A 104,246-nucleotide genomic window follows, 5' to 3' on the forward strand; every position below is an offset into this window, starting at 1 on the left:
GTGAGGCTAGAGTAAGTGGAGACTCTTGCTTTCAGCCCCTCCTGTCTCCCCCTCCTCATCTTACACATTAAAATATTTTTCTCTTGTTTAAACACACTCACATTAACGGAAAGACTGTTGTTCTCATCTAAATTATTAAAGCTTCTCCGCCTTTTTTATGTTGCTCGCGACAGCGTAACAGCCCGTTAATCCATGCTCGTGTAATGATGAGATTGACAAACTGCTCGATGCCCGTTCTTTTATTTTCTGCATTGTCAGGTTATATTACAAACTTTCGGGTGGATCCTGCACTTAAATCCAACTAAAAAACTCGGAGCTCGTAAACCACGACAACGCTCGTTTTTTAAGTCAAAATTTATTAAAAATCTTTGCTCGTCTTTCGGAACGCTCGTAAACCGCGTTACTCGTAATCTGAGGTTCCACTGTATTTTAAAGGCAACTTAATCTTTAATACCACTAATTGTGAGCACACGAACATAGCAGTTATATCATATTCACTGGAAGAAGTTATGTTAAGTTACTTATGTACTTATATGTGTCACATATACATATACTGCACAGTAATTCTTTTTTTGCATATCCCATCTGGGGCTTGGGTCAGAGCACAGGGTCAGTCATGGTACAGGGTTAAGGGCCTTCCTTAAGGGCTCACAATGGCAGCTTGTTGAAGCTAGGCTTGAACCATCCTTAACCCAGAGCCTTAACCCACTGAGCTAGCGGTCTGGCGATCATGTCTTTGGGCCAGTTCGAAAATTGAAAGAACTATGACTAAAGACTATAGAACTAAATATTATAACTATGGCTAAGATGCAAATGTCAAGAAGTTTCTGACAAATGTTCATTACTATTGAAAGGCCAATTGTGAGAGGTACAAGGAAAAGCTTTATTATTATAACCCATGTATAAAAAGTTATAATTGGGTTTTTTGTCCCTATTTGGAACCTTTCAGCAGTCTGCTACTGTGACATTGGAGGAACTAAATACAACATCTTTCATCTCTCCATATTGTACTACCACTTGTTGTACAACTGCACTCCTTGTAAAACACACCCTGTCCCTTTGCTAATATAATCGTGTGAGTTAGATGACCGACGTAATTTGTAATGTTTTAAGAGAAAATTATGATGATCATTTCCTCTCCATCACATAGCAATAAGCCCCTAAACATGCTGAGATAATATTTGGATGATATTTTAGTGTTATACGGATTGTCCGCTGTGGCAACCCCTTGCCAGAAGCAGCCGAAAGACAAACAACAACAAATATAAAATGAACCAAGTTGCTATTATTTGTGATAATTTTCACTTGTTTCTCTCCAGAACATTGAAGGGTTTCTTGAGCGAATAGTGATCGTTTCTGATTGGATAAATAACTGTGAAAAATTAATTCAAAACAATGATCAACAAGAAGCTAGCAACTTTTTGAGGACAAAAGCTGAAAATATGTGTGAATCTATGAGGAAATTAAAGATGTACATGAATGACATACAGTAAGTACACAGATAATATATACTACACTATATACTACTATACAATAATGTAAATGGCATGTTAGTTGGCAACATAAGAAGTTCTTGTGTATTGTGTACGATTTCATTCCTACTGAATTTATCTTTCAGAGAAACACTGTATCAAATGGAGTGTCACATCGATTTGCAGGAGAAGATGGTTGGTTCTCAAGTTTACACACAAGGCACCATGTATGTAGAGTACAAGCAGTTCAAAGTGGAGATAGAAAAGTTTATTATAATATGTTCAAACGACTTTAAAGAAAACACATGTAATTTCTCAAACAAACACAAAATGCACAACATTGTAAAGAATACACAAAAGTCCACTATGAACTACAAGGGTGTTTATAATGAACATGGATATAATTCTGATCAAGTGAACCTGTTTGGAGTTATGGAGAATCAACAGATTTATCAGACATTTCCACGAATAACCATGTCCAATGTGCGCTCTCTCCCAAACAAAATGGCAAGGCTCACAAGATTGGTTCTAGAAAATCAATGGTATTACAGAAGTCATTGTATTTTTTTTACAGAGACATGGCTAAATAACAGATCAGGTGACGTCACCTTACATGAAAATTTCTCTTTCAGGGCAGACCGTGATGCAAATCTTACTGGGAAAAAAAGGGGAGGTGGAATGATAGCATACCTTAGAAACGAGTGGGTAGTAGACTTTGAGCTAACCGACTTTGTTAATACGCCACAATATGAGTTAATGTGTTTATCTGTTGTACCAGTTCCCCATTGGAATATTCCACAAATTATATTCATTTAAGTGTATGTCCCAGGACGTAAAGATATCAAGGAAACTGCTACAAAAATCGCCCAGGTTTGCAATAATTTACCCAATGTTCCTTTTTTTTTATTGGGTGATTTCAATACCTGTGATGTCGCTCCGTTACTGCCTTCAATGTACCAATATGTTACATGCCCAACCAGAGGAGTGAATATCCTTGATAAGTGCTATGGGAAAGAACAAGACATTTATACATGTGTCTGCAGCAGGCCCCTTGGCAAGTCAGACCATAATGTCATTCATCTGATTCCCAGAGACAGGTTCGGACACCCTTTATCATGTGACCATGAGGATGTTCGATATGGACAGCAAGAAAGAGAACTTAGAAGGCTACAAACACAACACCGCTAGTAGGTTAATAGGCAAAATTTATTTATACTAAGTTGACTATCGACAAATTACCTTTTTTTAATCTGCTTTCTTAAGCTAAAAAAATGGTGCATCTGGAAAGTATTCACAGCGCATCACTTTTTCCACATTTTGTTATGTCACAGCCTTATTCTAAAATGGATGAAATTAATTTTTTTTTTTCTCAGAATTCTACACACAACACCCCATAATGACAACATGAAAAAGGTTTACTTGAGATTTTTGCAACTTTATTAAAAATAAAAAAAATTGAAAGAAAGAAAGCACATGTACATAAGTATTCACAGCCTTTGCCATGAAGCTCAAAATTGAGCTCAGACGCATCCTGTTTCCCCTGATCATCCTGTTTCCCCTGATCATCCTTGAGATGTTTCTGCAGCTTAATTGGAGTCCACCTGTGGTAATTTCACTTGATTTGACATGGTTTGAAAAGGCACACACCTATCTATATAAGGTCCCACAGTTGACAGTTCATGTCAGAGCACAAACCAAGCATGAAGTCAAAGGAATTGTCTGTAGACCTCCGAGACAGGATTGTCTCGAGGCACAAATCTGGGGAAGGTTACAGAAAAATTTCTGCTGCTTTGAAGGTCCCAATGAGCACAGTGGCCTCCATCATCTGTAAGTGGAAGAAGTTCGAAACCACCAGGACTCTTCCTAGAGCTGGCCGGCCATCTAAACTGAGCGATCGGGGGAGAAGGGCCTTAGTCAGGGGGGTGACCAAGAGGTGGTCCTCTGTGGAGAGAGGAGAAACTTCCAGAAGGACAACCATCTCTGCAGCAATCCACCAATCAGGCCTATATGGTAGAGCGGCCAGATGGAAGCCACTCCTTAGTAAAAGGCACATGGCAGCCTGTCTGAAGTTTTCCAAAAGGCACCTGAATGACTCTCAGACCATGAGAAACAAAATTCTCAGGTCTGATGAGACACTCTGGCCAGTCTACCATATAGGCCTGATTGGTGAATTGCTGCAGAGATGGCTGTCCTTTTGGAAGGTTGGAATTAATTTAATGAATCTAACATAATAAAACATTTATTTCTGTATTTTTTTTATTATAAATATTACTTAAAAACTAACAGTGTGTGTGCAAAGGTGTAAGATATTTAAAATATACACACTACCGTTTAAAAGTTTGAGGTCACTTGCAAATTTCTTTGTTTTGTTTAGTGATTTATTTTCTACATTCTACAACAATACTGGGGATTTCAAAACTATAAAATAACACATATGGGATTAGGTAATTATGTAACAACAAGAAAAACAACAGTTAGTTGTTATTTTAAGACACAGAGGTCAGCCTTTCTGTAATAGTTCTTGCAAGAACAGTATTGTCAAGTGCATTTGCAAAATCCGTCAAGCACCATAATGAAACTGGCTCTCATGAAGGCCATCCCAGGAGGACGAGACCTAAACCTACCTCTGCCGCAGACCAGAAGTTCATTTAGAGTTATCAGCCTGAAAAATGACCAATTAACAGCACCTCAGATTAGAGGCGTTATGAAGTCTTTACAGAGCAGAAGTAGCAGAAACATCTCACCATTAACTGTTCAAAGGAGATTAATGCATTTTTTGGACGCCTTCAGCATTTCTTTACAATGTAGAAAGAAATAAAAATCAGGAATGATCATGTAGTTAGAAAGTGACCCCAAACTTTTGAACGGTAGTGTGTATATATTTTTTCCACAATTTTATTGTCACTTCATTATTTTATAGCGTCTGAGTAACTTGAAAAGGGACATCCTGTTCAGTGTTACATGGGTGGTTTCTAAGTCCTCTCATGTTCTGCGTGAGCTTTAAGGTCTGCAGTAATTGTGGAGTGTTACCACAGAGCTTCCTTAGTTAACTTGGTTTATGCTTTTCTGATAGTTGTTACTTGACAGTGTGTGGCTCATATTGTGATGTGACGGCTTATCAGTCTTTGTGAAGATTGTCACTGTTTCTCTTTAAGCATAATAAAAGGCACAGTATGAGTACCACTGGGTCTGTTTATTACACTGGTGTTAGAAGTGGATGTAGATCTTAATATTGATTACTGCAAAGCAGCTTTGTGACATTATACTAAAATAATAATCACACAGAGTGTAAAGATTTAATTAGCAGAGTAATAGCACAGTTTTGCTTAAAATATTGCAATGCACACAAGTGATATTATGGGTGACATATCAGAGTTTAAAAAAGGACAAAATGTTGGTGCGCATCTCACTGGTGCATCTGTGAGCAAGACAGCAAGTCTTTGTGATGTATTATGAGTCACGATATCCAGGGTAATGTCAGCATACCACCAAGAAGGATAAACCACATCCAACAGGAGTAACTGTGAACGCAAGAGGAAGCTGTCTCGAAGGGATGTCCGGGTGCCAACCCAGATTGTATCCAAAAAATATAAAACCACAGTTTCCTAACTCACTGCAAAATTACATTTGCACCTCAACTCTCCTGTTTCCACCAAAACTGTTTGTCGGGAGCTCCACTGGTTCAATGTACATGGGTGGGCTACTGTAGCCAAACCGTTGGTCACTCATGCCAATGCCAAACGTCGGTTTTAATAGTGCCTGCAGCGAAAATCTTGGGCTGTGGACAATGTGAAACATGTATTGTTCTCTGATGAGTCCACCTTCACTGTCTTTCCCACATCTGGGAGAGTTATGGTGTGGAGCCCTAAAGAAGTGTACCACCCAGACTGTTGTATGAACAGTCAGAGTGAAGCATTAGGGTGGATCAGTGATGGTTTGGGCTGCAATTTAATGGCATTCCCTAAGCCCAATACGTGCCAGATGGACTATCGAATCATTCTGGAGGACCATGTGCACCCAATGGTTCAAACATTGTATTCTGAAGGCGGTGCCGTGTATCAGGATGTTAATGCACCAATACACACAGCAAGACTGGTGACAGAGTGGGGGGATAAACATGAAAGTGAAGTTGAACATCTCCCATGGCCTCACAGTCACCAGATCTAAATGTTATTGGGCAACTTTGCGGTGTTTTGGAAGAGCGAGTCAGGAAACGTTTTCCTCCACCAGCATCACGTAGTGACCTGGACACTATTCTACAAGAAGAATGGTTCAAAATCCCTCTGGCCACTGTGTAGGACTTGTATCAGTCATTCCCAAGAAAGAATTGATGCTGCATTGGCCACAAAAAAGGCCCTACACTATACTAATGAATTATTGTGGTCTAAAACCAGGTGTTTTAGTTTTATTGTTCAACCCCTGTGTATACACAGGCACACACACTAAAGATAAAAAAAATATATTAAAAAAAAGGGAATTTTGCATAATAAGTGACTTTTATGCTTTGAAGATTGACCTCATACAGCTGTGGTCAAAAGTTTTCAGAAAGACACAAAAATTAATTTTCACAAAGTCTGCAGCTTCAATGTTTTTAGATCTTTTTGTAAGATGTTACTATGGTACACCTGGCGAATTATAAGCATTTCATAAGTGTCAAAGGTTTTTACTGAAAATTACATTAAGTCAATGCAAATTGTCAATATATGCAGTGTTGACAATTCTTTTTCAAGTCAACTGCAATTCGTCCGGGCATGCTGTCGATCAACAACTGGGCCACACCCTGAGTGATGGCAGCCCATTCTTGCATAATGAATGCTTGGAGCTTGTCAGAATTTGAGAGTTTTTGTTTGTGCACTAAGCCTGTTGAGGATTGGCCACAAGTTCTCAATGGGATTAAGGTCCCATGGACCCAAAATGTTGAGGTTTTGTTCCCCAAGCCACTTTTTTCGCATTATAAGGCACCAAACTGTTGTTGGATGGTTGGGAGAAGATCCTTTTCTTTATTTATTAAAGTTGTGAGTAAGCCCATTCCCTTGGCCGAAAAGCGACCCCACACATTAATGGTCTCAGGGTGCTTTACTGTTTGGATGACACAGGACTAATGGCAGTGCTGTAGAATATTAAATGAAAATAGTAAATGTATCCTGAGCTTTACAACACCTATATAAAATTAGACTCTGCAACTCATGGGTTGCCAGTTGTGAGCATGTTGTGGAAGTGGACATCAGATCACTATGATTTACCACACATTAGCACTTTTACTAAACTTGGGCATCTGGTTAAACTTTGAGCAAGTGTAGTACTGTGAACGTAAGTGGTAATGCAAACACCTCAGCCCTAAACTCTAAACAAAAATATTGTATAAGGAAAGTCTGGTCGAATTGTTAAAGTACAAAATAGTTTATTATGTTCAGAAAGAAACACTGGGTAGCTGAAGTCAAAAGCTGGTATTACATAAAAGTGTTATAAAGCATGGCTTTAGCAGCACATGTCAGGAACACTAAAATGAAGAATCACCAGATAAAAATCCCCTCAGGCAGTCCAAGCACCCAGAGTCTCGGAAATGGAAGGGGAAGTTTAAAAAAAAAAAAAAAAGGAAAAAAAAAAAGGGCTGGATACCAGTCCATTAAATTTTCACAAAGCCAATAACCTCACAAATCTGGAATTACCAGATACAATGACGATCACATGAGCTGAACAAAAACACTAACAAGATGGTTAAGAAATTTGATTCTTCCATCCTCTCCATCTTAGTCCCAGAGTTTGATCTGTCCGTCCCAGCCGCAGGTGATGACCTTAGAGGTTTCGTGTGGATGCCAGATAGCGCTGATGCAGACTTTGTCATGTGCTTTAATTCGGTGGTACAGCTTGGTGGTTTTCCAGTCCCAGACATTCAGCTTCCCGTCTGCATCTCCAGACACAACGTAACTGCAGAGAGAAAATAAGTAGATTATTACAGAACATCACAAACCATCTGCTATAGACTTTTGAGGAAGAGACGAAAAATCTGTATCAAATAACTGGGACATGAAACTGTGTTACTGGGATTTAAAATAACTCACACAGTTTCTTCTTGCATAATTAAAAAAATAATCTTATGAATATGTACATGCTGTTTCTCCATATATACACCGCCTGGTCAAAATTTTTAGCCTGCATCAAGTAAAAAAATGAAACGTTACTGAAATTGGGTTAAAAACTGTCCAACCCATTATTATAACATGGAAGGACAGGGCTGAACTGTCAACTTAATGGAAGTTGGAAATGTGTTTAAAAAAAAAAAAAAAAAAGGAATGGGGAAAGAAAGAGCATGTGTGTGAGACTAATTAGGGAAAAAACACTTATTTGTTAAGGGACATAAAGACTGGACTTTGGAGAAATGGAGTAAAGTCATGTGGTCTGACGAGTCCAAATTGACCCTTTTTCAGGATTAGAGAACAAAGAAAACCTAGTGAAATACATTCAATGCACTTTGGTTCATGAGGTAAAAAGAAACCTGCATAGACTCAATCTTCCGAAGAGGGGGGGAATGCATCGGTGTATAAATTTTCACCATCACACAGATTTAAGCTACAGTAGTATATCAACATGCCTGCATCCGAAACTTCTGGTCCAATTATTTCTTTACACTTCTGGTGATTAATGCAATCCACACTCATGAGCTCTTTAACAGATGTTCCTTACCTTATACTTTACTTTAAAATCAATGATATTCTGATATTTACCTCATGTCTGGAGAGAAGTCCACCTGACAGGCATATCCAGCCACCATGTGACCCTTAAAGACCTTCTTCTTGTTCAGCCTGAATCGGTTCTGAGCTCCAAAGATCAGGATCTGATTATCCATGGATTGACAAGCCAGCCACTTCCCTGTGAAAATAAAGAGAGTGGGAAAGAGAGCACAACTGAGTATTGCAATAATACGTTTCATGTAACAAAGAATTAATAACTAGATGTTTGATTTATTAGCATCATCTAAAAGTACATGATGTTAAATTATTGGCAAATCTATATGAATGTAAATCTGTAAAATTGTCGTGATCTTTAGCGCCTCACACGAAATTATAATGGTTTTTGTTTGGAAGCATTTGAATTGAACAATACCACTGTTCCGTTCTATATATCTGTACAAATCACACTCATCAGGCAGCTATTTAAAATGAACCCAAGGCCTCTTGTTGGCCCTCTGAAACGCTCAGCATCCAGGCAGAATGCTTTCAACGTGCACTCGAGAAAGAAAGTGGGACGGAGAGAAACTGCAGGTTTTCCCCCCTACTAGCTCCTGTTTTAGCATTCCTGACGTCTGTCGCTGCTACTGTCAAACACCGATCAGGGTGAGAACAGACGCTATTGACACCAACGCATCTGTTTTATAGCTGTGCTATTTAAATAAGACAGAGACACACACCCTAGCAACACTGCTGCACCTGAGACCAGAGTCTGTAACACTGAAGTCATGCATTTCTACTGACTACAGTGACAGATGGATGACTGGTTATGTAGAGGCGCTTAACAAAAAGGTCAAAAAGACTATTTGTTCTGCTTTTCTTTTAATTAGTCATGCATTAAAAGACACTTTGTGCACTTGTGTAGATTGCCCAAACAATGAACATTACACTTGAAATTAATTTACTATTCATACATTCCCAAAACAGACATTAAGCTTTTTTTTGCTCCTCAAAAAAGAGAAAAATGTTATATAATAACTCACTACTAAATTAAGAAACATACATATATACAGTACATACAGTAAAGAGACACTCACCGTTAGGGGACAACGTCACTGCAGGCATCGAATGCATACTGGGCTCTGCAATATATTTAAAATCCACAGGAATATCCCTATGAGGGGGAAAAAAAACAATCTTAATGAAAAAAAAAAAACTGCCTAGCCAAATTTATATATAGGCCTAAATCAAGCACGAACAACAATTAGGGAGATTTGAATGACTTGAATTTGGTTAAGAACCCTTCAACACATTATTAAAACAAGGACAAGGACAGTGCTGGACCGTCAACTCCATGCAAGAAATGCGAACAACCTGAATAGAGATCACTTAAAACGCTGAGTAAAAATACATGGTAAAAAAAAAAAAAAGCCTGTTTTATATTTTCTCATTTCAACATGCACAATGTGCAACATGCACTCAAAGGACTGGGACTAAACAACTGTGTGGCTATAAGACGACCTCCAGTTGCAGTTTGCAAAAAGAAAAAAAAGAAAAGAAAAAAAGTGGTAAAGTGCTCGCCCCATCATTCAGGGATCGCGAGTTCGATCCCCGGATGATGCTGTAACCTCTCGCAGGCGGAGGCCTAGAGAGAGCTGATTGGCCAAGCTCTCTCAGGGGGAGGGCTGAGATGTACTTGGTGCTCCCACATTAATCACGACGCTACAGCTAATCAGGGGCGTCTGTGAGCTCATGCAAGCGGAAGGAGCGGATAGCACTGTCCTCCGAGTGTGTTCAGTCGCCTCCAACGATGCGTGAGCGAGCAGTTCAAAAAAATGGTTCAGAGAAAACATGTGATAGTCTTCGGCCCTCCCGACCGAGTGGTAGTAGTAGCCTTAATGTGGGAGCCCCCTAGTGACAGGGAGGAATTGGACACGACTAAATTAGGGAGAAAAACTGAGAAAAATAATTAAAAAATAAATAAAAATAAATTTGTTGAGGAGCATAAAGATTGGACTTTAGAGCAAGGGAAAAGGTTATGTAGTCTAATTAGTTCAGACTGACCCTTTTCCAGAGTGATGTATGCGTCAGGGAATGAAGCCTCGTCATGTATAGTGACCACTGTACGCCTCTTGAGGCAGTGTTACGATTTGGGGTTGCTTCAGCCGGTCAGATCTAGACTCTGTCTGCTCATTAGCAACATTATGCGGCAACAAAATGACATCAGCTAATGACCTGAATGTACTGAATGACCAGGGTATTTCATCCATGGACTTATTTTTTATGGTAAAGGTATACTGAGGGATTCAGATTGTGAAAGAGTGGTTCTGACACGAACGGGACATCACACTATATCAAAAGCTAAAAGGCGGGCATGGAAATCTTGGCGTGTGCAACCTCCTATTGGCCAGACAGTGTAGATAAATAAATAAATAATCTAATCTAAAGTGAATTGACTGTTTTCCTGCATACCTATTTACATAATAATTAAAATATCTATTGGGATTAGGACATCTTAAAAAAAAAAGCTCAGAAAAAGAAACACACATGGTGTTAAGACTGGCATCATAGAGGGACAATTAAGAAGAACCATAAAGACCTGGTGATTGGGTATGTGTACATTTAGGTTCCTCTGCTTGTTTAGGTATATAGACTTTACATTAGGCTCTGGTTCCCTTGTGTACATTTGTCCAATTCAATTTTATTGGTTATAGCGCTTTTACCAATGGTCATTGACGCAAAGCAGCTTTACACAATCAAAAGAAAATTTTAGAAATTTATATGAAATGTGAGAAAATTTGTACGAATATAAATGATCAGATTGACCATGATAAGCAAGCTGAGGGTGACGCTGGCAAGGAAAAACTACCCTGAAATGCCAACAGGAAGAAACCTTAAGAGGAACCAGACTCAACAAAGAACCCATCCTCATTTGAGTAACAAGCGGATAACAGGAATTGTAGTGCGGTCATACTTGGGAGACTGGAAGTAAATTCCGAATCAGAATTCATTTTAGCTGGCTCAAATGAAAGCCAATAATCGTGGCACTGATGCACCAACAGCTAATAAACTCGAAAGGAGAAGAAGAAGCAGCAGCAGCGATACGCTCACAAAATGCGAGTATTTACAGAAGATGGAATCGTTTTTGTATTTTGTGCAAATGCGGTGATATATTTTGATAATGATAAAAAAGTAAAAAGTCAGAATCAATTCAAAATCGTTTAAGCGCTACTTAAACTTGAGAAAGCGCTTGAAAGCCCCAGGTTCAATATTTCTTACCAAGAATGAAACATTTTGCTCTCTTTCTTCTGGTAGCATTTATAACTGAAATAGAAACCATGTGGAATGGAACACAAAGTCACTAATGCTCTGCTCATGTGGTGTCAACTCACCTATTCAGCTCACTAACGCCTGGTTAATGGTGTTGGTACAGGAATAGCAGGATCAGGTGTCAATACTACATTTTAAAACACGCTAAAATATACATACACAACAGCAAATATCACTCTCTGTCTGTTTGCCGGGTCTTTATAAATAGTCTCAGTTTATGTTCTTACAATAATTGCAGTATGTAATAACAGTTTACTATTACTATTTATACAGGAGGAACGTGAAAAGGTCTGGTGTGTCGTTACAAGTTTAATTAATCTCCACTGGTGGGAAAACACGCATGCACACTCTTTAAGCAATTTCATATCGCCTACTTCATTGCCTCTCTCCCACATCTGGAATGTATAAACAGACGCAGAGCAAGAGGCTTGGAAACTGGGCGGTCGCTAAAACCTGAGCGAGGTTACATCCAAAAAAAAGCTCAAATTAATTCTGTGCTGTAGATAGTGAGCACGGCTTTCTTCAATGCCTCCAAACATGTTCATCCAATTTGCTCGTTTCATTATTTGCTCTTTTCTCTCTTTCTTTCTGCTTCTATATAAATAGATTTGTTTCCTTGGTTAAATATTTTCACAAGCTCCCTGGCTGTTGATCTTTAAAAATCCCTCCATCTGAGTAGGCCTGAGGGTTTTTAAAAATAAATAAATAAATAAATAAATAAATAAAAATCACACACACAGTATCATTGTGCTGGTGCTTGGAGGGCGATTGTACCAGCTCCCAAACGCTCGGATTCTCTTAACGTGCTATACACCAGAGTGCTTTTTAAAATATTTGCCATGCTTGTGTTTTCTTATCAAGTTGGTAAGGAATCTCGGAGTAAACAATGCTGTGAAAAGCCAAAACAGTGTAACTTGAGCCTGAGCTGGAGAGTGGAAGCTCGGCTCGGGTCGATTCTGCGTCTGCGAGTGAAAGCATGAGTAGCTTTTGGCACACGGATAGCCCGAGGTTTTAGACAGGAGCTATTTAAATTAAAAACAGCTACGGAGCGTGGCTAGAGGGTGAAAGCCGAGCGGCTAGGAAATCAGGCGCTGCTGGATGATCTGCGATGTCTGTAGAAGGTCAAACCAGTAGCGGCAACATGATTGAGGGCAATAGGAAGTTTCAGTTCAGTAAGCGTGAAAAGTTCAGGTGCCTGTCCAAGGTGCGCTTAAGAAAACAAGAAACGAACGGCAAACATAAAGCGGCCTTTTTGTTATTAGAGTAATGTGCATATAATTTCTTGAAACTAAAAAGTATTTTTAATCAATGTTTTTAATCTGCTCCACTGACCAACTTTTTTTTTTTTTTTTTCTTCATTCTATGCTTCCTGTAAGAAAGAAATACTCATCATCTACACCTGGAACATCTCAGTTCCAGTAAGTGCTGTTTTGAATTTCCCATCACTTAATTAAAATTCGAGCACTTCCATAATTTTGCTGAGTGTTTTTCAGCATGACGCATTGTGGTCACATCAATCAGCAGAACTCACACAAGGTCAGTAATGGTGCAGGACTGAATCATGCCTTTCTAGACAACTCTTCTTGAGTTTAAACAATTAAATGAGAGGTGTAGCTGAATTCACTCCCATCAGGAAAAAAAAAAAAAAAAAAAAAACTTTATGGCCGTTGCTGTTTTTAACCATTGCTGCAAAGATGCCAACATCGAAGAAAATGTGCACCGTTATGAGACAAAAAATAAATATATCTGTGCAATATACAATATACTACCACTCAAAAGTTTGGACACACCTTCTAATTCCATGGTCTTTAATTCTAATTCTAATCCTGAAGGCGTCACCAATATACGATAATTTCCTTTGAACAGTTGATATTGTGATGTATCTGCTACTTATGATCTGTAAAGCTTCAAAACGGCTCTAATCTAAGGTGCTGTTTGAGGTTAAGTGGTGATTTCTGAGGCTGGTAAATCTAAATGAACTTCTCCTCTGCAGGAGAGGTAAGTACTGGTCTTGCTTTCCTGGGAAGGTCTTCATGAGAGCCAGTTCCATTACGGTGCTTGATGGGTTTTGCAAATGCACTTGACAATACTGTTCTTGCAAGAACTATTCCAGACCAGCTGACCTCTGTGTCATAATGCCATAGGTGTTATTTCATAGTTTTGAAAGAAAATCCAGTATTGTTTTAGGATGTAGAAAATAACAGATCACTGATCACAAAACAGAAGGTGTGTATAAAGTTTTGACTGCTTTCTTTTTTTGATGATGTGGATACAGGTTACTGTCATTAAAAATGTACTGACCTAAAAAAATATTTAATCATCATCCATTTAATCAGTTTTAATTATCTTTATTTAGTGTGTGCATGCACAGTATAACTGAGTTCTAGTACAGCTATCATTCAGCATGGATTTATTTTCCAACTTTTCCAATATTTTCTAATTTAGTCATGTCTAATTCCTCCCCGTCACTAGGGGGCTCCACATTAAGCTACTACAATCAGTCTTCGGCCCACCCGACTGAGTATTCTGTGTTTCCTACGAACCATGTGACGCCAGACGACTGCATCTATTTTTCGAAGTGCTCGCTCACGTATTGTTGGGGCGGAGTAACACAATCGGCGGACAGCGCTCCTTCTGCTTACGTGATGTCACAGACGCTCCTGATTGGCTGTAGAGCCATGATTAATGTGGGTAAGTACCCCTCATCCCGGCCCTGTGAAAGAGCTCGGCCAATCAGCTCTCTTTAGGCTTCCTACTGCGAGAGGTTACAGCAACACCCGGGAATTGAACTCGCGATGGTTTTTATCAGAGTGGGCGGGGTTTAGCACTTACAGGGATGTAGTCAGTACAAAAGAAGTGGCCGGAAGTTTGGACAATTGGTGCTTAATACATAGTTTAAGTAAAAATATCATGCCTTTGTCAAAAATGGGCCCAAACATAACACCACACTTAAAGCAGTACGTTTTCATTAAAAGGGTTAAACTTTGCAATAATCTTAGTTTCGCACCACTACTGTATAAGCTCTAAGAGCATCCCTTCACACAGTGCTGGTCTCGGGCAGACACTTTTTTTTTTGGATTTTCTTGAACTCATCGAGAAAAGAAGACCTCTTTATTTTGTGCTTTATGCTTTATATTAGATATCGCCGCTTTTTGTTACTGCATGTCAATCATTCAATCCACCATCCTGATTGATCCCTTGCTTCCACTTACCATTCCCACACGCGCAGACTCTTATCGTCTGACGTACTGACGAAGCGGCGGTTCTCGTCCACGAACGTGATGGTGTTCACGGCTCCCAGGTGACGGTCGTATTCCTGAACCACTTCCCCGGAGCGAACGTCCCACTTTAAGTGAAAAAGTCGAGACAAACAGAGGTTAGTCTCTTCTACACTCACACACACCAAATAATTTTTTCCTCTCTGTCAGTGAAGGATAGACTGTTGTGTTGGAGGTCTAAGAGAAAGCAAGACTCCCAGAGAAACAAGGTTGGTGATGTCTCAGTTGTGATTATTTGCTCTTGGCACGTTTACGGCTGAAAGGACTACGCTCTTTTTTTTCTTCTTTTTTTTTTTCCATTGCTGCTGTTCTTGTGGTTTATGGATAGCTCTGCAAGCCCCATGTGACTCTATCTACACTTCAATACACTCCGCTCTCTTTATAGAGGGAAGCACAGAGTGTGAAATAAGGTCTTGTCTTCAGATTTACTGCGTGTGTGTGTGTGCGCGCTGGAAGTTAAGAGCTAGGCACTTTTTCCGCCGCTTGCATGGGTGCGCACACTAACCTGCACAATCTTTTTGTCGGACATGCCGGCGACGAACAGGTTTTGCTTGTCTTCATCGGGGTTGAACTTCACGCAGTAGGGCACTTTTCTGTTAGTGAACTTTGAGATGCATTGACCTGAAAAAAAAAAGGAAAGGAGGAAAGAAAGAAAATTTTAATTTAGGCTTGTACAAAGTTTTTTCCCCCACTTTTTTAACTTTGGTCTAGTTCCAGTATGATACTGATTCTGGAACGTCCCCGAGTGGACTTGGCGCCTCCTGCTGGTGGAGCAGAGAGCAAGAGAGAGACTAAAATTCAACGTTTAATACTTTTTATCACAAATTCTTAAGAGTGAGAGTTTGAGCATGTAACGTGTGTGTGTGTGTGTGTGTGTGTGTGTGTGTGTGTGTGTCTTAAACTCACCGGTTTCCGTGTCCCACAGTTTGAGATAGCGGTCGTATGCGGCACTGAGAAACTGAGTACCGGCATTGTTGAAGCAGATATCACGCACTGCTTTACTGTGACCTGCAGAAGACAGGAATGATGGGAATTAATGCCAGCTTCTTAAACGGATATTTAGATGCATCAAAAAAATATGATGAACATGACAATTACATGCAGATTTGCTCATACTGCATAATGCCTATGCTTTTGGAAAGAAAATGCTGATCGCAAAGAACCAAACCAGCATCCGGCACTGTCAGGATTCGAGTTCGCAGTTAACTGATGACATGTTAATTTTCTGTGGCATTATTTTTTGCTGTGCACCAACTGTTCATCTATATTTATTCATCAAACTTCCATCCTAAAACTAAAACATGATTGATCCAACAGTAAAGTTATTACTGTGTTGAACCTGTTTTGTGCATCAGCACCAGAGAGGGAGAGAGAGAGAGAGAGAGAACAATAAGGTACACAATTACAAATGGTGTTCAAGTCAAACTGGGACTTTTGATTGTGCAGAATAACAGAACACAGTTATGAGAGACAAACCTCCCCTCCTACACTAACACACTCATCCCAGTGTTTCACTACCCCTTTGACACCACCAAGTTCTCTTGGAAGTTCTCTCCTTATGCTAGAGCCACGATCATACAGCATGCTTCATGTCTGAAATGCTGGCCTCCTAGGAACTCCATCAAAAGGCCCAAACATTTGAGTTCCTGTAATGTGCAAGTGGTGTTTGTAAATGATAGAGGATCAGGCCTTTCACTTGCTGAATGCTCACGAGAACAACTGCAGTGGTCTCCAAGCCACCTCAGCCATTCACAAACATACGCGCTTCTTTAAAACTTTTATTTAAATTATTTAAATGTTTCACACCGCTTGTATATTGATTGGGAGTTCATTTTTCTCTGGGTAGAAAATACATAGAATAGATGTATCCTAAATAACCTTAGGAATGTATATAAACATATGAAGAATGGACGTGGGTGAAAACTGAGCTTACCAATGAACGTCCGTAAGCACCTCCGGTCGTTGTACACCTCCCATAACTATAAGAGAAGAAAGAAAGAAAGAAAGAAAGAAAGAAAGAAAGAAAGAAAAAAAAAAAAGGGCTTTTAAGACCGGTTGTGACTAAGCGGAATTATTAAACATAACTATGTATATTCCTAAAGACTCTGATTAAGTAACTATAAATCATAATTAATAATGAAGCTGATGCAGTAGACTAGAGAGAACCATTTACAATGTTAAATCGGACCCCTTTCACCTTCAGGATAAGGCATTTTATTATTTAGACTTTAACTGTTTGGAAAAACTCTGTGCATGGTTTATTCTCATGAAGTGAACTCTGTTCTGAAAAAAAGCTCTCATCATAAGCACCATGCTAAAGTTCTACTAAAAGATAAACTACCCGAATGTCCTGAAGTGCCTGAAGTACTCAAAAAGGGACACAGCTTGAACTACCAGAGGCAGAGGTAAGTTTTGGTCTTGGTATTATATGACCTGGGGAGGTCTTATATAATATAATTCGGGTATTTCTCATATTAATACTTGAGCAATGGGAAAGCAGGTTAAGTCACGATTGTCGGTCGTCCAGATGAAGTCTGGATGTTGACTCGTGAAATGATCAGTGACACTGTAGGGGTTGGGAGTTATGTCACCAGTTTGTTACAGAATGATCTGAAAGATAACCCACCTTGATCTTACAGTCCATGGAGCAGGACAGCAGCAGGTGACCAGACACAGGAAACAGCCGGATAGCACTGACGCCCTGCGAACGGGAATGGAGATAAAGCTCAAGCCTCCATAAAATATCAACTACTTTTGCAAACGTCATCATGCGCACCAGCCATCGAGCACAATGGAAGATTGTGAAGTTGCTGATTCACTGTTTTTTTTAAACCAAGCAGCATCTCAGAGTGCACATGTGTTGGCTCGGTGTTCTGCCAGTGTACGAAATTTCATGGAAAGGTCACTCAAAAATATTCTTCCAAGAAAGAACAATAATTCATGCAATTATTCACAAAGCAGATGTCCAATGTGACATGAGTATGAGGTTCAATTAATTAAATTCACATAAAAACCAAGACAAAAAAATTGGGTAAAATGAAAAATGCAGAATGTATGAAACGTCCTGACACACGACCTCCATGTTAATATCAGATTTTTTCTTTAAATCTGCTGAAACTCAGGCAGATATCTAAACATTCTGTTCACATCATCTTCCAGGCATAAAAAAAAAAAATTCAAAACCATGACCAACATTGAGCGCAAAGGCTCCTAGCCGTTTCATACCGAGCTCCAAAGAACGAATGAACCGCCCCCGCCCCCCCTCACAAAAAAATTAAAAGAAAGAAAACCGATATAATGCATGACTGATGAATATTTCTAGGTTGATTTAGATTAGGTTTAAAAAATACATCTCTATCGTATCGTGTCTCGTTAAAATGCAGAGCTGTGAGTTTTAGGGTATGTAAACATATGAGGGAGCAGAAGCGAGAGAGCGAGCAAACGAGTCATCTCCGTCACGCTAGAGCTGAAGCTGTGCGCGCGTGCGTGCAGTGAATACATATTACTAAACTGAACGACACGTATGCTGAGATCATGAGCCTCAATCTTATACATATAGAACACACAAACACACACACACACAACCATAACTTATACGCTCATTAAAACAGATACTGTGGTCACATTTTGTTCCGTGAGGAACCAATTGTCCTGACTAACAGTTATCTTATTTAATTATCAGCTCCGAACAACTCAATATCAAATGATTTTTATGCTCATTATAGTATAAAAGTATATACATTTTCACTACACACTGGAATGTTTACACTTTTCCATCATCGTCCATGCTCTAATCTATCAAAGAATTCTTAATTTATATAACATTAGACCAGTTTCAGTAGCTACTGTAACAAGTTCAGACAAAATTGCATCTGACTACTTTCTATATTAGGTCTGATGTCACACGCGTTAACTTTCTATAGAAACTATTATAATTATGTTAAACATTTCACAAAAGTTCTCATCTATACATTTAAAACCCTGACCAGGTTGATTAACTATCTGAAATATTATAGTTATAAACGGATATCAGAATGAGCCATGATTTTGTGTAAACACTAATGATACAAATGTGTGATTTTAAATATTATGAATAGTTTCAAGAAATCCAGTACACACCTAGATGTTATGCTAGTGTGAATTTGATTAATCTGTTAAGGACAACTTGACCGCAGATCGCCTAGATTCCATGTTGTGTTTTTCCAAACCGACCCCCTTCTTACCTTCGTGTGTCCGGTCCAGACGTGCAGCTGCTTCTTCGGCAGGTAGCATTTCTCAGGAATGTCTGCAGAGCGCAGGTTGATACCCACGTCCTGCGGAATGTGCAGGTAAGAGCGGCCCTGGTAATCGTACGCATCTTTAACTGTAACGACAAAAAAATAAAGACAGAGTGGTAAATGGACATGCTACATTTACATTGAAAGGTTCGTTTACAATGGCTGTGGATTATTTCTAAGCTTTTAGCTTCAAGTTTAAAGCTAAAAGCACAAAGGAACAACAAGAAAAATGGTCGCCCATTCTATTCAGAGACCACAAGGAATTATTTCAGAGTACCAAACCATTGCAGGGCACACACACATACACACACACACACTCACACACCCATTTACACACTACGAAAAGAAAAAGAACTGATAATCTTGTTAAAGCGCCAGATGAGAGAAAGCACAATTTGTACTTTCTAGTCAAATTAATTAGGGATGCACCGAAATTTCGGCCGCCGAAAATTTTCGGCCGAAATAGCATTATCGGTTTCGGCCGAAACGTAAGAAAGCGCCGAAAATAAGCGCCGAAAATAAAAGCCGAAACTGTCGCCACGCTTCTCCCATCCTCCCGTCTCGTTCGCGCTGTCATTACGCATCAAACACGGAGTATGTCGGCGGTTTGGAAGCACTTCAAAGTTTCAGATGAGGACAGCAAAGTTGCAATATGCAACATTTGCTCTGCAAAAGTTTCAAGAGTGGGTCACGTGCTAAAGCACGTGACATAACAGAGAAAGTAATGGAATTCATTGCTTTAGATGACCAGCCGTTTTCAGTCGTGGAGGACATCGGATTTCGTAGGCTAATACACCACATTGAGCCGCGTGATTTTATTCAGTGCAGTATGTTCTTCATGAGAAGAGGAACTGTGTCTTCAGCCAGAAAACTGAAAAACTTTTGTTCATAAAGATAAACCTGCTTCTTTTGCTTAAATTAAAAGCAGACCAATTTAGTGTGTATAGTTATGTTGTTTACAGTAAGAGGTTGGATTTATTTATTTTTCTTCTGTTTGTGCACTGTTGTTTGGTACAGTAATTTAAAATTAAAGTAAAAAAACAGCTAGCATTTTTTTTGCACAATTTTGTTACAGAAAGAAATTTTATTTAGTTTTGTTATTGTTAAACATCCTTATTACTGTTATTTATTATCAATAAAAGTTTGATTGCTTAATTAATTTGTAGTTTTTTTTAATACAAACAAAAAGAAAATATTTTAAACATGTTTTTTAATGAAGCCATTTTCGGTTTCGGTATCGGTTTTCGGCCAAGTGCATCCAAAAATTTCGGTTTCGTTTTCGGCCCAGAATTTTCATTTCGGTGCATCCCTAAAATTAATGTTTGTAACCAAATAATTTAAAAAGTGTAAAAGGACTAACAAAAGACCGACTAGCACACAAAGTTTGATCAGACACTGTTGGGTAACAGGCAAAAATGAAAAATAAGACCTATAACAACTCCACCACAACCTGAGACCTTGAATTACTCCAGCTCTATTAGCCAACAGAATCCATGCTGCTTTCAATATAAATTTAATACGAATTTCATAGAGAATAAAAAAACCGAGCTTCTCACCGTGCAGTATGGTTTTCTCCTCTGCAGGAGCCTCGTCTTCATTTTTGCCTTTCTTCTGCCTCTTCGCCGTGATTTCATCCAACTCCTTCTGCTCCTCCTGTCAGTCCAAACAAATTATAAGCTTAGGGGAAAAAAACTACTACTACTACAAAAAAAAAAACAACACTTTATTCTGTACTATCATGTTACCTCTGAGGGTTTAGCGACATCCTTCTCATCCTGATATTTAGCCCAGGGGCCTAAAAAGCCATCGATCTCCGAAGCGTCTCCTCCTTTCACCTTTTTCCTCTTCTCTGTCTTTCTCGGACCCGTCTCGAAAACCGTTTGTCCTGGGGGGAACGGAAGCGACAATGTTACCTGGCCGTAATAATAACCACAGTGTAATTAGATGACACAAGGTCGCTCACGACCTGTTACCTTTGTGTTTCTCCGCCTCGTCCACTGCGCCTATATAAGCGTTTGAAGAGAGCTGACTGGTGTCCATGGAGGGGTCCAGGGCGTAGCCTGTAAAACAGAGCAGAGATGTTGTACGTGATGAAGGAGAATCACCTTGGAAAACACCAGCTGTCCAAGGAACATTTTCGACACGAAGGGTAACTTTACTCACAGTAAACCGGCTATAATAAAGGATGAGCTGATACTGTATAATAATAATTTTCAATCACGAATTGCGATTGTTTTGAATCTGCGCACACCTGCCCGCATGCTACTAATTTGTTCGCATTTCCGATTGTTCATAGAACCGCGGTCTGTTTGAACTTAAATGTTCATAAGTCGGAGAATACCTGTACACTTCTCATGTTAAATTCAGCTTTGAAGCTGTTGAATAAAGCTAATGTATAAAACTTTCGAGTCATGGCAACTTTTTTTTTTTTTTAAGTTCAAAAACTTTATTGGAATAAAAACTTTTTTTTTTGTATATCAAATCATAATATTTATAAAATCATGATAGAGAACCGCACCTGGGTATTTTAATTACATTATATCAGGTGCTGAACAGTGATTCCCATTCTTAATGTCCTTTGTCTGAGATTTATTTCCATGCCACTCCTGCATAAGTCACATGTGATCCTTACCGAAAGTAGAAAACGTCCTCCGCTGCTGTTCGAACATGAAGTCGTTGACGTGAGCAGGCTCGGCGTATCCTGACAGCATGTTCCTCGGGGCAGCCATTTGTTGAGATCTAAACGGGTTAACAGGTCCAAACTGTAAAAACAACAACAATAAAAAATAAAAAAAAACAGCCTGGTTAGCTCACATTTTTGTTTGTCTTTCCTTTTACCTTTACCACTCTCTCTTTCAACTCATAGACACATGCAATACATGTCATTTCATTGAGACATGCTTCTCTGTAGAATATCTTGAGTATATCTTACTCAAGCTCGCTTTGCACACGTTGGGCTTCAGGTTTATCTGTCGCAGGTGTGGAATGATACAGGAGATCTAACTGCCAACCAAAATTCTACAAGAACAGATCTTACCTCAGGTGCGAACATGGTCTCGTAGGTAGGATTGTAGGTGATCTCCTTGAGAGAGGGATCCAGATGTGTTCCTGTCTCAACATCTTCCTGCAAGACACCACCATCAACACCAACAACATGACTTAGATCATATTGGAATGGAAATCGGATTAAGATGTAAAGCATTGAACAAAATGTTTTTTTTAATTATGTCACGAGGAAATGATAATTATATTCATATATTATTCTTTTGGAGAAACGAAGGAAACTGACATTATAGCTAATAGAGGCGAGGAAAAACTAATTCACTTATTTATCCTAAATCTTTTCTGTGGCGATTCATGCACCGCCACTCAAATAATCTTTTTTATTATTATTATTTATTAAAATGCATATGCAGTACAAATGACCATCACCATTCACTTCCTGATACGATATTAACACGATAAAGTGCAGATTCGATTAAAATTTCTATAATAATATATTTTAAAAATAATTATTATGATTTTAAAAACACTTTTACATTTTTCCCTGATTTTGCTACAATTTCACGCATAAAACCATATGATTAATTAAACATAGCCCATTCCTTATAACATTAGTTTTCTTACTTAAAAATTTTATGTAGCATTTAAACAGTACAAAATAACTTCAAATACAAGAGTTTAACATTTAACCAAGCAACGCATATCTCCGTCATCTGCCATAATTATTATTTTTGATTCGAGAAAAAAAAAAAAAAAAAAAAAAAACTTCATTAATCCCAGAGGGAAATTTCTCAATTTTTAAACGAACTTAGCAAATAATGCACTCCTTCCACATGGGATGAAAATGTGTAAATAGTTTAGAATGCGCCACCTGTAGGATTATAAAAACGTTTTGCCCCCAAAGATCTTGCATGCAGTAAGCATGCAGGCACCCTGGGCTCGAGTAATTTGGGCTCATGGTGATTTGAGACTTGTGTAGGTGTGTTGTAATGAATGGGGTTTAAAGCTGATTTGCTTACAGAGTTTGGAAAAAGGCAGATCGGAGGCTTTTAAAACCGCGCAATTGTTAATAATGTAACACCATAAAACTGTGTTTTTGTTGCGCCGTTCGGAAACTTCTGCGTTCGTTACAGAATCGTTAATATCGGAGGCTGATCGGCTGATCACTGGTTATGGCCCATCAAACTGCAAAACAGACAGTTCTGGTCACTGCCCGATCTGCCGATTCATGTCTATTATAAACATGAAAAATAGTTCTTTAAAGGGTCGAGTTCTTTGGATTTAGTGTGGTGATACGCAACCCACCACACACAAGAATCGTGATTTATGCCTAAATCAAAATTTTCCCTCCATTTTTTAATATACAGTACAGTACAGTGTGCTTGCATTTGAAGTGGTAATGTGCTGCAGTTCCTCTATTGGCCTATAGGTGGTGCGCTATAAACTACCTCCACATTGGTGCTGAATTGTAACAAAATCTACTTTTTTTTGACCATTTGGTATATTTATAAAATCATGATACTTCTAAAATCACATTACAGATCAAATCAGCACCCAGGTATCGTGATGATATCGTATCAGTTGATCCCTAGCTCTCATAGCTAACTATCTTACAACGTACCTGCCTAATGCCTTACTTATACACTGTAGTAATAAGCTGTACTTTCTTGAATTTGATTTCCGAATGTATGTGAAGGTCTTAGAATGTGTCTCAAAGTGTCAGTTAGTGACACACAGCCATTAAATCAGTGCGATAACTTACTAACAGGCATTAGGCGGCATGTAGCTAGTTACTTAGCTAACCACAGCCTGCTAGCTAGCTTACCTTTACAGCGACTTCGGGAGCTGAATTTAGAACCAAACTTGTCGCTTTTCCAGATTGCAAAGGCTGGAGATGTGCGTGTGCATCTGGATCGACTTCTTCTGTATTTGTGTTCGACTCGGGCTCGTTCTCTGAGTCTGAATCGCTGCCGTACGCAACGAGGCAACCGACCTGAGCCGCCATCTTCGATGTTGTTGCTGTACGCGGGTCCTGCATGAACGCTAGATAGCGTTGTAGGCGTTATATTTTTTGAAAGAGTAATTACATGTGCACCTTACGCTGTTAGGTACAAACGTGAATTGAATTATTAAATCATTTGTCATAATGTGTAATTTTCTATTTAAAAATAATAGAATTGTGTAGTAAACGTTTATGCAACTTCTAGGACCTTAAAGGGTTGGATTTCTGCCCACGGGACTATTTTAGAGAATAGAATGTATAATGTATAATGAAAAGAGAGACAGTTATAATAAAACATTTTTACAAAGTGTAAAAGCAAAATGTTTGTATTTTGTGTATTTTATCATAGTGGATAAGTGATATGTTTTATAAATAAAAAAGTATGCGTCTGACAATTCGAATAAAAGCTTAATAGGCGCGTATTTTATATGAAATGTTGCTGTAATTTATTATTTAAAATGCACGTAGGACAGATTTAAATGTTTCGAATTGAGTTTTTTTTTAAAGGTAATAAACCCGTTACTCGTGGAAACACTCCTGACTGAATTAGGTTTATGGAGGAGGCGGGAATTTATCTGCGTATGGACCAATCAGATGAGGTGGTTTCCTTTGGGGTGGGGTTTATTACCTTTAAAAAGGTCTATTCTAACCTTTAAACTTAACCTTCTTGAACTTCAAATTATTTTTTAAATCATAAACACTTCTGGTAACATCGAATATATTGGAAATATGCGCCTAGTGTGCTTTCTTGAAACTGTCAGAACGCATAATTTTTTAATATTTGCTTTTTAAAGGTAACGAACCCCGTTACTCATGAAAACACTCGCGATTGGTTTAGGTTTATGGAGGAGGCGGGACACTTTGGCCTGTGGGCAAATCAGATGATGCGATTTGCTTCGAGGCGGGGTTCGTGTCGTGAAGGAGCTCCAACAATAGAAAGCAGACAGAGGTGGATTCACATGGATTATCAGCGCGAGCGCTGTAACCTCACGCACGCCCGTGAAGCCGCACATCTTTAGGACGTGTGTTGAGATCCGCTTGTTTTTTGTTGAGATTAGGGTGAGAAACCGTCCCGAGGGTTGATTGTGCATCCGGATGCTTTGCGGATGAGTGCCGGGAGAGCATCGGTGCAACCCACAAGCGGCATTTCAGCAATGAGGAGAAGTCCTTAGAGTGGGAATAGGAACTGCAGGAAAAGTGACAGGAATACAGGGATACACACACTCACACACAGCTCAGAGAAGGAGCCATGGGCAAATAAACGCAACATTATACAGGTATGTTTTTTTTTTTATTATTGCAAAAAAAAAAAAAAAAAAGACATATACCTCCATGCATGCATTTTTTTTTCTTAGATGTTCTGTATTCTTTATATGGAAAATGAGCTTATGCATAAAATTATTGCATTGCATTGTGTCTAGAAATTAATGTCGAGCTGCATGTACCGGCTCAGGTAAGGCTACACCGGACTGACCATGAGCGTGTGACAGGTGTGGGGTAAATTATGCATGCATCCTAGACAGAATGGCTTCCTTTCTCTACCTGGTGTGTGTTCGCAAGAGAAAGAGAATGTATATACATATATATTTAGGGATCGTGCACATAAAATCAATCATCCATCTATCCATCCATCTAGGTACCCCTAGTCCAACTAGAGACCTTGGAGGCCAATGGTCACCATTGTATTTATTCCCATTTTTACGCCTGTGGTATGATCAAGATTTCCACACTATGCGCAATTTGGAAACGACACTTAACCTAATCTGTATGGAGGAAACCAGATTACCCAGAGGAAACCCACTAAATACAGGGGAGAGCATGCAAACTCCATGCACACAGATCCTGAGGCGGGAATCGAACCCAGTCCCTGGAGGTGCAAGGCGACAGTGCTAACCATTTAAGCCACCGTACCACCAAACATCTGCTATTATTATTAATATTATCATTATTTAAGCATGTCAGTGCAGTGGGAGGAACAATTCCCCACATCTGGTGCTTCTGTATGTGTGTGTGGTGTGGAATGTCAGGATCTCCTCTTTTTACTCAGTCCATGTTTTTCATCCAAACAATGAGTCAACTCGCACCAGAATGTCAGTTTGACAGATTTAAAAGAAGCGTGTCATTCATGCATGCATCCCAAAAATTTAGTTTTGTAGTTAAGGGGTTGGAACAGGAGCAAAAAATATGATGGATTTATATACATACATACATGCATAAATATTGTACATAAATAATACAACATAAAAAAAAAAAAAAAAAAAAAAAAATATATATATATATATATATATATATATATATATATATATATATATATATATATATATACAAAGACACACACACACCAGATTCTTCATTGGAACTAGAATGATCTCCATGATTTTTTTCCATTGTAAGGGGGAAGGGCAGCAGCACACACATCGTTCTCTCTCGTCCTCTCTGTCTCTGTGTGTGTGTGTGTGTGAAACCCGAGACTGCAAAAAGTATGAAGGAGAATTACTGCAGCTTGGAGTGACTGTTTATGTTTCTGATCTGCATTTGTAGAGAAAATTGTGTGTACTTTTATTCTAGTAATCAAAACAGGCCCAACACACACACACATACAACGCCTTCACACACAGGCTGTACACATTAGAGATCGCATAATAAGGTATCGTATCAAACTATGGGATTATGTACTATAAAAAAAGAATGTATTATAGGAATACAATATACTAAAATAAGACAGTACGGTCTGGTTTTTGTACAAGGATTGAAACTTTCCAGTGTGTCATCTGGACACACACACACACACGCACACATATGCTCATGTGTCACACTGGTCATTCTTTATCATTAAAGAATTAAAGAACGTGATGTTGGAACGCACCCTGGATTCTACATATAGAATCTCATTCGACCTATGATTTGTAGCTCGGTGTTGCTGTCACAGCCACACACACACACACACACACACACATACATACACACACACACACACACACACACACGTCATCAAGGCGGAGATTTGAGATCGGTCGTCTTATTACACCCACAATAAGTGTAATACATTAAACACATTCAACCTTGAACCCATTCGGCTGATTTAGAGCCACTGCGGCTAAAGACAGCCAGAATATTTAGATTAAAATCTCAGACGTATCTAAAATCCGACCAATAATAAGGCTGTGTAGGATTGCACAAAGGTTGCAGGACAGCATGATGGTGATGGCGAAATTTAAATACTTAAATGTGTAAACACGTACATTCTAGGATTTATGTGGTTTGTTGAATTGTACCAGCTTGTATCATTATCATGACAAGATGAAAAAGGACATAAAAATACAATGGGGTCAGATCCATTCTGTGAATCGTTTGTGTGGGGCGCATCGCATATCGCAACAATGACCCAAAAATAGGTTATTTTTAAACAAAAAAATTAGTAAAATGTTGAGTTCTTCTTTGATCCTACAGGTGGCGCACACTAAACTATTTCCACATTAGCAGGCAGTACAGCATCCTGTGTGGAAGGAAGCGAAATATTAGATATGTTTGTTTAGCCTTGTAAGAAAAAATAATAATACAGAGTCAGGATAGTTATAAAATTGTGATGCTTACAAAATCGACAATACAAATCGCATCATCACCTGGGTATCGTGATGACATCGTATCAGGTCGTCCCTGGTGATACTCATCCCTAATACACAGTACGATAGGCGATGTGATCCATGACCTAAAATGGAAAGGTAGGATGGGATGGAAAGAGTTCAGTTCAGAAACGGAGAAGAATACATTTCAAGTAAAGATAAAATTTCCAATTAAAAAATATAAAGAATATACAAGTTTACAAATATACAGATTTACAAAAGTGAAAAATAACATTCGTACGAATACGATATCATCACGATACCCAGGTGCCGATTCCATCTGTATTGCGATTTTGTAAGTATCATGATTAAAAAAAAAAAAAACTCCCAATGTGATACTAATTTAAAAAAAAAAAAAGAGGTTTTGGATGAACAGTGGCACTGTTGACTTACACCTCCAGGTTTCGGGTTCGATTCCCGTCTCGGGTCTGTGCATGGAGTTTGCATGTTCTCCCTGTGCTTAGTGGGGTTTTCCCCAGGTACTTTACAGGATAAAGCGGCATAGACCGTGAAGGAGTGAGTAAGTGACTTTGGATTCATCAATCGCTGCACAAAAGAATAGTAATAAATAACTGATTATTTTTTTCTCCCATCTCTAATATTTAGAGACTTTCTAAATGTTTATGCAATTTTCTATTCAATTCTAATCAGAATTCTGGGAAATCTTCTTCTTATTATTTAGTTGTCTTTATGTATAGGGTATAAATTTGACAGACAGTTTCAGCTCCGATCCCAATATTCGTATCCATCCCTGGACCCCATGAGTGGATTTTATAGCCAGCTGTGGAAGTCGCTTACTAACGATGCCCTCGGCCCCGCTGCAGCTGTTGCCTTTCTCGGTTATTAGAGGTGGCATCCAGAATATCACATGACACCCGAGACAGCTTGCAGTGATGCACGAGAGCACAGAATTATATTCCTATTGGGATTCGTATAATTCAGAATAAATAAGGTTTTGTCCCGAAACCTGAAACCCGACGATCAATAAACCTGGAGTATGTAAGTGAATATATATATACGTGACCGTACAGACGTTACACGGCTCCCAACGCGGTTATGGAGTCAGGGTGGATTTCCCTTCAGCCATTTCTGCTGGCTAGGCACAACGTTTGCATTCCTTGGCTCTTTGTTGATCTAAGTCTGCAAATTCACACTCGATGGCGGCCGTTTGAAGGCTTATCAGCCGGGCCCTTGTTTCTCTGATTAAGCATCCCTTACCACTGAAACTATTAACGTGCCTTTAGAAGAGAGGATGAAAGCAAAGACAGATTAAATACAAAGGAACAAAGAAGGAAAAAGAATGAAACGGTGGTGCAGAAACAGTAGGAAGGTCCCGTGGTGGTTAAACGCGTCCGAAGTTTTTTTGTGCGTCCCAGCTGTTGGGATGCTTCACACACAGGGGGCTTTGTTCTGTTGTGGTACACCAGAGGCTCCACAAAGCTGCTTCTGTGCTGCGTGGTCACTCTGTGTGTGTGTGTGTTGCTGCAAGTGTGGTTGAGAGATGAGTTCACTGGCTATCGTTTTTTTAAAGATTTACTGCTTGTAAATATAGTAATCCTCCTATAGTAAAACTTCTAATGTTTTTTTTAACTGATGCCTGAAAGGCAGTTATGCTACTAGAGATGAATATGGGAAAGCGGGGTTTTTGCAATGCTTTCAAATTGTGTGACAATTCATTTATCGACTTAAAATCGATTTAAAATTTATTTTTATTTTTTTTTATTTATACATGTTTCCATTTGAATTGAGGAAATGTTGCAGTTCCCCTATAATCCTACAGGTGGCGCACTCTAAACTATTCACACAATAATTCGCAGGCAAGATTGAAGTATTAGCTTAGAAATGTAAAAAAACAGAAAATATTTAATCGAGATGCATTAAATTGCAATACGGATCGAATCGGCACCTACGTATCGTTAAAATATCGTATCGGACAGCCCCTGGTGGTTCCCATCCCTACCAGTTATATAGGAGAACCGTGAGTGCTAATCTGCATGTGCGATTGGGGGTACATCATGATACCGGAAAACATTTGTAAAAAAACGAAAACGAATGTTTGTGATTTAGTGTGTTTGTAAATCGAAGTAAACTAAACTCATAATAATAATAAAATAAAAACTTTTATTAAAGGTTTAAATCTCACAGTGCGTTGTAAGTAAGCGAGTGAATAACTTTAATCAATCAGTCAAATGTTCTCTTTATAACAACATAGCATTTTATCTTCAAATAGAGTAGGGATGCATGTGCGATTTTTTTTTAATACAAGGGTAAGTCAAAAATTATCCGCATTCTGGCGGTAGAGTAACAAAATCTCTAAAAGTTTCATTAACTTTTAGAAAAGACCAACACATCATTTTTCGACATCATCTTCCTGCTTTTCAATGCACTCTTTCCAATACACATCTTGTCAAGAAGGTGTCGTATTCCTTCATTGAAAAAGGTATACGCTGTGGCTGAGCTGCGAGCCGCGAATACACCGCTGTCTTCACTTCTTTATCAGAAGTGTGTGTTCGTCCTCGTAGGGCTGCTTTCAGGGGACCAAACAGGTGAAAGGTTTATTATTTTTTTTAGCTTACACCAGAGTTACAAATGAATTGATGTAACATGACCAGATAATTTCGTACATGCTCTCTGGTTGTACTATCTTAGTTCATTACACTGCCGTTTTGTATTTTTACACTTTTACATCTAACGGCATATTGATTTTTTTTTTTATATTCAAACTATTAAATATGTCAGTATGGTATTGTTTCCCTCTTTTAGTAGTAGTGCGTGTGTATGTGTGTGTTTTCATTGTAATGCGTAGCAGTCTTTTCAGAAACTCCCCAAAAAAAGGCGATTTAATTCTCTACACTTGAGTTAAAAGTTCTTTGCGTGGTAGCTTAATAAGTACTTATTACATTCTTTTTTTTTAGGTTGTACAGTAAAAAATATATTTAAAGGTTTCCAAAAAGGAACAGGATAAAGATCATGAAAGTTTTTTTTTTTTTTTTGGTTGTAATTCCAGTTTTGAAGTTTCTGCTTGAAAACGTTTTTCTCTGGACCAGAAACGGAGCTACATATACTGAATTTCGGTTATTATTACTCAAGCGATCGCTTCATTTTGCTAGTTAAACCCAGCGTAAAAAGGGTTTATTAGATGCTTATTACATTGCTGAAGCTTAGTTCATAGAGTAGCAGTGGAAACTCGTCTGTACTGCGGTTCTGGTTTAATAAGCCGTGCAGTAGGAAAGGTACTCTAGGTACATTCATTGAAATTGTTTTAGTTCCTTGAAAGTCTAAAGATTTAATTTCAAGGTGAAGCTGCAACCCCCTGCCTACAACTGATAAGGAGACGTGTTTGTTGTTGTAAAATTTTTTTTTTTTTTATGTTGAAATTTAAGCTTGTCAACCTGTGGTAATCTTATTTACGGAGTGACGCACAGTAAACGGTATAAAGTTTCCCGTCATTACTTTTAAATTAGTTCATAGCAGTATTCACTTACACTGCAGACACTATATTTCTGCAAGTGGGCGTTCAAGTTAAACCGGGACACTGTCGTTCCAGTGAGCATTCATGGAGTGGAACGCCTCATCCTTCAAAATCGACAGATAACTTGTCACGAGCTTGTGGAGGAGGCGCATCTGCACCACTTGCACATTACAGGAACTCGGCTGGGAGTTATCATCACATCCACTGTACAGTCCTGACTTCGCTCCAAGGCATTTCCACATGTTTGGGGTATTAAAGGAGTTCCAGGGAGGCCAGCGTTTCAGACCTGAAGCAGGCAGTCCGGTCATGGCTCTGGTGCACTGAGAAAACCAAACACAACCCAAAAAGTCCCGGTTTGACTTGAATGCTATTCATATTATGTTGTGTTGGTGTTCATTATATTGCGTATCATCGTTTTATTGTTACACGGAGCTTTTGTTTTACATCTATTATACGTTTCATGCAGTCACTGCTGCGTTTCTCGTTTCTTCTGCTCACTCATTTAAGACTGTTATGGCCTTGCTCATTTCTCTCTCTCTCTCTTTTTCTATCCCCCTCTTTCTCATCTCTACAAACATCAGTAGAAGTTAATTGAGTGTTTGAAAACCCTGCCCCTCGATGTGACTTATTAAAGCCAGGGGGCCTGCAGGCTTTTTCTGCAGTCATGCGGAGAGCTACTCGACTCTCAGTCTCTCTTTCTCTCTCTCTCTCTCTCTCTCTCTTTCTCTCGACCAGACATCCCCAAATCCAGGAATCCAGCCTGATCCTGATAAACTGACTGTCTTTTGAAACCGAACTCATATTTACTCTGCTCCGATGCCCACTACCTCCAGAGCTAACCTTAGTAATGAGCAGTTTCTGCTGAAATCCTCCAGTAAAGAGAGAGAGTGAGGCCAGGCTTTATCAACCGCCTGACACCAGAAATTGTTTAGCAATGCAAATCGAGGTCTGTGGTAATAAGGCACGGCGCAGCCGAAGCCAGAAACGTGTTCTCTTTACACGATTCATAATAAGGACAGACCGGCGCGCCCTTTTAGACGCCATCGGTTCGCTTTGCATTTTCCGTGTATCTCGAAACCGTGGAAGTTACATTACAGCGTAGTCCTAATCAAGTGATTAGAGTTGCAGAACAAGATCAACCGCTTAAAACAATCTATAAGATATTTACAACACATAAAGCATGTTTTGGGAGGTTAAAGGATGTGTCTTATTTTGACAACATTCACTGAACACTTCTCTGTTTTTTGCAGTCAACTAATTAAACTAGCTGATTAAGCGCCTGCGTTTTAGATTTGATTGTGTACCAACTTTAAAAATTTTTTTTTGCATTTAATCTAGTCGTGTCCCATTGATTTCCAGCCAGCTGATATTCCCTGATCAGCCATAACATTCTGAACATATTGAGCAGGTCTCCCTTTTGCCACCAAAACAGTAATGTACTGTGTTTTCTGAGACCTTTATATCGGAACCAGCGTTAACAATTTCCTCGATCTGATCTACACTAGTGCTTCTGTTGGATCGGACTACGTGTGCCAGCCTTCATTCCCCATGTGCATGAGTACAGCCTTGGGTCCTGATCACTGTAACCGGGGAACTGCCACAAGAGCTGCTCTGACCCAGTCATCTAGCCATTACAGTTTGTCTCTTCTCACAGTAGCTAAATTTTCAATATCAAGTTACAATGGTGGCTGAAAGTGGGTGGGATATATTAGGCGGCATGTGAACCTTTTTTCCTGAAGTGGACGTGTTGGAAGGAAAAAAAATGGGCAAGCGTAAGGATTTGAATGACTTTGAGAAGGTGTGGTCTGGCTAGACAACTCCAAAACTGGGTCAGAGCAGCTCCAAATCTCCAGGTCTTGTGGGATGTTCCTGGTCTGCAGTGGTCAGGACCTACCAAAAGTGAGATCCATGGAAGAAAAACCTTGTTGAACTGGCGACAGAGTCATGGGTGGTCAAGGCTCACTGATGCACATGGGGAGTGGAGACTGGCTCGTGTAGTCTGATCCAATAGACGCACTGGTGTAGATTGACTTGATGAAAAGGTGTTGGTTGTGATAGTAAGGTGACAGAACTCATCACTGTTATGGTGGTAAAAGTAGGGACCTACTCAATATTAGGCAGTATAGGTGTTCGTAATGTTATGTCTGATGGTGTATTCTCCTCTTGATTTTCAGTCTACTACTCCCTTCTAACATGAGATAAATAGATTTGTTTTTTTGTTTTCAAGTCCTCTTGTTTTTAGGTCGGCTACTTTACTCTCCTTGTTTTGTTCTGGGATACTCGAGTTCCACTTGTTTTTCATTTGCCTGGTCAGAACCTTTGTTTTTAAAGCTACGTTTAGTTGTTTTGCTTGACAGCCAGACGAGTCCTCTTTGTTTTGTGGTCAGGACTCGTGGATATTTTGACTCTGTGTAGGATTTTCAGCCAGAGGTGAACACGGTGTCCCCTTACACTTCCTGGAGGGGGGTCGGGAGTAGATTTCTTTATGCACACAGCCGAACAGGTGGTGACTAGACGCACCACTTTTTCTATAAATCTCTAGCTTTAACGGCGGTCATGCTCCGGAGCCAGCAGGACGTGCCTATTCTTATTAATTTTAAGAGTCTCAGCGTCTGCAATACAATACACGCGGCAGCAGTTGATGCAAAGCCTTAGAGGTTTTAAATATTCAAATGATCCTGCGTGCCTGCGCAGCGACATATAGGTAGAAGCCTTTAATGTTGATCTGAGGTCTTTTTTTTTTCCCATGCTTTTTGGGTAAGATGTCTTGTTTACATAGGAGCATAAAGTGGCTGCTAGTCATTTTTTCCCATGGCATGCAAAGTGTCGTAGCTGAGGGCATAAAAATAGGCTGCTTTTTCTCTGCACGCTGCTTCGCTTGATGCCGAGACCAAATGAATGCTGTGGCCCAGATGACGACGAGCTTAGACTAGTTTTAGCACCTCTTCTGTCTCTGTTTCTCAATTGCTAAGGAGAAGGAAGTTGTACATTTGCGTTGTTATAAAGCAAGTGCGTGTATAGAAATAAAATGCTTCATGGTAGGCCATCCTGCACCGTTCTCCTGAGTGCTGCCTCGAATAAAGGGAATATTTGAGCAAAAGGGATGGTTTTTTTAATTGTGCTCGGAGCTGCTTTTGATTTGCATGGACCTGCTTTGCATCTGAAACATAAAGTTCAAAAGACAAACAGGCCCGGTGAGAGCATCCACAGACCTAAACAAGCTGTCCGTGTTTTCTGGATCAAGTAATTCATTAAACAAAAACTTTTGGTGTGGCTTAATTATAAATGATTATTGATCATGGTGGGGGTGGGGGGGGCGGGACATGTCGCGCTAGAAGTGAAGGAAAAGCAGCTTGGACGAAGAAACTGAGAAATCAATAAAGAATTAAGATGCAACAGAACGAAACACGGCATTAGCCGAGGTCCACGGATTACTCGCAGTCCGGATCGATTCAGAGTTTCCACCAGAAACTGTATATAGGTTACTGCGAAAATAGATGGAAGAAAGAAGAGTTTTTAGATAGAAAGAGAGGGTTTTTAGACAAAGTGGCTAAATTATAGGAGCGGAGGAGGTCGTTTCCACCTTCTCCACCGGTGTTGGCAGGATTTTAAAGGATTTAATTTTAACTGTACGTTTTTTTTCCCTGATAGCGCGGAATAGAGCGGGAGGGAAGAAGGAGAGCGAGTGGATATAATAGAGGGGGAAGATGGAGGAGGCATCTCTTTTTATTTGGAGAGAAATAGCTTGAGGATGAAAGGGCTCTAGAGAGTCTGTAACAGATGTGTTTTTTTGTGTTGTGGCAGTTATGCCAGTCAGCTATTCTGAGAAATTGTAGGTGTTGATGATCTAATTTGAGCAGCGTCTATACACTCATGGAAGAAAAGATACTAAACTGTGTCGTCGCTCATCTCGAACGGGGTGATCCTCAGGGGTGCACTTTAGTACCTTGTTTCATTTCATATGTTCTTATTTATCTATTTATTTATTTTGTGATTATGATGATGATGATGATGATGAATTTGTCTATCTGGTAGTACTTTTAACCGGCACATAATTGACTACTGAGATTAAACAGGACCTCGTCCCATCACAATGCATTATAACTTGCAACTACATGTGTATACATTTACAGATCTCATTTAAGTTTTACTCTTCTTGAGGTCATACCACATGCCACACGAATAAAGTGGTAAACATACAGCTTTATAAAACTTGATGATGTCTTTTATTAATGATTTAATGATCACACTTTTTGGTGGGTACACCAGATGATACTTCACAAAAAATAAACAGTTCTAAACAGCATTTGTTACTGAATTACAAAATGGCTATTAATGAAAATCAATAACTTGAGTCCCCTAATTTTTAAATTTGCTGGCTGAATCCTTTTGTTCTTTAAGTGGCTTATAGCGGTTTCACATTTACATTTACATTTAGGCATTTGGCAGACGCTCTTATCCAGAGCGACTTACATTTTTTTTTATCTCATTACACATCCGAGCAATTGAGGGTTAAGGGCCTTGCTCAAGTGCCCAACAGTGGCAACTTGGTGGTTGTGGGGTTTGAACCTGGGATCTTCCGAACCGTAATCCAATGCCTTAACCACTGAGCTACCCCTGGCCCCGGGTACATAAGTGCATAAGTGCCCCGGGATGATTTCCAAGAAGATTTGCCTCCAGAGTCTGGTTTATTTTAAACAGTGAGAACAGAATCATTCCACAGATCAAATCAGATATGGATGCAGTCGTACCTGAGAACAGAAGTAGATTGCTGTAGAAGATGTCATCACTGCCGTCTGTCTCCTCCGAAATCTCTGTATGCACTTTGCACCGAGAGTGTAAATACTCAAATGTACTATACTCGTCACCTAGTTGTTGGGAGTCAGCTAATAGCTAGTTAAGTCCTGGTGTTTTATTATTGCCTCGGCATTGGTAGTTACCTCCCCTTGCTTATATATGCGTGTGTATGTATGTGTTTGTTCTATATGTTTCGCCTTCTTATGCACTAAAAGCACAAAGTGAGTTGGACAGAAAGGGTCTGCACCACTTACCCACTATTACCATACTGAACATTACCATGTGTAATTAGTATTATAATTGATTTGTAATTAAACATTCGTGTTGCAAGTTTAATTCGGAGTTCGTTTGAGATCAAAGCTCACCACAAACACACACACAACACAAACCCTTATTTAAATATTGAGTCCTCCATTATTTTTCATGCGACACGATTTACATCACCGCAGGTCAGCGAAGGTTATACTGTCACCTCTGACACACTCAAGCGCTGAAGATGGTCGGCCCTGATACCCCAGCTGAGCTGCAGTGGCAGAATTGTTACATAAACACTTTTCACACATGACCCTTGAGCTACTTGCGCAGCTCATCACGGGACCCGATTCATCTCGGCCTGGAGGCTGCTGCGCAGAAGCTCTTAAAGTTGGAGATTCACAAGTGCATCGTTAGGTTCCTGTCCAGTGAACACGTCTTGATGAGACAACAAGCTCACTTCGTAGAGAGTTTGGCACACTTTGAGGGACAAATAGTGCCAAGCTCTACACATGTTACCGATTACGTTTTAGAAATAATGAAAGGACCCGTATTGCTGGAGCTGGAAAAGGTCCACTGGGAGGAGGGAAGCTTTTCTAGCTGAAAGCCACCAACAGGAGAATAATTAGGTTGAAGCCAGCTGCAAGCCAAAACTGTCAGATCAATAGAAACGTAATGGCTGTGGAAGGATAATAGGGCTGCCATCTTGACTGAGTATTTGAAGGAATAAAAAAAAACAAAAACCCAGAAACAGGACGTTCTAGTCCAACGGTTTATGTGAGACCAATCAATAAAAGGTAATCGCTTAGAAGTTGCTGGAGGTAGTAAAACTATCACATAGCACAGCACAGAAGCCTCCTGGCCAGTCAAAATAAAAAGACCAGTCAAAACAAAGAACATTAAGTCAGGAGCATGCAGCGGATGAAAAGAGACGCACAGGGCTCTTCGCTGCGGCCGCTACGATTAACGGCCCTCTCGTGCAGGATGCTCGGTGTTGTTGCTTGTCTGAACTCATCTGCGATTCCCGATCAGTTTGATTGTACTGCGCATGGATGACGTCAGCGCCCAAATCGTACCACTTAGTCGAGATTGTACAACAGGAACCAGAACACAGGGTACGAGGACTAAGCGGAGGAGGTGTTGTTGTCGTTATCTGATGAGTCAGCAAATAGCAGACTCATGTCTTAGACCAGTGAGTTAGGACAACACTTGATGTATAGTCTCCATCTTAGGCGTCTGGTTTGTTTTATTAGTATTTTAGTTGAGTGAAGGTTCCGCCGTCTTTCTGTTCACACTTCTGAGTGCAGACTTGTGTGTGTCAGGTTTTGAGCAGGAACTCCCTTTTTTTTTCTTTCTGGAAATCGGAACACGGTGTAGGTGGCATCATGGTGGCCTTGCGCCTCCTGGGTCCGGGTTCAATTCCCATCTCTGTGTGCATGGAGTTTGCATGTTCTCCCGGTGCTTGGTGGGTGTCCTCTGGAAAAAGTGTGCAGATTAAGACCTCAGATCCCAGGTTCAAATCCCACAACCTTCCTCAACTGCTTAGGTCGGTCTGGATAAGGGCGTCTGCCAAATGGCTAAATGTAAATGCTATTGGTGTTCCCCAAATTGCCTATAGTGTGTGAATAAGTGTGTGTATGGTTGAGCCCTGCAATATACTGTATTGGCACCCTGTCCAGGGTCTCCTGGATAGGCTCAAGGCCCTCCGCGACCCTGTACACAGGATAAAAGTGGCATAGACGATGAGTGAGTGAGAGAACAATGTGCATGTGAGGTGGGTCAATAACTTTTCTTCTAGTCACAACAACCCATCTGTTAGCAAAGAGGAAAAGGCAGCATCATGGACCAAATAGGGTAAACTCTGCGACTGTTTATCTACGTCATGTTTTTTGCACATACGGTACTGTGCAATATTCTCCAAACCATCTGTGATTTCTTTGTTCTTTGCTTCCAAAGAGCCAGACTTCCTTATATTTTGTATGTAATTTTGAAGAATAGCTCCCCAGGCTACCTGTCTATTAATTTTAGTTTTGTTCGTTAAGCCACACTGCGACCTATGAATCATTTAGGCATAAAAAAAAGATAAAGACGAGAGGGGAAATGAGGTTGCTGCGGAGGGTGTTACATAAACGACTGATTTTTTTTTTTTTTAAAGGCAGTCTGTCGCAGTAAATAATTTGTTCCCATTTCTTTATCCTATTTAATCTAATTTAAATCTATTTAATTTAATTTAATATGAAGAAATGTATAATTATAGCCTATATAATGAGTATTAATGCAAGTTTATATTAATACAATGGCGAGTCCAGCTTTTTTGCACCGTATTGAGCAGGGAAGTATAAAAATTTTACAGACACAGCATGAGGCGAGCAGCACCCTGGAAAATTAAAAGCATTGCAGAGATGTTGAACTGCACATTGTGCAATAATGAAATGTGTCATTTTGCCATATCTTTATGCTTCCATAGAGACTAATAATAAATTACATGGAACGAAAACAAAAACAAAAAAAACAACCTATTTTTACTATTCTGCACACAGTGATGCTTCTCTCGGGCTAATAGTTATCACCCCAGGAAGAAAATAAATAACAAAACACCATGTTAGGAGAGCAACAAAATGCCACAAATAAGTAGAACAAGAAAAAAAAGAAAAGTAGAGAGAGAGAGAGAGAAATAAACAAGCACCTAATGCCTGTAAAGAAAAAATATTGTATTGTCTTGTCGTTTTTCCCATTGGAGCCCATTTACAGTGGGGCAAAAAAGTATTTAGTCAGCCACCAATTGTGCTCCCATTTCAAAAGATGAGAGACGTCTGTAATTTTCATCATAGGTATACCTCTATTATGAGAGACAAAATAAGAAAAAAAAATCACAATTGTAATCAATTGTAGGATTTTTAAAGAATTAATTTGCAAATTATGGTGGAAAATAAGTATTTGGTCAATAATAAAATTTCATCTTAATACTTTGTTATATACCCTTTGTTGGCAATGACAAAGGGCAAACGTTTTCTGTAAGTCTTCACAAGGTTTTCTCACACTCTTGCATTCCTCCATGCAGATCTCCTCTAGAGCAGTGATGTTTTGGGGCTGTCGCTGGGCAACACGGACTTTCAACTCCCTCCAAAGATTTTCTATGGTTTTTCCATTGGGCTCATTTTGCATAGAACTTTACATTTTTCCATCTCCTATACAGTCCTTCTTTTTGTATAAGCACCTGTGGGAGGCAACAAGATAAGCAGAAGGAGATTGAAAGTGTGATGATTGCTGATCAGACTCGTCCCTCCTCCATGTGACCTGGAGTTTAGCCCTTTTGCTCAAAAAGCAAAACTCAGGATGATCCAGGATCCAATGAAAAAGGGTTTAAGAAAACCAAACCTGACCGTCTGGACGGTTTTGATTAGTGGCGAGTTTGCTCATTATAGCACCCTGCTTCCTCGCTGTGCTGCAAATGAAGCCACGGAATCGGTGCCCTTATCATTAAGTAATCTAATTGGAGAATAAGTAGCAATCCGTTCTCATTACAGAGTCAATCTTGTGTGCGCTGGCCAAGTCCTGCCGCAGTAGGTTTGTCGTCCTCTGGGAAGGACGTGTTTTTCTCTTTACTCATTAATCAGAACGAGAACTCCTTACGCTTGTGATGCTGATGAAGCCATCAAGTGTGGGATGGTGAGAACACAACCGAGTTTTGTCTCAGAAGCCTGTATCAGAACTCACTCCTAATTGTCACCTGGTGTTTTTCCAGTGGTTGTTTGTCCAGTTTTGGTGGTTATATATATATATATATATATATTTGTCTTTTAAGCTTACCATGTTAAAAAGAGGGTTTAGATTAGGCCATTTTCATATTAGGGCCCCAGAACCATTTCTTGACCCCAAAGTCTGTTTGGTTTTGTTTCGCACAGATCGAATCAGATATGAAAGCAATCATACCTGGAAACGGAACTACAGCAAGTCCCCAACATAATAGCAAGTTGTTCCGAGAACTTGTTTGCAAGTCAAATTTGTTCGTAAGTCCAACAACCATCGTCTAGGTACTAGGATACTAACACCATTGACTATACACAGTATAACATGTTCCTTGTTCTTTAGAATTGTGACAATCTTTTCAGCTTGCTCCATTCTCTTAGTTACTTTCTTTTTTGTCTTCTTCATTATTGCTTGGCCATTTTTCACAGTACTCGCTTCAGCGCCCCTGCTTTTACACTTGCCCCCGGGCACGGTACAAATCAATCGTGCCTAATGTGAAAACGCCCTTAGAGTTAGCTCAAACCTGTCTGGGAGGTCTGGGAGAAATTTTTTTTATTTATTTATTTATTAATTATTTATTTTTTGTGCACTACTTCTCGGTTAACTCTGGAGATGACTGTATTTAGTGGTGTAAAGAACGATAAAGTCAATCCCATGGTTCAGGATGCGCGTGAACCTTGGATGAATTGCAGTATTCATTGTGCAACGTGGTGTGAAATGTAGTCTTAATGCTTTTTTTTTGGGGGGGGTCATTATTGAGTAAAAAACATGCTTTTTTTGCACACACAAGTTACATTTTCATGCTTGCAAACTCTCACCCATGAGAACTTTTCATCACTTAAACTGGGTTGCCAGATCACTCAGTGCTAAAAGTTCGCCACAACTGGTCGAATAATGTCAGCACCAGACCCCGTTCTGTAGCTCAATTACATATAATTCCAATTACGTGTAGATTATTAAGCCCATTTTTAGATGTTTTAGCTCATCTTGAAAGCTGGGAATTCTCTTATAATGACCTCATTAAAGCCATTGAAAACACGTGGCCACAATGAACGATTTGACCTCAGCCTTTGCATAAAGCTGCATTCTGAAGACAAAGCATTGTTTGTCTATGCAGAATGAACTCCCGCTTCCCTGTTCTTTTTTCAGACAGCTATGATTCACTGGTGTGTGTGGGCTTTTCTAAAAAGAAGTGCTGTGTGTTTGTTTGTGCTTTTGAAAGACACTCAGTGGTGTGTTTTCAATAGAACCGGTCGCAATCGCGTAGTTCGGAGTTGCCGCCCTCCTCTTGCCCCAGCAGGCCGAGTGTGGCACTGTGCCGTTGGCGCTGCTGCTGGCATCGAGCACCGTTGTGGGCTGGAAGAGCCTCCGGCGCCTGCCAGCATTGTGTGGCCAGAATCGGCCCATTCACAGAACATCCAAAATGGCAGCCAGGACTCTTGAAAGGGCACAGTAGGGTTTAATGAGCGAGTCACGCAGCTGGTTCTCTGTGGGCTGCTGCGACCGTGACGGGGTGATAAACTGGCGCCCGCTTTCATTCTAATTATGTATACTTCATATAGCTAGAGACTTATCTGAGTGAGTGAGCACTCTGGGCATCCTTACGGGTGTGTCTTGTTGGCCAGATTCGTATCTGCACTGTGCATTTTCGTGTGCGTGTGTGCGTGTTGGCTTATAGCACAGCAGTAGGTGTAAATCTTCCATAATAAACCTTTCTTGCAGCTGAATAACGTCATGGTACGTGTCCTAGGACACTGTGTATTAGTCACAAATGTGATCTCCTTACGGCACTGAAGCTACATTTGGGCTGCTTGTGTCACATCTGTTTACTTCCTCTGTGTCACGAATGCGGTCTCATAAAACCTCTGGCTGTTTATTGTTTATCGACCGCTGAGAGTGAAAAATGGTGTGAAATTTCACATAACTTGCTTTATTTTATATTATCCAGTTTGTTGTTTCACTTAAAGCTGGTCACCTGCAAGTGAAGTATAAAGATTCCCGTTGCACTGCACTGCATCTTTAGGAAGAAGAAAAGGTCAGCAAAAATCCAGTAGTGACCCAGTATTCTCAGGTTTATGGGACAGAGAGCACCTCTTTCATGGGACACAGCAGTACATGAATATGGGCTCATAAGATGGAACTGCAAAATCAGGTATTATTGGATATATTGACGGATGGATGGATCCTTAATGAGATAAATAGGTGGATATCTTTATAGATGGATGGAGGAATGGATAAATCTATAAATAAATAGATGGATCTATCAGTCAGTGGACAAATGGATGGACAGAGAGGAATTGATGGATGGATGGATGGATGGATGGTTATATCAGTAGACAGATTAATAGATGTTAAATCACTGGACAGTTTCATGGAAGGGTATATGGATGGATATATCAAAGAACAGTTGGGTGGATGAATAGATGGATATATCAATGAAATAATGAGTAGATGAGTGAATGAATGGACAGAGGAAGGTTGTGGATATTTCAGTGGGCAGATAGATGGATACATTGATGAATACATGAATTAATAGACCAATTTGATGGACAGACATAAATTGATAAATATATGAATGGATGAATAAAGGGATTAATAGATGTTTATTTAATGGACAGTTACAGATGGATAAATGGATTGACAGATAGAGGAAAAGATGGACATATCAATAGACCTTTAGATGGATGGATTGATGGATCCATAGCCAGATAAATATGTGGATATCTCCACAGACTGATGGATGGATAATGTATCTGGATGGATGAATATATGTATCTGTGAAGCATTGGACAAATGGATGGACATACTAGGATGAACAAGGATGGATGGATATATTAATATACAACTTAATAAATGTTAAATCACTGGACAGTTTAATAAAAGGATGTGTGGATAGATATATGTATACAGTTGGATAAATAGATGGGTATAGAATTGAAAGGATGTGGGATGGATAGATGGACGGAGGAAGTGGTGGATATTTCAATGGATGGATTGATCTATGAATAAATTGCAATTTTTGATGTATTGACAGATAAATTGATAAATACATGGATGGATGGATATATGAGTAGACGGATTAATAGATGTTTATTCAATGGACAGTTTGATAGATGGATGAAGGAATTGACAGACCAAAAAAATTATGGATATATTAAGGGAGAAATGGATGGATGGAATAATTAATCCATAGACGGAAAATTGATGGATAATCAGAACAAAGTTGACAGATGAAGAAAAGAGGGGCATATCGTTGGAAGGATGGATAGATGGATGCATGTATCAAATAACAGTTGGATGGTTGGAGGGATAAAGTCAAAATTATGTATTTATAAGTGGACAGATAAATTGATGTATAGAACGGGTGGGCAGATAGATGAATATACAGAAGGATGTATGGTTGGATGGAAGGACTGATAGGTGGATAGACTAATAGACTGATATATCAGTAGACAGATTTTTTGATTGATGGACTAACTGTACAATGTATTTTATGACTGATTAAGGAAAGTGTGAGTTTGTATTCAATCTATTGTAATTGTAAACTAGTATAATTGCATTCTACATTTTAGTAATCGCAGTAGGCCGGGCTTTTCATCTTTATCTATATTTCTATAATAATCTCAAGACAGCGCCATAGATTTATGAAGAATCTGGAGGTTGGATTTAAAGCAAATTCTCTAGCATACACGGACTTGCTTTGTTACTGTATTTTATATCCCTGCTGACATGCAGGTATTTGCAGAGCCCCTTTTTTTGCGCTGTTTATTTTTAACCTGACGACTGAACATTTCCAGAGTGCGATGGCAGTTCTTACCGGAGTGTGATTCCTGATTTTCCGGAGGAAAGTGTGTAAAGCAGATGTGAGAGATCTGCTCAGCGTTCATCTAACACTCCATCCTAATTACCACCTTAGATTATTTATTTATTTATTTTCTTCACGACTGCTTCTTTGTCCAGCTGAGACACATACACAGATTTAAGCAGTGTTTCAATACGGCTTGTGTAAGAGCCATGATTCTGAAGAGTACTGACATTTTCACACACACACACACACACACACACACTAACGCTAGAACTAGTGGTGGCTTGTAACTGTTCTCATTATTTGCTCTAAAACAAGCTCTCGGTGGCCATAGAGTATTTTTAAACTAGCTCCATGTGGCAACCCTGTCATTAAGTGTCCTGTCTGCTGTGAGCATAGGGTTTGATTTTTTGACTCAATGAGCCTCTGGGGCAGTCAGAAATTGGGGCTACAACAAGCACTGACAAGTATTAACGCTATGAAGTCCTTGAGTTCTTCCACTCCATCCTTGCTAAATTACTTGGCTTTGTGCACGGGAGCATTGTCATGCCATCCTTAGCTCCAATAAAATGAAATTGTAATGCTACAGTATACCAAGATATATTGTTATACACAATTGTGTGGGAACAGTTTGTGGAAGAACCCCATGCTTTTAACAAGCTGCATTAATTCAGACTAAGGAAAGTAAACATGCATAATTGTAATTCTGACCTGATGTTGCGCCTAAAAATATTCAAGTCTGACAAGAATATAGGTTTTCTTTTTTGTGTGTTTGTTCGCCTGATGCTGAAAAGCGTTCCAGGTAAATTGACTTACCTAGTAAAAAAATATATATTTTGTTCAATTATCCAGCTAATGCTGATCTGTGTGGTGCAGCGTGGGCTGTTGTTATAGCACTTATAGCATGTTATGCTTTAACATACATTAACTTCTAAATGAAAACTGCGCAATTGCAAATAAAAGACGAATAGCTTAGGTGTGGGCAGCATGATGGTGTAGTGATTAGCACTGTGGCCTTGCACCTCCAGGGTCTGGGTTCGTTTCCTGGACAGGCTTGATTTCCATCTCTGTGTGCATGGAGTTTAAATGTTCTCCCCGAGCTTGGTGGGTTTACTCCGGGTTCTCCGGTTTTCTCCTATTGTCCAAAGACGTGTAGATTAGGCAAATTGGCGTTCCCAAATTGCACGTGGTGGGTAAATGAGTGTGTGTATGTGTGTGTCCTGCGATGGATTGGCACACTGTCCAGGGTGTACCCCGCCTCGTGCCCAAAGTCTCTGGAATAGGCTCAAGGCCCCCCGCGACCCTGTATACGGGATAAAGAGGTATAGACGATAAGTGAGCCTAGGTGTGAATTCAGCTTGTCCTGGCTACTACGAGGGAGCCTAGGTGTGAATTCAGCTTGTCCTGGCTACTACGAGGGAGCCTAGGTGTGAATTCAGCTTGTCCTGGCTACTACGAGGGCTGTGCCAAAAGCAATGCAAAACTTTTTTTTTTTTTATTATTAAAATTATATTTTAGTATTTTTATGTACATGTAGGTACATAGGTTCTACTCGAACCATCATTATCTATAAGATAAATGTTCTAAGGGGCAGCAGTAACTCAGTGCTTATGGTTTTGGAATACTGATTAAAGCATTAAGATCCCACAGCTAATGCTACGCCCCTAAACAATTAACCCTGTGACCTTTAACACTTATGTGCTTCTCCAGCAACTTTCGATAAAGGCTAATGAATCGATGTATGAGATGTCAGGCTATAGGCAGCTCAGAGAGCAATGTTTTCTCCCCTCACGACGTATGAATTTAATGTCGATATTAATTAAAAGGCCAATATTGTTGAACTCCTTCCTGATCTGATTCAAGGCACGTTTGTTTAAAGGTTGAAATACAAGTGTAAAGAGAATGGAAGCAGGACACAGGTGCAAAAACCAAACGCAGCCCATGACTTGATCCATAATTAAAAGGTAGGGAAACATCAAGCTGGAAATGATCGAAATTCTACGGAATCAGAGCCTAGACATTAATCCATAGTAAGATTTTGTGAACAGGTTAATCAATGAGCTAACACAGAGCAGTGACGCACCAATGACCGCACAGCGGTGGAGGGTACGAAAGTATAAAGCAAAAGCACATGGCATGAACCCTTTCAAATAATATCATGAATGTGGGGGGGAAAGTCATGCGAATCAATGGAACATCTTTTGTATGTCGATTCGGTTCTTTGAATCAATGGGTCTTTATTTTGATCCAGAATCAATTCACAGTATTTAAATTATTCTGGTCAACTTAAGTTAAACATTAAACTGTCTAAAATTGGTAAATTCCTTGAAAATTAACCACGTAAAAAAATGCTTTGTCATGCATCTTCTCCTACTTCTTCTTTTGAGTTCATGAGCAGTTGGAGCATCGCTGCCACCTACTGGAATGGAGTATAGAGAAGAGGATTGGAAGGACTGATTAGTCTTCAATTCAGAATTGATTTATGCTTTTAAAATTATTTAACCTTATTTTATTTTTTTTTTTACATGAAAATTATTTACATTTGTTAAATGGTTCAAAATCAATACATTCCTTAAAATATATCAGATATTTTGCAAACATTCAAATTTAGAGAGTATTGCTTTGTCTTCTTTTAAGTTTTCTCTGCAGTTAATGCACTGCTGCCACCTAATGGACTGGAAGCAAAACATTGGCAGAGAAAATCAATACCGATGAATCGATACCTTAAGTTACACAGCATTTTAATGTTTATTCGATTGTTGTTGTTTTTTTGTAATTTAAAACTTATAAACTCAAAAAGTAAAAATATACTGTAGGTATATAGTATATTTTTATTATATATATTTTATTTTTAGTATGTAGTTAACAGGTGCTGTTAAATCGAATTGTAAATCACCATGCCCAAAAATCTAATGGTCTACCTGATACACTGATTAAGCAGATCATTTAATGTTCTATGATCGACTTAACCTTTAGCATGATCAATTCCCCAGCCCATTCTCATGTCTTTTGCAAAACATCATCGCATATCCATTGTGTGTGCTTAAATGAAGACGCCGTCTTTTAAAATGACAAAAGCCCTCCATTATGCCTCAGCCAGCAATCAAAATGAGTGCTGATTTGTTGTAATGGGTGCCTGTGGATTTTATTGCTCCTGTACCAGGCCTTTAATGAGTTGCACTATTTCACCATTTCACTGAGTATCGATTAGATGAGACGGGACACGAACTGAAAAGGGAAACAATACCAGAAGATCAGATTTAAATGAAGATGGAAAAGCTAGAGTGGCTGGGTGGCAGGTGGATTATGTGATGTCGGTGTTGTCGGTATACCTGCACTTGACACACAGTCTACTTACAGTTTAATCCTCCTGTTATTGCACAGTGTAAAAGGACTGAATTCCCCGGTTGGTTAAATTATTGTGGCAGCTACATCGGGAGAAAAGTGAGAAACATACATTAAAAAGAAGCTGAGGATGTAAAGCTGAGGATCATTGCAAGATCTCTTCTTTCCCCTGAAGGTTTCCGTGAAGACTCAGTCGATAAAAGCACTGGCCAAAGCTGCACCCGACAGGAATAGCATCTGTGCATGAGAGCAAAAAACATTACCATACTCTTGTGCATGTAAAACGGACAAGGATCACTTTATTCCCATCACCGGTGTGGCTAAGGGTTAGTGTTTAGGTGTTTAGCATTGTTATTTTATGAACTCTTGTTTTTTTTTTTTAACATTGAGATTTTAATTTAAAAAAAAAAGCTTGATGTGATGTGTTGAGATTACAAAATTACTTAGAAAAATAATAATAAAGTTGGTGTTTGACAGCTATAAGCCAAGGTTTTATCGATTTACTTGTCTTTGTAGATGTTGCACAATCATGGAACAGTGTGTTCAGCATCCCTTTTAGCTCAGGAGAGTTATTATTGCAGTAATCACAAATGTGAACTGCAGCAAGCGCTCGTAAAAAAAAAAAAAACAACAACTGGAATTTCCTTTGAGATCAATGAAATATCTATTCATCCATCCATCCATCTATCGAAATGCCCACTGGGGCAGGAACCACACCACTCTATGCTCACTCCATTACACAGTTAATAATAATACATCTTTTCTGTTTGTCTCACACACTGTGACAGTGCTAATGGAAAACACAGAACGCATTATTGAAGGCATTTGATTCATTTTTTCCTTTGAATGTACGTATGAGGACTGTTCAAGTCAAACTGGGACCTGTGATTATATAAGGCGTGAAACCATTACATGGTGTATGGTTTTAAATAAGGCCATATGAATTTGCACCTTTGAATGACTATCCCAGTCGGGGTGGCTCGGGTCATTTTTTGTGAAACGCCTGATTCTTGAAAATAGATAAATAATTTGTTGCAAACCTACAGAACTGATTCTCAGCTGGGAGTTATTGCCACATCTCCTGTTCTGTCCCCTGAACTTGTTCCGGGACATTAAAGGAGTTCCTGGGAGGCCAGTGTTTCAGACATGAAGCAGGCAGTCAGTCAATGATCATGAGATTCCATTCCTTGATGGTATCCAAGCACTAGTGAAACATTGGGATAAGTGCATTAGTGTAGCAGGGGATTATATTTTAGAGATAAAGGTAGTTTTTACTTTCATGACCGTGTTCTTTGACTAAAACACTCGAGTGTATATATAAATGACATGTTTTTGAATGCTTGTGTAATGGCATTTGTGTTTGTTCTTGTTTTGTTTCTTGGCTTGGTGGTATTGTATTGTATTGTGTATCAGGTTAAAGCAGAAACAGAGAAGCTATTTTTAGGCTCCGTGATGTACTGTACTCCACTATCCCTGTTGTTATGACGAGAGAGAAAGAGAGAGAGAGACCTCTGGAGATTCTCAGTGCCTAATTGATACCAGCTGTAAGCGTAGACACCAGGAAACGCCTCCTACGTCCAAACAATGGGATTGGCTGCCGTGGTGCAGGGTGACGTCTGATTGGTAGTTGCTGTAGGATCGTTGGAGGTCACTGGTTTCTATTAAGCGGAGAGCTTTGTTGTGTTTGCTACACATTTGATTGTTTACACAGAGATGAGTATCATTAGCTCAGCTCTTAATATCCCTGTACAGTAGAGAGAACACTGTGTTACCTTTACCGGCTCTGGAGTATATGTAAAGCTGAAGGGTTCTATGTAGTATTTCAAAGGTTACATTACAGAGTGCATGTTCTGTTATTTTGAGATAATGGAATGAAGGGTTTATACAAGTCAGTTTAGTCTACTGTAAAACCCTTAGCCCGGGTGTTCTGTTTAAACCAAATCTTGACACAAACATTTCCTTTTGCTTCTTTCTTTGGTTCTTGAATAACTACATCTATAGGATCGATCTACACAGGTCAAGCTTCAATCTCCATATGCATCAGTGAGCCTTGGCGGCCCATGAGCCTGTCACGAGCTCATTGTTTTTTCTTCTGTAGACCACTTTTGATACGTCCTGACCACCGTAGCGTGGAAAGATCCCACAAGAACTCTAGTTTTGGAGTTGCTCTGACTCAGATGTCTAACCATTACAATTTATCCCATGTCACAGTAACTACAGGTACAATATCTTGTTACAAGGGCACCTAAAAGTGGGTGGAATATATTAGGCAGCAAGTAAACATTTTGTCCCTGACGTTGATGTGTTGGAAGCAGAAGATGGCTTGACTGCTGGACCAGAGCAATTTAAAAACTCCAGCTCTTGTGGGATGTTTCTCATCCGCACATTGCAGGAGATACCAAAAGTAATCCGAGGAAGGAAAACCGGTAAACTGGCGACAGGGTTATGGGTGGCCAAGGCTCAGTGGTGAGTGTGAGGAGCAAAGGCTGGTGAGTGTTGGTCCAATCCGATAGAAGTGCTAGTGTAGCTGAAATTGAGGAAAAGGTGGCAAAACACACAGGTCATTACTGTTTTGGTGGTAAAAGTGAGGACCTGTATGTGAAGCAAAATTAAGTATGGAACTTGTTTTCCTGTATCAGAGCTGTTCATATGTCACTATGGTATTGCAGTACAGTCAAAGACCACATGACTCATTTTTTCCTTTATATTACCTAAAGACGTCAGTGGATTGTTGTTTGTTTGTCCAGCAAAGCTGTAGCTGCTGTTATGCATAGCATCATCGAACAACAGGTAGCAAACCGAGCGAGTACCGGTGTTATCATTAGTATTCTCCTTAGAAAGCCCTTCAGAATCACTGTCAGCCCCAGACCTGTCAGCATCATTTTTTCCCCCTCCACGGTCATGAGGACTGAATATTGAACTACTTGATATGGATCTCGCAACTGGGAGACACGGCAGAGAGGTTTAGACTCCACTTTTGGCACTTTTTATTTACACCACTATGGCAGGAGATATGGGTCATCCCTTTTAAGTTTATATAACTGTTATTTAACTGTAATAGAATACATTACTTCACAGTGAAAATCTTTGTTTTTCGCATATCCCAGGTTTGTTAGCACAGGGTCAGCCATGATACAGCGCCCTCGGAGCAAATAGAATTAAAGGCCTTATTTGAGGTTTTACCAGGGCAGTTTAATGGGGCATGGATGGTGCTTGGACCCCCGACCAGAGCCTCAACCACCAACCGTTGACATGGTCAAAGTGGCTGTGATCACATTTTTTCCCCCCCATTCTGATAACTGAAGCTTTTGACCTGTATCTGGAAGATTTTATGGATTACACTACCTACACATAATCAGCGACTGGATAATTGTAGAGAAATGCAGGCGAACAGGTGTTCTTAATAACAGCCACTGGTGGGTCAGCTGTAGAATCCTCGCCTGCCACATGGGAGACACACAGGTGTGTTTCCTGGCAAAGGCCCCAAACCAGCCAATTGTACTGGCCAAGACTTCATACAATAAAAGGGTTGAATGAGGAAGCACATTTGGTGTAAAACCTTTGCCAAATCAGAATATGTGGAAACCAGTTTCTACTGTGGCAACACAAAAATGGAAATAAGTGTTATTTTAGATACACCTTGCTAGTACTGAGCTGGACCCACTTGTGCCTCAGAACTCTAGAAACCAAGGTCCTGGAAACACCCTGTGGAGATTATGGTCCACATTGACATGATGGCATGAGGCAGTTGCTGCAAATTTGTTGGCTGAACATCCATGATGTGAATCTCCCGTTCCACCACATCCCAGAGGTGCTCTATGGGATTGATATCTGGTGAATGTACAAGGCAATTTGGATACAGTGACCTCAGTTTCAAGAAAATATCCACAACGCCATTACATCAATACCACCAAACTGAATTGTTGATACAGGGAAGGATGGATCCATGCTTTCATTTTGTTACCCCAAATTCTAACCATGTCATCTGACCGTCGCAGCAGAGGCTCATTAAACCAGCCAACGTTTTATCAAATTTCTATTGTTCAGTCTTGTTCAATTTCCTGTTCGTTCCTGACAGGAGTGGCATCCGGTGTAAGCTTCTGCTTCTGTAGGCCATCTGCTTTAAGGCTCGATGTGCTGTGCTTTTAGAGATACGCTCTTCGGCATACCTCGGTTGTAACAAGAAGTATTTAAGTTACTGTTGCCTTTCTATCAACTCATGCTACTCTACATGCTAATAAGCATTGAGGTTCTGCCATGGCTAATTAGATATTTCTACCGTTCTACAGTATATAATGTTTTTGTTTTTTTTACTGCAAGATGGAGTTGTGTATTAAAATGCGTTCATTTCCAGACGCCATAGGATACAGTAATAGTGTCTGATCAGGTCAGGTCGGGTCAGAAATATACAGCATGACCCCTGAGACGGAAAGGGTTGCCAATTTCTGTGTAAATGTGTGAGCGTGTGAGACAGGAAGATGTGGGGGAGGGTCAGTGACCAGCGTTGCCTTGGAGATAGAATATGAATGACATCCCGAGGAGATCAAACATTATTTTCTCTTTGCTTTTAGAGTCCCTACCATCCCTCTGGTGTCATACCGTGCCACCAGTGTACAATTTATGAAGGAATCTAATCAAGGCGAGTATGAAAACGGCAGGCTGCCCAGTGTCCCATCTGCACTCCAACAATTACTCCCTGGCACAAAGGAGGATGATATGTCACTCATCTATAGAAAGACTCTACCCTTCGCTTTCAGTGCATCATCGCGCCCTTTAGAACCTTTTCAGAACCGGTGCAGGATTTCGCTATGACGATATGTGCTCAAAAGGAATAGGTTCACACTAGACACAGTGCAGGGTAGTGTAGTGTGTGCATAACCCAAGAAATATATGCTGTCCGAATATAATAATTGGAAAAAAATCTTCAGCGGATTCTTCTGTGATCCCCCCCACCCCACCCCCCTTGATGAAATCGATAGTAAATTCAATCTCATGCTTGTGCTCAAAAACGTGTGACAAATTTCCTCAGCGAATAGAGAGGATTCACACCTATCGTCTTCCCGATATTCTTTCACATTGCCTCCTCTCTCACGTTGCACCTCCAGACACGTCGTCTTCTCTGATCTGCGCTGGGTTTGAGTGTCGCTAACTAACTCAGTCAGTAACGGGACACAAGATTATTTTGTGTAGAGATGAAGAAATGCTGAAACCGGTGACCGTATTGCTTTTACAGAGTAAAATACAGTATGTTATACGGTTCATTCCATTTCAAGACATAATAATATTAAAGCGTTTTTTTTTTCTGCAGAAAATATCCACATTTCAGACGGCAAGTGCTTAGTCAGCGGCTGCCCTGTCTGAGACAGTGAGGCGAGATGAGCATCCCTGCACCAGGATATACACAAAGTAAATGCTTCAAAGGAAGCTAATAATAATGTGCAAAAACGCAGAATTCCACAGCTCAATCCGAAGCGGAGTTACAGGTTCCATCATGGAGTTTTCTTCCTATAACAGCATGTCCCGGAGTGCTTTGCTCCTTTTATATCGCAGCAATTAACCAACCATTCCACTTTTTCATTTATTACATTTAAAGCATTTGGCTGACGCCCTTATCCTTTTATCTTATTATACATTTGAGGGCACATACAAGGGCACAACAGTGGTGCTGGGGGTTGAACCTGCATGTATCGAAAAAACAAACATTTATTTATTTATTATTATTATTATTATTTTTTTTTAATATGGGTTGAATTTGAAATGTGACATCATATAGAACCAATTAAAAGTTTGGACACGCCTTCTAAGTCGATGTTATTTTTGTTTAGTGATTTATTTTCAAAACTATGACATAAGGCGTATTATTATGACGTGAAGGCGTGAAGGTCAGCTTGTACTGTACATAGTAACAAAGCAAAGCAGAAACTACGACTGTGAACAGATGCCCGCTCAGGGCTGCCAAGCACAGCCAGGAATAATAAACACATCTGCACTGTTAATACAGCAGCACCGGGACAACTCAGACTGCGAAACCTGGAACTCAAACGCAGTGAGGAACGAGACATTAACAAGGAGCGCGATACTGCCATGTGACTAGCAGTGGATGCTGGGAAGTGAAGCCTCCTTGGTGCTTCCATGACATTTTCAGTACCAATCTAAAGATTGGACACACCTTCTAATTGATTGTTTTGTGTTCAGTGGTTTAATTTCTACATTTTAGATTAATACTGGTTTTTTTTCGGAACAAATGTAATTGGGTGATTAAGTAACAACAACAACAACACTCAGTTGTTATTTTAGGACATGAAGGTCAGCTGTTCATGAGCAATCATTGTCAAGTGCATTTGCAAAACCCATCAAGCACCCTGATGAAACTGGCTCTCTTGAAAGCCTTCCCAGGAAAACAAGACCAAAACTTAACTCTGCTGCAGAGGAGAAGCTCATTTAGAGTCACCAACCTCAGAAATCACCACTTAGAGCTTTTATGAAGGCTTTACAGAGCTCAAGTAGCAGAAACATCTCAATATCAATTGTTCCAAGGAGATTATTATATATTTTGGACGCCTTCGGTTTTATTTTACAATGTAGAAAGAAATACAAATCAATAAAGACCATGGAATTAGAAATTTTTGACTGTTGGTGATTAAGAAGATCCCTATTTCCCCTTTTAGACCAGGCTGTTGCTCAATACTGCTGTTCTCTAAAGGGGCGTGGTTCTCTAAAGGAATAGCTCGTTTACATATAGACACTGAAACGGCACATTTGGAGGAGGAGTGAAGTGAAGGAGAGATTGAGGTATTAAACATGCGTTGTGTGTGAGGGGTATTTAAGATGGGGCATTAACACACCTGGTACAGAAATAGTAAAATATGGGACCTTTAAAAGGTGGCTTTATGTATATACTATTATTCATAATATTATTATTATAATTATTATATACTTATTATATTATTATAGAGTGACAACTGTATGTGTGTGTGTGTTGCGAACAAGCTTCTTATTGATCATTGCCACTAAAGTGTTAGGATTTCTTAAAAATGTGGTGCATTTTATAGGAAGTGGGATTAATGGAGTGAGATTAATTTGATGCTCCTTTGAAACTGAGAGAGAGAGAGAGAGAGAGAGAGAATGTGTGTGTGTGTGTGTGTGTTATTTTCTTTGTCTCTGCTGTTCTGGACTGGGCTGCATTGGTTTTTACATAATTAGATTCTACTGCACTGCTGCCAAGCATCTCTCTCTCTTTCTCTCTCTCTCTCTCTCTTTCTCTCTCTCTCTCTCTCTCTCTATCTCTCTTGGTCTCTGTCTCACTCGCGTTCTCTCTCGTTTCTCAGTTTCTAATGTTTTTTTTTCCCCCAGCTTGGCTTTCTCTGTCCTTTTTTTCCACTGTCTATCCAAAGGGGGAAAAAAACAGAAAGGAAAGAAAAGACAAGATCGCATTGCAGCTTCTCTTTGTCTGTCTCTTTTTTTCCCTTTCTTTCTGTTCTTTTTTTTTTTTTTTTTTTTTAAATAATACTTTAGCTTTCATATCCGTACTGTTTTAAAGTGCTCGGTGAGTCACTCTCAATAAAAATGATGAAATGCTTGGCAGGGCACGGTGTGGGAGAGAGCAGCGTTAAAACATCGGTATGCTCTTTTGTGAATATACGTGGAGAGGAGGAGGAGGAGGGAGATAAGGGAGTAAAAGAAGCAGATGAGGGAAGGAGAAGGAGCAGAGGAACATGTGTTGCTCTGGGACAGATTAGTCAGACGACCGTAGACGAACACCTTTAAGGCGCCTGCTGAAGTAGGACGAGGGGCAAATGGAATTTTCGCACAAGGGCTGAAGGTCACATGCCAAGTCAGCATGAATATAGAGAGATCAGGCTTTGGGACGGTGGAGGGGGAGGAAAAGGCTGAGTGTACACTTACTGGCGACAGTTTATTAGAAACATCTGTAAAATATTCACGCAGTCGGCATTTTCAGATTGTGTGGCAGCAGCACACAGATGCATAAAATAATGCATGGACAAGCATCAGTTTCAGAAATCTGCTGATGTCCTGGGATTCGAACACATGACAGTTTTTAGATTTTGCACATAAACATCCAGATCTGCTGGCAGAAAAGAAAAAAGAAAAAAATAAACGCCCTGAAAAGCTGGAACAAAAAAATAGATACGTTTTACAAACGAAGTGAGCAGAAAAGTATCTCAGAATGAACACGGTACATCAAATCTTGAGACGGGTAGGCTTCAACACCGGGTTCCTCTCTGGTCAGTCAGGAACGGGAATCAGAGGCTGCGCTAAACTCACTCAGATTAGAAAAGTTACAGGTGATGTTTGTCTAATTTTTACCTGCTCTGTGATTACTAAGCCTGGTCCTGAAGTGCTTCTCCCTGCTCTACCACACACACACACACACACACACACACATGCGCGTGTGCACTTCTATTCAGAAAAGCCTGTTAATTAGCAGATTAGTTCGATCAGGTGTGATGGGAGCTGAGACGCACTCAGGACATGGGGTCCACCAGGACCAGGCTTAGGAACCGCTGCAGTAGCTAATGAGTGTATGAGTATGTCACATAAGGGTTGTGGTTAATCCCTGGATCGTTTTTTTCTTTTTTTCTTTTCCTTTTGCAGTACAATGGGCGGGACTGTAACATTACCTCTTTATTGTGTTTATGATTTATATCCTTCTAGATGGAGGTTAGATACGCAGATAACCTAATAGACACAGATGATTAGCAAACTCGGTCATTTGTAGTCATGATTTTCAGTCTATATTCTAAACAGGCACGAGTTGGATATGCAGTACAGCGCAAAAGTCTTAGGCACATGAAATCAAATAAATGCTCTCAAAACAAGCCCAGTATTTAATATTACAAAGGCGGGCGGGCGGGGGAAGGGGGGGGGGTTTGTGATAGATCGGGGGAGGGGGGATTGGGATCAATTCAGTTATGAATATGTGTGGTGATTCCTGTATCGCCACATTGACTCCAAAATAGAAATATTTGTTTAACCATTTTTACATTTGTAATAGAGATAAACCGGTTGATTATCCAGTGTGTGTGTGACCAGAATTGTCTGGTTTTCTGTTCGATTTGATCAGCCTTAGGTATAAACGGTTCTGTACCGGGCGCAGAAGCTTCCGAGCAGCGCAACAGAAACACATTTTTATGGTGTAACATTATCAAAAATCGTGCGTGATAAAAGCATCCAATCTGCCCTTTTTCCTCAAAATCTGTGATCAAATTATTCTCAAACCCACCTATTACACACTCGTACACAAGTCTCAAAACTCAGCGAGTGATAATTAATTGAAAATGCCATATGCAAGTGATAAGAAGCCTGTGTGCTCACAGCCACTCAACCCGCTTACGCTCACCGTCAAGTTGAGTTCTGAGATTTTGGAGGCGTTTAAGAAAAACTGAAAAAAATGTATTTTATATGGAATATAAATTATTTGCTAAGTTTGTTTAGAAATGTCTTTTTTCGCTTAAGTTAGTTTTAAGTTAAATGTTAAACTCTTGTATTTTGAAGTTAGTTTGTAGTTTTTAAATGCTGAGAAAACTGTTATAGGGAACGGGCTACATTTAATGAATAAATTTTTTTTTTCATTTTTTCATTAAGGTTTAAAACCGTAACTAATTCGTGTAGGGGGTATATGATATCAAATTGTGACTTTTTACACAGTACTTTTGCACAGTACTGCACAGGGTGGACAGGACCTGACCCTGTGTTCTGTCACCTATTTTTACTATATTTTAAGTGCGTAATTATTATTCTAGTGTCTTATCTGCATCACAGATTCGTCCTTATGGTAGGATGTCACTTACCTTCTGGTTCGGTTTTGTTCGTAACTCTGAAATATCTTTAAGGCTGAGTTGAGGCCAGAGAAAATGGCTGCCTTTGTGCGTGTGTGTGTGTATTGTGGGTTAAATAAGGATCGATCTCAGCACGGTCATTGTCCCAGCAGTCTTATCTCCAGTTTCGGTTTGGAGTCAAGTCTAAATTACTGAATATTTCACGCATAATCTAATTATCTGTGTACCGCTTGGGCTCAGCGTGAGCGATTAGCCACAGAAGGCATGATAATACTCTTTAGGACCAGCTGTGTGTGGGTGTGTGCAGAAGCTGCGATATGTAGGTCATGCTCAGTCTCTCAGTCTCTCTATCTCCCTCACTTCTCGAACCTTTTTACTGTCCTGGAGATGGTTCAGGATACTTGGTGTGTTTGATAGGAACGAGCGACTCAGTGGAGTTCTGTATGCTGGAACAGCAATGGTTTGTTTGTTCAGATCTTATTAGCTTTATTAAAAGAATTCTCTTCTGTTTTTTTTTCTTCTCCCCTGCAGGTCCAGCTGTCGCAGGTGATTGCGGAGTGAGTGAAGATGCCACTGGTGAAGAGGAGCATCGAGCCGAGGCATTTGTGCCACACGGCGTTGCCCTGTAGTATTAAAAACGAGCTTGAGTGTGTCACGAACATCTCTCTCGCCAACGTTATACGTCAACTCAGCAGCCTCAGTAAGTGTGTGTGTCACTTATGATGAATTAGGATGATGTTTATTAATGGCAGGATTTAGTTTTTTCCAAACTTTTTGACTTTGATTTATTAAGATTTCTGATTATAATTATGCAGAACTTTTACCTTTTGGTCTTCAAGATCTAAAGAATAACACATGAGGGCTTGCTATTATAGGAAACAAATCAATGGTGTGATGCAGCAAACTGCATATCAGAACAAATCTAATTTATCATTTTGTCAGTTTATATTTTTGTCAAATATACACAAAATACATGTTTTCACAAAACTGTTTGAATTTCTTTGACTAAGAAATTCAACAACTGCTGTCTCTTTGTGTTTACACCGCAACAGATCTTCACTCTCTGTTGGTTGTTAATGGATGTTGCTATCTTGATTTATGGGTACTTAGTTACCCTGGTAGCTCACGGCTAATGCAGCATTCCCTTTGTGCTAGCTATTGAATATATGCAAAACCAGACATTTGAGCACACACTGTATATAGGGAAATGTTTCTTCGTAAATAACCTCCATTACATAGTGTCTAAAAGATATATGACTTTTGTTAAAAGGACTAGAGGCAAAGTTTAGACTTTTGGCTAATGCTTTGTTTTTAAAAAAGAGTTGCTGTGGCAATGTTGGACAGCTAGCTGAGCGGAGAACATGTTTTCGTGTAACTAAACGACCTAGTGACATAGAAGTTTCATGTAAGTTCTGCCACACTATCAGGAACACTGTCTCTGATTAGTCGACAAATTAGGAACAAGCTTCTGATTGGTCTATAAGTCAGGAACACTGCCTCTGACGAGTCAACAAGTCAGACACACCGCCTTTGATTGGTCGACAAGTTAGGAACACAGCCGGTCGACAATTCAGGAACAAGCCTCTGATTGGTCGACAAGTCGGGAACAAGCCCTTGATTGGTCGACAAGTCGGGAACAAGCCTCTGATTGGTCGACAAGTCGGGAACAAGCCTCTGATTGGTCGACAAGTCGGGAACAAGCCTCTGATTGGTCGACAAGTCGGGAACAAGCCTCTGATTGGTCGACAAGTCGGGGACAAGCCTCTGATTGGTCGACAAGTCGGGGACAAGCCTCTGATTGGTCGACAAGTCGGGGACAAGCCTCTGATTGGTCGACAAGTCGGGAACAAGCCTCTGATTGGTCGACAAGTCGGGAACAAGCCTCTGATTGGTCGACAAGTCACAAGCTCATTGGCACTCCACAGCGGTATTGGCAAAATGATTTGTGCGCTTATGAAACTAAGATTGAACTATTTAGAAAGAACATGCAGCTCTACAGCACCGGTAAAAGAACGGCTCTGCATATCATCATGAAAACCTCATCCCAACTTTAAAGTATGATGGAGAAAACATCAAGATATGGGCCTGCTTTGCTGCATCAGGGCCATGCCAGCTTGCAGTTAGAGAGGAGATGATAAATTTCTGAAGTGCCTCAAAAATATGATGTAAGAATGTCTGTTCGTAAGCTGAAACTATAGAAGTTGGGTGGTGCAACAGGACAATGACCCAAAACACCAGGGCAAGTCCACAGCAGAATGGCTTCAGAAAAACTAAATCCGCCAACGAGTGGTTAACTCATAGCCCAGACCTCAATCCAATAGAGATGATATGGAATGACTTGAGGAAAGCCATACGCATGAAACATCCCAAGAATATGACAGACCTAAAGCAGTTCTGCCCGGATAAATGGACTGAAATTCCTCTTAAACAATGTACAGGTCTGATCCACAGCTTCGGGAAGTTCCTGGTTAAGATTACTGCTGCCAAGATGGGGGTCAACCAGTTGTTAATTCCAAGTGAATTCCAATTCACTTACTTTTTCCACTAACATTTTGAGTGTTGAATGAGTGTGTTCAATAAAGACATGCACGATCACACATTATATTTGTCAAGATGAAGATCAGATCACATATTATGACATATTAATGCAGATTCCAAAAGGTTTACATACTTTTTCTTGCCACTGTATACATGTGTGTGTATAATGTATGTAACCTATATATACACATATACAACTGATATTCGAGCATGTGCAGTGTGCTCAGGCTCACTAGACCTGTGTTTATGAACGGTAAATCTCATAATCTACAAACTCTAACAGCAAAAGAACAGATTTGATGATTGAATTAGGAAATAACATTTGCTAGGTAAATCTAATCTCTCTGTTGGAGTTTTGTTAGGTATTTGGGTCTGGTTTTATGGATCTGAGTGAAATGTTAATATCAGAGCTGCAGAGCTTAGGAAGAAAGTATTAGTTTCATTATCTGTGCTCTTTTTTCCCCCTTTTTCTTCTTTCATGTTCTGTTTTTTTTTAAAAAGGTCATTAAGGATTTGTGTGTGTGTGTTTCTCTCTTTAGGTAAATATGCAGAGGACTTGTTTGGGGAGCTCTTTAATGAAGCACATGCCTTCTCCTTTCGAGTCAACTCCTTGCAAGAGCGAGTGGACCGTCTGTCTGTCAGTGTGACCCAGCTCGACCCTAAAGAGGAGGAGTGTGAGTAGACACACAAGCATGCGGCACACTCTTCTCTCCGCGTTTGCAGTGTAAACGAAACGCTCCCCAGGGAAAACCGACTATTTGTTTTCATCCTCGCAGCTCATTAGATTTTCTATCCACCTCTTCTTCTACTTTTTTTCTTTATTTAATCATTAAAGTTTCAACCATGTGCTGAGATTTACACACTTTTAATGGTCTAATGAATTTAACCAGCTCACTATAGATGCTGCAGGCTGCTCTTTTTTTTCCTCAGTCTGTACCAAGCCTCACTTTTACTGGCTTTGTTTTTTTGTTTTTCCCCAAATGCTGTCAAACCTCTTTTTAACTTTGACCTCAGTGCTCACTTTTTGTTCGGCCTCGGGAACAGGCACTGAGTGCAATAGAGGATGAAGAGCTGTCGTGTCCCACTCAAACACGGGTAAAACAGGTTCTAGCACAAAAGACGGAGAAGAGATATAGATAGAGTGCCAGGGACTTTCTACCGTCATGCAGAGGGGGATGTTACAGTGTACTGCTGTTGCATTACAGCTTAACCAAATTCAAGTTGTTTTTTACGTTTTGCTTTTGATATACTGTGGATAGAACAATAAAATCATGACCAGGCAGGTTGTAGTGCAACCAGATTATAAAAACATCTAAATCAAAGGGAAAACCTATATAGTAATAATGTATTCATTTAAGACATGGGAGTAGGGGTAGCTCTGTGGTTAAGGTGGATCAGCAGGTACTCGGTTCAAGTCCCTAGAGTAAAATCCCTTCCAGCTAGCAACCGACCAAAGAAGTCGGGGGTAGTATCTGTTGGTCGATATGCTGGATGGCACTTAGACACTATACGTAACAGGAATATATCCCCGAAAATGAGTGATTTACTTACATTTTTATTATATTTCTAAATCCCCAGTCTTCTGTTAATCAACATACCGTGGTACGAGTGCATTTATTTCTTATTAAATAAAACCTAAGAAAAGAAAGCAGACACTCACTTTTACTTCACAATAATACTGTTTTCTATTAAACAGCATTTGTGTAAATTTTTCATTAGCTTAAATATATATAAAAAAGAAAACCGCTCCTGTTAGTTGTGCTTGTGAAGTGAGGGATAAGTGTAGAGATGTAAGAGGAACATAATCTGTTGTGTTTATTGAATACGGATAAGAAGAAAGCAGTAAAATGAATAACATTCATAAAAGTGTATTACATTGCAGTTTAGTAGTCATATTACTCCGTGCCGTGTGTGTGTGTGTGTGTGTGTGTGTGTGTGCGCGCGCATGTAAGATGAGCTTTATTTCCCCTGGAGTTTGTCTTTTGTCTTCCATTGTGCACGGTGATGAGAATTTAACTACAGTACATGCTTTTACACTTAACTCTGATTAAGGACTGAATCAAACAATAAAAGTCAATAAAGCAATTAATCAAGGATCAATGGATCAAGTGCTATTCTACAAGCTTAGGAATAATAAGGGTGATCTCATGAGGGTTCTGAAAAATGAAGCCTATCCAGAAGTGCCAGAACATGCAGTACCTCGAATGTCCACTGGGGGCTGGCTCCAAAAGTGAATCAATTCCCATAGAATAGCAATAGATATGTCTTCCCATAGAAATATACATGTTTGAAAAAAGTCTGACTGAAACAAACCAAAAAAAAAAGGCTTTATGTCCTAGCTGGAGTTCCCATCTATGATAACTATACAAGGGGAGGGGGGGTCAAAATGCTAGCTCTCTGCTATGTTGTATAGCAGCTGACTTGCTATACAACACTTTAGCTAACTAGCTAACTGGAATAATTGTAGTTTATGCAATTGTTTGTTATGTATGCCTTGACACAGCACCACATGTAGGGTATGGATGACAAAGTTCAATTAACTGCAAAGTAACACCAGCCTATAAATTTATATGAATTTGCCTCCTTGTCATTTCAGTTTAGCTAAAGCTAAGCAAGCTAGCTTGTGGTAACTGAGGTAAGAAGGCATGTGCTATTCTCTCCACCCATATGCGGTTAAGCTATGAAGAAACCTTCCACAGTTCTATGGGTGATTCCCGTAGGTTTGTTCGAATAAACCACATTTGTGGGAGTAAATTAACTATATACTAAATTTTAGGTTCTGCATAGACTCCCTTTAGCTTTGATTAGCTTTGGTCAGTTCATGCGTGAAAATGCTTACTCATGCTCCGAAAACCACTCTTTCACAATTTGAGTTCTGGAATATCCCTGTGCCAGGGGGAGAAAAACTGTCCTATATGTGATTACCTGGTCATTCAGTACATTCAGGTCATCAGCTGACTTCATTTTATTGCCACATAATGTGGCTGAGCCTAGTCCTGACCAAGTGAAGCATCATAACATTGTATTAGGTTTGTACAGTGGCCACTATGCATGGTGTGAGCATCGCTTCACGCTCTTCCTTTCCTATCCTCGCACTATCCTGACGCGCCCATTGCTATGGAATAGGCTCAATCTGTACTCATCAGACCATACAGACCATTTCCATTGTGAAATTATACATCAGCATTTTTTTATGCCTGTTGTTTTTTTTCCCCCTGCTCTTAAAGCTTGTGTTTAGAGGTAGTGGTGGCGGTCTAGTCCAAACACAATGGAAAAGTCCTCTTTACTGCCAATCCTGAAAGCACAAACTACACCCAGGTGATTTGCATGATCAGAATAGCACACCCAGAAAATCAGCTTTTGCAGAGTCTGAATACATGTAACATTTCGTGTGCAAATGCTTATGTAAGTCTGCGACTATAAATGTTACACAATAGTCTTTCAATCTTTTTTAAAGGGTTTATTTGTCTTTTCTAAAAGTTAATGAAAATAAATTCTACAGCCAGAGTGCGGATAATTTTTGACTCACCATCATACAAGTCTCACTGAATAATATGTGACGGAGGCTATAGAGTCGGCTCGACTTCACTGCCACTCCTGCACAATTTTCACAATCTTTTACTCAAGTAGCGTTGTCAGAGTTTGTTTTTCTTCGTTCTATCCCTCTGTGTTGTACTCAGGAGCTAGGCAGGGACTCATTATGTATGAGGGTCAGGGAGCAGAGGACACAGGGAACATGCACAGAGGAAGTGAGACGGACAGATCCAGGACACTAAAGAAAAAGAACAGGGTGGATTATATGTCACAAAGAGACAGGAAAGAGGGTTTCAGAGAAGTACATAAAAAAAAGAAGCAAGGTGACGGAAAAATAATGATGTGACATAAAAAAGAGACGTAGAGGCATGAGTGAAGCCTGGAAATGGAGGGAAGAGGAGGAAGTAGAAAAGAGCAAATCAGGAGGCGGTAATATTAAGCCCTGCAGTTAAACTCAGTGGTGTGTGATGCGCGTGTGTGTGAGTGTGGGCTGCAGGTATTCATCTCTCTTTGGGGAATTGCTGTATCCTGAATACATGTGTAAAAGAATATAGCAGAGCTCCATGTTGACTACTGTTTTTTTTCTTATGGAGAAAGAAAGATGGTCAAAGAATGGACGCCATGTGAATATATTTGAGCTTGTAATCTGCTCATTTTCTCTAGTCTCCTGTGGTTTATGGGTAATAGCTAATTGTTCTCCTTTGTTTGTGTTTGGCTGTGCGGCCAAATGAGGTAGGGTAAAAAAGTGTAAAAAAAAAAAAAAATCCCAGCTTGGTGCTTGACACCAGAATACCTCTTCCCTCAAGATCCCAAGCACCCGACTCAGCTATGGCTGATTGTTCAGAGGTGATCTCCATATTCTGCACCACTAGGAGGTGTAATTTAAACGTGAATGTAGAATGTGGAGATTGGTCACTATGCTGCCCAGGTAGCAGAATCAATAAAACAGATGGAAATGCATGGAGTAGGCAACTCTCTGGTTAGTAGCTCTTGACCCAGAGAGCTGTTGGACACTTCAACCATGAGTGTACTCCGCATTGGCAGCAAAGACTTCATGTGCTTGTCAGATCTTTTCATAAACCTGGTGCACCATTACTCTACTCTGCAGGATAGCACATTCGCTGTTTTTTTTTGCACTAACCAGGCAAGTGCAGTGAGGACACTGGAGGAGTTTACACGCAACCTTGAACAACCCTGGTGCATTATTAGAAGTATCTGAACTTACAATGCAAGAACAGGACCAGTAGAAAGAAGGTGTTTTGGTCCATAATAATCCTGCCCCCAACCTCTGATAGAAGAACCTCCTGGTTCTAGACCAATCATATGTTCTCAATAGCCCCCTTTTTTTTTTTCCAAAGGCTAGTTTGGTGCCCAATTTTAAACCAGGTCTTTGCTTTCGGACAGCCAAAGTACTGGCCATCAGCGAGAAAAAAAAATTCCAACACTTGGTGAACTAGAACAAAGACCCGCTTACGTCAGGGGCTGGGTGGGACGCCTGTTTATCGCAACCAACCATAAATGTTTATGACAGTTGTGTTGTGTAGTCACGTGTAGTGCAGAGTTGTATCTACCACAAAGGATAAAGATCATTATCGCAAAAAGCCAGGAGAACTGCTCCCAACACCATGTTGAAGCTCTGCATTGATGTTTTAGGGGGTTTTATTTGGCACTAGCATTGCCGTAATGTGACACAAGTGACATAGTGACATGACTCTCTAACCCAAGAGAAGAACAAAGCCAGTTCTTAGGAGGGTCAGTATTGAACCGTCTTTAAACCCGCGCTAGCAACAGACATGACCTAGCACCTGGTTTACTTTGGTGAAAAACGGGTACCTGTGGAACCAGTTCATCAGATTGAGAGTCGGTTCTTTGGATATCCAAACATGAACTGGTTTAAAATTGGGCATTGGCTCCCAACCGGCCCTGGAACTGCTTTGGTGGAAAGGGGCTACTGCTTCCTACTGTACTTGGTGGTGCTTCCCAACTTTGTATGGGCATGGGTAGCTCAGTGGTTATGACATTGGACTGCAGATTAGAAGGTCACAGGTTCAAACCTCAGCACCATCAACCTGCCACTATTGGGCCTTTGAGCAAGGTCATCAGCTCTTAGCGATGGGTGTCTCCCAAATGCCATAAAAGTACATAAATGGCTCCCACAATACACCATCTAGACTTATCGTTACCGGTATCCCAGAGAGCGAGCCTTAGCACTCCACTAAAAAGTTACAGCGTCAGTCTAGCTATATTAGACTTCACAGAGCGTACAAGAAATACAACCATCATAGTAGTGGATCATTGCGCAGGGGCAATTATATTAAATATAATTAAATTATATTAAATGTATGTTATATAAAAGTGCCACCCCTGCTGGGTAAAAGAGCCAAACCCTATTTTGGACATGCTGCACAAGATTAAACATGAGCATAAGCACATAAAATTTGTAATAATGAAAAAAAACTCCAAGACTTGATGTTATAGGGAAGTAGATTAATGCCAGAGTGGAGACCGTCACAGTTTTAATGGTTTTGATGTTCCAGAGACGGAAGGGTTTTTGAATCATCTGAAAGTGCTCCTTGTGTAATGTTCCTTCTTTACTGTAGCACTTTTTAGTTTATGCGGAGCTTTATCAGATTAAACTCTCCACAGATTGTTTAGCTTTATTCATTTCTCAATTTCTCCTCTGTAGTGATAGCTCTTCTTCTCTGCCTCATACTCATCACACTCACTACACACATCACTGTGCAATGTGTGTGTGTGTGTGTTTGGTGTATCACTCACAGGACTAAACTAATGGCCCATGTCCTTCTTTTTATGACCACATTATATCAGAGCAATGTCCTGGCCTCATAATAGCAGACAACACCACCAACTCCCCCAAGGCCTGGTTTCTCTCTCTCTCTCTCTCTCTCTCTCTCTCTCTCTCTCATAAAGAAACATTCTCTCATCTTCAATTTCTATTTAATCTGCTGCTGTGAAATGGGGCTGGTTTGTTTTATTTTGGAAATTATTTATAGGAGGAGGCGCGATAGTGCACGGGCATAAAGCGATAAATAACTACTGGTTTTCTTCGTTTCTTCCTTACTTGTTTTTTTTTCTTTTCTTTCTTACTTTCTATCATCTTTCCTTTTTATTTTCTTGTTCCTTTCTTTATTCTCTCCTTCCTTCCTCTTTTTTTCATTTAATAAATTATTTTTTCCTTATTGCTTCATTTTTGTTCCTTTCTTTATTCTTTTCTTTAGTTTCTCTCTCTTTCTTTCTTTCTTTCTATTTTTCTTTCTTGCTTTCTTCCTTTTTTTCCTCCCTTTATTTTCTTATTTCTTTTTTGTTCTATTCTTTATTCTTTTCTTTCTTCATTAATTTTCCTTCTTTCTTTTGCTTACTTTAATTTTTTTTCCTTCAATTTTATTCCCTCCCTTCTTTCATTATTTCTTCTTTCCATTCCTCATTCATTCTTTTTCTTTATTTATTTTCTCCTACTCTTTTTCCTTTTTTTAGTTTCTTTATTCCTTCTTTTTTTCTTTTTTTTCTTCCTTACACAATCTCTTTCTCTCTCTGTTTAAAAAAATCAGTCTCCAGCATTAGTTGTACAGCAGACAGAGCACCGTAGTAGACTTTATGATTTTATTGTGTGTGTGTGTGTGTGTGTGTGTGTGTGTTATTTAATTCTTCCCTTACTACATTGTCTGTAGGGCAAAAAGTTTTTTTATTTTCACTCAGTTAACACTGATGTAGGAATGGAGTATGCCATAGTTCTGCTTTTTGCTCATGTAATTTAAAACTGTAGACATGCTAATGTTATATGAATGATTTATGAAAAGCATTGAAATAAACCTCTAATAGCAGTCTAAAAGGCTGGTGCGCTGGTGCTAGTGCTGGGGACGTCTTCGCTGCCATACAGCCTAATTTATGACTCTGGGATCCAATCTGCGAGGACTTAATTAGCTTTGTTGGCTGTTCTAAATTGCTTCTGCACATGTATATGTATGTGTTTTGAGCCTTTGCATCCTATCCAGTGTGTATTCATGCCTGTGTCTTGAAACTGAGTTGATCAAGAGCCCAAAATATAAATTGGCATATAGTAGTTATTATTAAAGGTCCCATATTTTACTATGCAGCCTCATTGGCTGCATTTGCACATATTTATCTTGTTCTTTACATATATTTACATATATTACGTTATATTCTGATTTTGTCTTCCATTTCTGTGGTAGAATGGTACTAACACATGTACTCTTTTTGTAAACTGTAAATTCATGTCTATTCTATCTATAAATCAATAAACTTAATATAGGTCCTGAAAAAAATGTAATAATAAAATTAATTAAACAAATTAAATAAATGAACAAATTATTAATGCTGAGGTTGAAATATTCCTCCTCGAATAATGCATCTGTATATTACAATCTCCCTTTTTTCACTCCTTCTCCAAATGCGTCGTTTTGGTGTTTATGCAAATGAACTCCTGCTGAGCCACGCTCTTCCAGAGAACAGCAAATCTGAGCAACAAAGTGCTTGAAGGGGTTCTTGCTTAAACCCCGGCACCTGAGTTAAATAAATGAGTGTCACAATTTAATAAACAGATTGCAGTGAAAACTATGATAAAAAAAAAGGATGAAAAATGCCATCTAATACAGTATGATATTGGACTACACTGGGCACTGGTGTATTCACTCTGCCCTTACTGAGCTCAGATAACCTCACACCTATAGCGTCCTTGTATAGTGTCCTTCTTCGCAGTGCCGTGTGCCCTCAATCCCTCAGGTGACTGTAAAAAGCTCTTAGTGCCCCTGGTGCCTCTCCTAAGGGACCTCCTCCTAGTGCACGCTGTGTTCGGGCAAGTGGATGTGGAATATTTGTCCCTGTGTATATATACGCTGCAAGTTTTTGTTTCCAGGCTATAACCTACATCCAGTACATTAATATACACATGAAAAAGGCTTTTCAGATTGAACAGTAGCAATATTAAAATCAGGACATTTTAAAATCCTGATCATGAATATGACAAGTCTAATGATAATTAGCATAATAAGAAGCATTAAGTCGATGTTAATTGGCTTGAATCGTTATTTCTCAGGCTGAACAAGTGATTAATCGTAGCTCTCTGTTTCTGTCCTGTCAAATGCATTGTCGTTAGCTCTCCATCAAACACCGCGAGAGATTAGTAGAATGAGAGTTAGTATAAATGGCAAGGAACTTGGAATAAACAAGAGAGAAATGCATAGAATGGCAAAGGGATGAAAGGAAATGATTAATTATAATTGATTTAGAATGCGAAATTAACTATTTAGTTCTTTTTTTTAAGACATTCAGACGAGGTAAAGGTGAGAGTGTACTTATTATGACCTCATATAAGTAGAGCCCCTCCCCCAACCTGGTGCTCAGCTCTGCTGTTCTCTGGCGTGGGCAGGGCTTGACCGTAGCATATTTGCACAGAGAACGAAACATCAAGTGTGAAGCAGGAGTGAAACAGTGTCGGAAAAAATGCATTATATAAGTAAATTATGGGACCTTTAAAGAAAACATTTAGTTCATGCGATCCTGAGTAGAAAATGAACAAATGACATAATTCAAGCGAGTGATTAGGTATTACGTAACTACAAACCAAAGGATCAAACGACTAAAGGATCAAAAAGCAACTTTGTTGCCACACTGGAAAATATAAATGCCAGACTAGTACTGCCTGAAAAAATATTAATTTTGAACAAAAATACAGAAACATCAGCATACACATTGAAATAAATGAAATGACATATATAATACCGAATGTTTCCTTATATATTGTTCCTCTGGAATTAACATGCCGATGTTAAACCGTTATTGTTGCACTATGGTTCCACTTTTTCTCTGATGTTATTTTAATTTACTTGTATTAATGATCCATTTCTTTGCATGTGATTGTTTAGTTTCGAGTGTCCGATCTTTATTGTCAATAAAGAAAAGCATGAATTAGAATAGGTACTTTCCTATTATTTTCCACTAATTCCCTCCCGTTTATTGCCCCCCACCTGTCATGTCTGTATTCCTCACTAGTGGGGCGCGCCCCACACTTTGAGAACCACAACCTTACTGTATATTATCACACATCCTCTTCATGCGTGGGTCCCCAGTATGGTGAGCACTGCTCTAGTTTGTATTGAATTCGTGACATGTATGGTTCAGTCTACATCCTAATCTCTTATTGATGGGAAACAGTTTCCCGTTTATACTTCATATCTTGGTGTACTTGCGCAGTCAGTGTGTTTGTTTGCTTTATATAGACCTGTATGGATTATTAAATTTAAATTAATAAAACTTTCTCTCTCTCTTTCTCTCTCTCAGTATCCCTGCAGGACATCACTATGAGGAAAGCATTTCGCAGCTCCACCATTCAGGACCAGCAGCTATTTGATCGTGAGTCTCTGCCTATCCCCATGCAGGAGACCTTCGACCTCTGTGAACAGCCTCCACCTCTTAACATTCTCTCATCCTACAGGTCAGTATTTTAGCATCCTAGTCTTCAGTAACCGGTTTGGCTGTTTTATAAAGCACCATTTTACGTTTTATGTGAGCTAAAATTGTTCAATTCACTGGAACGCCAATAAAGCAGAGAGAAAAGACGTAAACATATTTTTAAGCAATGCTGATCTTTTAATAGGATGACTGACTTACAAATCAAATGCAATTTCAGAGAACCTATCTCTTGTTTATTTCATTTGTTAATTTCTGTTTTGAAACGGCGCTCTGTCTACTAGAGATGGAAGGAAAAATCTATTCATGTCATCTATTCAAATCTATTTCCAATACTTATGCAAAATGGATTTTTTTTAAACACTTTAAATGTGTCGATTTTTGCATAGGAGGGGGAAAATCTTGCAGTTCCTCTAATCCTACAGGTGGCGCATTCTAAACTATTTACACATTGGCAGGCATCTCAGCATTCTGTGGAAAAATTTAGTATTGAATTGAATTTATAAAATCATGATACTTAGAATCAAATCAGCACTTGGGTATCATGGCGGTATCGTATCGGATGGCCTCTGGTGATTCTAATCACTACTATATATGGCATTGGATTTCGTGCACTGTTATTTCGGGAGGCGCATTCAAAGAAGCATGTAAATCTAGAGCGGATGAACTATTTTAGCCTTTTTCACTATCCTGTGCTAGTGTTAAGAGTGCAACGATATCATTCTCTCATCTATCTATGTCCTGGAAAGTGCTGAAATATATAAATTAGAAGGAGAAACCAAAATGTCTAATGGTTGTAGGTGTTTTAATATACTGCCTAAAGTGCCAGATATTTTTTGGCATTCCGTTGTCACTTATATTTCGTTACCAAGGCAGCACATTTACTCCTAGCCCTTAATGAGATAAACACCCACATAAACAGGACATGCACACATGGATACAGATCCTTGCAGCATTCCAATGTCTCTCTGGGTCTGTTAAGGCAAATGAGATGGCAAATTTGCTGGACTTGAAAAGCGATCCCTTCCAGATCAGAGTAAAGCCACTCTGCGCCACCTGCCTCCAGAACAAGGGAGTCCTACGGTATGTTCTGTCTGAGAGTGAAACATTTGCTAATAATAAACACAAGCCCAGAACACCAAGGTGCCGGAGCGGAGAGTCCAAGAAATGCCCAGAGCACGATTTGCTGAAAATTAACCAATGGATAAAATGTTCGGGTTGTAAACGGGTGGGTGTTACCCGCTTTAATAGCCACATAGGTCAGTGACTGTTGATTGCAGTGTCTCCAGGATATGGTTCCCTTTTTTTTCTTTTTTTGGTGGCCACTACTAAACATGGAGACCCAGCGAGATGGGAGAGACCCAAATCAGTCGGCTATCCTGACATCTGAAGTGCACCTGACCTTGACCTTCTCAACGAATTTTCTGATTTAAAAACCTGCTGTTTCATGTACTTAGTATTCAACACTGGTCAGCTTGTAACTATAAATCTAAAAGACGCAGGTGATCAGCTGCTTGTGTGTATTGCAGAGCACCATGAAGAGGCTCATAGCTCTTTGGCTAAACGAAGTGCTTGTGCATGCATGCTTGAACATAAGTCAAGGGGCTCAATGTTCCTTTACATGCCATCATACATCCAAGAAGTACAAGGAGTATAGTGTTGTAGAGCTGCAACTGCCCACCGCTGGCTACATCATTCATCCGTCTATCCATTATCTATATTGCTCATAGGATTTCAGGAAGTCTGGAGCCTATCCAAGGGAACTTAGGGAACAAGGCCAGGTACAACCTGGATGGTATGCAAACCTACTGCAGGACACAGACATATTTTTGGACACTTTTGAGGAAAATGCCAGTCAGCCACATGTCTTTGAACTGTCAGGGGAAACCAGAGAACCTGGAGAAAACCTATGAAGCATGGGAAGAACATGCCATCTCCAAACACGAACCTCAAATCTGGAGGTGTGCTTCCCACTAAGACATCGTAACTTTGTACAGTAAGTCTCCTACATACAAGTTCAGTTCAGATAGCTTGTTCATAAGTCAAATTTGTTCGTAATTCCAACAGACATAGTCTAGTTACTAGGGTACTAACACAGTCGGCTATACACACAGTACACAGTATGGTGTTATTTAGAATCGTGCCGATGGTTGAACGATTCGTGTTATAAGACCGAGCAATGTCTGCCATCTTTTCACCTCCCTCGTTCCCCTCAATTATTTTCACTTTTGAACCCATCGTTATTGCTTGATGTTTCTTAGCAGTACCAGCTTCATTGTTGCTGCTTCTACGCTTGTTCCTGGACATCCTGGGATGCACGCTGCATGCATGCACTTGTAAAGATCAAAAATTGTCATTTGGCTAATTCTGGTACATATACAGATATGTGAATTAATGTACATTGTCTATGTCAAATAAACTAACAAATAAATAAATAACATGAACGCATGTTCGTATTTTCAAATGTTCGTAACTCGAATGTTCATAACTCGAATGTTTGTATGTAAGAGAACTTATTGTACTTATACAGGACGGTAGAGTTATTTAGGGTTCGCAAAGCATAGCTACGGGATCTGTGAATATCACAACCCTCAGTTTTTATTATATGTAATATATTATATTTTAAAGGGACCCAAGGAACAAAGTCAGTTCAGAGATGTGGGAAACTCTGAAATAAACAGCCTTACACCTCCGAAAAATATTGTTCATAAAATTAATCCATACTGACTGGATGTGTGGAAAATATTCCCCAGGGAGAAAAGGAATGTTTGTTAGAATAAAAACTTTATTAATGTGTCTTGTGTCCTATTCATCCAAATTTATATCCATAGATATCCTCTGATTGTGGTTTTGAATTAAGCATGCTTCATAAACATATTAAAATTTCATCATGCCTCGAAAATGTTCCTCCCTCTCCATCCATCTCTCTCTCTCTCTCTCTCTCTCTATTTCCTCATTACTTCGGGAGAACTTTAACACCTGAGGCTGCTTCTTCTAGATGCGACAGCTGCTCCATCCATCACTCCCTCTCACACTCGTCTTTCCTGCAGCACATCTTTCTCTTTCACCTTCTCACTACTGTTCATTTTCCTCCGTCTCTCTCACCTGCCTGCTGTTATTTTCTCCAGCGCGTCTCTCATTTTCCTCATGTTGCACTATTTTATTTTTATCTTTACTCAGTACTGTTCAAACAACAGTGCTCGAGTTAGAGCCTTAATGGAGCACAGTGCGCCGCGGTGTTTCGGGAAATCATAGCGTGTTCGTCAGATGCACCAGCTGGCCTTAAAGGATGGTGGGTTACCACCGATCCTGTGCTAAAACATGCATGTGGAAAAGAATAAATGTCTGACTTTTAAGCGGTGTAGTTGCCGTAATAGCTTTCCTTTATGTATGAATTGTGTGCTCCTTGTTAAAGCCCCACTTTCGGTCTCTTTAAAGGGAAGACCCACTGCATGTTGGTTATCCTAAAAAGAAAAGGGCAAAGCGCACACAAGCCCCCAGCTGCTGCTTAATAACAGTCAAAAATCCTCTGATAATTCAATAATTCAGTATGTTTTTTTATGGTTTTTTTTATTCGTTGGATGGTTGAAATAACTCTCAATTTTCGTTCTACACATTTTTGAGAACCAATCATGTGTGATTCTTTACGTCAGAGCTGCAGCGCTGAGCCTCAGTGTGTCCCATTTCTATTTCCTATATATAGGACACAAAGCTCAGCATTCCTCTTAAGTCATATAGTAAGATCGTTAACAACAGTGGAAAAGCAAGGACTAACAACTATCGTTTTCATGTTTATTATATGTATATGTTATATGTATATGTTATATGATCTCCATAAATTAGGATATGTTTTATATATATATATAAAAGACAGTAGCTGGAACTGTGCCATGGGTAAGTTTCAAATGAAAGACCAGGTGAAATATATACGCGGGACGTTCAAGTCAAACTAAGACTTCTGATCAATTATTTTTTTGTAAACGAAGGTCTAAAACTGATTGACATTTACAGAAGACTTCGAGCACAGTACGGTGATGAGACTCTTAGCCAGAGTAAAATATTTGAACCACTTGCACATTACAGGAACTCGAGTTATTACCACATCCACCGTACAGTCCTGACCTTACTCCAAGCCATTTCCACATGTTTGGGCAAACATTAAAGGAATTCCTGGGAGATTAGAAGCCGACAGTCTGATCGCGGTGTACTGAGATTTGATAGTATCCAAGCACTAGTGAAACACTGGGATCAGTGCATTAGTGTAGCAGAGGATTATATAGAGAGAAAGTAAGTGAGTTTTTACTCTCATAACTTGTGCTTTGTTATTCTGCTCAACCAAAAGTCCTGGTTTGACTTGAACGCCCCTTTCACATCCTAGAAAATCCCAGTGACAGGTTGCTACCATATTTATTCCTTGCTAAAGTGTAGTTAAACTTGGCAATACAACTAGGGCTCAGGAATTGATTTGAATTTGGATTAGTTTCATTTGGGCTTTACCTAATTTGGATAAAGTTCATAAAAATCAGCCGCCCTGTGTCTCTGCCGCTTGGCACTGGGATCTAAGCTTGGTATCTGACTGAACATGTTGTGTATCCCATGGATGAATGCTTTGCTGCTTGCTACCATGAACACACAGTTACTCTCTATCCTTTAGAAAAAAGGATCAATATAAGCGTTTGTTGTTGTTGTTTTTTTCTGTAGGGATGATGGGAAGCAGGCTCTGAAGTTCTACACTAACCCGTCCTACTTCTTCGACCTGTGGAGGGAGAAGATGCTGCAGGACACCGAGGACAAGAGGAAGGAAAAAAGGAAGCAAAAGGTACAGAGAGGAAGGAATTGGACGAAGTGGGGCGGTTAAAGAAAGCACTGAGGGGGCTCTGTTGTGTAGAAAAGGGGATACGGATCGGAGAGAAGAATGTGTGGTCTGTATGATAAGGGGTTAATTCAAACAATTCATTAATTGACTACATAATAATTACTTCTCATTAATCCTGGACAGGATCATGGAGTCCTGGCATTGCACGGCACTCGCATTGGCATCGCTCGTTTATTTATTCCTAGGGACGTAGAAATCATTCAAGCATCTATTTGTGGGAGGAAACTGGAGAATCCTGAAGAAGTCACATGAAAAGCCAAGGCTCTATTCTCTAGTGATCAGATTTACAGATAAGCATCGATACTTGTCTTCCTCATCTCCTGTAGCACTAAAGCTGTATCGGTGTCTCAGAACGAGCTCTTATTTTGTAAGAGGTTCTTGTTTTTTCACACTGTGTTTATTCTTCTGCAATAACCGGTATTAACCTTGTAAACCCTTCCTGGATTACAGGTTTACATCAAGGAAATGTACAGTATTTCACTGACAGTTATCCTAATCGCTCGTGTTGGTGACAGAGTGATGCCAACCAGCGGCATTTTCAGCATTTAACCCGAGAACAGGATTTTATTTTATTTTTTTGCTGTGGAAATGAGCGCAACGATAGATCTCGCAGACAATTAGACACCAGCGCTGACGGCTTGTTGATGGAAAAGCACTGCGAGGGCACGCTGTGAATCACTCTTCTGTACGGCTCCATGGAGATGTGTCTGGATGTATGACTGCAGGGTATGCGTAAAAAAGATTGGGCCTGCGAGAGAGAGAGAGAGAGAGAGAGAGAGAAAGGAGCAGTGTAGGAGGTGTTTATACTTGGGTGGATGTTTTCCATGAACCGTTTGAGCTGACCCACCCCCAACATCACCATCATTAAAGACCACAACAGCTAACACAGATTGGAAACCCTTACATTCACTGCTTCTAAATTACAGACTCATGCACACACACACACACATGCACACAATACAGGCCTCTCTCTTTCCACCACCACAGGCTAATCAGTAGCTAATCAGAAGCAGATTGTGTTTCTATGCATGAACGCAGGTTCTTTCTCTCCTTCCCTTCTCATCCATCCATCACCACCACTGCTGTTCACTCACCACCCCCCCCATACCGCCCCCCTTCCTCTGTCATACTGGCCTCTGCACAAGCATTTTAAAGAAACGTATGTTTGTGTGTTTGGTTTGGTGTGTGTGTGTGTGTGTGTGTGTGTGTGTGTGTGTTTTATGAATGTTCTAGGAATAAAAAGACAGGTAGATCTGCTGGATAACGACGACTTGCCGTGACCCTACCAAACGATAATGAAAGGGAACAATGTGACATGCATGAGAAGTGTGTGTTTAAAGCGTATAATGCATCCGCTCGCAACGGATGATGTTCCTTTAGCACATGACAATTCCCTTACACAGTGAGTCTGGAGTCTAAGGTCTAAGGATATACAGTAAATGTAAACATAACAAAACTGAGCTTAGGTAATCATCAATAATATGATTAACAGCATTGAACGGTGTTTAGTCAGCAGGTAATTAGTGCTTTTAATATGGGAGATTTGAAATTATGGTAACTGGGTAAAAAACCCTATCATAACCTGTAGGGACAGTGCTTAACAGTGCCCCCCCCCCTTTTTTTAATGCTTATTAGGACTAAATAAAATTAAGAAATCAGAATTTGGTGAATGAAGCATATGCGCAGGCTGCAATTATGCGTTTTTTTTTTCTCCTCCTCCGTTTTAAAATCATGGTGATGTTTCACGAACTTTGCATATATCGCAAAGTGTCAAGCATGCTTCACCTTCGTCTATCGTGGAGCGCAAGAACCTCCCTTTAAGTATGCGCGATGTTTCAGATGGTATGGCAAGTGTAAACACGTGTATCGGATATGAGTTATAGTTGAAAGAACGTGTAAACAGACAGTCAAAAAAATCTGATCTAGGCAACAAATCAGAATTGGGCATCGAGACCTGCAGTGTAAACGTAGCCATAGTGTCCACTGTACAAGCCTCTGGAGACAGTGTTATGATCTGGGGTTGGTCAGTTCTAGACACAGCAACGTTATGTGGCAATAAAATAAAGTCAGCTGACGACCTGAATGTACTGAATGACAAGATTATTATATGTTTTGGGTTTTTCTTCCCTGATGTCACAAAGATAATTCAGGAGTTAAATAGTGAAAGAGTGTTTCTGGGAAATCTTAGAGTTTTTTTTTTTTTTGGGGGGGAAAGGCAGTCGATAAAGGAGAGCACCAGAGTTGTATGGATCCAATATTATGAAAAATATCTTATCAATAGGAAAAATGTAGTTAAACTCGTATTATCTCCAGAAAGCAATTTTAATAACTGATGTTACAAGGCAAAAAATTTTTTTTTCAGTGAAAAAGGCATGATATAATGAAAATGAAATAATATTGACTCAAAAATAAAGTTAGAAAATTTCAAGAAAAAAATGTCGCAACCTTACCAGAAATAAAAAAAATATGGTGTTCTGAAAGAAAAGTAATATATTGAGAATAAAGTCTTAATAAATCGAGAATAAAGTCATAATATAATGAGAATGGGGTTGTGATATATTGAGAATAAAGCTGTAATGTTTCGAGAAAAGAGTCATAAAAGATATTGAAATATAGAATCTATTGAGAATTAAGAGTTTTAAAAATGAAAAATAAAAAAATAGAAAATTATTGTTGAATTATAGATGATGTTAATGGTACACGTCAACAACAAAAACAAATCCTTTACAAAAAGATAAATCGGGCATATCAACACCAAAATATTATTAGTATCAAAAAAGTTTTGTTGAACTCGCCGTCATACAATAGCAAACCAGCGACCGACTGCATTCTTAACCATGATGGCAAACGAAGCAGCTGTTTTTCTCGCTTATCCTACGAGACAGTTTGCGATGAAAACATTAACGAGACTTTAATGGCCTCTAAAACCACCAAAATCCCTCCTGTTCCCTTTTAGTTTTATCTCCGTTCTCGGCTAGCTAACTTTAGCTCACTTTCTTTGTAGCATTACTGAATAGAGGTGTGTTGGACTAGCCCTGGTGTTCTCGCCACTGCCCTAATGCGCTAGTCATTTACACATAAACTAGCCTACATCATTCATAGATCAAGACATGAAGGCAGCCAGCAACATTCAATCAACCTCTGTGCAGAGAGAGAGAAGGAGAGAGAGGGCCAGGGAGAGCTATTCGTTCTCATTAGATTAGCCGTGTGTGTGGGAGAAGCAGGCCTTGTATTAGACAGCATTACATTAGAGTGGAATAAATTAGGTTAGCACATGAGTGATGGGACGAAGTGCTGGTGGAAGTGCTGGAGCAGCGGTCACATCCACTTTGTCCTCATTCCTCATTTTCGCATATATCGATGCTGACACACCGTCTGGGGTTTTCTATACTTCTCTCTTACACTCGGATGCACACAGTTACACTTCTGAACAAATCTGAATAATTTAATTTTGCATCTGGGCTAGTATCAAAGAAAAAAACCATGTTTGAAGAAAAGGTATGGGATATATAGTTGATTCACATGCACACCTGATTATTCAGTTATCCAGTTATTGTGCAATGCAGATAAAGAGGTAACAAGAGTTAACGTTGTATTTATCAATTTACAATTTACAGCAGTACCAAAAAACATCCAGGGTGTGGTCGTTCTGTAGGCAGGAACGACTTTTCATGCGAGAGGTCATGGAACAGTGAGACTTGAAGGCTATAACCACTCTTTACAAACATGGTGAGCTGAAAAGAATCTCAAGAAGCACAAAATGGTGAATTGTGAACCTCTGGACGATTTGACTTGGTGATTCAATTATTGTTTGAATGTTCAAGGTGCGCAAAAGTGTGTATGAGGGGCGTTCAAGTCAAACTGGGATTAATAATTAATTAATTAATTAATTAATTAATAGGAATAATTTCATAAAATTAGTCGACATTTGAAGTCTTCATGTGCAGTGCAGTGATGAGAATCTTAGCCACAAATGGTGCAAATCTTTTAAAAAAGGCCGTACGTCCATCTCGGCCGAGGAGGCTCAGGGCCCGCTGCAGTTGTTCAGGTGAATATTTAGCGAGTGGAACACCTGATTCTTGAAAATCGACAGATAGCTTCTCGCCAACGTGTGGAAGAGATGCATCTGTTTGTAGATGGAAATAAATGAATGATTAGCGTAAAGTCTGAAAGGCAGAAGTGGAAGCTATTTTGACTCAGTTCTATGCCAGGAAAAAATAAGTAATATAAATAATATGAAGAAATTAAAATAAGTATAAGCAAACACTAAATCTCGTGTCCGTTAGTTTACGGCTTTATTTAATGATTTGCATTGACTTGCCTTTTTTCTTTATATTCTTTAATTAAAGCCAGTGAAAAATGTTCTTCGTCCCTGATTAAGTGAACTTGTATGAGGACGTGTTTTTAAAAAGAGACTCCAAAGCTCTGGATAAGGGTGTTTGCTAAACACTGTTAACTGAATAACCTTAGCAATTTACCCTGCATACTCCGGCTTTGATAAATAAGGCACTGTGTAAAAGGTAGAACAATGAATTAATTCTTAATGAAGACGTTCTCACTGAAAGTGTCTCCAGCTGTTATTCTTTCCAGGGCACAAACATAGGCTAATGTTAGTTATGGGGTGCTAATAATTTTGACACAGAGGGGGTACCATGAAATCTGGGGTTTATTTTAATCTAGTTGTTTATATATAGACCACTTCTAGCCACTTATTATGTTTTTCGTGTGTGTGTGTGTGTGTGTGGTAGAAGGAGCCCTGAGCTTAATTGCTTTTGTATTTCCTGGTGTAAACCCTGAATGACAGATGATGCTGATTTTAGTTATTTCTCGCTAGGATGAGTGTCTACAGACTGTTACATTACATTGATGAAACTGACAATGGTGCATTTTGTGTGTGTGTGTGTGTGTGTGTGTGTGTGTGTGTGTGTGTGTGTGTATTCCTGTGTTTTATTGCCTGTTATTTTTGATTTGCTAAAATAAGTCAGCGCCTCATCAACCAGAGTTTTCCACCCCTCTCTCTCTCCCACACTTACACACACTACCTCGACTATGCATTTTGTGCATAATAAAAACTATTTTTCTCTCCTTTCTCATCCTGGTAATGTGTCCTATATTCCGAGAATCACATGATCAACCCCCGCCCCACCCCCCCATCCTGAAATTAGCTATTAACACTTAGCATGTCTGTGCCCCGGCTATGGTGCACCAGTTACAGCGCATGACTAACAGCCCTGGCCCACTCCACTCCCACAGTCACCATGGCGATTTCACCTCTAATTCAGTTAGATTTACATATTAGGATGGTATCAGTGTCTGGCTCTTACAGCGGTACAGCCACTATAGCTATGTTTTCATTCTGGATTCATAATCAGATTCATGATTTCAAAACCATATCCTCGGCTGTAATTACTAAATATCTGTAATCTTTATTTCTTTTATGAAAAAATTAAGCAGAGGCTAAAAGAGAAGATTTGAATGCCCCTATCATCCGGAGATCGCCACTTCGATTCCTGAGTGATACTGTAACCTCTCGCAGCTGGAGGACTAAAGAGAGCTGATTGGCCGAGCTCTCTTAGAGGGGAGGGATGAGAGGTACTTAGAGCTCCCACATTAATCACGGCTGTACAGCCAATCAGGGGCGTCTGTAAGCCCACGCAAGCGGAGGGAGCGGATAGCACTGTCCTCCGAGTGTGTTACTCCGCCCACAACGGTGCATGAGCGAGCAGTTCGAAAAGATGCAGTCGTCTGGCGTCACGTGGTTCGAAGGAAACACGTGATAGTCTTCGGCCCTCCCGGCTGAATGGTAGTAGTAGCCTTAATGTGGGAGCCCCCTAGTGACGGGGAGGAATTGGACATGACTAAATTAGGGAGAAAAGTAAGGGGGGAAAAAATAATAACGATTTAAATAAGCATGTTAGATTTTTATAACTCCTTATTTCATAATATTACATGATATTGTTATAATGAACATTAACATCTGTACGTTAATTAATGCTAACAAAAAAACTAGGGTTGTCATTGCCAATTTGTCATTGTTTAGAAATTTTAACGTATTATTATTTTATTTATTTATTTATTTTTAATGCAAATTAATCATGTGACTAAGTATGACCCTAATGGCTTCCCATAATCGCAGAGCGCTTACCTGGCTGTGTGAGATACTGGCACATTTATAATAAGATGACGAAAAAGATAATAAGACGACTGATGAAACATCACAGGTGTGCTGAATGTCGTTATAAAAAGCTATGAATAAAACTCATGTGTGCTCGAGCTACAAGAACACACTGGATGTAAGATGTGGGAGTGGTGGATCAGGTGGCTAAGGCTCTAGATTGTTGATTTTCGGATCTGAGGATCCAGGTTCGAGTCCCGCAGTCGACTCAGCTACCCAGCATGCTGTGCTGGTCCCATTCGAGAGATTTTGGTTTAACATGTGTTTAAGATATTATAAGACTGCATAATCTGTTTCCTCTAACCGGTTTGTCATGTGTTCTTTATTGCAACAGTGCACGTTTATAATACAAGTCAATATAAGTATTTTAATATTGTGATTGATCCTGATTAATCACAGGCTTTGACTGGGATGGACTAGATTAAAGGTTTTAATTGATTGACAGCACTTTATTAGCACTACAAAAAAAGGTGCACAAGCTGTGTGGTATTTTCAATTTTAGACTAGCTCTGTCGGCGGATTAGCTAACAGAGACGCTTGTGATGCCTGCTACATCCTTCTGAGCTTTATTCTTCTTCAAAATGTCTCCAGAAATAGCTGAGCTATACATTAGGAACTGAAGAGGAGAATGGTTTTTATTTGATTTGCAGAACTGAAATAACTAATGTGACTGCAGTGCTACATACTATATTAAAGCTGTCTCTGTTATTCTAGCGTAGCGTTAGCATGAAAAGCGTTTTTTTCCCCCTTTACCCTCCGTCTCTCTTTCGATTCTCTTTCCTGCTTCTGTGCATCTGATCTTTCCGTGTCTCTTCTTCTCTTTGTTCTCTTTCTCTGTCTCCGAGTCTGAACAGCTTGAGGTGCCTTATCTAACTTTTCTGCAGGGTTTTATGGGTAGCCCCCATGAGCCCCTTCCTTTCATGCCCGAGGTAAGACCGTAATCAAACAGCCTTGGACACAAGGAACAACAGATTCTGTACGCCTGCTGCCCAGCTCCCACTAAAATCCTAATCCCTGTCCCTGTTAACCTGCACCGTAACAGCTACCCACTGCGACACGCGCTTCTTCATTTGTTCTGTCCAGTTTAGGAATATCTCAAGCAATCCTTTATTATTTGTAGGGGTGTAATGATGCGTAAAAAATTCAAGTATACCAGCGTGATCAAAGCATGCGTTATGGGCAATGGGCGGTAATCAAAAATTGAATAAGGATATGAATTTGAATGTATCTTGCGTACCGAATTCTAACTTCCCAAGTTAGTGGCCTGATTTATTTTGATTTATTTTATTTTTTTTAGCATTTCAATCATTCTCACTAGCCTTAGCGTACCAGAAAGTCCTTAAATGCTACATGGGAGTCTTCCATCTCCTGCTTGTGGCTAAGCATGATCATCGCCGTCGCTAGCTAACCTTCTAGTGCATTAGTAGGATAGTGTATCGGCTTCTGATTCGAAACAAAGCCTCCAGTCAGGAGTGTGGGCTTCATTACACAGTGACAAGTGTAAGTGGTATTTCAAGACAAACCGCCTACTCTGTTATGCAGCGTGTCAGATTGACTCAAGAGTTTTATATTGAATGAAACTATACACGGTATTGTTACACCCCTACATGTTTGCTAGCTTGCCAAATGTACAGAAGTAAAGACTATGCACCTGAGTGTTATTTCTTATAAGGACAGTTCTTCTGATAGTTATGCTCTTTTCTTCTTCCTCATTTTGCAGATGCGGTGTGAGCTCGTAAATTTATTAGCAAGGCTGCATGAGCCTTGGAATGGCTGCTTTAAAAAAAAAAAAGAAAGAAAGAAAGATGATGCGCCTGTGAAGTGATTCTAAATGAGTTGGCTTCTACTGCTAACGATTTGATTTGATTTCCTTTTATCCCCGATTTTAATAAGACGAATCAGTTGGCTGTCTTACGAGTGATTAATTACATAAACGGTGTCACGATCCAATATTTAATGAGGTCCGGAGGAGCGATGGTCTCAAAGGATGAGTTCAATCTTGGTATGAAAAAAAGAATAATAATTCAGACACTTCTTTGTTTTTGTTTTTGTTTTCTCGCTCTTAATTATTTTAACCTTCTGCAGCCGGGTTCTCCTATGGCCACATTCAGCCATTTCTTTAAAACTCGCTTTATACACGGAGCAGTTGCGATCTAAGTCTGCTAATTTAACCAGCACAGAACTATAATAATCTGTTAACGCTGAAACTCTTCTACACCTTTTTCCTTTTTTTTTTTTCTTAGTAGTGCAGAATTATACCAAGTGTTGATTTGGATTGACGTAAAAGTTGCAAAAGTTGCAATCGTTCCATGGATGTATTATTTTAAAAAAATCACTATTTCAGAAGGGTCGAGTTTATGACCTGCATCAAGCAAAGAGAACACTAAAAATGACTGGAATTGGTGAAACACGTTATTAAAAACTGGAAGGAGAGTGCTGTCAACTCGGCTATGTTTAATAGACGAGAACTCGCAGGATTGGGATTAAACAGCTGTGTGGCCATATGAAAACCACTTGTTAGGGAGACTAATAAATTCAAATGGCTTCAGTTTGATAGGGAGCATAAAGATTGGATTTCGAAGCAATGGGAAAAAAGGTCATGTGGTCTGATGAGTTCGGATCGACCCTATTCCAGAGCGAGAGGGTAAGAAGGGAAGAGCATGAAGCGATCATGCGTTATGGCCGCTGTACAAGCCTCTGGAGGTCATGATCTGAGGTTGCTTCAGTTGCTCAGGTGTTATGTGGCAATAAAATTAAGTCAGCTATGCACTGAAATACCAGATTATCACATCTATTGAGTTTTTCTTCCCTAATGGCATGGGAATATTTATCACAAACAGTAAGAACAGCATAATGATCTCAGCCACACAGCTAGAAACACTTCAGGACTAGCTAAGTATATCTGCGTATCTTAGTTTTTTTGTTATTTTTAACATTTTTATTCCAATGCCAGATAAATTTTCCTTAATGTTTCTACATAATGTATATTCCCTTGTAGTTACCCTGAAGGTACTGAATATTTTATAGCAGTTAATGAATAAACTGCTTTGAGATAAATAACTGGAAAAAAAAAGTATGGGGGTGTACATATTAATGTGTTGAGTCATTAAAGTGCGTATGAGTATGTTTATTGAAATAATTCTCCAAACTTTTTGTTTCATTTACATTTTCTGGGTAATACAGTATGTGTGATGGACAGAAAGTCCAACAACAGACACACTGAACATGGAAATAAAAAAGAAAAAATATAAGAAAGGAAACATTAGCACTTAACAACGAGTGTCAAGAGTGTCACTGTAATTCATGGTTCATCTTTAGACAATGCTTTTCGCTCTGAACTGCCATGTGCATGCCACATTACTAATTGTACTACTACTGTATATCAGATAATGTATCCTTAAACACTGCTGGATAAGTAAAATACCTGTTTATTGTTGTTTTAATTGTGTTATACGCATGCTACATAGTCTGATCAAGAGTTTATCAGGAACCTGGACGCCTGGCCAATCATATCGCAGCAGCATGATGCGCAGAAATAATGCATGTGCAGGTCAAGAGCTTCAGTTTGTATCTGTAGATCAGAATCAAGGGAAAATGGACTCTTCGACTTTGGTTGTTGATGTCAGATTTGAGTCAGGTTGTTGCTGGTTTGAGTATAAATTAAACACTGGTGCAGGTTTTACACAAAAAGGTCTGCAGTTTAAGCTGATATTAAGGCTCCAGTAACTCGAACAGCCACTGTTTACAAGCGTGGTAAGCAGAAAAGCAATTTAAGACACACAACAAATCTGAGCCCGTATTTACAAAGCTTCTCAAAATTCTCCCAGAGAGCTCCTATCTTTGCTTAAAAAGTCCTAGCTGGGAGTCTTAGATTAAAAGTGATTTAGGAAACTTCTCAGAGTAACTCTGAGTACAAAAACTTTTATCTTAGTGAGGAGGCGTGGTTGATCCCCGTTGCTAGAAATGATGCAGCAATTCAAGGACTGTGATTGGTTGATACAAATTAACCTCTGACCTCTGTAAAGGTTTTGAAATGCGCTCTTTATGAAAATAGAAGATATGTATAATGATAGAGCAGACAGTGAAATCGTAATGTTTGTATATGAAGAAATTGTATAATCATGACTACAGGCTACTTTGTGCAACGTTTCTGTTATAGGCTGAATATCTTAAAGTTAATTAAAACAGCCAAATGGTGAAAATGTGTCTACTTTTAAAGCAACCAATTTCCATGCAGTAGTTACTATATTTTAGTTCTTGCATTTATTTATCATTTTGATTTCATTACTTGTAATCCATTTCATATGGATGGAAGCAAAATGGCTCAGCTTCTATCGACGATTGCTTTATTTAACGGACTTTATTTAAGTTGCACTTTTGGATTGTATGTAACCAACAATCCAAGAGAGATGGAATGAAGTAAAACAACAAGAAAACCAAATTGTACAGTAGAGCAGTGTTTACTTTTAGTGTTTGAAGAATATTTCTCCTATTTCTGCCATTTTGTCCATTGGACTTTTTTTGTACCATTTCAAAGTCCCCCTCTTCACTCTTAACAATTTTTACAATTTGAAGATGTTTCGTAAATCATTTTTAATCCTTGCTAAGATTTAGTCCTAAATTTAAGGGGAAATTCTAAGAAAATGATATAATTCTAAGAATTTTCTTACTTAGAAGCTACTTTTAGGCTTAAGAAGCTTTGTGAATACGGGCCCAGATGTTGAGGTCGATTTGGAACCTGCTGTGATTTCGAGCATCTGTCTGAGTTTGAGATGCTTTCTGCTCATCGGCTAATTTAGACTTCCTGATCACTTGAACAGTCTGGCTGATCTTCTCTCTCGTTCTCCTTTCTCATCTACGTATTTCCACCCACAGAACTCCTGCTTGCTGGATTGTTTTTCCCCCTGTTTTGTTGTTGCTTTTTTTTTTTTTTTACAGTTCTGTATACACTATAAAGACCTCTGTGTGTGGAAATCCCAGGAGATCAACATGTTCTGAAATACTTAAACCAGGCCATCTGGCACCAACCTCCATGGCAGAGTCAGGGCATTGTTGTTGTTGTTGTTTTTTCTCCTCATTCGTCACACTTATAACGTGAACGTTAACTGAAGCTCTTGTCCTCGTGTTCGTGCATGATTTTTAGGCATTGTGCTGCTGCTGCTGAACGTGAATGACCAGGTGTACGTGTGTAAATCGTCATGAACACGCATGCGTATATGGGCATACGGCAGAGCGAACATTTTTGCTGTGATTTCTAACTTTAAGTTCAATTTCTGAAGGTGTGATTTTGTGGCCAAAATGTATAGTTTTAATTCTATACTTTTTTTTGTTTGTTTGTTTTGTTTCGGTATACAGTAGTGCGAAAAAGTCTTGAAACCGCCCCACATTTATAACCTTGTATCTTGCTTAGTCCTGAGAAATAGTTCTCCAGGCACTTTTTTTCTTTCATTTTTGATTTCTTTCTTTTTTTTTTTTGCCAGTTTCTGAACCTGAGCAGTTTTAGAGGAATGTTTTTTTGTTTCTTACGCCACGCAGTGACCTATAAATCATTCACACGTTAAAAAACATCTAACTTAATGCATGAACCAGTTAGAATCAGGTGCAGATTATAACATTTACAGCATTTACCAGACGCCCTTAACCTTTTTATCCCGGTATACATTTGAGGGTTGAGGGTCTTGTTCAATGGTCCAACAGTTGCAACTTTAACCTTTGAGCTACCCTGCTGAGTGGTTGGAACAGACGAGAGGGGAAACGAGGTTGCTGCTGCGGTCGTTACATAAACCACTTACATAAATGATATCTTTAGCCTTCGAAATACAACGTTTTTTCATTTCATTTAATTGAACATAAAGCAATAGTGGGTGACTCAAGACTTTTGCACCAGACTGTATGTCGTTTTTTTTTTTTCTTTCCATTCTACTGTACTGTTTGTCGTGTTACAGCATGACGCTTTGATAAACCGTGTTTTAGCCTTTATTTTGATGCTTGGCCCCGTGCTATACGATTGTTAAACGTTACAATTATGCATGTGTTGCATCTCTTTTCTTTTCTTTTTTCCTTTTCATTTGTTCTTGTAGTTACAGGATCCTCACTTGTATGATCAGGTCTATAAATATTTAGACCTTCCAGGGCAGGTATGTGAACTGGAGAACCTACAATATACAGTATATGTGTAGCCCCTTATAACCAGCCAGTAAGGCGTGTCTTAACAGGGAACAAAGGAATCTATGGCTGTTTTTTTTTTTCTTTTTTACCTTGCTTAGGGTTTAATCCATATTTTCAAGTTTTTTGTAAAACAAAAAAACGAGTCAGCATTGTGCCAGGCATTACTGTACATCAGTGATGCTTATAATGGACTGCACTGAAAATCATCCCCAGAGGGAATTACGGTAATTTAAGCAATAATTAAAGATATGACCAATTAGGATGCAGTTCTGGTTTTCTCTTGAAGCTCCTAAACAGCATCATATAAGCCATATAGATTTATTTGTTTCCTGTGTGTGTTGTTTCTTTGTGTGTGTGTTGCAGTATTAAGCTGAGGCTATTCTTGCGGTGTGTGTGTGTGTGTGTGTGTTTCTCTGCACTGCACAACTGACACTGCTTTATCGCATAATGTATGAAGGACTTGGCTCCTACTTTGCATGTGTGTGCATCGATCTTTTAATATTCTGAGGCTGAGAGGACAGCAGCATAACACTAAGTGAGACGTGTGTGTGTGTGTGTGTGTGAGTGAGTGAGATTGTGTTTGCACATTTACTCACAAATGCACAAGAAGAAATGGCTTTTTAGTTACACATCATTTGATGGTGTGTGTGTGTGTGTGTGATGGTGGTGGTGGGAGTGTGTGCTTGCATATATTTTACACCTCCACTAGAGGAAGTGTTTTTTTTTGTTTTTTTTGTTACACACAAATAAGTCATAAATGGTGTGGAGTGCAGAAGTAGAGCTTTGATTCGACATTGCACATGCAGATGAACTGTGCATGTGGATGTCCCGGTCTTTCTCCGCTCTTTAGCTACTGTAGAAGCGCTTTTCATTTGTCCCCTCCGATTTCCCCGGTTGTGTTTTGTTTTTTTAAGACTACATGGACTAAATGCCCATCTTGTTACCCTGACCCCCCCCCTTCCCAACCCCCACTTCCACACCGTACCCCAGTCCCTGACTCTTCTGCAGCTTCATGTTGTCCATTTCGCGATAGTAAAAATTCACACTCTGTGTCTCTTCACTCAGCTGAAGAACATCGATCGTCCTGCAGAACCAGAGAAGATACCACGAGCGCCTCATGATCGCAAAAAGGAGTGGCAGAAACTGGCTTTAGGGGCAGAGCTGGCAGAAGACGACATCGAGGACAAACACAAAGAGGCTAGCAATGGCTTGGCGCCCTACCATGACCCCAGGTGTGTGTGTGAGACAGAGAGAGAGAGAGAGAGACAGAAAAAGAGAAAGAAAGCGAGAGACGTAAGCAGAGAAGGAGATAGAGGCAGATAGAGTGAGATGCATGGAGAGACAGACAGAAAGAGAGATGCACAGAGGTGAAGAGAGAAAGAGAGCAGGCAAGAGTCAACATCAAAGAAAGACAGGAAAAGGGAGACAGAAAGGCAGAGAGAGAGAGACAGAAAGACATGTAGGAGGAGAACTGAACTGAGAGAGACAGACAGAGACATAGAGATGCAGAGAGAGAGAGAGAAACAATATTTACCCAGATATCATTGTGTTACAAGCACAGCATCACTTTGACCTTTTCCGTGGTTCCTCCACTTTCAGGCAGATGTACATGGATCATTTGGACGGTTCGTTCTCTCTGGCAGCGTTGCCGTACTCTCAGATGAGCGAGCTGCTCAACCGCCCGGGAGAGCGCATGTACGGGAGACCTCACGAGCCTCCGCCCCCTCCACCCTCACACCCTGCAGACATCAAGCCTCCCTCGGTCATCAGGTACACACACACACACACACACGTGCGCGTTAGTCTTTCCTTGTGCTACCTTGTGTAAGTATTATTTATCTGTATAATATTCAATAAAAGTGATGTTTCTTCAATTTCCTACACAATTGGAAATAATTTCTCTGATTACTCACCAGACTTCAGAAAGTATAAGAGTAACGGTGCTTTTTCCAAACCAGTAAAATAAACTGGGATCATCATGGATTTTCCATTGAAAAAAAAAAAACCTTCACTTTAACTACGTCCCTTAAACTGGTGGAAAAAATGTACCGTGTTAATCTTCTACTTATCGTGTGTACTATTTTCACCTGATTTGCCCCAAATGTCCTGCAACTTTGTAAACAAAAGGAGCCTTTCCTTGCACAAATATTTCTGTTGTCCGAAATCTTTTTGAACGTTTCAAAGGCTGGGGTTTTCTCCTCCAGTAATTACACAGGACTAATGAACACTATTTTGTCAGATCTGGAAAATACTTTTCCAAAAGGCTGCTGATTGTACAAGTCAAAGCGGGACTTTTAATTCTGCAGAATAACAGAACACAGTTATGAGAGTATAAACTCCCTCTGTATAATCCCCGCTACTCTAATGCACTGATCCCAGTGTTTCACTAGTGCTCAGATACCATCAAGATAGAAAGTCTCGGAGCCACGATCGGATCGGACCGCCTGATTTATTAAACATCTGGCCTTCCTGGAACTCCTTTAATGTTTGCCCAAGCATGTGGAAATGGCTTGGAGTGAGGTCAGGACTGTAGCGAGGATGTGGCGATAACTACTGTTTCAGTACGTTTTTTAAATAACTTGTATAATAAATACAAGTAAGAGAGTTTCAGATTTCGGCAGTGTTGTGGATGCCGTGTGATTCGGAGAAGAATCGGTCACATCTGTAATAACGGCCTGGATGCCATGGTCCTGCTTTATCAGACAGCAGGAAGATAAGACGTGAGAAAAGTGGTGGCTTTTCAGATGCGGGTTTTATTGTAAATACCCTCGGCGGAGGGGAAACGAGACTGTGGTGATGTTCTCAGCTATTTTCCTCACCCACAGCAGGATCTTGTGGGCTGAGACACTGCAATTGCCGAGCAATCCAGCTGCTTACAATGCTCTCTGAGGTCTCCTTGAAAAAAAAATCGAAAAAACCTAGGAGTGGGAGGCTTGCTGTTCTCAGTCCCTACAGGAAACGGAAATTATTATTAATTTTTCTCACCTAGAGAGAAGATTCATCTGAGGTTCTGTACACCGTGCACCTTATATAGCTTAAATATCCCAGCATTCTCTCGCCTGTGGGTTAAATAGAGTACAATACAAATTGTTGGTTGATTAAATAAAATGATTTTGAAATATAATTATATTTTTTCTTTACTCGGGAATGTAACAGTATCTGCTACTTAATTATCTATTTATTAACAAAAGATCGTATTCAAGAAGGGCAGCAGAGAAACCATGGGGACTTACAGATATTCTGCAAAAGCTACAGGGATTGAAATATCAAGGACTGGGGTATCAAATATCAACTCTTAAGCAATGCTTGTAATTATACTTCAGCATACCATAGTAAGAACTGACAAATATATATAAATAAACATATAATATATATACATATAATGTATACAATATATATAATGTGTTCTGGATGATGAAATCATTTCTCACGATTTTATTTAAAATAGAAAGCAGCAAGAAATGATTATGGAACATCACCATATTGATATTTTTTATTATGATTAAAGAATACACAGTTTATTTCAGAGTGTGGAAAGTTCAACATACAATTCGCTGGGCATACCTTGTTACCATGGCAACAATAATGCATTAAAAGAAACCTGTGGTTTTAAATATAGCCAGGACTACTGTCAGAGCTGCTGTTACATAAAATCTGTCAATAACTTTCAAGACCTCGACCGTAGTAGTGTGGTGTGGTGTAAACCCTAATCGTGATCAAGGGTTTTTTTTTTCTTGTTCGCTTTTTTAAAGCTTGTAATGCAGCTTCTCCGTTATGTTGCTCACAATTTCTTCTTTTTTTTTCAAGGTGCGACCCAGTTTAAAACATGATCGAGGCTATACCTTGTACCTCGCCTCCCTCGTGCAGGCTTGCTCTCTTTCTCGTTCTCTCCCTGGGAGTATTTTTATTTTATTTAAGACAATAACTCCCAGAGCAATACGAGCTAAGATGTTGGGTTTCGTCCGTCTAACGTATAACATTTAACATGTATAACTAAATATATAAGAGTCAGTAGATGGTCGAAATTATCCCTAGTCGTTTCTCTACCCTTCTTTTATAGTTTTTTTTTTATTTTTATTATTTCTCTTTCAGCTCCAGTTCGGGTTACTCCGACAGTCGTCCTCAGTCTCCGGCTCGCACTCCTGTCTTCATGAATCCCAGTGCTCCGCCCCCTCCTCCTCCCCCACTTCCCCCGCCTCCCCCACCTCTCCCAGCCACCGCATCAGGTTCAAGCATGCGCAGCACGCCGCCACCCCCGATCCCACCGCTACCTTCCCAGCAGCCCCTGGCTATCCCTCCTGCTCCTGCACCCCTTCAGATTGCCCCTGGTGTGTTGCACCCTGCCCCTCCTCCTGTGGCTCCACCTCTTCATTCTTCTCCGGCAAGAATCCAGCAGGACAAAGTCTTGCTCCCTGGCATGGGAGACGGCGCGGTGTTACCTCCTCCTCCTCCGCCTCCTCCTCTGCCGCACCCAGGGGCACGAGGCTCCCCCCCTTGTCAGCCTCCAGGTCCGCCCCCTGTGCCTTCATTCCCGGTTTCTCCGCCCACTCACTCGGGTCACGATGTCAAGAGATATCCATCGAACCTGCCGCCGATCAGCGACGCCCGCAGTGTCCTATTAGAAGCCATTCGTAAAGGTAATGATCATACTGTTTAGTCTGCTTTGATCAAATTTAAACTACTTTTCAGATTTATTTATAGCCATATCGCATTGGTTGTTTAGTCTGTTTTGGGGAATATTTATAAATTGTGTTTAACTTGTGAGAGTGTTTAATAAACAATTAAAAAGTCCCTTTGATCAAATCTAAAGTGTTTTTTTAATCTTTTTCTCTCTCAGGTATCCAGCTGAGAAAGGTGGAGGAGCAAAGGGAACAGGAGGCTAAGCATGAGCGCGTGGGCAACGACGTAGCCACTATCTTGTCCCGGCGCATCGCTGTGGAATACAGCGACTCAGAAGATGACTCCGAGTTCGACGAGGTCGACTGGATGGAGTGAAGATAAAAGAAGAAGCTGAAAAAATCAAGGATGGAAATGATTAAGAAATGACCATTTTAAGAAGAAAAAAGAAAAATAATAAGTGTCTTGTTTTTTTTTTTCTCTGTCCCTCTTCCACGGTTCTCCATGTGGTATGTTTCAGGAAACTTTGTGTCTCTTGTCTCTCTTATTTTTTTTACTTTTTAATCTTGATGTTCATCAACGTATGTTGATGTTCTCGAAGTTTAACAGTTCTCTTTTACAATTAACGGAAATACCTTTCAGCTCGTTGCAAGGACGGACCATGAAGAGCTGGACGCTTAGTGTTGCGTGAAAGGAGCGATGCATCGTTAGCGTCGTATTCATTTCTGAAGCAATGCTGCCACCTTCTGGTTTATGATTATTATTATTATTTTTTTTAACTTCATTTAATTTTCCATGTATAAACAAGACATTTCACATCCTAAATAGGCCAGTAAACGCCTTCGTGCAATGAGGGCATGGTCCATTTAAAAGAAAAGGAGAAAAAAAACCATACACGGCTATGTTCTCATTACAAAACTTTTACATATCTTTGAGCAATATGTACTGTCATTGTATCATTTTAATAAGAACATGTGGTTAAGATGCTCGTTTTCTGTAAAGATTCTTAAAAAAAACAAGAAGAAAAAAAAAAACAAGATGGTGTTTAAATTGTGCCGACCGGTTAAGGCAAGGTGTTCTGTTCTTATCAGGGTTCTAGCATTCAGAGGGCTCTACACACGGTGTGTTTAAATAACTAAGGAATCAGACCACTACAGTATCAACAGTACCGCGTTTCTTGCGACAGAAACCACCTGGCCATACATTTCTCCTTCCTTCCTGCCTTATGGTTTGTATAGACGTGTTGTTAAGTTGATGAATGTACTGTGCCGTTACTACTTTTTTGCCTGCATTTCTAAACATTAGCTGTTTCTATGTTCCATACAGGAAAAAAAAAGAAAAAAAAAGAAGAAGAAACAAACAAACACCAACAGCAACAAAAAAAGAAAAAAATGAACAAAATTTTAAGGTGTAAACCTTGTAACTTATGTAACTGTTTAATGTAACAGTTCGCTTGAATTAATAAAAGCTAATGTTATGGTAAAGGTTCCAGGACACTTGTACCGTGTGTCTTTTGGTGTATGCACATTTTAAATAATTGTGTTTTGTAGAATATATTTATCGTTATTGGTATGCGGTTTCTGCTGGAATGTGTAAATGTGGCACTTTACCTGAAGATGGCGCTATAAAATTAGCTTAATGCTGCCTTTTTTCTTAACTTCTTATCTTTAAAGGGAAAAATTTTGATTCCTCAATTAATCACTTACTCACTCATCGTCTATACCACTTTATCATGTATTCAAGGTCGTAGGGGCCTGGAGCCTATCCCAGGAGGCTTAGGGGACGAGGACCCCTGGACAGGGTGCCAATCCATCGTAGGGCGCACACACACACACTACGGGCAATTTGGGGACGCCAATTAACCTAATCTGTCTTTGGACTGTGGGAGGAAACCAAATTACCTGGAGGAAACCCACCAAGCACGGGGAGAACATGCAAACTCCACGCACACGCGGTAATCGAACCTGGATCCTGGAGGTGCAATCCTATTAATACACATCTATGCTCATACAATCCTATTAATACACATCTATGCTCATACAATCCTATTAATACACATCTATGCTCATACAATCCTATTAATACACATCTATGCTCATGCATAGATGTGTATTAATAGGATTGCACCTCCAGGGTCCAGGTTCGATTACCGCGTGTGCGTGGAATTTGCATGTTACATAGATGAGCATGAGCATAGATGTGTATTAATAGGATTATTATTAGTAGTAGTAGTAGTTGTCTTAGCTGTTAGTGTTCAACACAAAAATGTGACCATGTGCATTGTGGAAATTTGTGATTACAGTGCTCTTTAAACACCAGAGGACGTGGGTATTTCTTATTCTTAACTTTGAAGCTCTCTTGCAGGTTAAGTGCGGAAATATACTTGCTGTTAATAAACGTGGGTGTATTTATTTACATCGCTGTTAGTCTTTCAGCTACTCCCTCATCGAGGGGTCGCGCACAATTTGGCACAGGTTTTTTTTACGCTGGATGCTCTTCCTGACACAAACCCCCTCCGTTTTATTCGGGCTTGGGACCGGCACTGCATCCAGTGGCTGGGGTTTGGGCATTGGGTGGAAACTGAACCCTGCCACCGATGCCCAGTAAGCATATTTATTCACATACATTATTTGCCTATATACTATGTGATACCGAAATGTTCCAGTAGGCGGCGCACTGGATAATTCAATCAGACAGTTTTGCATGAAGAAATAACATGGGAGGCAAAGATTTTACTCTCATATACACACTCACTAATTGTTTATCCAAGTCCCAGGGGACTCTGGGCACGAGGCGGGGTACATCCTGAACGGAGTGTCAATCCATCGCAGGGCGCACACACACACAGAGCCAATTTTGGGACACCAATTAGCCTAATCTGCATGAGAACATGCAAACTCCATGCACACAAAAACAGGAGTAGAACCCGAACCCTGGAGGTGTAAGACGACAACACAAACCTCTAAGCCACCCAGCAGGTTTCAGTTGATCATTTTTCTCAGGACAGAAAATTTCTTTCAATCACATTTTTGGGGAGAATTTATAAATGTACTTTAATTATTTTTAGGATGGACCTGTAGAAATGTGATATTACACACCTACAATAGCACAAACTTTATTCTGTCCTGCTACTCAAGTAAGTCGCCTGCAGGGGGCACTACAGCATAGCTTTTGAGATTTTGTCCCATGAAGACTAGCTACATCAATACATGGTTCTGCAACTTCATAGGCTTAACAACCACAACAACTCCTTTAAGAAACCCACTCCCATTTAACCTTGATCTAATGTGTATAATCTGTAAATCCTAATTTTATAGATTGTGTTAATCTGTAGATGAACCTCTAATAGTCTAACTAATTGAGAAAAAAACATGGACATCAGCCTATCAGTTTTCAGCAGGCTTAAAACATCAGCCATAACAAAACTGGTCTTTCTCCAGTAGGCACTCTTTAGTACCATTAAAAATTTTTTTTAGAAACTGGCCACTAGGTGGCACCACTAACGCTTTTTAAAATCATAGACAGGCACATTTCTTGATGATGAAAATATAGTATACCATTATTGGGGGGGGTTTCATCCATTTCCTTTCTTTCTTCTATTCATGAATCCATACCTCTTTAGACACCATGCCACACCCACTCAGGATAATTGCCATCTAAATAATATGCAACATTACTTTTAAAAAGTACTTTTGATTGGCATAGTAAACACAAAATGCATTTCTTTGGAGAAATAAATTAAGTTCATCCATGTATCCATTAACCATACCTCTTACCCTGTGTAGGATCAGCGTGGAGTCAATCCTATGGATATCAGGGGGGACGAGGCGTAGTACACAGTATATGGGGTACCAACCTATTGCAGGACGCACACACATACAGTACACAATATGTAAACACCAGTCATGCAGGAGGAAACCCACAGGGAGAACAGACAAACTCCATGCACACAGAGTGGAGGTGAGATTCAAATCCCCAACACTGGAGGTGCGCGGCCCCAGTAATAACCACTGAGCGTACTGTACTAGGGGAGAACCTTAGAGCAACCTGAGCTCAGGTACAACTGACCCTGGAGCTCTGAAGCAGTTACGTTACCTAACATTACGTTCATGTCAAACCAAGACTTTTAATGAATGTAGGCATAAAAGTCTGACTTTTACAGAAGACTTTAAGCAGAGTACAGTGATGAGACTCCTGCAAACGTAGTAACGAATGTCAGATCCAGTAAGTGGAACTCTTGATCATTAGAAATCAATGGATAACTTGAGGAAGAGACGCGTCTGTCTGTGGAAACTCTATACACAATCATTCCCCAACACCGCTTGCACATTACAGGAACTCGGCTGGGAATTATTACCACATCAACTGTACAGTCCTGACCTCGCTCCAAGCCATTTCTACTTCCTACCTTGATGGTATCCAAGCACTAGTGAAACACTGGGATAAGTGCATTAGTGTAGCAGGGGATTATAACGAGAAATAAATACCCATCTTCTCTTATCGTGCACAATTAAAAGTCCGGATTTGACTTGAACGCCTTCACAGGGTGCTCCCTACTCCCTGCTTCCTCTGTAGGGAATGTCGGTTAAGGGAACGAAATTCCACCATTCAAAAAACCCTAAATAAATGATTAGAATATACAAGCTGTACAGAGATAATATTATTGTGCAGTTATTACAAGCCTAAATAATACTAAAGATTTATTAATTCAATAAAAATTATTATTATTTTGTCTTATTAATATTACATTCGGTTTCGATTCCTGGCCAGGATCGATTCCCGTCTCTGTGTGCATGGAGTTTGCATGTTCTCCCCGTGCTTGGTGGGTTTCCTCCGTGTACTCCAGTTTCCTCCCACAGTGCAAAGACATGTAGGTTAGGCTAATTGGCGTTACCACCCTGTCCGGGGTGTACCCCGCCTCGTGCCCTAAGCCTCCTGGGGTAGGATCCAGCTCCCTGCGACCCTGAATACAGGATAAAGTGGTATAGAAGATAAGAAGATGAATATTACATCATCCTCAACAATAATGCTAATAATAATAATATATAAATCCTTTCTTAAGCTATATTATATTATATCATATATTTTTTAATCGCATTTCAGGGAGGTACAATGATGGGACGATAATAATACAGTACATCTAAGCATACATCAGAAGGTACAGGATTAAAGACAACAAAGTTAAAGTATTCAAGTGGCTATCACAAAGGCCTGACCTGACCTGGAAAATTTGCGGACTGGTAATTTGGACTGGTGGAATTTATGTCTGGTAATGTGAATTGTATTTAAAAAAACAAAAAAGTTGTCATTAATATTTTTGGCAGATATCGTGTAAAGATGTTTGATATAATGGCATGTTTATGGATGAATCAAAGCAAATTAATAGCCTTAATCTGAGAACAGCGTACTCATGAATCCATTCACATTCTCATTATTAGTGAACTTGTGAATGCACACCATCAGCATGTTCCCAGTATAGTGCAGAGAGAAAGAAAAAAATCATTTCACAACAGGCACTTTTCTGTGTTTTCACAATGTACTCACTCAGCTCTGTGTGAGAGGAGAAGAATAAAGTGCTTTACTGAGCGCTTGTATTCAGGCCTGCCTATGTTTCCAGGAAGAGGGGTGGTTAATCATCATACACACATGCACACACACATCTGTGCATGCACTATAAACTGCACTAGGCACTGTGGATACATTAAGCGAGCAGTTCTAAAGAGGGGGAAGAAATGCACATATTCCTAATCACCCGCCTTTGTTTGCACTGACCTATATATAAGTATTTGGACAGTGACACTTTTTTGGTAGCTTCGCTGACCAAAATGGGTTTGGAATAAAGTGATTCAAGAGACATCGTGTTCTTTTATGAATGTGCCATGAGATTGTTGTCTTGGGTTGCTTTCCCTATAGCTTTCATATCATAATTCGTCTGTACTCTGAAGCTCCTGTCAGTTTTGCAACATTTTACTGACCCTGAGCAGAGCATACAGCTCTATAGGCTTTAGAATGTATCCTGCTACTGTACATCAGCGGTCACATCATCAATAAACACCAGTGACCCAGTTCCATAGGCAGGCATACTCATGCATAACACTGCCTCGAATATGTCAGATGATCATGTGGTATGCTTTGGAACATGAGCCCTTCTTTCCTTCTCCATATTACTTATCCAGGCTGAAAGGTCTGGTGTTGAATCTGCATTTCATGGGCACACTCAATATGCAGCCCATAAATGCTGGGCCATTTAAAAGAGGCTTTAAAACAAAACAGAGCAATCAGAGAGAGAGAGAGAGAGAGAGAAGGCAAAAACTTTCTGAGTGGCCAAACCTCCCAGTGATCCAGACCCTCTCTGTCCTCTGGACCTGTCCAAGTCATCCCGTGTCCTGCTTCTGGTTGGAGGCCTGTGTGGTCTGCTTGGGATGCGTCTGGTGACTGGGGGTGATGGTTCCACTTCACCATTAAGATGATCGTCGGCTGATGTAAAACCAGTATGATGCAGATCAATCCCTGCTAGCTGTTATCACCCAAGTGAGAATGGGTTCCCTGTTGAGTCAAATTCTACAGTCAAGGAGAAGCCTTCATGCATGTACAGTACTGTACTGTAAATACAGACTGTCTACCTCATGATGAAAACCACTGGAAGGAAGGGCAAATTAAATTTGCATGAATCTAAATAAGCCTGCCCAGTTTTAATACAAGATTAACACGTACTGTACCAGAATAAAAGAGAGAGAAGAATATAGAGAAGGAAAGAAGGGGCTTATGTTACAAAGCATACCATATCATACTGTATCATCATCAGATATGGTGAAGGAGGTTTTATGGCATGAGCTTTATCACTGTCACTTTATCACTGCACATGTATCACAAATTACAATATATTATATACTGTAATCTGAATGCATTTTTATATTATATTGTATATAATTTATATCAGTCTTTTTATTTTTATTTTCTGTATACTTATTCTTCTATTCTCATCATTATTAGTGTTTTTTTTTCTATTGCACTAAATATCTTGAATCTTCTTGTACGCCTGCTAATGGAACTGAGATTAATTTTAAAGTATATAGAGCTGTACTTTCTGCTCACTGTCAGTCAAATGCTGCTTCACTTTACTACAGATGAATAATGGTGTGAAAGCACTTTCTTTAAAAGGGCACGTCTGACATCTGACCTCAACTCGATGAAGCTGCTTTTCACTTACTGAAGAGAAAACTGAAAGAACCAAAACCAAGCAGCAACTGAAGGTGACTGTAGTAAACTCCCAGCAATGATGGAAAGTCGACAATCGATCATTCCTAAACCGTATTTTTGTTAAAATCCTCGGGTGAGGTAAAGCGGAATGTCTACACATCAATCATGCCATGATTGCTTCATGTTAAATCCATTGTGGTGGTGTAAAAAGGCAAGAGTACAAAAGCTGTCACTGGCAAATTACCTCTGGATCTGACATGTGAATGTAAAGCAGGTAGGTTTATTGAGTATGTCAGACAGTGTTCCCCTATATTCAATAGTCTGCACGTTTTTATCAAAAAAAGCTCAGAAAGAACCTGGTAAACAGTCGGTTTCTTGGAAAGTCTAAGGGTATTCCAATACATTTATAAAATGCCAAGTAGAACTAATAAATGCCATTCTTCTTCTTCTATCCACACTTGGCAAGGCTGTCAAATAAAATACATAGTCAGAAAGAGCACTGCAGTACAGTAAGCTCTCATGAATGGAGGATTTACTGAAAATCCTGCCACCAAAAAAACAAGTCAGTTTCTGAGTAACCACAGAGTTTATGAATATAGAGGTAGGGGTTCTGCAAAAATCCACATGGCCTCAGGATCCACCAGGCCACAATGAAATGTTTGGAAAAAGGAAACAACAACACAACACACATTCACCCCACGTAACCTCCAAGCACCAAAGGCTACTTCATCATCGCACAAAGATTCCGACAAGTCAAGTGCCCTTCAATCAGCAAGAAAGGTTGACACCTCTCCGAGAAAGATGCAGTCTAAATCGAGAACTACAGTAAGAGTGATTCTGAAATCTAACACAAGGCATCAGAAATCCCCGACAGCCACTCTTCCAAAAGGTCTGACCAAGAAGAGGAGAGTAACACCTAATACTTTGTTCTTTATAGCAAACCCTTTGTGAATCAGGATGGGAGAATTAATTGGGACATCAAAAGCCTGATCTGTCTTTAACCACACAGATTTTCAAGTGTTTGATCAATTCCTTGTCATTTCCAGACTGGACTCACTCTTGGCAAGTCTGCCTTTGTGCGCCATTCAACCTCTGCAACTGCACCACCTCATTGCTATGTTCCCTTCACTGGCTTCCTCTAGCTGCATGCAAAATATTTAAAACACTGATGCTTGCCTTCACAGCCAAAAATGGACTAACGCCCACTTGCCTCAAAGGAGTTATCACACTGCGCACTTTACCAAGCTCCCTCAGATCCTCTAGCACTGCTCGACTAGTCCCACCATCTCTCGGGAATCAATAAAGAAATGCATCAAGGTGCTCTTTATCTGCAAAAGGTCATAAATATAAATGCACTTTTTTGTATATATTATTGCAGTAATGTTTTCTTTTTTTGATGTTTAATAATTAGGTTTGATAATTTACAGCGTCAGTGATTCTCCAATGTTCTTGACGGTCATCTGGCATGCTGGAGAAGTAGCTGCTGATGAGTGGGTGCGTGCACAGGGCATGTGGATCCCAAAAAAGAAAGCTCTAAGAATATTGAACAGTTCAGAGCCATCTCAGTGCTCAAAGTGTAAGGGAAAATGATTTTCAGCTTTTTTTGTCTTAAAGACATTTTTACTCCAGAATGCATATTGACACAACAGTGGAGAAAAGGGGAATAAACACAGCTGCACACAGCTGGTCAGACAAGCACAAGAAAGAAATGAAATATGGATACACAAAAGGTTCAAGCTGGATCTTTCCAATCATCTGGCTGAGTGCTTATGGTATAATCAATGATCGAGAACATTGTGACAGAGATGTCCAGAGGTGGCTGGGTCTACCATTGTAGTCTAAGCAGAACAGCTCTATAAATGAAAGCAACAACCTACAGTACATCTACAGTACCTTTTACCAGAACCACCATAGAGATCAAGGAGATCAACAACTGCTGCATGACAATGATTCCAAAAAGCTTAGTATCTTGAAGACCAGCATCAAGATTCAGACAAGTAGTTGTATTAGTTATATTAGGCTGAAGGAAGTAGGGCTTAAGAAAGGATAAAAGTTGGGGTAATGGCCAGTGGATTAACCTTTCCAAGCCCCAGTGCGAAAAGTCCAAGAAGAAATACAGGAAAACGAACAAGAAAGCATGGAGAAGCATGCGCCTGAAAGGCAGTAGAATTATCACAAGTAGCCTGGACAAGATGGGAGACAACGATGTAATGGAAGGTCACCTAAACCCCAAAGCACAATGTTCATGATTTAGGTTATCTAAAAGAAAACCTACCTTCTTTGCCCTGAGGAAGAGCCCTGGGAGATGGTTGCACCATAAACAAGTGCTTAAGGTAGTGGCAAAAAGTACCAGTAATGGGAGTATGTGTATCATTTGCAGTATTGGCTATTATTGGTATTATATTGATTCAAAATTATAATAATAAAAAATAGAAGATGTATGTTATGCCAAGTCTGAGTGTAACATTTCCCATTGAGATGGCCAGTCATGCTGGATGGAGCAGTGTGTGTGGGTGCAGCATCAATGAATAAAGCATCAAATAAATAAGACACACAAGACACACGTCAACAGCCAGCCAAGTCAACGAAAATGTACAGTGGTGAAGACATTGTGATTAATTCCTCAGTAACTCGTAACGCTCTAGTAATGAAAGTCTCCACGGTGTGATTATGAATTAATGCACCAGTGTTGACCTTTTTGCCAAATGACCATGGACCTATAGCAACCGCAGCAGATGCATTTCAAAATGAGCCTCTACTTTTAGATCCATCGTGCCATTGTGAATGCTTAGTGATGTCATCTTTAATGGAAGCCAATAAAACCCAAGCATCTGTAAAAAATCCTGTCTCCTCATTCGGAGTGGCAACCTGGAGTCCATGCAAACTCTAGACCACACGTCATTTATCCCTCATGAACCAGAACACACTTTCATCACACCCTCCCACTGTAATGCTGTCACTCAAGCTCGCTTGTAAAAATGTGTGATGTGCGTCCCTGCGCCCACAACTTTTCACACAGCTTACTGGAACACCAGAGATAAATAAAAACATGATTGTAAATCTGATTAATTGACATGATTACAAACATGATTGTAAATCTGCCATACTAGGAAAATCACAGAATAGTAGTTGTCATAATGCATTACAAAATCAACCGTTGATAATGCAGCTGTTCTTGGCCTTTCACAATACTTTACTGGAATTTCTTGCTCATACCTCCTGACAGAACAGATGTAACTTAGTCAGGTGTTGGGCTCAGACTGATTGAAGGTTTTTAATAAAGTACACAAATTTTGTATTACAATCAGGTATAGGCTTTGGTATGACCACTCCGATACCTGCACTTTGTTGTCTTTAATCAACTTTGGTGGTATGCTTAATCTTAAGATTTACTTTTCTGTCTATCGTCATGAACTTTTGCTTCATAATGACGTATGTTTTCTAATGTGCACCAAAACAACCCCACAACATGCCACTGTGATGTGCTGCATGATGCTGATTTGATTTACGTGAACTTTTGACTCGCTGGAATTCTGATACGGAGAGTTAAAGCGGAAATAAACCTCTTGATTGTTAATATTTTTTAAATTTACTGTACATTCCCTAAGAGACTTGCCAAAAGATGTATTTGGTGAAAGGAAATGTATGGAGCAAAAGCTCAGCTTGTCAACAAGCAAGACAGGCACCTGCTTGGTGCCCCAGGCCAGTAGGGGGCTCTGAGGGCCATCAAACACATTTATTATTTATAAGATAATGGTGATGAATGCTGGTTGCTGATGCCTCTTTCACATGTTTTACCAACAGATTCCAGAATGAGGAGTTTAAAAAACAAAATTGAACAAGAGAGGTGACATGAATAAGAGCTGAATTCTGTTAATTTCCGTTAACTAAATAAATAATCAATATTTACCAGAGAAAAGCAGCTCAGATTGCCAAACAGACTCTGAGCATGTCAATATGTTACATACTACACTGATCAGCCATAACATTAAGACCACCTTTTTAATATTCAGTAGGTCCCTTCCTTTGCTACTATAACAATGTGTGTGTTTTGACACCTTTCTATCACAACCAGCATTAATCTTTTTATAAGTTCGATCTACACCAGTGCTTCTATTGGATCGGACTACATGGACCAGCCTTCACTCCCCTTGTGCACCAGTGAGCCTTGGCCACCCATGACACTGTCTCCGGTTGACCAGTTTCTTTCATTGGGTCACTTTTGGTATGTCCTGACCACTGCAGACCATAAACATCCTACAAGAGCTGCAGTTTTGGAGTTGCTCTGACCCAGTCCTTTAGCCATCCCAATTAGGCCCTTTTCAAAATCACTCAAATCCTTACGTTTACCCATTTTTCTGCCTCCAACACATCAACTTTAGGAAAAAAGGCTCACTTGCTGCCTAATATATCCCACCCATTTCCAGCCATCACTGTAAAGAGATATTGAAAATGAAGCTACTGTGAGAAGCGCCAAATCGCAATGGCTAGAGGACTGGGTCAGAACTGAAGCTCTTGTGAGATGTTCCCAGGCTGGCATACCAGAAGTGCTCCAAGGAAGGAAAATCTGTGAACTGGAGACAGGGTTATAGGTGGCCAAGACTCACTGATGCATATGGAGAGTAAAGGCTGGTCAGTGAAGTCTTATCCAATAGATGCACTGGTGTAGCTCGAAATGATAGAAAGGTGATACTGGTTGTGATAGAAAGGTGTCAGAACACGCAGTGCATCACTGATATGGTGGTAAGAAGGGGACCTGCTGAATATTACACAGGTGGTGATAATGTTATGGCTGCCAAGTGTTTAGTGTGTCATTGTAGATTTGCATTATGTTATTTTTCCAAAAACATATTTTGTAATTAAAAGTGAATGCTGTGAATGTTGTTAGTATCCCCTCTGCGATGTCAGATTCTACATGTACAGTATTCTAGCAATAATGACCTGGGATTTGGGATTTTTTTTCTTCTTAGCTGACAAAGTTGACTAATATTTATGAAATTTGTCAATAGTTTTTCTTGCATATTATGGAGACAAAAGATGCATAGTGTTAGTGTGTGCAATTTGCCAAGACGTGACTGCAGATACACGTTTAATTCACTTTCTTTTCCATATAAAAAACACATACTCAGAAACATTCAGCTTTGCAAAAATCAGATCACAGAAGTCACATGGCTGTACAATACTGCTTTGGCATTTAAAATCTTCACATAAAGTGCTGTTTTTTGTTGTTGTGTATTTACTTGAAATAGTTCAGATGCATTCTTAATGAGAGTTTTTTTTTCTTCTTTCTTTTTGGCTTTGTCAACAAAGTCTGTTGTTCACAGCATGGAGCACTGAGAGCGACTCACTCATGGCTGGCTCGAGTCTTAAAGTGCAATTGCGGGACTGACTCCAGTCCCACTCGGATGCAGTCTTTAGGCGTCTCGGTTCTAGACCTCGCTCGGTGATCTGGAGCGGTGCGACACGTCGGTGCGCGCGCTGCCGCAGAACAGCACGTAGAGCGAGCGCTGGATCTCGGTGTTGCGGTAGGCGTAGATGATCGGGTTGATCATGGAGTTGTAGGTGGCCGGAAGTAGCGTGGCGTACGTGTAGACGGCCGGGTCCTCGCGCTCGCCCACCAGGCAGTAGATGGCGAAGGGAAGCCAGCTCGCGCCGAACGTGCCCAGGACGATGGCGAGCGTGGAGACGCCTTTCTTGGTGGCGGCGTAGTGCGACGGCGCGAGGAAGTGCCGCTGGAGCGCGATCTGGTGCGCGTGGCGACACACGATCTTGCAGATCTTGCAGTAGAGCCCGAGCATGAGCACGAAAATGGCGAAG

The 104,246-nt window shown here is 39.9% G+C and overlaps 3 protein-coding genes across 5 annotated transcripts in view; 1 reads left to right on the forward strand and 2 right to left on the reverse strand.

Moving 5' to 3' along the window:
* Positions 1-6,859: 6,859 nt before the first annotated feature.
* Positions 6,860-24,039, reverse strand: cdc40 (cell division cycle 40 homolog (S. cerevisiae)). Its single transcript, XM_053479518.1, has 15 exons — positions 23,854-24,039; positions 22,063-22,149; positions 21,658-21,787; positions 20,999-21,085; positions 20,771-20,910; positions 20,582-20,678; positions 18,972-19,111; positions 17,375-17,449; positions 16,682-16,727; positions 15,655-15,756; positions 15,254-15,369; positions 14,683-14,816; positions 9,238-9,314; positions 8,198-8,342; positions 6,860-7,400 (listed from the first exon to the last, which is right to left on the reverse strand). Exons 1-15 carry the CDS (start codon positions 24,031-24,033, stop codon positions 7,223-7,225), a joined length of 1,734 nt encoding a protein of 577 aa, XP_053335493.1. The 5' UTR covers positions 24,034-24,039; the 3' UTR covers positions 6,860-7,222.
* Positions 24,040-24,985: 946 nt separating this feature from the next.
* On the forward strand, positions 24,986-92,717 carry wasf1 (WASP family member 1). Of its 3 annotated transcripts, XM_053479527.1 has the most exons (11): positions 24,986-25,307; positions 57,406-57,574; positions 59,952-60,086; positions 69,265-69,418; positions 74,095-74,212; positions 81,290-81,373; positions 86,525-86,581; positions 87,678-87,844; positions 88,212-88,382; positions 90,705-91,249; positions 91,450-92,717. In XM_053479527.1, the coding sequence occupies exons 2-11, from the start codon at positions 57,442-57,444 to the stop codon at positions 91,605-91,607; spliced, it is 1,722 nt and encodes a 573-aa protein (XP_053335502.1). In that variant the 5' UTR covers positions 24,986-25,307; positions 57,406-57,441; the 3' UTR covers positions 91,608-92,717. The 3 variants fall into 3 exon arrangements, with proteins under 3 accessions (XP_053335502.1, XP_053335513.1, XP_053335524.1); XM_053479538.1 differs by lacking the exon at positions 81,290-81,373; XM_053479549.1 differs by lacking the exons at positions 81,290-81,373; positions 86,525-86,581.
* An 11,141-nt stretch (positions 92,718-103,858) lies between these two features.
* LOC128508310 (G-protein coupled receptor 6) overlaps positions 103,859-104,246 on the reverse strand; it is a 1,041-nt gene continuing 653 nt past the window's right edge. Inside the window, exon 1 of the mRNA XM_053479582.1 lies at positions 103,859-104,246. This exon is cut by the window's right edge and continues 653 nt beyond it. Within this exon, the coding sequence (XP_053335557.1) occupies positions 103,859-104,246 (388 nt within the window).

Source organism: Clarias gariepinus, chromosome 2, assembly GCF_024256425.1.
Source record: "Clarias gariepinus isolate MV-2021 ecotype Netherlands chromosome 2, CGAR_prim_01v2, whole genome shotgun sequence".
Taxonomy (NCBI): domain Eukaryota; kingdom Metazoa; phylum Chordata; class Actinopteri; order Siluriformes; family Clariidae; genus Clarias; species Clarias gariepinus.

Bases quoted from the DNA above. Each gene is read 5' to 3' on its own strand.
- cdc40 (XM_053479518.1), bottom strand. From the start codon at position 24,033: ATGGCGGCTCAGGTCGGTTGCCTCGTTGCGTACGGCAGCGATTCAGAC. The intron at 22,150-23,853 runs GTAAGCTAGCTA...GGTGTCTTGCAG, and splicing joins CTCCCGAAGTCGCTGTAAAG to GAAGATGTTGAGACAGGAAC. The intron at 8,343-9,237 runs GTGAGTGTCTCT...TTATTTTCACAG, and splicing joins AGTGACGTTGTCCCCTAACG to GGAAGTGGCTGGCTTGTCAA.
- wasf1 (XM_053479527.1), top strand. From the start codon at position 57,442: ATGCCACTGGTGAAGAGGAGCATCGAGCCGAGGCATTTGTGCCACACG. The intron at 57,575-59,951 runs GTAAGTGTGTGT...TTCTCTCTTTAG, and splicing joins ACGTCAACTCAGCAGCCTCA to GTAAATATGCAGAGGACTTG. The intron at 60,087-69,264 runs GTGAGTAGACAC...TCTCTCTCTCAG, and splicing joins CGACCCTAAAGAGGAGGAGT to TATCCCTGCAGGACATCACT.